Source organism: Peromyscus maniculatus, chromosome 10 (assembly GCF_049852395.1).
Source record: "Peromyscus maniculatus bairdii isolate BWxNUB_F1_BW_parent chromosome 10, HU_Pman_BW_mat_3.1, whole genome shotgun sequence".
NCBI lineage: Eukaryota > Metazoa > Chordata > Mammalia > Rodentia > Cricetidae > Peromyscus > Peromyscus maniculatus.
This window is the reverse complement of record NC_134861.1, coordinates 7611283-7755461: the sequence shown is the minus strand read 5'-3', so window position 1 is coordinate 7755461 and position 144179 is coordinate 7611283. Positions and strand designations below refer to the sequence as shown.

Here is a 144179-nt window from a genome sequence, read left to right as displayed (position 1 = left end):
CTGATGCAGATGTCATGGAGGAGTGCTGCTTACTGACTTGCTCCTCCTGGTTTGCTCAGCCTGCCTTCCTATAGAACCCAGGACAAACAGCCCATGGGCTGAGCCCTCCCACATCAATCACTAATTAGGAAAATGCCCTAGAGGTTTGCTTACAGCCCTTAATGAAGGCATTTCTCAGTTGAGGCTCCCTCCTCTGATGACTCTAGCTTGTGTCAAGTTGACACAGCACCGGCCAGCTCAGGCATCTACCAGTTGGAGGTTGACCTAAGTATTCAGACGACCCTGGGTCAGTGAACCAGGGAATCACCCCTTCATTCCTTCCCTGGTAAGTTTGGTGTTTCTGATTGGAGCACCCAGATTCTGGCTCTGACAGGTCTGCTGTGGGTGACCATACCTGACCTAGGTGTGGGATTTCTGGGGGAGTTTGTGGTTTGTTTAAAGAAAAAAAAGTATCACTTTGTAGCCCAGGATGGCCTGGAACTTTATATAGACCAGGCTGGCTTTAAACTCACTTCAGAATACTGGCATTACAGGCATGAGTCATCAGCCGCCAGTTTCCTAAGGAAGGACTTAGCTCCACATTTCAGGAATGCAACCTCTGGTGTGACAGTTTATGCTTGTGGTCACCTAGCAGTTACTAGAACCTTTGGTTATACCTGAGGTTGCCAGTCACATAGCAATAGCAGCACAGGCTTCTGTCAGACCTGCATTAGGATGGCAAGCCCGGATCCCTGTCCTCCTAAGGGACAACTGAGAAGACCTGTGAGAAAGATGCTACAGAGCAGTCTAGGGACTAGAGCCAATCAGGAAAGTCATCTCTAAAGAAGTTAGTCATGCTCAGGTCTGGGGCTGGAGAGAGAAAGAGGGATAATGCAAAGCTATTGTCACCTCACAACAACCCCTAAGACAGATACTATTCCCACTTCAGATGAAGAACGGAGTCTCAAAGAGGTTGCCCGGATCACATATGGCAGAACTGGGATTTTTAACTCCAGCCTGCCTGGTTCAAAGGCCACTAACTGAAGTTGTCAACAATAGACAGGGAGCCAAGAGCACATGCAAGCAAGACTTTGTTCTTTCTGCATGAGCAGCTCTGGCTTTAGAGGTGCAGACTCTGCTGTTAGGACCCCCATACTGAGAAGGGTCCCACCCTGGACTTAGTGTGTCTGTGCTGCAGACCGAAGGTAGTCGCAAGAGGCCCCATGTGTTTATGGTGCACTGGGCCCAGTGCACATTTTGTGGTTGTCTCTTGACACGTGTCTGCTTTGCAATGGTGTGAGCAGTGAGTAACAGTCCTTCCCGCCAGTGAGAAGCTGCATCATTAGTGAGTACCAGTCCTTCCCGCCAGTGAGAAGCTGCATCATTTCCAACTGGGAAGAACCACAGAGTTTAATCACAGGGAGACACAAGGAAAAAACGCTTCCTTTGTTCCTAGGAAATACATAGATTTATGTGCAGTTTTATGTTTCTTCCTGGGTAATAACTTAGAGTGAACCCTTGGGAGCCGAACATAGCAATAACAAATTATGGCCATTAACTGTGCCTAATTGTTTCTTACGGTTAGAGTGGAGGCTCGTCTCAGTTGCTCTGGCCCTCAGTTCCAGTGAGTGAAGGAGGGCTGCCTAAATAAGATCTGAAGCTCCTGAGAGGCACCGGGGGTGGGGGGGTGCAGGGGAGGGAGGAGATCGGGAGACCTGCACTGGCTCCAGAGGCCCCAGCTTCCACCAAGGCCTCACCAACTTGGGCAACTGGGGCGCCTTACCTGAGGTCCCGCTCCTTCCAATGCTGTGGAAGTGACTGACAGCCTGACCCCAGCATCCTTCTGAGGAGGACTCACACTTGGAACCCAAGAAGTTGGTCTCATCTACCTCCTAGGCTCCAAATCGCTGCAGATTCCTGCTCAGCTTACCAAACCTTGTTTAAAAGTTAAGCTAGGCTAGGGGTGTGTCTCAGTGGCCATGCACTAGTTTAATACTCACGGTTCAATCTCCAACCCACCCTCCCAAGAGGAAATTAACACCCCAAAACTTTAAAAATAGTTCCTGTTAAGAAAAAGATATATTATAAAATGCTTAATGTCACAGTCCTGCACAATCTCAGCAAAGCAGTATGAGGCCACGAATATTGTCCTCCAGAAGTACTTTAGTATCAAATGCTCAGCACAGTATACAGAAAGTGCACCAATACCCAATTTCCCGTTTTCAAAAACAGTCAACTGTCAATCCAGACTGTTGAAGGCTTCTAAAGATCTGTCAGTCCATTCTGTTTCTTCCTGCTGAGCTGTTGTTTATTTAGTTGACATCCCTCCAACCACAACATCGAACCCTAAATTTTTTATATCTGCAGCTCACCTTCCAGCACTTTCCCCAAAGGCCCATGTCCCCACACCAGGTTGTTCCTGACCAGACACCTTTTCTCCCCTGCATCTTCTCCAGGCTCCTCCCCACAACTTGCCTGTGGTATGCATCCAGAGACCCCTTTGGATGCCGGGAGGATCCAAAGGAGAAGCAGGCAGACGTTCTTAGGAACACAGGCATCCATCAGGTGGCAAACCCTCCACAGGGAGTCTCTGGCTGAGAAGACTGGAGCAGGGTCTCGGAGGCCCCATCAGAGCTTTGGTTTCCTTGGAGATTACAAAGGTGGTAGCTGCCTCATACCTATAATTTCAGCACTTGGGAGGCTGAGGCAGGAGAGCTACTATGAGTTCCAAGCCAGTTTGAGCTGCTGAGTGAGACCTTATGTCAAAACAAACAAGAGAAGAAAAACAAGAAGGGGGTAGGGAGAGAGAAAAGGGAAAAGGGAGGCAACTAGGCAGTGGATGCTTCAAGCCACAGAGCAAACGGGCATCTGAGCTGGGGCAGATGAGCTTGTCTGAACAGAGCAGCATGCAGTATAGAAAGGGCTACCCAGAGCAGCATGAAGACCACACAGAGGAGTGCTCCACACACAGCTTCCAGGAGCATTGGGCACTCACAGGGCTCCACACAGAGGAGTGCTCCACACACAGCTTCCAGGAGCATTGGGCACTCACAGGGCTCCACACAGAGGAGTGCTCCACACGGAGGAGAGCTCCACACAGAGGAGTGCTCCACACACAGCTTCCAGGAGAATTGGGCACTCACTATGAAGTGTTTGGGCAACAGAGAGGGAGAGGCCAGGCCTCTGTCCTGCATACTGGCTAACACGGGTTGGCCTCCTAGGGTAGAGGTGCTGGAGAGGTAGAGAGAGACAGAGAGAACAAGAATGCATGTGTGCCACACAGCATAAGACAGCATGTGAACCAGGTGGTCTGTGTTTAGCTGCACATCTTTAATCCCAGCACTCGGGAGGCAGAGGCAGGCAGATCTCTGTGAGTTTGAGATCCAGCCTGGGCTACAGAGTGAGTTCTAGGACAGCCAGAGCTACACAGAGAAACCCAGTCTTGAAAAGGGGGGGGGCACCATGTGATCATTTCTCTCCATCCATAATATGGGTTCTGGGTCCTAGGAATCAAACTCAGGTGCAAGTGTCTTTACCAGCTGAGAAACCTCACCAGCCCTAGGGAGCTCATTTCTAAGAAGGCTCTTTCCAGCTGGCTCTCTGAGGAAGGTCTCGATTAAAGGGGAACAGGGTCGAGGCCAAGAGTAAATGGAAGGGAGCCTGCCCAGAGAGCCAGTGAGTAGAGGCCAGCACAAAGCTTCATAAAGGCCAGAGGGAGGGACTGCGAACTCAGAAAATGATATGGGGCCTCAGAAGCAAAGTTCCCCTCCCCCTGCCTCCTCTGTCCCCCTCCCCCGGGTAAGCCATAGGAATGGAAGTCACTCTTCCTCCAGGCAGGATAGAAATCAGAACCTTTTTGCCCCAAAGTCTACCTTAAAACTAAAACCCTCTTCTAATCGCCCGCCTTCCTAAGAACTGGCTGCAAAGGTGTCCCTGTGGTGTTTGGCTACAGGTGGTATAAAGGGTGCTGCCTGGTACCCTGGAGCAGACACACGACAGCTGGGTGGGCAACAAGAACCGGACGGAAGGCCTAGCTATGGCCCCTGTCCACAGTCTGCTTTGTTGGTTTGTTTTCGAGACAGGGTTTCTCTCTGTAGCTTTGGAGCCTGTCCTGGAACTCGCTCTATAGACCAGGCTGGTCTCAAACTCACAGAGCTCCGCCTGCCTCTGCCTCCTGAGTGCTGCCTGGGTTTAAAGGCATGCACCACCACCGCCTAGCTCACAGTCTGCTTCTACCAGCTCACCAATATGCTGTCCAGTCACAGTTCTACATGGCTGCCCTTGTCTTAGAGAACCTAAGCAGAAAAACGGAGCCTTCACCCTGGGTCTTCAGGTCATCTGAAGCCTTCCTGTGAAACTGATCAAATAAATATGTACATATGGCCTCTTTCCTTTAACCTGCCCATTGCCAGTCTTACTTTGTCAGGAAAGTTTGAAGTACCTGCAAAAACCAACCTGGTAAAGGGGACAGAGAAAGAGAAGAAAGATCAGGAGATGATGGTGTCCAAAGGGACAGGGAGGGACTGGGCATGCTCATGGTAGAGCACTTGCCCCACCATGCTCTGGGGCCAGTCCCCAGCCTGAAAAAAATCACCAGGTGACACCATGTTTTGAGAAACTGGCTGCCTCTTCTGGAAATGGTGTAGCCATCACACTCTGAGCTCACAGAAGCTGTGGTTTCCTGTAAAACCTGCACAAAATGGGGTTGTTGATGCTCCCTCGTGGATGGAGGAGGGACATATGAAACTCAGAGGAACTGTTCACAGTAATGGTGGCTGGTGGAGGGGAAGCCCCTTTTCTTCAGTGGTATAGCCACTGGTAAGTTGCCATGCTTGGTAAAAACCTCCAACTCTCCCTCATGCAAGCAGCCCTAATTAAACTCAGTCACACACACACACACAGACACATAGACACACACAGACACATAGACACATATATACACACAGACACATAGACACACACAGACACATAGACACACACACATATACACACTCACACATGCTGCAAGCTGCAGGAAAACGTAATGGAATTCAGCTACTATCACAAAAGCTACTACTTAGAAAAGTCAAGGACTTCTCCAAAGGTCAAGCCATAGCTTAAGAAGTCTTGGTGAGCCGGGCGGTGGTGGCTCACGCCTTTAATCCCAGCACTCGGGAGGCAGAGGCAGGTGAATCTCTGTGAGTTCGAGGCCAGCCTGGTCTCCAAAGCGAGTTCCAGGAAAGGCGCAAAGCTGCACAGAGAAACCCTGTCTCGAAAAACCAAAAAAAAAAAAAAAAAAGAAGTCTTGGTGAGCCTGGCAGTGGTGGCTCACGCCTTTAATCCCAGCACTCAGGAGGCAGAGCCAGGCGGATCTCTGTGAGTTTGAGGCCAGCCTGGTCTACAGAGTGAGATCCAGGATAGGCACCAAAACTACACAGAGAAACCCTGTCTCAAAAAAAAATGCTCGCCTCCCCTCCCCCCGCCCCCCAAAAAAGAAGTCTTGGTGATATTTTAGCTTTTGTATGTATATTAGCTGGTTCCTACAATGATTTTCTTGTAATGCTACATGTGCTTCCTAGAACTCCTAACAGTGTATTTATCTAAAATACCTATCAAGCATCCAAGGCCAAATGAAACAACACCTGTCTCCTAGCTTTATTTCTTGTGCTATTTAGGGTGAGACCCTCCTTTCTTATACAACCTTACTAATAGACCCCTAACTTCTTACCGAACCACTTCTCAGAATGCAGACTGAGCACACAGATCCCCTTTTTGATATATTGACCGGTCATTAGCACTCAGTTGACCTCCTCTTTGACCACTCCCATTTTGGGTTGTAAAAGAAAGCCTGATGGTCACTGCCTGAGGAAAATTCTTAACTACTTTTATGACGCATAAGAATCCAAGCTGGGTGACCTTGCTCTGGCAGTGGATCGCTATTGCTTGAATTTATAACTGAACACCTCAGAGACTTGAGAGGACTTAGAGGTCTAAGGAGACGGAGAGGAAGAGAGGAGTGGAGAACTTGAGGGTGGCGAACTGAGAGGGATAAGGAAGATTTTGAGCAGAGAGAACGTGTGTACAAGATGGAAGATGAGGAAGAGCCAGATGGGGAAGTACTAGCTGGGTAAGAACGAGATGAAAAGGACCTAGATGAGGCAGAATTGAGACGAGAGAATTAAGATAGAACTTAGAGGGAGCAGTAGATAAATATAGAGAGGATTCAGGCAAGAAAGGAGCTAGGCATGAGAACAGAACTGAAGCTGTGTAGATAGTGTGTTATCTCAGAAGAATAAAGTAGATGGACAAAGAGCTTGGTGTACTTAGATTCATTTCCCAAAAATAATTCTTGCAGTTAGTAGTTTCTCTCCTGAGCCCCTGGGAAGTATAATATTAAGGCTGGCCCTTTTAATATTATACAAGACACACACACAGGAAAACAGCAGCTTATTGGGAAGGAGGGGCTGAGGGGAGTATGGAGGGGGTAGAGGAGAGTAATGGGGATAAAATAACTAAAATATGCGTGGTATGTATGAGATTATAAAAGAATAATACCTACATCCTCTGAAAACAAGTGCTGCAAAGTGCTAGGGAGGAAGCAGGTGGGAAGGGCGGAGACGCCACCCAGAGCAGAGGCCAGAGCTGTGAGCATCTGGAGCCAGTGCCAGGAGAAAGAGGTGTAGAGATTTATTTGTCATCAAAACGAAACTTCATGTTCCTGGTAAATCAAGCAAGGCCACATCCCTGCTCCCACCCAAACAAATTCTAGCCACAAAGAGGTGTACCCATCAACAATGGGAATGTCCTTCTGCCAAATCCCACCCCACCGTTGGGACTTTGGTGACAGCAGTTCCGGAGCTTCATCTGCCACCACAAACTCCTAATCGATCTGTATGTCAGCTCTCCTGGGGATCACATGTGGGTGTGTTTTGATTTTATGAGACACGGTATCACTGTGTAGCGCTGGTTTCAAACAAGTGATGCTCCTGCCTCGGCCTTCCTGTTATTACTGGAATTGTTAAGCGTGGGAGCCTGGGCCCTGGCAACCCTAACAAGCTACTTGTCCTCAATAAGTCAATTAACCAGCCATGCAGAGAAAGGAGATGTATTCAGTGTGGTTACTTTGGAAAAGAGGAACAAATGAAGATGTTTAGTAGCCCCACCCCACTCCCCACCCTGTACACCTAAAGTCATCTGTGGGGTCCTGACATGAGGTTTAAATAGAGGGCTAGATGTATGCATAACTAGGTAGTTCTGGTCAAGGTGTGGTCCCATCATCATTGTCCGGGCTCAGGCTCTCCTGCTATAGGTGGTCTGACTTGGTGTCAGAACTTACAAATTTCTTCCTGGGAGACAAGCCCCTCCTCTGGCTGTCCCAGACTTCAGGCTTCTGGAGGAAATTGTTCGCTGGGATCCATTGTTTTAACAGTCTGGCAGCCAGAGGGAGAGCACAATGTCTCTGAGGAGTGTGTCTCCTTGCACCCAGGATGGCACACAGGTACTGTGTACAGGTGTGTGCTATAAGCCCCTTTCGCTGACTTGAAAGGCTGTCTAGCACCCTATGACAGACACACCATCACAATCAGCCCAGCAGCTACAACACACGTTAGTCCGCACGTGGCCATGAAGCCCCATGGTTTGAGACTGTAATACAAATTAACTGGCTTTTCTGCCCAAGGAGCTCCCGTGGCTGAAATTACAGTGCCCCGGGCTCTCCACACTGAGGTTTGGGGGATTCTTCTAGTTCTCCGGGTAGCTGGATTCTTTGCAGTGAAGTCTTTTCTTCAGAGACAGTGTGAAGGGATCTCCCCCATGGCAAATGCCACTCTCACCTAAAATCCATTTTTGAACCAACCAATCCCAGCTCTCACTTGTGCCAATGTTATAAAGGGTGTGCTGGCTGTGGTGGTCTGATGTAATTGGCCCCCATAACTCCAGAATCCCATAATCTCACAGGAGTGGCACTATTAGGAGGTGTGGCTTTGTTGGAGGAAGTGTGTCACTGTGGGGGAGGGCTTTGAGGTTTCCTATACTCAGGACACTGCCCAGTGTCTTAGTCCACTTCCTGTTGCCTACTCCAGCGCCACCTCTGCCTGCATGACAACATGCTCCCTGCCATGATGATAAAGGACTGAATCTCTGAAACTATAAGTGAGCCCCCTCGATGAAATGTTTTCTTTATAAGAATTCCATGGTCATGGTGTCTCTTCACAGCAATAAAAACCCAAAATAAGATACCAGGTTAGGCTAGGCCTGCTCAGGATGGCTGCTTTGGTGGTGGCATTTTCTTGTTTTATTTATAAAGAGCATGTATTTTATTTTTAACTAAAATTACAAACCAACTGGGCAGTGGTGACACACACATTTAATCCCAGCACTCGGGAGGCAGAGGCAGGTGGATCTCTGTGAGTTCAAGGCCAGCCGGATCTACATAGAAAGTCCCAGGACAGCTGGGGGGGGGGGGACGGGACGGGACGGGGGGGGGGGGACAGGACGGGACGACACGATGACACAGTGACCTCTTGTCTCAAAATAAATAAACCAATAGAATTACAAACCAAACTGGGCTGGATATATCTCATTAGTAGAGTATCATATATAAGACTCGATTTACTCTCAGCCCTGAGGGAGAAAAAGACAAAAATACAAACCAAATCAAAGCAAGCCATCTCTGGCGGCCTGTGTAACACAGCTACCTGGTCAAGCCTGAGCACTGGAAAGGCCTGGCCACACCTCAGGAAGGTCATGCATTGGCCATCAGGAGAGTGCTGCTCCCACCCAGGGCAGCTCTCAACCACGTAGGCAGGGAACCTATCACTGTCATATGCTTTAACATTCTTCTGCATGCTCCAGGACTATCTTAATTAAAAGTTAGGAAAAATGGTATTTCTGGACAATAATCACATTTTAATTGTTTTCAAATGTGCACAGATTTTTACAAAAGGAGAAATCTCAGGTGGTAATGTCTCCTTGAACTTCCCAGGCTTGGCAGGAAGCCTAGGGCATTAGTGAGGTTCTCAGTTCAAGACCTAGCACCTAAAAAGGAAACTTCAAACTGTGAATGATTTTCTGCAGTCTTGGGGTAGAGGAGCCAGCCACCAAACTCATGGCCTTGACTGAGCATGCTCAGCAAACACTCTACCACTGAGCCATACTCCCGGCTCACACCGTTCCCTTTGGAAGCCCACTCTTAATAATTAGAAGTCTCACGCAGGCCAGAGCATCCTGGAACTCACCATTCAGGTCAAAAACGGCCTTGAACACTGGATCCCCCATCTCCACCTCCCTAATGCTGGAGTTACGGAAAAGAGCCACCATGCCCCAGGAGAAGACCCTGTCCATGCGGTATCTGGAGTTCTGCACAGGGGATTTGACATTTCCTCTACTGATTTACACAATTGTTTATTAAAGTTGAAATAGATGCTTTGGATTGTAATTCAGAGCTGATGTGAGTCTGTGCTGGCACTGCCGTTTTTAGGTGATGGATGGCACTGTCTTTACATAATCATCTCTTTAATAGTCTCCTGTGCCACATAATCTTTTCTAATTCTAGTAACAAATTTAACTTCCTGCTTCATTTTGGTTGCTCAAATTAGTCCACGTTTGCCAATGGTGTTTATGGTGGTTTGAATGAAAATGCCCCCCACAGACTCATAGGGAGTGGCACTATTTGAAAGGATTAGGACATGTGGCCTTGTGAGGAAGTGTCACTAGGGCTTAGCTTTGGGATTTCGGATGCCTAAGCCAGGCCCAGGCCCAGTCTCTCTCTCTCTCTCTCTCTCTCTCTCTCTCTCTCTCTCTCTCTCTCTCTCTCTCTCTCTCTCTCTCTCTCTCTCCCTGCTGTTTTCTGATCCAGATGATGTAGAATTCTCAGCTCCTCTCCAGCACCATGTCTGCCTGCATGCCACCATGCTTCCCGCCATGACGATATCAGGCCACACCTCTGAACTGTAAGCCAGCTCCAATTAAATGTTTCTTTTATAAGGGTTGCTGTGGTCATGGTGTCTCTTCACAGCAAATAAACCCTAACTAGGACAGTGTTCTTTTGGTTAGCCCCTCTGCCCCGTAGAAACCCATCTTCATGGGCTTTCTTGTTGGTGATGTCCTTGTCTCGTTATTCAAGTACTCCCTTGCTTTCTACTCTACAGGAGCCCCCAGCCTCACCATTGCATACAGTCATGTGCTGCATAATGACGATCTGCGCAATGGCAGACAGCATAGCTGTCAGCAGTCCCAGGAAACGATGATGGAATTGAAAAATCCCTATTGCCTAATGATACTGTGGTCATCCTAAAATCACAGTACAATGTATTAATCATCTGTTTGTGCTGATGCTGCTGTCAACAAACCTACTGTGCTGCCAGTGTGTAAAAACAACGGCATATGCAATTACATGCATAATGAGCAGCTGGGTTACTGGCTTAAGTGCTTACAGCCTCTGGGTACCACACCCACGGCCTCCCACCCACAGCCTCCCATGGGCTGGACAAGTGCTCTACCACGCAACTATATCCCCAACTCGCCACTATTTTTTCTAACTTTTCATTTAAGACAGGACTCACTAAGCAGCCTCAGCTAGCCTTGAACTTGTAATCCTCCTGCCTCAGTGTCCTGAGTTGCTGAGATTACAAGCATGGGCCACTATAGTCAACTTGGATTGTCTTTTTCTTGCTGTTTTTAAAAAATCATTACATATTGGAGTTATGAACTTTCAATTAAACATACAGACCATCCCAACTTATATTAGTTTGACTTAGAAATTTTGGGCTTTAGGATGCTGGTGTGAAAATGATACCCACTGAGTAGCAACTGTTCTCTTTCCACTGTTATGCCCTTCCTGGGCTACTGATGTGAGTATGATACTCTCAGCCACTCCTGGGAATTTTATACAGGTCCCAGGTATCCATGCTTCATGAGGGAAAACAACCCTGTATTAAACGCATCTTTGATTTAGGGTATTTTCAACTTAAAACAGATTTACTGAGACAGCCCCACTGTAAGACGAGGAGCATCTGAAATGCAATTCTGAAAACTGTGTCTTCATTTGTTACCCAGCTAGGTCATCCCTTCAGACCTGTCATTCTGCACTCTGCTTTGCCACACCAAACTCCCTGTATCCAGCTGGCTCCTTGATCAGTCTTAAAAACTGGGAGCACTAGGCAGACTGGAAGACTGGAGGTGGGCAGGAGTGATCATCCCTGTTTTCCTGGGTGTTCCAGCCAATTCCCATGAAGACAGCTCTTGGTGGCAGTTTTCATCCTCTTGCAGCCATCCCAGCAGGAACACTGTCGTAGGGTTTCTTCTGCTGTGAAGAGACACCAGGACCATGGCAACACTTAACATTCAATTGGGCTGGCTTACAGTTTCAGAGGTTTAGTCCATTACCATTATGGTGGGACATGGCAGCATGCAGGCAGACACGGTGCTGGGGAGGTAGCTGAGAATTCTACATCTTGATCGGCAGGCAGCAGAAGGAGACTGTGTGCCACACTGGGCATAGCTTGAGCATAAGAGACCTCAAAGCCTGCCCCTACAGTGACACACTTTCTCCAACAAGGCCACACCCACTCCAACACCACCACACCTCCTTAATAGTGCCACTCCCAATGGGCAAAGCATTCAAACACTTGAGTCTCTGGGGGCATTCCTATTCAAACCACCACAAACACCATTGTAACCTGTGATAATACCAATCGGGCTCGACCTGACATAGTCAGAATAACGGTCTTCCAAAGAAGACCAGTTCCTAATCCTCAGAATCCTTTGAATATGCTCTTTTACAATGCAAAAGAGACTGTAGAGATGATTAAGGCAAGGACCTAGAGACAGGAAACTAGGTGACAAATCTCACTGTGTCCTTAACATAAATGAGGATGCAGAGGGCCCAGAGAGGTGTGCCATGCAAGGAGTCTGTGGGCCATCTTTGGGGATGGGGAGGACAGCAAGCCAGGAAACGGCAGTTTTGGGGAGGGAGTGGTCCTCTGGGCCCTTCCACAAAGGAACACAGCCTGGCCAGACATCTGGGTTTTTAGCTTAGTCAGTTAAACTGAGAATGGCTGCTGAGGAATGTAAGGGAGCAGCGTTAAGAACACTGCACTGAGTTTTAGTTAGACACCAACATTCACTAGTTGGTTTTGGGGACCTAACTCCTTTCTGGGCTTAAATTCCTCACCTACTGTGTGGGCACTGTGGTGATATTTTGTTTGTGCTCTACCAAGTAAACCTTGCCTGGACATCAGAGTGTGGAGCTAGCCACTAGAGGCCAGGCAGTGGTGGCACACACCTTTAATCCCAGCACTAGGGAGGAGGAAACAGGAAGTGATATGACTGGGTGGAGACAGGAGCTCAGCCCCTTTCAGGCTGAAGATTCAGGAGAAGTAAGAAGTCTCTCTATTGGCTGGCTCCTTTACTAATCTTTCAGCATTTACCCCAATACTGGCTCCTGGTTTTTATTATTAAGACCAACTCATGCTACAGGGCACCATCATCTCAAAGTGGGCATAAGACATCCCACCCCTTAGGGTTTTACGCAGGAAAATGGAATTGAAAGGGAAAAATCAGTAGCCATCGTGAGAGGCGCTTCCCCCTCCCCTCCTCCAAAGGTATTTGCTGACCAGTAGTTTTAGAAGTGACCAGAAGTTGAACTTAAGGCTGGGACAATAAATCTACGTATCCTGGACTTGGCAAAACAAGATATGGGGAGTAATGGACTCAACTGACCAGAAGTTGACCTTGGAGGAGAGTAGGACTGGAACAATAAATCTGAATGTATATATCCTGGGTTCAACAAAAGCAGGACACAGGGAGTAAAAAATGATGTCTCTGTAGATACCCTGAATCCTGGTAGCCATCAGTAACCTCATGCTTATAGTTCAGCCAGTAACCCCTAGCCCCCTTGTCCAATCCCAAGCTGCATGTAAACCTTTCCTATATAAACCCCTTCAAGTGAGTGCTCTGGGCTGTTCTCCTCCTCCACCCGCTGTGTTGGAGCTGGACAGTGGATCAAGCTTGTTTGTTTTGTTATTAAAACCTCTGTGTGCTTGCATCGGATATTGGCTCTGTGGTGGTCTTGCTTGGGGGTCTTGCAACCTCGGCACAACAGAATCATACCTGGGTCCGTGTAGAACAGGGTGGGATCTTGCTTCTCATCTGCATCTCTCCAAAAGTTAGCCAGTGTTTTAAGGCCGAGGTCACATTTTCCCTTTCCACAAGCGCCCTCCCCACCCTGCTCATCTCTTAGTCTGAATCCCTCTATAAAACACATAATGGTGTCCTCCATCAAACCTAGCTAGAAACGTTGTAAACTCTTCGGAATTGGGAGGCACGTTTCTCATGCACGTGCTCCACAGGAAGAGGTCTACACAAGGACATCACAGATGTGCCCAGAATGATTCTCAGCACTAAGAAGCCACTTTAGTGTGACAGCAAGTGGGCCACTCGGTGTTCACCGGAGACGTGAGCCTTCTCTTGATAATGGAGTTTATCTACAAGCCTGGAGAGGTGTATGATTAAGCACTCTGGGTTGTATCTTCCCTGCCTCTGAAAGGCTCTGAGGCACCTGAAGTGCAGGCGTAGGATGAAGCCGCCGTCTTGGGGCTTTAGTCACCCCCAGCTTCCCTCTGGCCCTGCACAGTGCCCTGACGGCTGGGCCGCACTCGCTGCATGGCTGTGGAAGGAGAAATGGTGGCCTGCTTTTCCTCCTCTCCTCCAAGTTTTGCCATTAAATATATTCGTCCTTAGGAAGACGCGATTAAGTATTATGGAAATAAAAGGGTTTTTTTTTTGGGGGGGGGTTATTTTCCATGGTTTGAAGATCTGTTCCTGCTTCACAGTTTAAAATAATTTATGAGGAAAAAACCCTAATGTATCTTTTACCACTTAGGGAAAAATTGGAGAACGCTCCTGACTTTGATAGAGGCAAACCAGTGGTCTAAGTAGTCCAGAGATTTCCCAAGTCAAGTTTCAGGGGCTGGCTGGAGAGATGTGTGGGCGGTTCAGCTCCCAAGACTACACTGGGTAGCTTAGGACACCCCGTGACTCCAGCTCCCGGGGACTGATGGCACAGTGTGTGACATAAACACACAGACACACAAATAAAAATAATTAAAATCGGCCGGGCGGTGGTGGCGCACGCCTTTAATCCCAGCACTTGGGAGGCAGAGCCAGGTGGATCTCTGTGAGTTCGAGGCCAGCCTGGTCTACCAAGTGAGTCCCAGGAAAGGCGCAAAGTTACACAGAGAAACCCTGTCTCGAAAAACAAAAACAAAAACAAAAACAAAAACAAAAACAAAAAAAAAATTAAAATCTTTAAAAATTCACAGGGCTTTAGCTAAGAAAAAAAATGTTGAGAAATCCTGAGTACCTGCGGGAGTGTGGTGTGGACAGGGTTTGAGACAGGATACAAGTGACCTTTCTACACTTATATTTACATTTGGATACCGAACACATATGAGAACATACTAATTCTAGATTTAGATGATCATCGTACCTAGGAAAGCAGAGACAAAGGTCACCTTGAGACGGCTCTGCCACCGTGCTGGCTTCCGTCTACCTGCTGGTTGGAATAGGTCTCCAGCTGAAGAAAAGACATGTCACAGAGGGAAGAGTGCGACATCGGGAAATCTGGACTGTACTAGGAATGCAGACTCCACTCTGAAACGGCGGTTCATTTCTTTTCTAGCCACGCACTACAGAAGCAGCCACGGGGAGTGAGTCAGAGCCAGGGGTCAACATGCCACAAGGGGAGACAGCAGGCTTCTATGCAGCTCGGAAGGTCACGAGGTCCAAGCTGTTTTCCTAATGATTCTAACCTGCAATTTGTCTTTTCATTTGCGTTCCCCCAGGTATACACTGGAGTTTGCAAAGGCTGATTAATGTGAGGCTGTAACAAATTAAATGCAGACACAGGTTTTTGAACTCAGCTGTCTTCTTTTAAACCTGACATTAAAGAAATTTTAAAGAAGTTCCCACCAAGGAAAATCTGAATGTCAGTTTTCTCATGAATATTTTTGTTTTTGTTTTTGGAGACAGTCTGGCGACTGGCCCAGGCTGGCTTAGAATGCAAACCTTCCACTTCTGCTTCTCAAATGCTGGGATCACAGGCATGCGCCACTGAGGCTGGATGTTTTTTACTATCATTATTAAGAAAATAAAGTTATTTTTCATAAAGACATTTACAAAATATGTAAAGAATTTAATAGTATTTTAATGAGCTAACATTTTTAAATTTCTCTTTCAATTTCTAAAGTGCTAAAATTTGGTAGACAAAAATAAAAAACATAGGTTTTTTGGGGATCCTCAGTGATTTGTTTTACTTAAAGTTTGAAAATTACTTATAGGGCTGTATGGTGGCACACACTTTTAATCCCAGCGCTTGGGAAGCACAGGCAGATCACTATGGGTTCAAGGCCAACCTGGTCTACATAGTCAATTCCAGGTGGCAGAGAGTTACATAGTGATACTTTGTCTCAAAAAAATTGACACACTCTGGGGCAGCGCAGTGGCGCAGGCCTTTAATCCCAGCTCTCAGGAGGCAGAGCCAGGCCGATCTCTGTGAGTTCGAAACCAGCCTGGTCTACTAAGCGAGATCCAGGACAGACACCAAAACTATACAGAGAAACCTTGTCTCAAAAAACAAAACAAAAACAAAAAAAATTCACACACAGTTTATATAAAGATACAACTCTTAAACATGTATCTTATTTTTAACATATATGTGTATGGCATAACCTGTGCCCAAGGAAGGGCTCCTGTGTCTCACTGAGTCAATGCCCAGTCTACCAGAGGTAATGACCAGACTGATATGTATCACCACATACTAACTTGGCTTAGTTTTTAGTGGCTTATGAATGAAACTGTATAGTATATATTTCAGGGCTTCTAGCCAAAGCCCCGTTTGTTTCTGAGACAGGGTCTTGCTAAGTTGCCTAGGCTGGCCTTGAACTTGTGATTCTCCTGACCCAATCTCCTGTGTTGGTGGGGCTACAGGTGTGTGCCAGTGCATCTACTTGTTTATATTCTTTTGTGTTTTTCTTTTTTGGGGGGGAGGTTTGCGTAGGGGATTGACTCCAAGGTGTGGTGCATGTTAAGGATGTGCTCCGCCAACGAGCTACGACCAGCCCTGTATCTGGCTTTTCTCCAAGCATGTTTTGAGATTCATCTGTGCTCTGTATATTAGTAGTCCATTTCTTTTATTACTACTAATCATATTATATTATATGGCTATATCACAAATTGTTTTATTTTCCTCTTGATGCATATTTGGATTTTGTCTAATTTTGAGTCAATTATAGGACTGCCATGAATGTTTTTGTAGGAGTCTCTTGGTGGTTGATGCACTAATTTTTACTTATTGATTTGAAGGAGTTTTTTTTATTTTGTATATGAATTCTTTAATAGTCCATAGCTGGTCTACTTTTCTTTCTTTTTTTTTTTTTTTTTTTTGTGAGACAAGATCTCACAGTGTAGCCTGTGGCTGACCTACAACTAAGAGTTGCCCCTGCCTCCACCACTTTCTGTGGACCGCATGGGTGTAGGAGCCTGCAGAGGCCAGCAGAGGGTGTTAAATCCTCCAGACCTACAGATAGTTGTGAGTCTCCGTGTGGGTGCTGGGAACCAAACCCGGGTTCTCTGCAAGGGCAGTAAGAACTCCTGACTGCTGAGCCATCTCTCCAACCCCTCGACTTACTTTCTTAAATAATGGACCATCAGTTACGAGAGCTTGCTGTTCTTCTAGAGGACCTAAGCTCGTCCCAACACTCAAATCAGATGGTTCGCAACCACCTGTAACTCCAATTCCAGGACATCCATCACTCCCTTGTGGCCTCTGTCAGGGCCTTGTGCACATGGCATCTACTCACACAGGCACACACATACACATAAAATAAAAATGCATTTAAAATGATATGTTTTGATAGTCGATGTTATTAATTTTGCTTACTTTGTGTGTGTGTGGTATGTATGTGGGCACGTTCATGCCAGTGTGTGTGTGTGGTATGTATGTGGGCACATTCATGCCACAGTGTGTGTGTATGTAGGTCAAAGGACAACTATTGAGAGTTAGTTTTCTTCTTGCGTGGTGAGTTCCAGCCAGCCATCTCAAGGCTCAGATATTCTTAATTTTCATTAGGCAACATTTATCAATGTTTAGTTTTCTGTTTAGTACATTTTATGCTATGACAAAATCTTTACCTACTTCAATCCAGTATCATGAAAATATTTTCCTGTGATCTCCACCTGTTTACTTAGAAGTTTTAAAACTTTTGAATGTAGGTTAATTACACCTGAAAACATCATTTGTGTGTAGTTTGAGTCAAGGAACAGAGTTCCTAGTTTCCATTGTTACCACACCCTCAACCAATGGAATTTCTGAGGCTGTGATGTAAATTGAGAAACACACACACACACACACACACACACAGTTAACTCCAGTTCAGTACTATTAAATGCAAAATTCCAAAATAAACAATAACTTCTAAATTCTTCACTTTTAATACTGTTTAGAGAAAAGTGATAAAATCCACACCATTCCATTCCATTTCTAATTGCTTGTTTGTTTGGTGGTGCTGGGACCTGAACCTAGCATCTCATGCATGCTGGGCAAATGCTGTAGCGTTGAGCTATTGGTGCAAGCCCTTTGCATTCTGCGCGAATCATCCCTTTGTCCAGAGCATTTGAACAGAGTCCACCTTACTGTCCACTGGCCACTCAGCCACCTCAGCAGACCAACTGTCGCGCTATCACAGTATTTACTCATGGCCTCGAGGCACAGGAACAGCAGTGCAAAGACCCCCAGGGGGTCAACCACTGAAGGCCGGCTGAGTGCTGGAACACTGCAGGGCATGGAGAGAAGACCCAGGGCAGACGCTCCTGACTCACAGTGGAGTTGATAAGCCCACAGTGAGATGAACGTATCCCAGATCAAAGTGTGTTTAATATGCCGATGCTATGGAACCAAGGTGTTTAGCCGCACCTCACACTGTAAGACTGGCTGTTTACTGCTGTGGTCACATGACTGACTGGACACTGGTTCACTGCTCTGCCCAGAATCTCAACAGAGCACTGCACTGTATATTGCTCTTCTAGGAAAAGATAAAAATTCAAAATTCAAAGTCTGATTTCTACTAGAATTCAAAGCTACCTAGTTTTAGGCATTTGCTGGGTCTGCGGGAACATATTTCCCCTATATTACAGGGGGTAGAGGTGAGTGGGGGTGGGGAGACTGCACATCTAAGAGTCTGCTTCTGCCTCTGAGTTTTTTTCTTATTCCTCTACACTTGACCCAGAGGTATACCCTATTTTAATCTGGAGCCTTATGGCAAACATTGAAATCAACATTTCTCAGCCATACAGTCTCTCTTCATGCACACTTTGGCTCAGTCATTTGCTGTGGATATCGCTCTGTATATTGTGAATTTGTTGCTCTGATTGGTTAATAAATAAAATGCTGATTGGCCAGTAGCCAGGCAGGAAGTATAGGCGGGACAAGTAGAGAAGAGAATTCTGGGAAGAGTCAGGAGTCGCCAGCCAGACACAGAGGAAGCAAGATGTGAAGGAAGAACTGAGAAAAGGTACCAAGCCACGTGGCTAAACATAAATAAGAATTATGGGTTAGTTTAAATGTAAAAGCTAGTCAGTAGTAGGCCTTAGCTAATGGCTGAGCAGTTTTAATTAATATGAGCCTCTGTGTGTTTACTTGGGTCCAAGCAGCTGCAGGACTGGTGGGTGAGAGAGACTTGTCCTGACCATGGGCCAGGTGGGACATGGGGAAAACTTCAGTTACAGTCATTGTTAAGACTATGAAGGTGTCCAAACCGCAAAAGGTCTGAGGACTTCTCATGTACAGAATGGGCTCCAAAGCCAGATGTCAGAATCAGTTCCCAGGCCAGCCACTTATCATCTGTGGGACTTTGGTAATTAATTCATTGTTCCAGGTTTCCCTTTCCTCATCTCTAAATTGAGCTAATAAGAGTACCTATAGCATGGGGCTTTTGCTTGTCAAATATTAAGCATTATATGTTCCCTTTGTGTTTGTTAAATAGGACAGACACATATGTTTATAAGAATATGAAACTGGCCAGGTGGTGGTGGTGCACACCTTTAATCCCAGCACTCGGGAGGCAGAGGCAGGCGGATCTTTGTGAGTTCAAGGCCAGCCTGGTCTACAGAGCGAGATCCAGGAAAGGCGCAAAGCTACACAGAGAAACCCTGTCTTGAAAAACCAAAAAAAAAAAAAAAAAAAAAAAGAATATGAAACTGAAGGAACGTAGAGTCCAAAGAACAAAAACAAGAAACCTTCAGCAACTTCATCTCCATTTCATTTAAAAATAAAAACATACAAAGAACAAATATACAAAATCCACTGGACTTCTTCTCTATACTACAAAGAATGATTGCAAGTTGAAAGGAAAAAACATTAACGCTAGCAGTACCTACATAAACCATCTAGGGATTAATTAACAACAGATGCACAAGACCTATACGATGAAAATTACAAATACTGCTGAGCGAAACTGAAGACGACCTAAATACACGGGAGATAGATATCCACGTTCACGGATTAAAAGGCTTGAATTATTAAGATGTTAAACGACCCCAATTGATCTAAAGATTCAATGCAAGCCCAGTCAAAATCCCAGCAGGTAATTTTGCAGAGATTGACAAGTTGATTCTAAAATTATCATGAAAACACAGAGCCAAAGCAATCTGAAAAACAGAATGAAATTGGAGAAGCTAAATTACACATTTTCAAGACTTACTGTGAAACCATGGGAATCAAAATCAGACAAAGCATAAAGATAGAAATATAGATTAATAGAACTACACAGAGGCCAAAAATGACTCCCACATTCAGGGACAATTAGTTTCCTACAAAGAGGCCAATATAAGTTAGTGGGGGAAAGGAAAGTCTCTTTTGTTTTGTTTTGTTTTTCGAGACAGGTTTTCTCTGTGTCGCCCTGGCTGTTCTGGAACTCACTCTGTAGATCAGGCTGGCCTGGAACTCACAGAGATCCACCTGTCTCTGCCTCCCAAGTGCTAGGATTAAATACATGCACGCACCCATGGAAAGGAAATTCTTTTAAGTAGATGGCAGTGGAAAAATAGCACATCCATTTGCAGAAGCTGCGCCTGGGCTCTGGCCCTTACCTTGGATCAATGTGACTAAAACACAAACTCAAAACTAGAAACTGTTCAGCAAAAGACATTGTCAGAAAAATGAAAACACAAGGCACACCCTGGGAAGAAGCAACTATAAAAAGCAGGGCATGGTGGCTTGTGATCCTAAATCTGAGAGGCTAAGTCAGGCAAGAGGATTGCTGGGAACTTGAGTCTGGGTTGTACATAGTGAGTTGCAGGACTCTTGGACTACAGAGTGAGACCCTGACTCATTCAGACCATGAAACGGCCTCATAACAAGCAGTGTGCACCTATAATCCCAACACTAAGGAAGCAAAGTGCAAGAATTGCCACTAGTCTGAGGTACCACAAGATCCTGCTCCAAAAAACCAACATGCTTGCAAACATACACCTGTGTCTATAAAGAGCTCTTATAATTTTGTAATAAGATAAACAGCCCAAATAAAAATAAATACTGAACACAGACTTCACTGAACACAGATTTCACCATATGAACATATCATCATATGAAAAGATGCTCAGAGGATCAGGGAGATGATTCAGTAGACAAAGGTGTCTGCTGCCAGGCCTGAGGACCTGAGTTCAATGCCCGGACCCCACATGTTGGAAGAGAGAACCACCTCCCAAAAGTTGTCCTCTGACCTCCATATGAGTGCTGTGGCACAACTCCACTCCTCCCCATGCACGTGTACACACACACACACACACACACACACACACACACACACACACACACACAAATAAATAAGTGTAATCTTTAAGTTATTAATTTATGTTATATGTATGAGTGTTTTGCCTGTATGAATGTTTGTGCACCACATGTGTGCCTGGTGCCCACAGAGGCCAGAAAAGGGTGTCAGATCTGTTGGAACTAGAGTTACAGACAGTTGTGATCCACCAATAAATGTAATTTTAAAAGAAGTCCTGCAGGATTAGTCACTAGACAGCTGCCAATTAGAACCAGGTTACCGCTCTACACTTAGTCAGCGGCTAAAGTTAGAGAAGACTAACAGACCAAATGGCGGTGGAGATGCGGGACTCTTCCCCATATTGCTAGTCGGAATCCAGAATCAAAAGGAAAGCCATCTGAAAAATATTGGGCAGTTCCTTACAAACATGCTCATCCATATGATGTGGTAAACATCTTTTCCAGCATTTACTCAAAAGAAATAAAAAATATCCACATAAACAGCTAAATATAAATGTTCTCAGGAACCCCAAACTGGTAATAGCTTAATAACTGGGAATCACTAAAACAAACTGTGGCACACCCAACAGTATACTTCTCCTCGGTGAGAGGAACAGATGGCCAGATGTGGAAGAACACAGAGGAATCTCACAAAGGCAACAGTAGCAAGCTAAAGAAAAAAGGCAGATGCAAAAGAGCTCATACCATGACATTCCAAAACCATCGTGGCAGAAACAAGATGGGGGAGGAGGGGCGGGGGGGGGGAGGGGGACGGGACACCTGTGGAGGTCCAGGGAGAGAAGCTGATTGATAGAAGCTGAGAAAGAGGTTAATGGGGGGGGGGGGGGGGGACGACAACTTCCTATAGGTGAAAGGTGAAGGCTCAGAGGAAGCTGCTAAAACTTAGAATAAGCGCAAGTTCTTCATGAAGTTGACATATGAAGACGCCTGTGCTGGCTTGGCTGCCGTGCCTCAAGTGCCAATGTCACGGGCGCAGTGTGTGAGGCGGGTAGTGCCACACAGGGCGCTGGCGGTCAGGTTTAGCAGCACCTCTGTTGCAGGCATCCACTGGTGGCCTCGGAGTGTAGGCCCTCAGGTGTGAGTGTGGCGAGGGAGGGGAGTGGGGGCTGGTAGGGTAGAGCGCCGCCGCCGTGCTGAGAGAAATTGGAAGTGACAGAAAGCTAAGACTCTGACCCACATGCGTGAGTTCTACCACTTAGATTTGGAAAGCGGGGGAGGTCGATGCTGAGGTCTGAACCTATTCACCCTGGGATCCTTGGACTTTTGTAGCATGTAGACAGTGACATTCTGTTGGGACCAACTTACACTACGAGTGCTGAGTGACATGAGGTCACATACTGTAGCGGGCCTGGCAGGTTGGCCACCTCAGCATAAACAGCTTAGGGCAGAAATGGTTCCCAAGGTAAGGTAATTTGCTAGTGGGGCCCAGAAAATGTTGCTATGCTCACAGTGAAACTATATTACAGCGAAAAGATCGAGATCAGGGCCATAAAGGGAAAAGTCCAGAAGAAATCAGCTGTCCTCTGCTGTTCCCAGAGAGGGTACTTACTTCTCAGCAATGATGTACAAAATGTCATTAAGTAGGAGGCTCTCGTGAGCACCAGGGTCTAGAATTTTTACTGTAGTTCAGTCACATAGTCAGGCAGACCCTTTGTTAAATGACCAATGTTCACAGAAATCGAACTGATATAACGAGGCCTAGGATCCCAGGCACATAAAAACAGATCATCTCTGTGGGCCTCAGTGTTAGCGTAACTCCTGGTGCCAAATGCTTATCCTGAGGTCCAAGGCTCCAGGCAGACAAAAGACTCTAGGCAGGATATTCAAGGCTTCAGAAACCCATCTCCCTCTGCTGGTTAAGTCCTCTTTTGAATGTGCAGTCTGAGGAGCTGGAAGCTGCTTATTTAACTCTTCACTGCACAGACTGTCAAGATTTTTAAATTAGGGTACCTGTGTATATGAACCTAACACTCTCCAAATGTATGCCTCTGTCTCTCTGTCTTTCTCTGTTCCTCTGTCTCTGTTTCTTCATCTCTGTCTCTTTCTCTCACATACACACACACACACCCAATGGGGGTGGAGGGCTCATGTAGCCCAAGCTGACCTCCAACTCACTATGTAGCTGAGGCTGGCCCTGAAATCCTGAGCCTCCTGCCTCTATCTTCCAAGTGCTGGGATTACAGGCATGTACCACCCTACCTGGCTTACATCTCACATTTTATGTATGTGTACTTTTTCTAGGTAGGAATTTCACAGCTTGCATTATATTATCAGTATACCATAATTCCAAAAAGTTAAGAATCTTGACTGAGGTTGGCAAGATTATGAAATAGAAAGCCATAGGCCATAGACTGTAGACACTGACTTTATCACAATATACAGTTCATAAAGCTTTAACAAAAACTCCAGAAACTAACTGGAAGTCACCAAGCCCAGCCAAGTACAGAGGCGAGAACAACCGTATTGAGAAGGTAAGTCCCCACTGCTTTCAGTCTTCCCAGCTCCGTGTGACCAGGAAAGGGGCCCAGGTCTTGTTTCTTCTTTCGGAAGGAAAGAATGTATGCCCATCTTTTTGTCTTTCTGGGAGCCTTCCCAAGGATTGATTTTATCTTGTCTGATTCTGATTGTAACTAGTAAAACCCAGAAGCCCCTGGAAACAAAGGAACTTACCTACCTATCTGCAGTACCGCATGCAGACACCAGAGGGAGCGAGACGCTCGGATTTGGAGAACCTTCCACAACAGGGATGGGTAAACACAGAGATGCAGCTCCAGAGAAACTGAGAGCTGAGAGGCACGGGAGTCTCTAGCCAGGCAGACTGTGGAGGTCTGTAAAGAGTAGGCAAAGTGTTTCTTCAAACGCTCACGGTCCATTCAAACAACACTGCATACAGTGAAACTGGGAAACATGGCCCAAAGCACCAAGACAAATCTCCAGAGGTCTCCTGTCTAACAGTAATTCCAAAGACTTGTTTAGAAAGAGCTCAGTGAACTAGACAAATGGGTCGACTAAAGGAAATAAGGACAACAATGCAAGAATAAAATGAGAATGTCAGCCACAGGCAGAAACCATAGAAGGGAGTCCAGTGGTCATCGGGAGCTGAAGACTCCACTAACTGATGTGGGGGTTCAGCAGCAGAGTCCATCGGGCAGTGAGCTGAACGAAGTCCCTGGAGACGGTCAGGCAGACGGTCAGGTAGCGACTGTCTCACTGCTGTGACCGAAGCACCCGACTGCAAGGCTTAAGGGGGACGGTGAATTGTCACTTAGTGCATAGGCTTTCAGAAGACCTGGTGGACCATGGCAATTTCCTGGTGAAGCACACCGGGAGGGACCCCTGGTGCTTCACCAGCTCTCTTTTCTTTCCCATGGGAGGGCACCACCTACATCCCAGGGCTGGCCCTCTCAGTTCATCTTCTCTGGAAACTACTCATAGACACACCCAGGGCTGTGCCCCACTCCTCTTCTAGGGTATTCATTCATTCATTTATTTATATTTTTTAAAGACAGAGTTTGACTATGTGGCCTTGGCTAGCCTCAAACTTGCTATATAGATGAGGCTGGTCTTGGAGTGGGAATCGTACTTCCACTACCTCTGAGTGCTGGGATGACAAGCACGCATCACTACACCCTGCCCTTCTTGGTGATTCTATTTAGAATCTAAGCAGGCAGGTGGTGAAGATTCACCATCAAAGGAGCAAAGAACAAACTGGAGAAAAGTAAAAAATGACAGAACGTGACCAAATATGGCGACAGACACATTTGGGAAACTCTAGAAGAGGGAGAAAGGGCTCGATAACTCACCTAATAAATAATGGCCGGTGACCTGTAACATCCCATCATCCGAGAAGGGAACACATTCAAATTCGAGAAGATTCAAAGACTTCTGACTAGGATAAACCTGAGGAGCTCCATATAATGCCTGACAACACAACTACCAAAAGTCTGGCTACCCAGAGGGCTTGGCGGGTTAGAACACTTACCAGGAAGCCTGTGACCCTGAGATCCACCCACATGGTGGTCCACATGGTGAGTGGAGAAAACTGGCTCCTGGACAATGTCCTCTGGCCTCTACACACGTCATGGCACCCCCTGCCCTGCCCTGCCACAAATGAATAAATAATAATGTTAAAAAAAGGTCAAAGACAACAGAAGATTTTAAAAGCAGCAAGAGAAAAGCAACTCAATCGATTTAAGGACAATCCTGTAAACGTATCAGTAGGGGCCTCAGCAGAAAGCACACGGGTGAGAAGAAACTGGGCCATGTGGTGGCTTCACCAGAAGAGCAGCATTTCAAAAGAGGGGTGTGGCTCAGTCCTAGGGTCCTGGCCTAGGGTGGGAGCTCTGGGTTCAATCAGCGCAGAAAAATGAAAACCTTCTGGGCTCCAAAGGATGCCATCAAGATAGTAAGGTCAACCCAAGGGTGGAATATTTAAAAAGCATGCGATAAAGGGCTTGCACCCAGAGGTCGAGAGGGACTTACAATGTATCAATAAAAAATAACTCAATTTAAAAGTGGGCATACGATTTCAATAATTTTTTTCAAAGATATACATACGCATAGTCAATAAGCAAATTAAAAGATGCTTACCATCTTTATATCCTAAGAGAAAAGTACAATAGAGCATCATTTTATAATAATAATAAGAACCAACAGAGAAGCCTACAAGGCGATACACAGATAAATGGAGCTGCTGGTGTCCACGTACAATGACCTGGTGCTTTCTGGTGTGGCAGCTCCTCCAAAGTTACGAAGTTACCATGGCACCCAGGATGCCACTCTTAGGAAGCTTCCAATTACACAAGGACTTACACATGTCTGTTCACAGCAAGATTATTCTGGACAGCAAAAAGGTATAATTAACTGATAGTAATTGGATATACAAACAAAATGTTGCATATACCTGAATATTAGCTGCAAAAGGAATCTGGGTTACAATATGGATGACTATTATACTTCAATTATTATATTCCAAGGAAGAAGTCAGAAACAAGAAGCCATATTATGATTTCCTTCATATGGAGTGTCCAGAGTAGGCATCTCTGAGGAATAGAGATGGCTACTTATAAGCTGGGCTTTCTCTTGGAGACGATGAGGCTATTTTAGAGTTGGGTAGTGGACATGGTTGCACAATTTTGGGACTAAACTAAACACCACTGATTTGTACACTTCAAAGCAATGAATTTTATGAATATGTCAATAAAATGCATTAAAAAGAAGATGGGTATGTATACTATACTTGAATACAAGTTTATACACAAAAAGATAATGGTTTCAATTTAGGATGAATAAAAAAATAATAAAACCTAAGCCTGGTGGTACAAGCCTGTAATCCTACCTGCCTGGGAGGCTAAGCCAGGACAACGGCAAGTTCAAGGCCTGGCTGGGCTGCAGAGTGAGTTCGAGGCCAGCCTAAGTACCCCAGTGAAACGAGGTCTCCAACAATAAAAGTCAGAGCTGCGAAGATGGCTGAGCTGGGAAAGCATTTCTGCACAAGCACTCGGGCCTTAGTTCAGATCCCCAACACCACCTAAAAAGCTGGAATGCACCTTGAATCCCAGCACTGGGGAGCTGGAGGCAGGAAGATCCATCCCCAGCAGCTTGCTAGCTGGCATGCCTACTTGAATGGGTGAATACCCTGTATCAAAAGATAAAGGGAAGGGCAGTTGAGGAGGACATCTGACCTCAACCTCTGGCTTCCACACGCATGCACGCATGTGCGCACACACACACATACACACACACACACACACACACACACACACACACACACCAGAATAAAATATAAAAGTATAAAAGTCCTGTGATAAAGTGCTTGCTTTGAATGTGCAAGGCCCTAGGTTTAATCTTCAGAATTGTAAAAACAAACAACTTCCTACAAAATAATAAACAACCAAAATAGGACATTTACGATATTTCTTTTTAAAGATAGATCTTACTATGCCTAATTTGAATACATCCCTGAAAATCACTTGGATAATAGTTAGGACTCTTCCAACAACAAAAATGTGTCAGTTCAACATGTCTCATGTGCAGGCAGGCACTCTTCGCAGAACAAGCTATTAGAAATAGCTATCAGGTAATTCCTGATTCTCCCCTCTGGCCACAGCATGACCTTCCATGCTGGGTACTGGCAGAAGTGAAGGTAACAAGTCCCTGGCACATTTGAAACCACAGCTCCTGGGGCTGGGAAGGTAGCTCAGTCAGTATGGCGACTGCCACCCAAGCACCCGAGTCCCATCCCCAGAACCCACATAAGAAAATTCAGGAGCGGCGGTGCGTGCCTGTAACCCCAATGCTGGAGAGGCAGAGACAGGTGGGTCCCTGAGGCTTGCTGGCCAACCAGCCTAGCCTAACCAGAGAGTCCCAGACCAATGAGAGACCTTGTCTGAATATCCAAGGTAGATGGTTCCTGAGGAATGAGTGACATCTGAGATGGACCACTGGTCTCTGCATACATATGCACACAAGTGTACCCACATGAACACAATTACACATGCATATGCATACAAGTGCACCCACATGAATACAATTACACATGCATATGCACACAATTGCCCCCACGTGGACACATGAGCACACACAAGCACTAAGAACAGGGCATCCATGGAAAACTAGCTTTCTGGGAAGAAGACTGTCCATCCAGCAAACATCCAAGCAACGCCTTTGACCCAGCCTTTTCTTCCCACTCGACAGTGAAGAAGGTAATTCTCCCGGGACAGCTCACGGTTTCAGCTGCTGAGCCTTTTTCTTGGCAGTGAGGAACTGATGCCTGTTTCTCTAATCAGAAAGGATCTTTTAAAAGCCTGCTTCATATTTCTTACACGATTATGTTTAGCCTATGCTACAGTCTTAAGAATTTTAAGTCTTAAATTACAGAGCCTCTCAACTAGAGATACAAATTTAATTATCACTTGTTAAGTGTGAATTCAGGAAAGGAGAAAGAATCTCCCAGGGCTGGGGCAGCAATATGGCCTCACTGGAGTTCCGGACCACGCTTTGGTAACTGCCACTTTCTATCACTAGTGCAGATATTCCCGGTCCAATCATGGAAGGCCGGTTTCACAACTATTTTCTTATTTGGAACTTTCCACATTAAGTGATAATCATTAGGAATAATAACATCGTTTTACATGCCACCAAAACTTGATACGGAGTGGAAAACAGAACCAAGTAGTCAACTACTTCTATGATGCTGGAGTAGTCAGTGTCTGCCTTGACAGCATTTCTGCTGGGCCCTGAGGCAGGCAGCAGACCAGCTTGTCACTCACAGCCCGTCCCTTCCTGTTCCAGCTCATTAAACCTGGCTTTCCCAGACACATACAGTCCACATGGAGAGCTCTACCAGTCAGAAAAATCAGCCCCGAGGGGGCAGGGGTGGATATGCACCCCTGAGTGGGCATGGAGGTCACAATAAATTGCCACTTACACATGGAGCCATGTTTTGTAGGTTGACAGGGTGAGGGCAGAGGGAGCAGGCATTTGTGTTTAGACTTGGCTGTCAGGAGTTGTTTTCATATCGACTGCTTCTCTTTAGCTGCCAGAAGATGAAGAAAGATCAGAAGTTCAGCCAAGTTGACAATCACAAATATATGTGTATGTCCATATATACACATATGTACAAATATACACACACGTCTCCATATCTATATACATACATACGTATCTGCATCGTGTTCTTTTTCTCGCTCTAAAGGAAACAAATCCCAAGTAAGCTAACAATGTAGTTGGTTTACACGCACAGGCTGCATTCAGAACGTCAGTTCTCTCAATCATTCTGTTTCTCCTTTCTTTAATGTTAAAACTCCTAGAACTTAAGAATCACTTCATAAATCCACCCTGAGCATCAAGGACTCTTGTCCCTTAGAAACCACGGGGCCACTTACCTCGGTTTTCCATCGCCATGACTAAAATGCTTGAGAGAAACAACTTACAAACGTATTCTGCCTCATCATCCCAGCTGTTTGATTGGTGCTTTCGTTTTTTGGCTGGAGGGGAGGTAATGTATCACAGTGAGGACCATACATCCTGCTCACCTCGATGCTGCTGGGAAGGAAAGAGAAGCAGAAGAGGAGCGAAGTCCCCCCGACAATGACCTTCCTTCCTTCCACCTGTCCTTGCCTCCTAAAAGTTTTACCTCCCCCAAGAGTGTGACAGGCTGGCAACCAAGCCTTTAGTATACGGAGAACATTTAAGATTCAAACCACAACACTACTGAATGCTCCCATGGAAACCAAAATAAATAACATCCTAACACAGAAATGAGAGGGCTTGAAGGAATACAGCGGGCACAAAAGGACCACATTCAGTTTCACCTTGCCGGGGAGGAGGAGGAGGACAGAGATGAAAGGGGGTGTGTCCACGCAGTCTAAGCTCCAGTGAGACGCTTGAGACCGCAGAGGTGACATTGGGCTTTCAGGAGTATGCTGCTGTCGGCACTGGGAAGAACTCACGCCATCTTCTTTCTCCTGGGTCTAAAGAGGTGGATAAAATGCCTGCTGTTATGGGTGTGAAGTGATCTAGCCATCGCCACAGAACAGACGGAGGGAATTATTTTTATTTTTATTTATTTATTTATTTTTTTTTTGGTTTTTCGAGACAGGGTTTCTCTGTGTAGCTTTGCGCCTTTCCTGGAACTCACTTGGTAGCCCAGGCTGGCCTCGAACTCACAAAGATCCGCCTGCCTCTGCCTCCCGAGTGCTGGGATTAAAGGCGTGCGCCACCACCGCCCGGCAGACGGAGGGAATTATATAGTCACACTCTGCTAAGATGCCTTTTCCCTGCGAAGCCATTGGGGTTGCCCGAGTGGAGGCTTTTCTTCTTTGTCCTGTACCACACACTTCTGCCCCATCACTATATACAAACTACCCTCTGTGTTTCTGATGGCTTTGCAGCTCCCCTTTCTCACGAAACTCCAAACTTCCGAAGCCCAGGGTCTGAGTCATCCTCTCGCAGACCCCACAGCTGACCAGAGTGCTTGCAGAGGAAGGACGCACAGCAGTGCCCTAGCAGGACCGGAGGCTGTGGTCACTTCAGGAGTCCTGAGGAAGGCTGGAAGCAAGTGTGGTAAATAACTTAGCCCCACCCCAAATCCGGCAGCTAACCTCTGCCCTCTGTATTTGCTCTCGTTGCGGTACACTGAAGAGGGGGGTGCCTCCAGAGACGTCCTCTTTGAAGTACATTTCATATTCAATATGATGTCCGCTGTGATTGCCCTCAAATGATCCCCAAGGTTAAACTAAATGGGACGTGCAGTTTCAGTCAGTTAAGTAGCTCCCTGTTGGTAGCTAGCTGCTCTTCCTGTGATACAGTATGCCATCCCATGCCTTGGGAGAGAGTCTAAGACTCCATGAGATTCTGCTAACCAGAGGCAGTGGTGGTGCACACCTTTAATCCCAGCACTCGGGAGGCAGAGCAGGCGGATCTCGGTGAGCTTGAGGCCAGCTTGGTCTACAGAGTGAGTTCCAGGACAGTCAGAGCTACACAGAGAAACCCTGTCTTAACAACAAAAAAACCAAACAAACCAAAACCCAAAAAACAAAACAAAACAAAACAAAAACCAAAAACCCCTTCAGCAGGCAAGGGGTAAGGTTCTGACTAGAGACTAAAGGATGAGTCAAATGATACAAAGGTTTCTAAATAGAGAAAGGTTGGGCAGGGAAGTCCTCTCAGATAGGATCCCTCCCCACTCTCCTTTTTATCTGTTTTACATGTCATTTTTCTTCCAGATGTCAGAACTTTAACAACTGCCAATTTCTGACAAAGATACAAATTCTGAGAATTACACACTTGGCTTTGGAGAGACCATTTCCAGTTTCTATTACCGAAAGGAAAGAAAAGAGAGGAAGAAGCAGAACAGGAAGAGGAGGGGGAAGAGGAAAAGGAGGAAGGGAAGAGAAAAAAGGAGGGAGAGGAGGGGGAAGAAAGGGGAGAGGAAGGAGAGGAGGGGGAAGAAAGGGAAGAGGAAGAGGAGGGGGAAGAAAGGGGAGAGGAGGGAGAGGAGGGGGAGCAAGGGAGGAGGAAGAGGAGGGGAAGAAAGGGGAGAGGAGGGAGAGGAGGGGGAAGAAAGGGGAGAGGAGGGAGAGGAGGGGGAAGAAAGGGGAGAGGAGGGAGAGGAGGGGGAAGAAAGGGGAGAGGAGGGAGAGGAGGGGGAGCAAGTGGCAGGGGTGGCCCCCAAACCGTGGGTATCGTACCCACTCTTGGGTGCCCTGGCTCCTTATCCTAGCGCGGACTTGATCTAAGAGCACCAGGCTCCAGCCTTTAGCAGACAAGAAGCAGGTCCTTGCTGGGATTTCCGTTGGAGCTGTCAGTCAGGCTCACAGAAGAGTCATGAGAAACTAGCTTGACTAGGGACAAGAAAAAGCCTTGAAATGAGAGTCGGGAGACAAGGGTCGTGCTCTCGATTTGCTCTGCTAACAAGCCCAGGGGCGGTGAGCAAACACTTAAGCCCTTATCTGTGAAGCCAAGGAGGAGGCGGAGATGATCTCTAAGGCTTCCTCGAGCTCCGCCAATTTTAATCATCTTAACACTTTTCCTAAGTCGGTGATCAGTTCATTCAATTATCTACTTGTATACATTCAATGAACATGAAGCAAGAGGTAAAACGAACATCTCAGGAGTTGATAAGCCAGCGGGAACAAGGCAGGCCTCACCCATCACTCTAGGGACGCGTGCTTATTCATCCACTCACGTTCTAAAGGAAATCACAAGGAGCCAGCAATGGGAACGAGGAGAAATGTTGACGACACACTTAGGAGAGAGGGCAAGGTATTGTTTCATCTCACTGATGTTGACTTTTATTTTGAGATATGAGGATTTGGCTGAGGGCTGCATGCTGAAGAGGCAGGTGTTCTACTGGGCTACACACCTACACTGCCTCTTTCCACTATTTATTTATTTATTTATTTATTTATTTATTTATTTATTTATTGGCAGGGCCTTACTTACTAAGCTACTCAGAGTAGTCCTCTTGTCTCAACCTTCCAAATGGCTGAGAATTACAGTCACCAACCACCGCACCTGGCCCACCAATCTTTGTCAAGTGCCTACCACTTGCCAGGTACCATACTGAATACTGGGAGAGCCTCTGATGAAACTTATTACCTCGTGTACATTCTAGATAGAAAGAACAGGTTAATAAAGAAATGAACCCATATTAAGTTCTGCGAAGAAAACAGAATAATAAGAGTGAGAAAAAAGTACCTGCCGGGCGTTGGTGGCGCACGCCTTTAATCCCAGCACTCGGGAGGCAGAGCTAGGCAGATCTCTGTGAGTTCGAGGCCAGCCTGGGCTACCAAGTGAGCTCCAGGAAAGGCGCAAAGCTACACAGAGAAACCCTGTCTCGAAAAACCAAAAAAAAAAAAAAAAAAAAAAGTACCTGTGAATACGATAGTGGAAAGGCAAGGAGGAAGGTCTTGGAACATGGTGGTGGCCGGCCTTTCCAGTGGAGAGACTGGCCTGCGGGCAATCTGTGGGCCATTTTCTTGACTGACGTGGGAGGGCTCACACTGTGGGTGGGGCCACCCCTGGGTAGGCGGTCTTGGGTGGGGTAAGAAAGCAAGCTGAGCCGGTCTGAGGCATCGAGCCAGTAAGCAGCTCCCCTCTGCACTCTGCTTATCCTGCCTCCAGGTTCCTGCTCTGCTCGAGTTCCTGATTTCACTTCAAGATGGAGTGTAAGCTGTATGGTGAGCACACCTTTTTCCTCCTCCGAGCTGCTTTTGGTAATGATGTCTGCATTACAGCAACAGAGGACAAACGAAGATAGACAGACAGCCAGCATGGAGAGGACTCACTCTAATGTTCCAGCCAGGAAGCAAATTAATTTTGAGACTGGAAAGGGCTGCGGTTGGAACTTAAAAAGAAAACAAAAAGTTATTTCTGTAAAGTACAAGATCCAAGCAGAACTGAATTGAAAGTGATTTTTGCTCCTGAGGGGGCCGCTGGCAATCTAGAAACCATTTTGATTGTCAAGATTGGAGAGAGGGGTACTTACTGCTGCTGAGGTGAGAAAAATCCTGACTATTTTAACCCTGATGGTGGTTTACTCATTATGTTTTAAACTCGTGTTCTCAATAACCTAATTTTTTCCTTTCCCGTGGGGATAAAATCAGAAATGTCAAGTATTTCACTCACTTGTGGCCTTGGGAAATCCCACCGCAGAGGTTTAAGGAACTTCAGACAGCTCTGGAAAGCTTCATAGTACACATAGAGGAAAGGATCGGGGAGCCTCCGGTGAGGATAAGCGCGAAGTGAGGTTAATTCAGCCATGTTTTAGTCGCATAATTAAACACTAATGTAAAGAAGACCACAGTGGAGTCCCAGGGAAGACGGAAAAAACACCTTCCAGGACTGCCAAGCTCCCAAGCCCTGGCTAGGGGCACCAGCTCCGCCCTCCGACCTCAGGGACCGCTGGTCAGGGGTCCTGGCGGCCATCAGCCCCACCCTGACTCACCTCGGTGGGCGTCCCCAGCAGAAGCCCCGCCCCCTCGCACAGCCCTCCCCGCGGTCCCTCGAGGCCTCCTGGAGCTCCCCACGTGCTTTTCAGGGCGCTAGAATGCGGCCCCGCCCACAGCCGAGGTGGGTGGGCGGTCCCCAGGCCTATTTTGCATATTCATGAGGCGGAGCAAGGCAAGCAATGCGGGTAAGCCTTGGAGAGGAGCTGTTCCTGAAGAGGCGCCTGTGGCCTCATTGATTATTCATAAGCCCGAGGGGCGGGCTTTCCTAGGGAAAGCCGTTGGCGTCGACTGGCTGAGGTGAAGGCCAAGGAGGAGGCCGCGGTGAAGGAGGCCGAGGAGAAGGAGGCTGAGGAGAAGGCTGAGGTGAAGGAGGCTGAGGAGAAGGAGGCTGAGGAGAAGGCTGAGGAGAAGGCTGAGGTGAAGGAGGCTGAGGTGAAGGAGGCCGAGGTGAAGGCTGAGGAGAAGGCTGAGGTGAAGGCTGAGGAGAAGTAGGCCGAGGTGAAGGAGGCCGAGGAGAAGGAGGCCGAGGAGAAGGAGGCCGAGGAGAAGGAGGCCGAGGTGAAGGAGGCTGAGGTGAAGGAGGCTGAGGAGGAGGCCGAGGTGAAGGAGGCCGAGGTGAAGACCGAGGCGGAAGCCTCCACTGCCCGCACCCGGGGTCCCTGGAGGAAGGCGGTCGGGTGGGGTTCTGTGGTTTTCATGTTCCAACTTCTCTGTTGTTCTTTTTACTTGAGAGCTTTGATTTGGAAGTATTTCGTGGACGTTGAAAGTCCTCTGAGGAGAAGTATAGTCGTGGCCCCAGAGGAGGAGGACTTGGAAGCCTCAGGTAACACGGTTTCCTACCCTGGGTAATAAAAGATTTCACACATTAAAAACAAGAGGAGGTGATGTGTGGTAGGGAGAAATGGACTGGTAAACCTTGAATTTCCACCATTTTTAATAGCTCTTCTTTGAATTGGAGACTAAGTGAAATAAACTAGACTCAGGAAGATAAATACTGTGTTTTCTCTCATACTGGAATCTAGAGTTAAATTTACACATACATGACGTGAGCATTAAATGGACTGTGCAGTACCTCGTCAGCTCATCCCGTGAAAGCAAAGTGTGAGTGTGGTCCTTGCTCTTCTAAGGGTGTTAGATTTCATTAGGATGAGAAGCTAATTTCCCCTTCATCAGATCATAAATCTCCTGGGGCAAGGTCCATGTTTTACTTCTTGTAATCCTGTGTTTTGCCTGGAACATTGCAATTGCACAGTGAATGTTGAATGAATGGATAATGGAAATAGCATGAAAAAGGATATTTTAAAAAGCAAAGAGCATGAACAAATGCCCAGTTAATATAGTGGGGACCACTTAGTCCGAGTAAGCATGAAGTAGCAGAATTATCAGGGACAAATGGAATATGTTAAAATGGTGGCTAGTAATTTATGGAAGCAAGCTCTGCAAAAGATTGAGCACAGGGAGAACTTGGGCAAACCAGAGTCTCTTTCTGATTTTCAGTTCCTTTCACTGTTTTATGTTTTCACATTTTGCTTTCTTTCACCTCTCTGCACATGTGTGTTTTCACACACCTTGAAATGCATGTGATGTACATTTGAAGGTCAGATATCAATGTCTGCTGTTATTATTTTTTTAATGTTTTTATTTGTATTATTATTATTATTTAACTTGTATGGGTGTTTGCCTTCATGTGGGGGCCTGGTGCCTACAGAGGCCAGAGGTGGCATCAGATTCCCTGAGTCTGGAGTTACAGATGGTTGTGAGCTGCCGTGTGGGTTCTAGGAATTGAACTTGGATCTTCTGGAGGAGCGGTCAGTGCTCTTAACCACTGAGCCATATCTTTAGCCCTTTTACCTTATTCTTTTGAGACAGGCTTTCTCACTGAATCTGGGGCTCCCCTAGTTGGCTAAAATGGCTGGCTAACAAGCCCCAAATACACTTTGATCTCTGCCTCCCACAGCTGAGATTACAGTGCACAGCACTATGCCACGAGCCATCTCCCCAGTCTCTGTTTCATGTTTCAATCCATATTTAATTTATATTCATATATGGCATGCGATTTAGGTTGAACCCTTGTCCTGTTCCTCCATCTTGTTGTCATTCCCTCCTGTGGTTGTTCTCTTGTTCCAGCACCAATTTTTGAAGAAACTAGCCTTCTTGCAGCAGGCATGACACTGAAGCAGTAGTCAAGACGTGCATCTTGATCTACAAACCCAAGGTAGAGTGGGGAGAGGAAGAGTGAGGAGAGGGAGCAGAGGGAGGGAAGGAAGAGGAGGGGAGGGAGAAGAAGGAAGAGGAGAGGGAGGGGGAGGAAAGGAAGGAGGAGGAGGGAAGGGAAGAGGGAAAGGGAAGACTAGAGAATGAGTTCAAGAGAGTGAAACAGATCACATGAGACAGCAAGAGAGCAAGTTCTGGGAAAGGTGTGGATATGTGAAACCTCAGAAAGCCCAACCCCCAGTGACAAGCCTCCTCCAATAAGGTCCCACCTCCTGATCCTTCCCAAAGAGTTCCATCAACTGGGAACCAAGCTTTTAAATATATGAGCCTGTGGTGGCCATTTTCACCCAAACTATCACAGATAATGAATCAAAACACATCAGGGGTATTCTCTGAGAGAGGATGATCTCTGGGCTTGTGTGCTCAAGAATTAATCGGGTTGTACTTGAATAGGAGACGTCCATAAAACAGCTGTTCAAAGAGAGAGAAACAGCAATAACAATAATTAGAAGGATTTTGTCTATTTTGAAAAAAAATCATTTGGGTCTTTTTGCCTTTTTGAAATCAGCTCCTTCTAACCTCAGGAAGAGGCTACAATGTTTAGAAACAAGGCAGTAAGTCAACAACTAGGGAGGCACTGATAGTATTTCATGTACGTAAAGTGAAACCAAAGGAGACTTTCATTTGGGGAGTCACTGTTGTGGTGCTCCTTCATTGTGTGTCCAACTTCTTGTGTTTTAGGCTCTGAGTAAACCAATGACTTCTTGGGATCTTGGTTTCCTAATCTACAAAGATAGGTATTTGAAATAGATGTTCTCTAGCTTTATGATTTTTTTAATGATTTTTTTCTGGAACATTGATTCTTTTTCTAAAATGTTTATTTTGTGTATATGTGCATGTGTCTGAGTTTATGCACACATGTGTTTGGATGCCTGTGGAAGCTGGAAGAGGGCATAAGGGCTCCTTGGATCTGGAGTTAGAACATGCAGTTGTGTGAGTTTGCGGCCACAGTATTTAAACTCATGACTGTGCAATAAGCACTCTTAACTGCTGAGCCATCTCTCTAGCCACTTAGACCTAAACTTTTTGTTCCCATAGTGTTTCTTCATTGAGTCAATAGATATCGAGCACCTATTTTGTTCTGAACTGTAGTGATTCTAAGGATTAAAAATTCATCTAAATAAGACACAAAAATCACAGATTATGTGATTTAACTTTCGTCCAGAATATGCAAATCAATAGAATTGAAAAGTAGGTTAAAATCTAAGTATATTGTTAGTACATTATTGAAATCCCAGCACTTAGGAGGCTGAGGCAGGAGGATCATGAGTTTGAGGCCTGCCTAGGTTACTTGATAAAACCCTGCCTCCAAAGCAGAACAAGTATATTAGTGGTTTCCAGTGGTTGATAGAAGCCAAGAATGGGAGTGATTGCTAACAGACATGGGGTTTTTTTTAGAGGTGATTAATTAGATAGTGTTGATGGTTACATGACTTGGTAAATACACTCAAACCCTTTGAATTGCACTTTTAAAAACCTTTAAAGCTGGGCTATGGTGACTCATGCCTTTAATCCTAGCACTTGGGAAGCAAAGGCAGGTGGATCTCTGTGAGTTCAAGGCCAGCCTGGTCTACAAAGTGAGTTTCAGGATTGCCAGGGCTACACACAGAGAAACCCTGTCTTGAAAAAACCAAACCAAACCAACCAACCAGCAAACCAACAAACAAACAAAAAAAAAACCCTCAAAAATACCAAGCACTTGGCAGAGGTGGTTGTGGAAATCAGGGCATTGTTTCTCGAGAAACTAAACCATCTTCAGTAGATAAATAAGACTTTGAAGTAGAAGAGGATGTTTCTGACCAGGAGAGGATTGCCAAAGCCTGAAAACCAGGGAGAGAAGAGGCAAACTATATACAAATGGCTAGTGCATAAAAATACAAGGGAAATGACTGAAGATGTTAGGGAGGCACGAAGCAGGCAGATCTTAACCATGGTAAAGAATTTTTCTGAGGGTAGTGGGAGAGCTATGTAAATACTTGAGTTTGGAAATAGTATGTAATCAAGGTTGTAATTAGAAAAGTCTGGATGCAGAATGAAACAGAACAGAGGTGGCTGAGTACAGCGTCAGGTAGATGAGCGGTTGGAGTAATTCAGGCAGAGGATGAGGCTGATCCCATCGAGAGATGACAGGCCCAGTGTAGTGGTCCACACTTGTAATCCCAGCACTTGAGAAAAGGAGGCAGCAGAATCACCTCAAGTTCAAGGCTGTTTGGGCTACATAGCAAGTTCCAGGAAGTTGGAGCCATGTAGTGAGAGCCTATCAAAACAACAGTGGGGGCTGAAGAGATGGCTCAGTGGTTAAAAGCACTGGCTGCTCTTCCAGAGGACCCGCATGGCAGCTTACAACTGTCTGTAACTCCAGTTTCAGGGGATCTGACACCCTCACACCAATACACATTAAGTAAAATTGAATAAATTATAAAAAAAAAAACCCAACAAGAGTAGTAGCATCAAAACTAACAACAAAAGAAGATCCCCCTCCCCCGAGCTAAACAAATAGAAATTGACAACAATGTGGAGAAAGTGAATAGTTGACAAATTTGAGAACTACTAAGTTGACTGAACAAAGAAATAAGAAAGAAGGCAGAGTTGAGTCATACATTTTCAGATTGTCTAATGGACAGAATTATAGGTCAATAATCCAGAGTGATCTGGGCTGGGAATGTACACATAAAATTATTAGAATAGGAATAGTAATTGAGATAATGTGAGTATATTTGTTTGTAATAAAAGACACTAGGACAGAAGCTTGAGGAATACCAAAATGGCAGGAAGAAAATAGGAGAGCCGGGCGCTGGTGGCGCACGCCTGTAATCCCAGCACTCAGGAGGCAGAGGCAGGTGGATCTCTGTGAGTTCGAGGACGGCCTGGTCTACAGAGCTAGTTCAGGACAGGCTCCAAAGCTAGAGAGAAACCATGTCTCGAAAAACCAAAAAAAAAAAAAAAAAAAAAAGGAAAGAAAATAGGAGAAAAGACTGGAGGGAGGACAGTGGGAGGGGACTGTGAGTTTGGAGAAACACCCGAGGGAGACTGCTGCATGCGTTAGACTAGTAGGTGTTTTGTTTTGTTTTTAAAGCAAACATGCTTTGTTACGTTTAGTGAAGTATATGTCAAAAAGTGTTCCAAGTAGCATATTAATTTAATAAATTTAACTTGAAATAGCTGTGGGGTAGTCACTGTTACATTTTTTTTTGTTGTGCAGATGGAGAAATTGAGGCATATATCTTGACCAAGGTTACATAGTGATTTGCACACTGAGATGGGATCTTAGGCAGTTTTGTTTTAGAATGTCCATGTGTTTCACTCCTGTCCTTTGTTACTATGTTACTATTCCAGATGTACACTGAACAAGACCTGAAAAGTTGGATCTATGTTTATGTTTGTAAAAAAGAAATCAGACTGTGGAGGAATTAATTTAACCAGAGTTATACAACTGTTAGGTAGTAGAATCCAAATTTGAACACAGATTTCTTAATTCCAAAGACTAGTTCTCTCTCTCTCTCTCTCTCTCTCTCTCTCTCTCTCTCTGTCTCTCTCTCTCTGTCTCTCTCTCTCTCTCTCTCTCTCTCTCTCTCTATATATATATATATATATATATATATATATATATATATATATCTTTCGACAGGGTTCCTCTGTGTAGCTTTGGAGCCTGTCCTGGAACTCACTCTGTAGACCAGGGTGGCCTCGAACTCACTGAGATCCTCCTGCCTCTGCCTTCCAAGTGCTGGGATTAAGGGAGTGTGCCATCACCGCTGGGTCCAGAGTCTGTTTCTGCTAGATTGTACTGTTGGTTACTTTTTCTTATATATCCATTTGTGTTGTATAAAATTTAATTTTACTTGTTTTATAAAAATGTTTTTCTTTCTCAGATGCAGTAGCCGTGGATTATTGGTTTTCAGGGATATTAATTTAATCTGGGCCATTCATATATTCTAAAAATACAGGTGCATAATAGTACATGGTGATCTAATAAACTGATGGCTGTTTTTAGTCTTGATTCTCTAGACATGCCATGAGAAATATATTATAATCATAAATAAATTGTCTAAAATCCTACCAATATAGAAAGTGATTAAAAATATTATTACTCATATTTACTGCTTCCCTTGTAGGAGGTTATATTTTACTGAGTTAGAACTGGAACTTAAGCCCCTGTGCCTACCTTTCTTTTCCTTCCTTCTTTCTTTTTTTAAAAGATGTTTATTTATGTGTATGAGTGCTCTGTTTCCATGTATGCATACATGATATTATAGACAGTTGGGAGCCACTATGTGGGTGCTAGGAATTGAACCCTGGCCCTCTGAAAGAGCAGCCATTGCCCTTAAAAATGCCGAGGCATCCCTCAAGCCTGCCTTCCTCATTTCTTAAAATGTAAGGGAGGCAACGGATGTGCTGGGTCAGATTGACAGTTACATTCGGAAGACAACAAAAGAAGACTGCATTTAAGAACACTCAGGAACCATTAGGTCAATTTCAGTCTATATAAAAACATTGTAATAGTGTCCCCTAGTGCTGTTTTGAAGAAATAATTTAAGAGAAATTCAGTGGTATCTGCTTATAGTCTCTATCACCACCTTGTGGCACTGTCTTAAATATTTCTAACCTCTTGCAAAAATCTTCCAGAATCTTGCCTTAGTTGCTAATGTAACAGGTAACAGATTGCCCTGGGTGAGCCAGGTGGAATTTCTTTAAATGGATATTACAAATAAGACCTCGATTGAAATAACATTAAGGCCTTCAGAAAGAAAATGGAAGATTTACTTTAAAAAAATTCCACTGAAGCAAAAAAGGTGAAAAGTATACTTTTAGTACATAACTTTTAAAACTTTTTAAAAAGGTAATTTAGTCTTTGAGTATAATTTTGGGTTCCCCCCAACTCTGTCAACTTTTTAATTGTGATCTATTATGCATAATGTTAAACTAATCATGTCAGCCATTCTCAATGTATAATCTAGTAATGCTCACTGTTATGTGACAGATGCCAACCATTTACCATCTCCAAAACATTTCATCATAGTGAATAGAAACTCTATTGAACTCCATTCCTCCTATCCCCACCCCAGCCCTGATAACCTCTGTTCTACTTTTTATCTGCATATGTTTGCCTAATTTATTGTAGGTATTCATATGTGAGAGCATATATTTGTTTTTCTCTACTTTGCTTTGCTTTTTTTTTTTTTGAAAACATAGTCTTGTGCTTGCAGAGGTTCATTTACATTGTGGCATGCTATCAAAATTTCATCCTTTTCTAAAGATTGAGTAGCCCTTATATATGTATATATCATATTTTTGTTTATCCATTCACCAACCACCCCCGCTTTTTAAGATGAGAACTTGCTACATTGTCCAGGCTGACCTCAAACTCCTGGGCTCAGATGATTGCCTTGCCTTAGCTCCCAGTGTAGCTGGACCTGGCTGTCCATTTGTCTATTGACAGACTTTTGGATGGTTTCCACCTTTGACTGTGATGAAGAATGCTGCTATGAGAATTGATGTACAAGTGTTTGAGGCCCTCCCTGCTTCTTCCCGTCCTTGTTTATTTCTTTAGACTATATGCTTGTTTATATGTCCTTGTTTATTTCTTTAGACTATATGCTTGTTTATATGTCCTTGTTTATTTCTTTAGACTATATGCTTGTTTATATGTCCTTGTTTATTTCTTTAGACTATATGCTTGTTTATATGTCCTTGTTTATTTCTTTAGACTATATGCTTGTTTATATGTCCTTGTTTATTTCTTTAGACTATATGCTTGTTTATATGTCCTTGTTTATTTCTTTAGACTATATGCTTAGAAGCGGTAATGCTGGAGACTAGGTGATGTGTTTAAGAATTTGAGAAACTTCATACTGTTTTCCACAGTGACTGGGCTGCTTTACAACTGAGCCAGAGGTGCATAAGGGTTTAATTCTCCGCCTCTTTGCTAACACTTACCCTTTTCCTTTTTTGAATCGGTTTTGAGTTTGTAAACAAATCAGAAGGTAATCTAAGAAATGTTTTTGAGCCCAGCTATATCCAAGGACAGTTAAGGGAATGAGATAAATTGTTGAGTCTTTAGGGGACTTACAACTTTCTTTTCTTCTGAGAATGTGTTTATGAATGAATAGATCTTACAGTTTTTTTGGGTGGTTGAAAAATTAATACAAAGACTTTATACCAGATTTAGAAGAAGCTTGTAGTGAAAACTTACATGGTTGTTAAGATTACTTGCCAAAAATTACCGTTAATTTATATAGTTCTCATTGGGAAAATTCAAAATAAGAATTTTTATAATTCAGATTAATTTTTATAATTTTTGATAGGGCCAGGTGGAACTATTTTAGCTTCATTCTCCCTTTGTGTTTTCAAAATTGACCTTGGCAAATTTCTCATGAAACAGGACAGTGTGGGAAATAGTCTATACTTAACCTTACTTGACTTTAAGTTTTGACTTTAGAATTCAGTTCTATCTTTGGAAAGACAAGATAAGGAAGTATTATGTCAGGCCAAATCTCTAATGAATTTTTTAACAGGTTAGAACTGTTGAGAGAACCCTGACTCAGTCTCATGATGACCACTGCTCAGCTCTCCCGAGACACCAGAACACTAAAGGCATCTAAGGTATTTGTCAAGAGTTCAAAGAAAATCAATGACCATTTAGTGAGTTACTTAATTTGAAATTTCCTTAGCAGCAGTTTTATCAGTTAACTGGCACATAATACTCTGAGAAAGTATGTCTATGTTTTAATGCCTGATGGACTGGGGATGTTTGGAAAATTAAGACCAATTACTGAGTTACTTACTGGGTGCTTGTTTTGTGTTTACTAGAGTAAAGGAAATCAGAAACAAAGAGCTGCTTAAAGAGAATGGTCCTTTGTTAGACATCTACTTCCTGAAGCAATTAGGAAACTTGTGATGTAATTTTCAGAACTAAAGAGAGCACTGAGAGAAGCTTTGATGCTAAGAATCTGGGGGAGAATGTGTTAGTCACTTCCTGTGTGGTGACAACATAGGAGATAATAAACTTAAGAGGAAGAAGCATTTATTTTGGCTCACAGTTTCAGAAGTTGATTCTATTGTTTTTGACTCAGTATCAAAGTGAACATCATGGGGACCCACTGGGCAAAAATACAGTAGAGCAAAGTGGCACACCATGGTGGCCAGGAATAGGAGTGGGGGTGAGAGGAGACACACTTGACAATCTGATGTCATCCCATTAGATTCTATTGCCTAAAAGTTCTACCATCTCTCAATAGTACAACAGGTTGATGACCATGTCTTCAACTTTGGGGGGCATTTACGATTCAGACACAACAGGCTACAGTATGTCAGGCCAGGAAACCTTGCTGGATTTACCCAGGCTAGTTCAGCATATCCCAGAATAGTCATTAATTCATCATTTATTTATTTAGGTTCAATATATAATATATGTAACAATGTGTAGTTTTATGAGAAAATACAAATTATATTCTTAGAAGTTTATAATCTAAGAAAAATATGATTTATGGTAATTAAGCTAATATACATATATGTATAAATAGTTACATATATGTGAAAAAGAGTGAGAGGCTGAGGCCAGGAGAATTGTTACAAGCCTGAGACCAGCTTTGCTACATACTGAGTTCCAGCTCACCTTAAGCTAGTTTGAGATGCTGTCTTCACCTCGCAAACCACAAAAGAATACAATAATTCAAACTAGCAATTTAGGGATTTTTGTATACTCTGAAATGATGAAAAAGCTCATAGAGGAGAGAGAATTTCATGAGGAAACCTAGCCTATGCCTTGGCTCAGAATAAGAAATAAGCATGGCATTTTTAGGGAAAACTGCTTTTTCTGAAGTAAAACCCTCATGTTGGCCAGCAGAAGAAAACAAAATGGAATAGGAAATTGGGGGACAGATTAATTTGGATCTTAAAAGCCAGGCTAAAGAATTGATGCTTTATTCAGTCAGTGCCAGGTCAGAAGGTTAGTTTGATTAGAAGAGTGAGTACAGTACTTGTTTTAGGAGTATTAAATTATAGCAGAGAGAGAGAGAAAAGTTTGACGTTGAAGGAGGAATCAGGCATAAAGCAGGCAGTCATCTTTCTGCTTTGTTTCAGCGTACTCCCAAGCCAACACCTGATCTCATCTAGTTTCCTAAGTGTGTGCTCCTCCTGGGGGAAACGTTGACCCGGGTGTGTGAACTGCAGTCAGCATGGCAGGCATTTTTCTCACCGTAAATTAACAAATTGACTTTTTGCTTCAACCTTACCTTTGTTTGGGTTACATGAACTATTTTTCCCAGCAAATTTCAAGTGACAGTGCAGTTTTGTTATCTAATAATACAAACTGATAATAACCACAGAAGTCAATATTTATTCAGCACTTAACTATGTGCCAGGCACTGTGCCAAGGGCATTATGTTATTATTTCAATTAAACCTCTCAATAAGGAAGAAACTGAGCAGGGCGGTGGTGGCATACACCTTTTATCCCAGTGCTCAGGAGGCAGAGGCAGGTGGATCTCTGAGTTTGAGGCCAGCCTCATCTACAGAGTGAGTTCCAGGACAGCCAGGGCTACACAGAGAAACCCTGTCTTAAAAAAAAAAAGAAAAGAAAAGAAAGAAAAGGAAAGAAAGAAAGAAAAAAGAGAAGAGAAAAAAAGAAAAAACTAAAGCTTGGAAAAGTAGTAACCAGCTCAAGGTCATACAACAGTTAAATTGTCAGCAGCAGTGTGCTTTACTACCAAAACGTGAAAATGCCTTCTATTTCAAGCTATGGTATGTCCATATATTAGATATTTAGAAAAATATCACCAGTAACATTTAAACTATTAGACTAGGTGAGCTAAGGAGAAAAACCCTGGAGTAGCAAAACTGCAGAGGCTTTTCCAGTCATGGATCTTTGTTACTATGAATGGCCTTTTAGTACCTGTATTTAATGTCTTTATACTTCCAAGTTATTTAGCTTTACAAATGAGTTAGTTATTCATGTATTGCCTTGCCATTCTGGAATGTTTTTAGTGAGTTATTACATGTATTCCATGTCAGCTATTACCCAGTAACTCAAGGAAACCCTAACTTCTCAGGATCTACAGGTTCAAAACCCAAATTTTCTTTCTACTTTTTAGAAGTACACAGTCCAAGCTCACTATGTAGTTCAGGTTGGCCATGAGCTTACAGTACTTCTGCTGGATTACAGGTGTGAATAACCATTCCTGGCCTCAAAAAGAAAAATTTAAATACCTTTAAAATAATTGAATATAATGTTATTTGACAAAAACATAAAGTGATAACTCATTGTCATTATATAGACTACTAAAGAAGATACATTCTTTTTTTTTTTTTAAAGATTTATTTATGTATTATGTATACAGAAGAGGGCGACAGATCTCATCACAGATGGTTGTGAGCCACCATGTGGTTGCTGGGAATCGAACTCAGGTCCTCTGGAAGAGCAGTCGGTGCTCTTAACCACTGAGCCATCTCTCCAGCCCTCCAGCCCCCCCCCCCTTTTTTTTTTTTAAAGATTTATTTATTATGTATACAATGTTCTGCTTCTGCTTGCACATATCCCTTCAGACCAGAAGAGGGCACCAGATCTCATTACAGATGGTTGTGAGCCACCATGTGGTTGCTGGGAATTGAACTCAGGACCTCTGGAAGAGCAGCCAGTGCTCTTAACCTCTAGAGCCATCTCTCCAGAAGATACATTCTTACATATGGCAAAATCATATCTAGAATGTCCAGAAGATGTTCTAGGACAGTGTGTGTGTGTGTGTGTGTGTGTGTGTGGTGTGTGTGTTGTCTGTCTCTGTGTGCACCCATATGTCTACACTTTTTGGAAGTTCTTTTTCAAAACTGAAGGTGTTTGTGGGTTGCAACTACCTCTAAGTAACTTTATTAGAATTATTAGAAGTTCAGCAGTTGAACTGTATAATATAGTGAAAGGACACTTGTAACTTGTTAGCTTTATGATCTGGCAAATCACTTATCTTTCTAGATTTCCCTTTAGTGTCTGTGTCTTGAGTACATTGACTTAAATGAGTTCTAAAGTCTTTCCAATTAAAAATACTGTGCAAAGCTTCCCCAAATTAGATTAAATTGACTTTAATGAATGTCTTTGTTACTTTTCTGTTACCATGATAAGATACCATGACCAAGGCAGCTTATAGAAGGAAGAGTGTTGTAGCAGGGGCTTAGAGTTTCAGAGTGTGAGTCAGTGACCGTCATGGCTTGGAGCATGTCAACAGGTAGGCAGGCATGGAACTGGAGCAGTAGCTGAGAGCGTACATCCTGATCCATAAGCACAAGACAGAGAGAGAGAGAGAGAGAGAGAGAGAGAGAGAGAGAGAGAGAGAGAGAGAGAGAGAGAGATGTACTTTAACTGGGAATGGCCATAGGCTTTTGAAACCTCACAGACCACCCTCAGTGATGCAATTCCTTCAACTGGGGACAAAGATTTCAAACATATGAGCCTATGGGGGCGATCTCATTCAAACCACCACAATGAGAAAAGAGAAAGGTGGAAAAAAAGGTTTTATTGTATTAATTAATTTATTAATTAGATTTATTTATTATGTGTCTGTATACATGCTTATTTATATGTGTGCCTGGTGTGCTGGCTATTATGTCAACTTGTCACAAGTTAGAATCATCAGAGAGTAAGGAGCCTCAAGAAAATGCCTCTAGCTGGGTGGTGGCGGTGGTGGCAGTGGTGGCAGTGGTAGCTCACACCTTTAATCCTAGCACTCTGGAGACAGAGCTAGGTGGATCGCTGAGTTCAAGACCAGCCTGGTCTACAGAGTAAGTTCCAGGACAGCCAGGGCTACACAGCAAAATTCTACCTCAAAAAAACAAAACAGAGGAGGAGGAGGATGCAGGGAAGAAGAAAGGAGGAGAAAAAAAGCAGCCGTATCTATAAAATTGGGTTGTAGGCAGGCCTTAATTAGTGGGCATTTTCTTAATGAGTGTTTGATGGGGGAGGTTCTATAAGAAAGCAGGCTGAGGGCGGTGGTGGCGCACGCCTTTAATCCCAGCAATCGGGAGGCAGAGGCAGGCGGATCTCTGTGAGTTTGAGGCCAGCCTGGGCTACATAATGAGTTCCAGGAAAGGCGTAAAGCTACACAGAGAAACCTTGTCTTGAAAAACCAAAAACAAATAAACAAACAAACAAAACAAAACAAAACAAAAAAGGAAAGCAGGCTGAGCTAGTAAGCATCACCCCTCTATGACCCTGCATCAACTCCTGCTTCCAGGTTCCTGCCCTGCTTGAGTTCCTATCCTGACTTCTTCCTTCAGTGATGAGCAGTGATGTGGAAACATAATCCAAATAAACCCTTTTCTCCCCATGTTGGATTTGGTCATGGTGTTTCATCACAGAAGTAGAAACCCTAACTAAGAAATTGAGTATGGAGGGTGAGCAATGTGCCGTGTGTGCTTGCATAGGTCAGTTGCCGGCTTGCATCGGTGGATTTCTTTTCACTTGGTGGGTCCTAGGGATGGAGCTAAGGCCATCAGGCTTGGTGTCCTTACACAGGAACCATCTTGCTGGCCTGGAAAGAGAAATTCTAGCCTGTTTATTTCTAAGGTTCTGACTACATCAGTGTAGTCTCATTCCAGTAACAAGGGAAAGCTTATCTGTCACTACATTTTGGAATTTTCCTGACTTAACCAAATACAGTTTATCATTTGGAGACTTGCTTTCAACAAAAACTTCTAAGGATGACTTGGTCTTAAAAAGAACTTTGTGAGCTTTATAGGAGTAGTACTTTGTTGTTCATAATCTTGGCAGGGCTCAGCACTCCTCTGAAATATTTCTGGTAGTCCCGGAGACAGAATAAAAAACCCCACAAATATTTAATTAAAGAGGAAAATTATTATCAAACTTTCCTGGTTTTCCTCTTGCTTTAAAGATTAAATACAGCTCCTTTAGTATGGTGTCCTAGATGTGCTGTGCACTGACTTCTGTTTGAGTCTCTCATAGCTACCCTTCTTAACCTCTCAGCAGCGCTTCTACTGATCAGACAGTCATGCCCTGCTGTGTCCCAACACTCCAGCCCTCTTGCCTGTACTAGGAACAGTTCCTCTTCTTCGCCACTTGTTTGTAGGGCTCAGCTGAGTTTCCCTTGGCCACAGCTTTCCTACTCAGGTAACCACTGCTTCTGTCTTGCATGCACAGCCTCTGGTGTCTCTCCATTAATCTGACACCCAGTCTGTGCTCTGTTAGTAAAAAACTTTTCTCTCTCTCCACCTGGCCTGTAAATGCCATTAGAGTACATATGTACTCTTCTGGTTTTCTTCTTTTACTATTTTTTTCCCAGACAGGATTTCTTTGTATAGCGCTGGCTATCCTGGAACTTGCTTTGTAATTGATGTTTTACAAATTAACAGAGTAATATTGTTTACATAACAAGTGAAACAACACACATGCACCCAGGCACAAACCAAAAAAACCAATAATGATTGAACTAGGGGCCATAGAAGCATTTTATAGACTTTCGCCTATTTAGTCCTCAGTAAAGTAGGTCTGACTGTTACCCCTATTTACAGATGAAGGCACTGAGGTACTAGAGAGATGGAGTAATGCAGAATCAGGTACCTGCAACAATTTATTAGCAAAGGAGTTTTACTGTAACACATTTACCTGTTTATGATGTCTGTGTCTTCTTTCATATTACAGTGGCAGAATGAACTGCAAAACCTAGAATAGTCACTGTCTGGGCATCTACTAGAAAAGGTCGCTGACCTCTGCCCAACCCTAAGTCATGAGAGTAAAAGAATAAGATTTGAACCTGGCTGGTGGGATGCCGAGTCTGTGCCCTTAACCTCTTCATCATGCTGCCCCCCTCTTACCAGTCTACCCTCAAGCCACTCTCAAGCCACCAGAGCCGTGAACTGTACGTTCTGCAAGCAGGAGGACCTGAGTTTGATCTCAGGCATTGTGCGCACTTGTAGTCCCAGCACTGGGGAGGTGGAGGAGATCCCTGGTGCTTGCTGGCCAGGCAGTAACCTAATTAGTCAATCCAGGGCAGTTGAAAGACCCTGTCTCAAAAAACAAAGTGATAGCACCTGATTCATAATAGCTTAAGGGTTGCCTTTGGTGGCCACTTACATGTCTACATACATGGTTGTATACCCACACATTTGTGTACCTACACACACAGGAGCATACACATAGCACACAGAGAACTTTTCTTACTTCTTTTCATGCTTTTAAAAATTATTTATAAAAAGAGACAGTTTGATGTTTAGATATGGCACATGATAGAAAAGCCACAGGTGAATGAAGTTGCTAGTGTGGTAACTGGAATAGATGATAATTTACTTGTCTAGGATTGAAACTGGGGACCATTCTTTAAGTAGGGTGGCAGAGATAACTGAATTTCGGGGTCTACAAAGTAGTATAGGAACAGCTGCCCAGCTATTAGAAGTGTAGGCAGAGAACATAAGTTGGAAATTGAAGTCTTCTCTATAGGCTATAAACTGAAGCTGTGAGGATAAACAAGATTATCCAAGAGAACTAAGAATAGAGAAAAGGATTGAAAACAGACTCCAGGGGAGGACAACTGGTTAAAAAAAAAAGAAAGAAAGAAATGGACCGGGCGTGGTAGTGCACCCTTCAATCCCAGCACTTTGGAGGTAGAGACAGGAGGATTTCTGTGAGTTGGAGGTCAGCCTGGTCTACAGAGTGAGTTCCAGGATGGGCCGGGACTACACAGTGAAACCTTGTTCAAACAAAGAGGACTCATGCATTGGGGTGGGAGTCAGGTGTGTAGGGATGGATGAAAGCTGAAATGGTGTTAGGAGGTAGGAGTTTAGTGCAGTAACTGAGGTTTTTGCTCAACACAGAACAAGGTCCTGTGGTTTGATTCCCAGTTCTGCCAAAACAACAAAACAAAATAGTGTTAAGACAACTTGAGGGAGAAATCTGGATCCAGTGTCAAACGCTGCAGAGAAGGTACGTATTGGTGAGGGATGAGAAGCAGTGGTGGGACAGATGTGCATAGTGACTTTGGAGAGAGCAGTGGAAACAAACAGAGTAAGATTCAGATTCCAGAGAAGTCTGAGGCGAGTGTGAAGAGAGGAATGAGGTTATATAATTAGACTTCCAGTTTTGCCTCAGATCAGTGGGTCGTTGAAATAAATTGTTTTAATCCTTAATTACTTGAGTAATTGCCTGCCTTTCTGTTCTACCTTGCTTGTGTGAAGATCTGTTTTAACACAGTATCCAGAGCCCTGTTTTCTTTTGATTACCAATAAATGTATTAGATTTGAAGTCTTAAAAAGTCTTTCCATCCTTCTGTGGTAAATGTTGGTGAGCTGAATATATTCATGAATACTGATTTTTTTTTCATCTATTTTTTTTCTTTCAGAGCACAATTTTCCCATCCCAAATCACTAATGAGCATGAGTCACTGGTAATGGTGAAGAAACTTTTTGCTACTTCTATCTCATGCATAACATATTTGAGGGGCCTGTTTCCAGAGAGCTCTTACAGAGATCGCCATTTAGATGGTAAAGTTGAGTTAAATGATTGCTTTGGCTAGTGTCCCTTTGCTACTTAGCAGGAGGAAACCTTCCCCCTTTCACAGAGTGCATTAATTCTAACTCAGGGGCATGTTCTTCAGGATCAATTTACTAATCCATTTTCCATTTTAATTTTGCTATGTGTATTGGTTTTATTTATAGGAGCCATTCACTTCCAGCTAGTTATCAAATGAAAAAAGAAACTTGTAGAGCTAAGTCTAGTAATTGTACACTATCCCTATAAAAGCCAGAACAAAAGTCTGTCTAAATGCTGAAGATTTACATTATTTTGTGCCTCAGTTGAATTTGTTCTTTGAGGTATACATTTTGACCTTGAGGAAGTTCAAAGGAGTCAGGTGAGAAACTTCTCCCTATTAACATATAAATATGCCTGGGAGAGGCAAATCCATTTGTTGATTAGCATGGATATTTAGACAGTTATTTTAATCAGTTCTGTTCTTTTTACAATAGCCAGTCCTGCCTCTTCATTTTATTGTTTTTAGTGTGTGTGTGTGTGTGTGTGTGTGTGTGTGTGTGTGTGTGTGTGTGTTTAATGCATAGACATGTGTGGCCATGTAGGTCAGAGGACCAGTTTTAGTCAGTTCTGCCCTTTCATTATGGTTTTCCCAGGAGTGATCTCAGGTCTTTCTGGCTCCTTAGAAGAAATTGTACCAGAGGCTCTTCAGTTTTTCAAAATCTTATGATTTGTTTGAAAAGTTGAGTTGTGGATCACATGTGGTGGTGTATATCTTTAATCCCAGTACCCAGGGATAGGCAGGAAGAGCTCTGAGTTCAACTCCAGACTGGTTGATGTAGAGAATTGTAGCCCAGCCAGGGCAACATAATATGTCCCTGTCTTAAAATGCCAAATCAAGCTAGGCAAGGTGGGTTACACGTTTAATCCCAGCACTCCGGAGGCAGGCGGATCTCTGTAAGTTCTAGGCCAGCCTGGTCTACAAAGTGAATTATGGGACAGCCAGAGCTATCTTGGGAAAACAAACGAACAAAACAAAAACAAAAACCCAAGTCAAAACAAAACAAAAAACTAGCAAGATGGCTCAGCCAGTAAAGGTGTTTGCCATCAAGCCTGGTAACCTGAGTCCAGTTTCCAGAACCCACATAGTGGAAGGAGAAAACCGCTCTCGGAGTTGTCCTCCTTCCTCTCCATGTGCTGTAGCACAAACCAGTGAGGCTGGAGAGCCAGCTCCATAGTGAAAAGCCCTGACTGCTCTTCCAGAGAAGCCGGTTCAATTTCTAGCACCTACATGGTGCGTCACAACCATCTTTAACTCTAGTTCCAGGGGATGCAGCACTCTTTTCTGGCTTCTCTAGGCACCAGACACACAGAGTGCACAGACATACATGCAGGCAAGACATCCATACACATAATAAAAATAAAATAAAATTTTTTTTTTTTTTTTTTTTTGTTTTTGTTTTTCGAGACAGGGTTTCTCTTGTGTAGCTTTGCGCCTAAAAATAAAATAAAATTTTAAAGAGCTTTGTTTTAAGTTTTGTTGATTAATCACTAAAATGGGAACTATCATTTGGGAAATAAATATAGAGAACCACACATTTCCTTTTAAAATGCTATTTTTCCTAATCTAATTGGAAATTTCTCATGTTTATATTTAATAATATACCATGGCTTCATTTCAGTGTTATTTTCTTAAGCAATATTGATTCTCCAAATGAACATCAGTGAAATGTGTGTTTGCTATAAACACATAAACATGGTACTTGTAATCATGGCACCTTTCTTTGTGTTAATGACTTCTTTTAACTTATGGGATAGATCTATAAGATTTAATGTGTTTACAGGTAGCATATAATTAGTTTCCCCTCCTGTTTGGAACATAGAATTATAAAAGAAGACATGCTTTGGTAAATTAAATGCTTGTTATGTCATTACTACTGCTGACATAAAAAACACAGGTCTTACCTCAAAAAGTAAAGAGATAGTTTATTCTAGAGCCAAATGTGAATAACACAGATTTAGGTTGCTGCCAACCCCAAATCCATGTTCCAGTGTGGAAGTAGTTTCATGAAGTTCTCTTAGTAACAGAAGAAAGAAAGTCAAATCAAGACAGTTTCAAACACCTTGGTGGTAGGGGGTGTAGCAAAGTGGGGAAATCTCTGCTGTCAGCCTCAGGTGCTGTCTGCTGACATTTTCAGCTTTTGTGTTAGTGTAAGCTAGAGAGTCTGTTGGTATATTCCAAAAAGACTCACCTAATATACCCAAGGGCATTAGCTCATAAACTGAGGTTAGGCAATAAATGGCTATTAAGGGGACTAGAGATAGCACAAGATATTTAGTTAGGCTCTGGCCCTTCAACTTTCCAACCTTTCCACAATCATTGAAGTTTTAATCAGTCAGCCTTATAAAGCACACCTTCTTTCTAGGAACATTGGCTCATACTACCATAGGCATGGTGGGAAAACCATTGCTCATAGTTTCATTTTTTTTTGTGACTGTTAATAGTAGAATGTTAATAGTAGAAGTCAGTCTCCCTCAGTGTATTTGTATTTAAAGTGACATGTCACAAAAATGTTCAGTTGTAGATGGAGTTTTTCGTTGGAACTGCTGGTCAGCTCCCAAATAAGCACACAGAGACTTATTAATTATAAATGCTCAGCGTATAGCTTAGGCTTGTTACTAACTAGCTTTCAACTTAACCCATATTTCTTAACTGTGCTCTACCATGTGGTGGTACCTTTTTTCAGCACGGCATGTTCATCTTGCTTCTCTCTGCCCTCCTTCTTCCCTGCACTCTTTGTCTGCAAGTCCTGCCTAATTTCTGCTTGCCCAGCTATTGAGCAGGTAGCTCTTTATTAACCACAGAGTAATACTTACTCAGTGTAGAGAAAGATTGTTCACAGCATGCCATATTTATATGGTACTCTACTTTTTAATAATCTCTAAGTATTTGTCAAATTAGAATAATTTTCATATCCCCCAACAATAGTGGAAGTGATGTTAACTTTAACATCAGAAAACAATATGAAAAGATGAAAGACTCTGGTCTGAGAGCTGGTGAGATGGCTCAGCAGGTAGAAAGGTACTTGCTGCCAAAGAAGATATGAGTTCAATCCCTGAGACCCACACAGCGTAGGAGAGACTCCTCTAAGTTGTCTTGTAACGGTTACACATGCAGTGTGGCACATTAATTCATAAATTAATGAATATTTCAAAATTCAAGACGTTCCTATTAAATCATACATGAGTCAATGATTTTATACTGATTTCAACCCAAAATTGTAATGTCTTCCTTTTCTTCCCTAATATAGAGAAGTAGTTAGATTTCACATGGAAATTTTTGAGAATAATTTATACATTTGTGTTTAATTTTTTTTTCATTGAGAGGTAAAGAAATAATAAAGAATTAAATTGGGACTATGTTTAAATTGTCACTTGAGATGATCTCAGTGACACCTTAGATTACTTAGAAGGAAACAAAGAAGTAATAGAAACCAACTTTGCAATAAACCCAGCTGGGTTACACTGTAGAATAGGAAGTCTGCCAAACTGCCTCCAAAATTAGGACTAAGATAATTATCAACAGAATTTATTTTTAAAGTAGGTGTTTAGAAGTTTAAAAATGCACCAGGTGGTGGTGATGAACACCTTTAATCCCAGCATTCAGGAGGCAGAGGCAAGTGGGTCTCTGTGAGTTCAAGGCTAGCCTGGTCTACAGAGCTAGTTCGATGACAGCCAGGGCTACAAAGAGAAACCCTGTCTCGAACCCCCACCTCCCCCCCCAAAAAAAAAACAAAAGAAAGAAAATGCAAGAAATGCTCTATTTGACATGGATTTTTCAGTACAAACAGTTGTGTTTCTATATTTTTAGACCTCAGTTTAAAAATTCTCCGGGAAGACAAAAAGTGTCCTGGGTCATTACATATTATTAAATGGTAAGTAAATTTTGTAAAATTTAAACAACATTTTTGTCATGACTGAAATAACCCGTAAAACTTTATTTTGTAAAATCATTTCCTTAAACCACTTTTCTTAGTCCTCTTTCCTGGAAATTGTAGCAACTATTCAGTGTTATTTTAAACTATCGATTCTGTTTTAGAAGAAAATGGGCTTGTCTAGAGATTCTACATTTGATTGTTCATCATATGCATATCTGTACTAACACTGTGGTGAGGGGAAGAGAAAACACACTCTGCGCTTCAGAACTGCATGTGTGTTTTTATAACACTCCATAAATATATGGAAAGATGTTGGGAGTTTTAAAAGGTGATTAAACAGAAAACATAAAATGATTGTTAATTTATATACTTCAAAATAGAAGTGTAGCCGGGCGTTGGTGGCGCACGCCTTTAATCCCAGCACTCGGGAGGCAGAGGCAGGCGGATCTCTGTGAGTTCGAGGCCAGCCTGGGCTACCAAGTGAGCTCCAGGAAAGGCGCAAAGCTACACAGAGAAACCCTGTCTCGAAAAACCCAAAAAAAAAAAAAAAAATAGAAGTGTAAACTAATTATATACTTGGGTTTATTTTTGGCTGTTCACGTGGTCCAAAGTGACATTGGATATTTATTTCTTAACAGGATTCAAGGTTGTTTTGATGCTTTGGAAAAGAGATACGTAAGAATGTTTTACAATTTACATCAGGATTAAAGATTCACCTTTTACCTTTTAAAAAAGTTTAGATTTTTATTGTGTAGTGTTTAACAGTGTAACAGTGCCCACCTTTGTATTCACCAGTCAGTTTTCTTTTGTCTTTGTTGTCACACTGATGTCTCCCTTAACATCAATTAGAAACGAAAGCTTCATTCTCCTCTTTTCTATACTCATATCTTTTTTAACCACAGTTTCCTCTGAAGTCATTGGACAAGATCCACAGGATGTGGGTTAGGGAAGACAAGAATCTGGTAGTTAGCACATTGAACATGTTCATAATAGTGGTAATTCAGTTTGCAGATGGGTAAGGAAAACATAGTTAAATGATGAATTTTTACTGTTTTATTTTGGTAACTATAACTCATGTGTGTAACTGATTTTTTTTGAAAATACAGGTCAAATTTTATGTGCATATGCTCTCTCCTGCTTCCCTAGACAGGAAGAGTGTGAAAAATACAGGCTCTAGGCCTGCGTGAAGAGATCAGATGCATATAAATGACATTGCTGCCATTGTGCTCCCTTTACTTTCCCTGTGTCTTTACTCCAGCTCCCATTTAAGAAATGTTGATGGGACTAAGCTTTTATTCAATTATTTAGTGTAGTCATATATTCCTTCTCTTGAGTGAACAGTTATTATTCCCGATTTATTCCATGCTGACCCAGGGGACAGAGGGATACAAAGATAAAACAGGGAAGGGAAGGGTTTATAGACCATGGCAGAAGGTGAGTGGTGCTCATATGAGGGCTGATGATTGGCAGTTACACACTGGCCCAGCTATACCTGTTGCTAAACTGTTGACAGCACTTCTGTATCAATGGGAAATTGCTTTTTAGAGTCCTTGTGAATTCCTCCCAACACCTTTCCCCTTATCCCACCGGAGTTTCTTTTGAGAGCTCCCTAGACTTCCATAAAGGCCACAAATTAAAGACTCTAAAAGTTGTTCTTAGGAACCCAGCTCTAGAGCTAGGTTTGCACCCTTTCTGATGGGTCAATACTTTTGTTATATTGGACTTGATGTTTTCCATGTCAGTTTGATACTTAAAAATACAGAGATATTTTGACATCACCCTATCACAGCATGAGGAACAGTACTACTCCTAACTGTATATCCAAAGGAAAGGTGGAGAATCTGTGCAGCAGGAAAGCATAACAAAGGAGGGGTTCCACCCGGCAGAGATTCAAGGGCAATCTTTCAAAGAAAGAATTGCTGGAGATGAGTGCAGGACAGCTTCACACATCCTAGTCTAGTGCTGTGTCCTCAAGCTGTATCTCTAGCTTAAGAAGAAATGACTGTTGATCTTTAAAGCCACTAAGCACTTGGAAGAGTTGAGAAGGGTTTGAGGATCATCACAAGATTTAACAATTCATTAGCAACATTTCCTGGGTGTTCATCATCCAGAGGCAGTACAATGTAAGGGGGCATTCTCGGGCTGGAGAGATGACTCCTATGAGCACTTGTTGCTCTTGCAGAGGACCAGGGTCCAATTCCCAGCACCCACGTGGTGATTCATAACCATCCATCTAATTCCAGGAACTCTAACAGTCACACACATGGTGCACATACATGCATGCAGGCAAAATATTCATGCACATAAAAATCAGCTTAAAAATAATAAAAAAGATCAGCATTCTGCAGTCAATCTGAGGTGAATCCCAATTTTGTTAGTTACATCTTTGTGACTTTGGACAGACAATCTACTAGAGTAATTTAATTTATCAACACAAATGTGATATAACCCCAAAGCTACACAGAGAAACCCTGTCTCAAGGAAAAAGAAAAGTGATATAACAGAACCTACCTCTTAAGAGTTATTTTGAAATTGAACGAGTTAGAGGCAGGCAAGATGGTTCAGCAGATAAAGGTACTTGTCACACAAGCCTGGGACCTACTGATCCTTAGAACATATGTAAAAGTTGACTCCACAAAGTTGTCCTCTGATTCTTACATGCTATGGAATGTGTACCCCTAAACACTTGCATTTTACACACACATACAATAGTAAATGAAACTTTTAAATTAAAAGAATATTGAATGAGTTAATAATAGAGAACAGTAGTTGAACTGTCCTAGGAACATCAAAACACAAACTGGGCCTGGAGAGTTGACTCAACAGTTAAGAATATTGGCTGCTCTTCCAGAGGACCAGGGTTCAAGCCCAGCACCCAGTTCGCTAGCATCTGTAACTAGTTCCAGGGGATCTGGCACCCTCTTATGGCCTCTGTGGGCACTGCGTGCACATGCTGCCTAGACAAGACACCTATACACATAAATAAGTAAATAAGTCTTAAAAATTTAAGAAAAGAATAGACACAACCTTAGATACAGATGTGTCCAATCCACAGCCTGTGGACCATGTGACACAGGATAACTATGAATGTGGTCCAATGAAAAATTGTAAACAAAACATGAGACTTTTGTGGTTTGTTTGTTTGTTTGTTTTTTTGTGATTCAGTTACATGGTTTTTCAATGTGAACCTTGTAGATGACAATGTCATTTCACAGTATCAAAAGGTTGGACATGCCTGATGGACTTTTAAACAGTATTTACATTGTTTGTGATTGTTAGTATTTTATAACTTTTCTCATATGATCTTATTGCAGGGAGTATATATAATTAAGTAGTTAAATGGGAAATTGAGGCAGAAAGATCATGATTGAGGCCATCCAGGCTTGTGACAAGACCCTGTTTCTTTAAAAAAAAAAAAAGGAGTTTAAGTAAAAACAAGTTTTGAGTAGCTAGAGCCCTAGGAAGATGTTCTGTTGAAGAACATGATATTACTAATTATGAAATTCTTGGTACTTTATATTTTATGATAAATTTGAATTCTTTAAAATAAGCATATTTATTAAAATAATTTTTATAAAAAGGAACTATATAATTTCCTCCTCTTCTCTTACAATCCTGCCCACTTTCCACACAACATTCTTTCAGAAACCGAAGTCTGGTCATGTTACTCTTTATGCCTAAAAATTTTCCAGAAATTTAAAATAAAGTTTAAAATCCTTCAATGATGAAGAAGATCTGAATCGTCCCCATTTGCCTTTCCAAGATGCGCCTCTCACTCCCTTGTGCAAGCTAAAGACCCTAGAGCATGTCAGTTCCTTTATCTTTGCACATACTGTTTGTCTTGCCTCAAAAATTCTGTCCCAGACCCCATGCATATGTCCTGCCTAACTCCAGTTTGTCCTTCTGCAGTTAAAATTGTCCCCCACTCAGTGTTCTCCTTACACCCCGTGTTGTTCTTCACAGCAAAACAAACGAACCCCAAAACCATGGTGTGATGCTGTAGCCTTGTGGTTTTTTTTCTTAATGTTCATCTCCCTTGCTAGTCTGCATGTTTCTTGAGATCAGTGGCTGTATTTTTTTTTAATGTATCAGTAAACTATTAACAGTTTTACTGTGTGGTCATAAAAATCAGTTATATGCCAAAATAGCCACACGGTGGCACTAAAGTTTTAGTCAATTGCTATGGAATTATGGTCCTCAAATTTTATATTTTAGGTTTAAAACTTTATCATAGACTTGATTGTATCTATGTCTATATATTCCAAAATTTGTTAAAGCTGAGAAAATGTCTTTATACTTGTACTTTATATAGAGAGACAAGAATTTGTAAGATCACCAGACTTCCTAATACTTTTACCTTGCTAGATTAGTTTCAAAAGTACTTTTTAGAGATTCTTGTAGTACATTTAATTTTGAGCAATAATGAATTGTTTTGTATATCTTTGGTACCCAAGTTAGAAAATAAAAACTTTTTTTGTATCCTTCTTCTGTTCCAGTAAAGCTAGTGTCTGTAATAGACATTGTTTGAATGAGTGAATTATTAGTTCCTTTTTCTGGCCTTGTGAATATTTTCCTACCCAAGTGTCTGGAACCTCTCTGAAGTAATATTTGAATTAGTCTCTATCAGAAATGACTGTTCAGTAGTGCAAGCATATAATAACACAGTTTTCTTTTCTCTTGAAGCTTCACATGGCAGTGCTAACAGTAAGTATGTACTTGAAGACGAAGTCTCAGCTGTCTCTGCACTGACTTTTGGCAAGTGAAGCATTTAGACAGTAATCTCTCCCTTTCTCCTTTTTGGGATTTATGGCATTTTAACATTTTAAAAATTGGATGTTTCAGCTGGGCGAGGGCAGCACACACTTTTAATCCCAGCACTCAAGAGGCAGAGGCAGGTGGATCTCTGTGAGTTCAAGATCAGCCTGGTCTACAGAGTGAGTTCCAGGACAGCCAGGGCTACACAGAGAAACTTTGTCTCAAAATACAAAAGCAAACAAACCAAAAATTGGGTATATCAGAGCTTTAATAAGATATTATAAATATTCAGTATATTTCTTTGGCATATATATTATATGAGAGAACATATAGAATATACCATACTAACACTTAGAATTTCCAGTTTTTGGTTATGTAACAGGTTCAAAGGTTTTTTTTTTTCAAGTTTTTTAGACTTTTTTGAAGTTTTATATATCCATGGGAATAAATGATGGTAGAAAATTGAGATACCATTGATAATATATATATATATTAATTATTTAAATATTTTACAGCTCAGTCATATTAATTACAGATACTTTACATCAATCTTAAGAAACTTCCACATAGTTAGTGTTCATAGACAGTCTAAAGATTCTATGTTCTTGCTGGGTGTGGTGGCACATGCTTTTAATCCCAGCACTTGGAGGCAGAGGTAGGCAGATCTTTGTGAGTTAGAGGACAGCCTGGTCTACAGAGCGAGTTCCAAGACTGTCAGGGATACACAGAGAAACCCTGTCTCAAAAAACAACAAACAAAAGATTCAGTGTTCAATATAAGAGTTAATCCTATCTCTAGCTTGAAATATGCCCAGGTAATACTCAGTTAACAGAGCACAAATTGAACTCTTTACATAGACAGTGTATTCAATGAGCAGTAATCTAGTAAATTTTGGATATTAAGTGTTGTGTATTTTCCCTTAAACAGCTGTACACAAATCCCAAGGAACCTGAGGTAAGATGGTAGTGTATAGATGGTAATGTATGTATACTATATATAAGTATGTTTATCTAAGTCGAGGCTGTAGATTGTTACTGGACTACTGTATAAACAGAGCAATTCATCGTGAACTTTATATTTTATTATAAGTGGAATCAGTTTTATGTGATTTTTTAGAAACTATGGGCTGGGTGGTGGTGGCAGCGCACATCTTTAATCCCAGCACTTGAGAGGCAGAGGCAGGCTGTGAGTTCGAGGCCAGCCTTGTCTACAGCATGAGTTCCAGGACAGGCTCCAAAGCTACAGAGAAACCCTGTCTTTTTGTTGTTGTTGTTGTTTTGTTTTTGTTTTTCGAGACAGGGTTTCTCTGCGTAGTTTTGCGCCTTTCCTGGAGCTCACTTGGTAGCCCAGGCTGGCCTCGAACTCACAGCAATCCGCCTGGCTCTGCCTCCCGAGTGCTGGGATTAAAGGCGTGCGCCACCACCGCCCGGCAACCCTGTCTTGAAAAAACAAACAAACAAAAAAGAAACAAACAAACAAAAAACTATGTAAGAATGTTAGAAAAAAGAAAAACAACATTGATTGGAGAGAAGGCTATCTTGTAACATGTCATCAGTAGTCATATATGTGTAGCAGCCACACACATTTTTATTATTATTATTTAGTTATTTCTTTTTGTGATCTTTTGGAAAAAGAAAAGATACAGCATTATTCTGAGCTCTTTACCGTCTGAATTCTCCCTGTTGATGTTTCTACTGACTTTTTTGAGATCACTAGTTATTTTTTTCCTTTTGTTTTTTTAAGACAGGGTTTCTCCGCGTAACAGTTCTGGCTGTCCTGGAACTTGCTTTGTAGACCAGGCTGGCCTCGAACTCACAGAGATCTGCCTGCCTCTGCCTCCCAAGTGCTGGGATTAAGTTGTGCACCTCCACACTGGGCTTGAGACCTTTAGTTCTTTACTCCTATCTAAATTTGGATCCCTCAGCTTGCTTCGTGCAGCCTGCACTTTGCTGGTCTGCTGTGGTATTCAAGTCTTGGGTGAAGCCTCTTTGGCTCACTGTCTGTACTACTTGTATCTTTTCTAAAGTTTCTTCCCAGCAGAGCCCCACAGTTTAACCCTCTCGGTTGATTCATGTATTTCCTGAGAGGATTAGGACTTTTTGAAGATAAGGGTGGGATTTTCTACCTTGCAGAGTAAATCAAACGTAATAGTTACTTGTGCCACTTTCGTGACTTTTGTACCTGTGACACAGAGATGGAGTGAGAAGCCTTTTGGGTTTTCTTTCTGTCTTGTCTCTCTCCTAGCTCTTTTCTTTTTTTCCCCTTGTTTTGAATTTTGCTTTGTTTTGTTTTGTTTTGTTTTTTTTCTGAGACAAGGTTTCTCTATGTAACAGCCCTGGCTGTCCTGGAACTCACTCTGTAGACCAGGCTGGCCTCAGACTCACAGAGATCCACCTGCCTCTGCCTCCCAAGTGCTGGGATTAAAAATGTATGCCATTACCTACTGCCCGGCTCTGATTTGTGTTTTCAAAAACTCTTGGCTAGAGAACAGAGAATAAAGTTCACACGGATTTGTGATTCACTCACTTTAGAGATAGACCTGAGAAGTCTTTCTAGTGGATTAGAATGTGGAGTGAGAAGCAATCTGAACATGTTTGAAGTCATCAATAACGATTCTTTCAATTTGTATGCAATTGTGTCTACTTGTCTGTATGTGCATTATGTGTGTGCAGTGCCCTTAGACTCCAGCAGTGGGTGTCAGAGTCCCTGGAACTGAGTTCCAGGCAGTTTTGAGCCTCCTGATGCAGGTGCTGGGAATTGAACCCAGCTCCTCTGTAAGAGTAATAAGTGTTCTTAACCTGAGCCATCTCTCCACCCTCAGGATTAATATCTTTGTAAAACAGTTATGTATCTCTACAGTAAAAACAATCAGTTTAGGAATCAAATAATAAAAAATTGCCAACCACTTAAAGATCTCTTTTATTTACAAAATACATTCTCATAGTATTAACAGGCTAGGGTTGACCAGACACGAGAGCAGGCAAGAAGAATAGGCATTGTTTGCTTGACAATTATACTTATCACTGGCTAAGAGGACACTGTGTATCTAGCCTATCTGGAGGGAACCTGTTGCTTTTAGGCACCTGCAGCCATCTCTAATCTGACCCATCTCTTCTATTGTATTCACAAAGCAGCCTTCTGAGCTTGGTTTGATTTTTTTTTTCAAATGGGCTGACCAGTTATAAAAGCAATTCTCTTTTAAAATTAACTTATTACAATCAGTTTTTTAGGTTCAGTATTTTCCCAGGCTTTGCTCACCTGTGATTAAGTTGTATGCTGAAGTATAAGATCAGCAGATCTGTGAGACCAAATCTTGGAGAAAGGTAACAGGAACACTAAAGCAGTTCTTGATCACTCTAACATCCTCAATTCCACATTGTCAAGGATTTATTTTGAACCAGATGAATGAAGGTTATGTTCTGTGTTCTGATATCAACTTATACTCAATCTGCCTCCAGCACCTTCAGTTCTGTCTACAAACTATAGAATTTATCTGGGCAAAACATTGATTTTGAAGCAGAAGTCTTTTCAGTTAGCTTTTAGTGTGTGTGTGTGTGTGTGTGTGTGTGTGTGTGTGTGTGTGTGTGTGTGTGTGTGGCAAGTGTGTGGAGATCAGAGGACAACTTTCAGGAGTCAGTTGTTCTTCCACTGTGGGTCCCTGGGATAAAACTTGGGTCATCAGGCTTATTGGAAGCACTTTTAACCTCTGAGCCATATCACTAGTTTTTGGGTTTTTTTGCTTTTTGTTTTTTATCATCAGTTTGTATTTATTTCATAGAAACATAATTTTCAGTGGAATATATATTACATGTTAATTAAAAAAAATTCAGTATGTATACTTTCTTATATATATATATATATATTATTTTAATTTTTTCATTTTACATACCAACCACAGATCCCTCTCTCTCCCCTCCTCCTACTTCTCACCTCTTCCCTACCCAATCCTCATCCACTCCTTAGGATAAGGCCTCCCTTGGGGAGTCAACAAGGTCTGGCACATCAAGTTGAGGCAGGCCCAAGCCCCTCCCCCCTGCATCAAGGCTGAGCAAGGTGTCCCACCGTAGGGAGTGGGCTCCACAAAGCCAGGTTTATATTCAATAGTATATGTCTCTTATGAGGAAATTTGTTCTCTGTATTCCACCACACCCTTACCAGTTATGAGAGCAGATAGCAGTAATAGTTTTTAGTGAAGGAAATAAGACTTGATGCCATAGACTATAGTTCCTTTTCCCATTTTTTAATGTTGCCATTCACTCCTTTCCTAAATTACCACAGTGGCTTTCTACCTGTTCTTATGGCTTCTGTCTGTATTCTCTCTCTCTCTCTCTCTCTCTCTCTCTCTCTCTCTCTCTCTCTCTCTCTCTCTCCTCTCCTCTCCTCTCCTCTCCTCTCCTCTCCTCTCCCTTTCTCCTTCCTTCTTCCTTTCTCTTCTATTTATTTATTTACTTGTTTGTTTGTTTGGGACAGGGTCTCTATGTTGCCCTCACTGTCCTGGAACATACTGTGTGGCCCAAGCTGGCCCCAAACTCACAGAGATCCGCCTGCCTCTGCCTCCCAGGTGCTGGGATTAAAGGCGTGCGCCACCACACCTGGTCCTTCCCTGTCCGTCATAATCACTGTTCTTTTGCTGTGAAGCAACACCCTGTCTAAGGCAACTCTCATAAGAAAAAGCATTTAATTGGGGCTTACTTATAGTTTCAGAGGTTTAGTCTTGCTATCATCATGGTGAGGTGCATGCCAGAAGGCAGGCAGATGCTGGAGCAGTGGTTGATAGCAACATCCTGATCTGTAGGCCATAAAGGGGTGGGGGGAGACAGACAGACAGACACTGGGCCTGGGGTCACCAGTGACGCACTTCTTCCAACAAGGTCACACCTCCTAACCCTTCTCATCCTTCCAGATACTTCCACTCCTTCCCTGGTGACTAAGCATTCAGACACATGAGCCTATGAGGGCCATTCTCATACAAACCACCACACTGTCTGTATTCTTAAGGCATATGGGTGATCACGTCCTGGGATCACTGACCTCTTTAAACCTTCAATAGACTCCAGTGAACTTAGAAAAAATTCAAAATCCTTATTACTGTCAACAAAGTTGCACAACACCACCTCTCATTGCCAGCTTTGGCTTCTTTTTGGATTCTAAAAATACATTCCATCTCAGCTAAGAGCTTTCGCATTACTGTTGTGTCTCCCCAAGGCACTGGCCCACAGGTTTGTATGTGACTGGCCCTTCTTGAGGCTCATCTTAAAACATCATATCTTCAGGCAAGTCTTCCTTGATCCCTCTAAATCTAGCTTGTCTCTAGTATGTCCTTCCTACCATAGCATCTGCTTTGTATTGTTCATGGCACCCATTTTATCTGAAATTATCTTTTGTTGTTGTTGTTGACTAGCTAGAATCTTTGTAGTCTGTGGAAAAAGAAGAAATCTTTTCTGCCTTGTTCACCTTCTAGCTCAAAAGAGACATTTGATAAAACATTCATTACATGAATGAATGATTCCTCAACTGGTAAAATTTAATGGAAATATTTGCTGCCTAACTTATTTTTAGCTGAGAGGAGGGAGATTAAGTTATCATTATACCTGGAACTACTATTCCTGGGTAAAGTAGTACTCCGAGACCAACATACAGAGGAAGCATAGGGATAGTCAATGAAATGTTCCTTTTTACAAGGGGAAAGTCCGGTCTTGTTTCAAAATTAACTTCTTTCTCTGTTCTCTTTGGTTTTTCTAGAAAGTGACTGAGATATACCAATTCAAATTCAAATACACAAAAAAGGGAACCACTATGGACTTTGACAGGTAGATTCTAATTGTTTAGTGAACACAAGAAATGTATAGGAGTGAAGTAAATATAAGCTTCTGTGTGGCCAGAGGAAAGTCTTAGATCTTTTTGTCATGTTCTTATAAGCCCTAGAATACCCCACTATTATGAGTAGAAATTATAATAATTGTTTTAATGTCTGAAGTCTATACACTAAGCTGGTAGGAGTTGAGGCAGTGGTGGATGTCATGGCTCTTAAAATTATATTAATAAAGGGGCTGGAGAGATGGCTCAGTGGTTAAGAAAGTACTCTTCCAGAGGCCCTGAGTTTGATTATAAGCACCTACATCATGTAGCTTACAGCTATCTATAACTCCAGCTCTGGGGAATCATGCCTCTGAAGACATCTGCACTCATGTGCACATACCCACATGCAGACACACCTACACATAACTAAAAATAGTAATAAATATTGAAAAACAAACAAGATTTAATTAAAAATATATTAATAAGGCTGTCAACATGATGTTGGGTAAAGAACCCATATGACTGTCTCTGGCTTTTATTCCAGTGGCACTGTTGGGATCAATCTGTCGGCTTTGTTGATCCTTTCCATCTTCAATACAGGCAGATTGAGCCTGAGGGACATGAAACTCCTGGATTATTTGCTTACATATACAAATACTGTCATCTGCTTATCCATACACATACCATTTTCTGTGTGTCACTCTTTGGGAAACTGATATGCACTGTGGGTTTTTTGTTTGTTTGTTTTGTTTTTGTTTTTTGAGACAAGGTTTCTCTGTGTAGTTTTTGGAGTCTGTCCTGGAACTTGCCTACAAACCAGGCTGGCTTTGAATTCACAGAGATCCACCTGCCTCCTGAGTGCGAATTTTTCTTTCTTTCTTTCTTTCTTTCTTTCTTTCTTTCTTTCTTTCTTTCTTTCTTTCTTTCTTTCTTTCTTTCTTTCTTTCTTTCTTTCTTTCTTTCTTCCTTCCTTCCTTCCTTCCTTCCTTCCTTCCTTCCTTCCTTCCTTTCTTTCTTTCTTTCTTTCTTTTCTCTCTCTCTCTCTCTCTCTCTTTTTCTTTCTTTCTTTCTTTTTTTTTTTTTTTTTTTTTTTTTAGTTTTTTGAGACAGGGTTTCTCCGTGTAGTTTTGGTGCCTGTCCTGGATCTTGCTCAGTAGACCAGGCTGGCCTCAAACTCACAGAGATCTGCCTGGGTGTGCCTCCCTAGTGCTGGGATTAAAGTCGTGCACCACTGCCACCCAGTGCTGCACTGTGTTTTCCTATCAAGTCTTAAAATGTGTTTTAGATACAAAACAGGTCAAAGAGCAAAACCAAGGAAGACCCTCATGCACATAGAAATGTGTAACATTCTTCTCCCGAAGCTTTTGGCTTCAAACCAGCCAACAGGCATGGAGAACTAAGGACTGCTGATGAAATAGAATACACGTAGATGAAATGGATATTGTAAAAAGTCTTAGTTAGGTTTCTGTTGCTGTGAAAAGACACCATGACAATGGCTACTCTTATAATTGAAACATTTATTTAATTGGGGTAGCTTGCTTACAGTTTCAGAAGTTCAGTCCATTATCATGATGGGGAGCATTGTAGCATGCAGGCAGACATGGTACTGGAGTAGTATTTGAGAGTCCTTCATCTTGCAGGCAACAGGAAGTTGACTGAGATACTGTGTGGTATCCTGAGCATAGGAAACCTCAGATCCTGCCCCCAAAGTGACACACTTCCTCCAACAAGGCCACACCCACTCCAACAAAGCCATACCTCCTAATAGTGCCACTTCCCTATGAGATGGGGCCAATTACATTTGAACTGCCACAAATACGTCTCTAATTATCCTCTCATTTGTGAGACTGAAGAAAGTACTCAGATATAAGAAGAAAAGTCAGTTCCAGGAAGGAGATTTAAAGTATTAGCCACATTTAACTAGTATTTACATACTATTTTCTTTGAAGCAGCATCTCATGTGCCTCAGACTGACCTTGAACTTAACATATGACAAGGCTGTGCTCTACCAAGCCCAGCTGCAGGTCATGTGTTTCACACTTTCCCCACCCCCACATAAACAGTTGCCCCTACTCTCCAAAACTCCAATATACGTATTCTTGGCAACCAGATTAATCTTTTTTTGTTTGTTTGTTTTAGAGACACATATGTTGAAAGGTTAACATTTAGTAAAGTAAACGGGTAAATATTTCAGATATTAAGGAGGTGAGAAGTTACTATATAGTATAAATTTCTAGAAAAATTGCTTAAATAAGGATCCTGAATATGGTCTTCTGATGTTTCCTGGGGTCCAATGAGCCATATGTCTGTACTCCTTCATTCTGGCTGATTAAAAAATCCTGGTAGACAAAACTTTTAAGTTGTTAGAAATTGATAGAGGAGCTAAAATATCCACTTAATATATGTTTACTTTGTGATTTCTCATGGCCTTTAAAAGTCAGGGAAAGACCTAACTGTTTAATTACTTGGGATGATTTTTTTCATTGCTTAGTGCCAATATGTTCAAGGTACTGCAAATAAGTTACAGTTGTAGCTTGTCCTTGAAGGCACTCAAATCTGAGATGAATTGGGAATAAAATTTGGAGAGAAATGAAAATTTTGAATTAAAAGATAGTTAGCCCAATTCTTTTATTCATTTATTAATTTAGCAAATATTTATTGGGTAGCTAGAGACCAAACCTAGTACTGTGGAGATGAAAGAGTTACCCATTTATAGTCTATATGGGAACAAATAATTCTTCTGAGGGGAAGGTGAAGAGTATAGGGGGGACTTCCTTGAAAAGAAGTGATGCCATATGAACTAGGTAGGTGCTACAGGAGCATTCGAAGAGAAACAGAGCATAGTACACTGAAATGAAGAGCGTTGCAATCCCATTGCAAATGCATGTGGGAGGTGAAAGAATAATTAGTTGTATATACACTGTTCTTTGTATTTGATTGAAAGGTGACGGATATAATAGCAGAGTTTTAAGCAATAAGGTGACATGAATAGACCTTCCTATTGGAAGTATTAATTTATGGAGAATGTCTTACAGTGTAGACAAAAAGAAAGAATGGATGCTTTGGTAATCCATGCAAGAATGAGGAGGGGATTTTTTTTTTGAGAGACAATCATATTGTAGATTATTAGATAATAGTTGAGCTAGTGATTTCATGCTTGGAGAGCTGCAGAAATGTCCATAAGCTTATCTCACAAATGGGCTAACTGACCTAGAATGTGTGCAAATGATTTGACCGAGGTCATTCAGTTGGTTAACAGTACAGCTGATATTAGATGATATTAGATGTTGGTCACCTAATTACAAGTCCATTGTTCTCATTATTATGTGGTTATTTGAAAGCCAAAATTTTTAAATGACCATATTTAAAATGCTTTAGGGGTATTTGTTATTCAGAAATCCTTTGCATATACATTTCAGAAAGTACTATCATTCCTTTAAGTTACCTCTTAAAATTTGTCTACAAAATATCTTCATGTTTAATTTATTAGATGACATAGCCAATAGTTGTATTGTTTTGGAGTATATTGCAAAAACTATATATGATTGAAAAGTGCCACTTTTCTGTGATTATAGTAGTAGTACAAGCTTTGAAAGTGGGACAAACAGTGAAGATATTAAGAAAGCCTGTTCCCTACTGATCCGTCAGTTGTATATACTGATGCAGAACCTTGGACCCCTTCCTAATGATGTTATACTTACCATGAAACTCCATTATTATAATTCAGGTAGGTAGAGACCTTTGGTCAGATTCTTTCTTTGCGTGTGCGTGTGCGTGTGTGTGTGCGTGTGCGTGTGTGTGTTTACTCAGGACAGGGTTTCTCTTTGTAACTGTCCTGGAACTCGCTCTGTAGACCAGGCTGGCCTCGAACTCACAGAGATCCACCTGCCTCTGCAGTGCTGGGATTAAAGGCATGCGCCACCACTGCCCAGCCAAATCCTTTTCTTTCTTTTTTTTTTTTTTATTTTATTTTACAATACCATTCAGTTCTACATAACAGCCACAGATTCCCTTGTTCTCCCCCTTCCTGCCCCTCCCCTTTTCCCCAGCCTACCCCCCATTCCCACCTCCTCCAGGGCAAAGCCTCCCCTGAGGACTGAGATCGACCTTTTTAAGTGCTCAAGTGATGCTGTATATACTTAGAAGGATTTTATAAGCATCTGAAAGATGTTTGTTACTAGATGTGAAGTATTGTCACTTACTCTATTGAAACAATTGCTATACTTTTTTGTCCTTTCTGCAGTGACCCCATATGATTACCAACCCCCTGGTTTTAAAGAGGGCGTGAACTCACATTTCCTACTGTTTGATGGGGAGCCTGTGAGCCTTCGAATGGGTTCAGTCTCCTCTGGCTTTCACAGCATGAAAGTAAAAGTCACAACCGAGGCCACGAGAATGCTTGATGCGGACAACAGTCCCGCTCCGGAGACTGGCACCACTGAGATAGCCCATCAGGGGCTTGACTGTGATGAGGAAGAAGAGGACAGCAGCAACCAAGTAAGGCCAGCTTTTAGTGACCCTTCATTGCTTCCCTCCAACACAGTTGACATTTCAGTGTGTATTCAGGTCATGTCACAGTAACAGAGTCCAGTGGAGCATGCCAGGTATGAAAACGGAAACAAACCTGGCCTCTGACGTCAAGGACTTTTTAGTAAAAAACTACAGTCTTCTAGAAGGAAATGCATGTTGTTAGTCTGCCAATGATAAAATCCCAATGCGCTTTATTTTTATTAAAGTTACTTATATATTTATTTTTTCACATAAAAGTAACATATTTTTAGTGCTTAAAAATATTCTAAGTATCTAATGTGTTCATACTCAATAGAAGTATACATTAAATCGTGATTACTGTAGTAACTGGGCATGAGGGGGTTAGGGAAGCAAAATTTTACATATCAACCTAAGTCAGAGAAAAAAATAAAGAATGAAACCAACTTCCATGACAAGCATTGCAGTTTGATCAGTGGGGAGAGCTGAGGGGTTGGTAGGCTTGCAGCCAGTGGGTCTGATAGAGCTTGGAGCCCTTGACTTTCCTCGATTCTGTAGAGACTTAAAGCTGAGGACTTGGCAGTTGTCTGAATAATAATGTTTGCTGTGTGCTGACATTGTAGTTAAAGGATTCCAAAACAAAAATATTTTCAGGCTGTTTAGCGGGAAGGGATACTATGAAAATAATTCAGGAAGTATTTTAAAATTAGGGTAACTTTTTTTTTTTGCCTTAGAATCCTACTTTAAAAAGATGACTATAGGGGCTGTAGAGATGGCAACAGTTAAGAGCACTGACTGCTCTTCCAGAAGACCCAGGTTCAATTCTTAGCACCCACATGGCAGCTCACAACTGTCTGTAACTCCAGTTCCAGGGGATCTGACACCCTGTTCTGGCCTCTGTGGGTACCAGGCATGCACATGCTGAACAGACATACATGCAGGGGAAACACCAATATACAGAATAGTAATAATATTAATAATTACAGAAAAATTTATGAATGACTATGCTGGGTAGCTTCTAAAAGTACCTTCCAAATATTTAACTCTGTATTGTGTTTAGTATATTTAAAGGGAGGTCCTAATCTCAACTCAATTAATATGACAAATGTTACCAAAGTTTTTTTTTTTTTTTTAATTTTTTCACAGTGTCAGGCATGAAAATAACTAGATTCTGGCGCAATTTTTTCCTTTTGATTCTATGCCAAGGGATATATAGCTAACATGTAAAAGTTAATAATAATAATAACAATAGCAATAACAATAATAGTGGTTAAGAAAAGAATGAGAATGTTTTAGATTTTTAGTTTTAAGAAAAAATTTAGAACTGAGTATGATGGCATACGCCTTTAATTCTAGTACTTGGGAGGCAGAAATAGGAGGATCTCTATGATTTCAAGGTCAGCCTGGTCTACATAGTGAGTCCCATGACAGCCAAAGCTACATAGAGAAACCTTGTCTCGGGCTGGAGAGATGGCTCAGAGGTTAAGAGCACTGACTGCTCTTCCAGAGGTCATGAGTTCAATTCCCAGCAACCACATGGTGGCTCACAACCACCTGTAATGAGATCTGGTGCCCTCTTCTGGTCTGCAAGGACACATGCAGACAGAATATTGTATACATAATAAATAAACCTTAGGAAAAAAAAAAAAAAAAAAAGAAAAAAAAAAAAGAAGTTCTAAAAAAAAAAAAAAAAGAGAAACCTTGTCTCAAAAAAGGCGGGGGGGGGGAGAAGGAAGAAAGAAAATTTTTAAAGGGACTGGAGAAATAGCTCAGTAGTTAAGAGATCATATCATACTGCTCTCCCAGAGGACCTGAGTTTCATTTCTAGCACCCATATTTGGTAGTTTACAGCCACCCATAACTTCAACTTCAGGGGGCATCTGTTACCTCTAGCCTCCATGGGTTTGTGCATATGAGTGCATATCCTTTATATGTGTGTGAATGTGAGTATGAATGTGAATACTTTATAAAGGATACACATAATTATAAATGAATGAATGAATACATAAATAAATTGAAAGGCAAGCATGGATCTACATGCCTCCAAACCTCCAAACCTTAGGGACAAAGGCAGGAATAACAGAAGCTCAAGGCCAGATGTTTGAGGTCAACCTGGGCCATCTGAGACCATGTTTCAGAAAGCCAAAAGGAAAAAAAAAATAAATTAGATTATCTTTTTCTTTTGCCAATAAATGTAAGCAGGACAACCTGACAGGGGAAACTGTGTTTACAAGGATGTGGACTTTGTGGTAAACTTGGTTGATGCCATTCCTCTCTTAGTGATCCAGTTATTTGAGACAATTTAGTAAGTTAAGTCCTACTGACAATTTCCCACTAAATAGAAATATTGTTTTTCTTCTGAGAAGGTATTCACATTCATGCACACATTCACACAATACATGGAACCTTTACCTTAAAACCAACAAAAGTGTTTTTGAGAGAAATTCTCTCTATGTAGTTCTGACAGTTCCTCCTTGTAATTTTACCCTCTATGAGACTAAGTCTATGTAAACATGTATAGAAGTAACCACACTCAAGTACTCTGAGATTTCTATCTTTTGCTTGACTGTCAAAAATGTGATCTCATTATTATGGGTATTTCTTTTATTTCCAGTGCTGTATCCTACTCTTGTTTGTTTGGAGTTTTGTTTTTTATTTTTGTTATTACTGACACAGAATCTCGCTATGTAGCCCCGATTGACCTGGAGCTTGCTCTGTGGACCAGGCTGACCTAGAACTCATGGAAATCTGTCTGTTTTTGCTTCTGTATGCTGGAATTAAGTGTTTGTACCATTACACTGAGATTGGCTGGCCCTTGTTTTTGTTTTTTGAGACATAATCTGTGTTGTCCAAGATAATCTCAGTTTCCTAACTTCAAGTGATCCCTGGGTCTATGGGAACAGCCTCTCACAAACTAGAACCAGAAATAGGTGCCATTAAGCCTGCCTAGTATCCTACTAATTTTTCCCTTTTTGGGGGTGGGGGTGGGGCAAGTCTCTCTTGTCTAGATACTGTATGTAGTCTGGCTGGCCTGGAACTCATAAAGATCCACTTACCTCTGCCTCCTGCGTACTGAAATTAAAGGTGTGTGCTACATTTATATGCATACTTCCTGGTACACATGCAGAAGAATGTCTATAGGGAATATACTAGTTTTAGGCTTTGTCTTAGTCACTGTTCTATGACGTCTCTCTGTGAAGTGACAGCTTATAAAAGAAAACATTTGAGGCCGGGCGTTGGTGGCACACGCCTTTAATCCCAGCATTCAGGAGGCAGAGCCAGGCGGATCTCTGTGAGTTCAAGGCCAGCCTGGGCTACAGAGTGAGATCCAGGAAAGGTGCAAAGCTACACAGAGAAACCCTATCTGGGGAAAAAAAAAACATTTAATTGAGGGTTTACTTAAGAGTTCCTGAAGGTTAGTCCATTATCATCATGGCAGGAAGCATGGTAGCATGCAGACAGACACTGGAACAGTGTCTTGAGAGCTATATCCTGATCCATAGATAGAGAAAAAGTGACTGAGCCTTGAATGGGCTTATGAAACCTCAAAACCTATCCCCAGTGACACACTTCTTCCAACAAGTCCACACTTTTTTTGTTTTTTTGAGACAGGATTTCTCTGTGTAGTTTTAGAGCCTGTCCTGGATCTCGCTCTGTAGCCCAGGCTGGCCTCGAACTCACAGAGATCTGCCTGCCTCTGCCTTCCTAGTGCTGGGATTAAAGGCATGTGCCACACCACTGCCCAGCAAGGGCACACCTTCTAATTTGTCTAATTCTTCTCAAATAATGCCACTCCCTGATGTATAAGCATACAAATATATGAGCCTGTGGGAGTCATTCTTATTCAAACTACCACAGGCTTGCACATTTTGCAACTTCGTTAGAAAGCACAAAATAGTGCTGTACCCATATTTATTGTGCCAGCAGTGGAAGGGAGATCTTGTATTCTTTTTTTTGTTTTTTGTTTTTGTTTTTTTGTTTGTTTGTTTTGAGACAGGGTTTCTCCGTGTAGTTTTGGTGCCTGTCCTGGATCTCATTCTGTAGACAGGCTGGCCTCAAACTCACAGAGATCTGCCTGGCTCTGTCTCCCGAGTGCTGGGATTAAAGGTGTGTGCCACCGACTCCCAGCTGAGATCTCGTATTCTTGCAAATACTTATAATTGTTTGAGTTTATGTTTTCTGTAGTTTGCTTGACATGCTAACACTGCATGATTTTAGTGTATTTTCTTGTTTCTGATGCTTGAGCATCTTTTCATTAGTCACTCTGGCTTTCTGGTGCATTCAGTTATCTTTGTTCATTGATGTAAAAATATTTTGGGGGCTGGAGTGATAGCTTAGTGGCTAACTGGCTCTTCCAGAGTACCTATATTGCATTCCCAGCACCCCTGCCAGGAGGCTCACAACTGCCTGTAACTCTAGCTCCAGAGGGACCCATTTTCTAGCCTTTGAGGGCACTTGTATTCATGTATGCGCGCGCGCGTGCGCGCGCACGCACACACACACACACACACACAAATTTGAAGATAATTAAAAGAAAAAAATCATTCTTTTTTACTTATTTATGTTGTAATAATTTGTCTATGTTTGTGGCTTGTCTTCACATTTTCTTTAACAGGTCTTTTGGGAAAGAAAAACTGTTCATTTAATGTAGTCTAGTCTTCTGATATTCTTAAGAACCCCTTCTCTATTTAAAGTGATTAATAACAATCACACACACACACATATATATATTATTTTGGTTTTTTGAGACAGGGTTTCTCTGTGTAGTTTTGGAGCCTGTCCTGGATCTCACTCTGTAGCCCAGGCTGGCCTTGAACTCACAGAGATCTGCCTGGCTCTGCCTCCTGAGTGCTGGGATTAAAGGCATGCGCTACCACCGCTGGGCATATATCTAGTTTTTAAAAGTTTACATCATTTATAATATGAGATAGATCAGACCCCTTAACAGTTTAAGTATTATATACATGCAAAAAATATGTGTCTCAGTAAATACTCACAAACTGAACAGTTGGGTTGGGACTTGGGTGAGGCAAGCAAGATGCCTAGAAAGGCAGCCATGCTTACCACTAAGCAAAATGCCCAGGGCAAATGGATGCCCTCAAGTACCAAGAGTGAGAGCCTCCTTAAATTATGCTTTCTGGATTCTTGCTGGTCTCACCATGTCTTGGTCCTACTGAATAATCTGATAATAACACCAGTCAGATCAAGGAGTAGGGTACTACCACCTGCTTAGAAACACAGTTTTAACCTCATAGTTACTACTCTAGTTAACAAGAATATTGCCATCCTTTCTCCTCTTAGCATATATTTGTTCATTCTATTGCTGGTATACATTTGGATGTGCTCCAACTTGGGGTCCCTATGACTAGTCCTTCTGAGACTAATGGAAAATATTGCTCAGTTAAATATACACACATTTCTAGTGGGAGTTAGGTTGATTGGAGTGGAACTGCTAGGTCAAAGGGTATGTGTGCAGTTAGCTTTGATAGGTACCGAAAAACAGTTTCCAAAGTGCATATGCCAAGAGTTGCATTGCTTCATACAGCTGTAGCTACTTCACATCTTTGTGAATCATCCACTTTGGCGATTTCCATCATTTTTTTAGGTATATTTCATATGCTGAGTATGTTTCATCTTGTTAGTGATAAGCATTCTGGTGAGTGTGCAGTGGTATGGTGAGTGTGCAGTGGTATGGTGAGTGTGCAGTGGTATGGTGAGTGTGCAGTGGTATGGTGAGTGTGCAGTGGTATGGTGAGTGTGCAGTGGTATGGTGAGTGTGCATTGGTATGGTGAGTGTGCAGTGGTATGGTGAGTGTGCAGTGGTATGGTGAGTGTGCAGTGGTATGGTGAGTGTGCAGTGGTATGGTGAGTGTGCAGTGGTATGCTGTTGTGGTTTTAATGTTCATTTTCCTGCTGAATAGTGAAAATCAGTACAGTTGTCTGACTTACTGATGTGTAGGAATTTTGCAGATACATTCTACATAGAAGTAATTTGCCAAACACGGGTAGTAAATATCTTATTTAACTTTATAAATTTCTTTTTCATTGTTTTGTGGGGATATTTTATGAACAGTTCTTTTTTAAAGGAATATAAAACTATTTTTTGGGCTGGAGAGATGGCTCAGAGGTTAAGAGCACTGGCTGCTCTTCCAGAGGTCTTGAGTTCAGTTCCTAGCAACTACATGGTGGCTCACAACCATCTGTAATGAGATCTGGTGTTCTCTTCTGGCCTGCAGGCAGAATACTGAATGCATAATAAATAAATAAATCTTAAAACAAAAACAAACAAAAAACCTATTTCTTGACCACTGTTCACCATTGTTTACAATAAAGTGCACAATATACAATTGAATGACATTTGATACTATAAAGTTGTTTTCTTGACTTCTGTTGAACCAGTAATCCCAAATACTGAAAAGGAATGAGTCAGGGTAAAGAAAAAATGTGCAGGTCAATAATTTGTATTACCAAAATTTTGAACAGAAGTTCTTAATTTTAAAAGAATCCAATTTGTTAGTCTTTTCAGCTACAGTCAGCAGCTTAGAATACTGCTTAAGAAATGTTTGTTTAGGAGACTTAGACAGGGATCCAGTGCCCTCTTTTGGGCTTTATAGGCACCACCCACACATATATACACAGAAAACAATTGAAATACTTAAAGAAAATAAATACTTGTTTACTCCAGAGTTTACAGAGATACACTATGTCTTTCTCTAAAGCAGAGGGGACCGTAACCACAAGGAAAAAAGTTGTTTGTTTGTTTGTTTTTTTAATTATGGGAGCATGTAGTGTCCTTCCATAGTAGAGTGTGTGCTAAGCACACGTGAGGAACTGGCTTCAGTTTGCCCCAGCACTGGGATGGGGTGGAGGGAAACAGAAATACAAACAACCATGAATATTTGTATATGTACATACACACACATATGAACATACAGGTAGGTGTCTGACCCTTTGCTCAGTCACTTTAATGTTTAGTTTTCACAATTTAGAAATCTATTATGTTTCTTTAGTTTCTTTCTTTTCTATCTGGTGCTATTTATTTGAGTCTCATTTTTTATTATATATACCCCAAATCAGTATTTTTATTAGTCTTTTCAAAAAATCACTTTTTGTTTTGTTTTGGTTTTGAGAAAGGGTTTATGTAGCCCTGGCTATATCCTGAAACTCACTCTGTAGACCACATTGGCCTCAAGCTCAAAGATCTGCCTGCTTCTTCCTCCATAGTGCTGGGGTTAAAGGTGTGAGCCACTACTCACTTGGCTAAAATGTCATGTTTTGATTGTGTTGCTCACATCTGTTGCTTCTGTTTTCTATTTAGCTCAAGGTTTCTTTTGTCTTTGTCTTTTCTGACTTCACATTGATCTGCCCATCAGTGTACAGACCTGTATACCCACAGGTTATTTATATTCCCATCAGTATATAGCACTGCATACCTACAGATTCCTCATGGTTCTACCAATGTACACACCTGCATACCTGTCTTCGTCACTGTTCAGAGACACCATGACCAAGGCAGCTCTTATAAAAAAAGAAAGCCTTTAATTGGAGACTTGCTTACAGTTTCCGCGGCTTAGTCCATTACCATCTGGCCAGGGAGTAGAGTGCCATGCAGGCAGACACTGGGGCAGTAGCCGATATACTCATCTGCAAGCAGAAAGGACTCGGGGCTTGGCATGGGCCTTTGAAACCTCAAAGCCCCCACAGTGACACACTTCCTCCCTAATTCCTCCAATCCTTTCAAATAGTGCCACTCCCCGGTGACTAAGGATTCAAATATATGAACCTATGATGGGGCCATTCTATTCAAACCAGCACAGCACATACAGATCCCTCATAGTACCAGCAGTGTACTTGTGTTCCTTACAGATCTCTCATATTCCTCTTCAAATAAAATTTCAACTTCTGACCAAACATCATTTTCCTCTCGTGCTCCTTATCTGTGGTTCTAATGCTCTTCTGAATAGCCTGCCCAAGAATGCGTCCGACCTCCATTTTCTCCTTGCTCCTCACATCCTTTTGGATAGTGTTTCAGTCTGATCTACTTTGAGATACTGTTCAAACCTGACCCCCCCTCCCCAAACTGTGCTGACTGAGCTGTGTGAGGTTGTCTTGGTGAGTGACACCTACAGATCTTGATGGGTCTCTCTAACATCTAGTCTGTCTTGAAGAGGACCAGAGAGTGAAGGCACCAAAATGGTAATTATTATTTTCAGATACTTCAAGTAGTATTGTTTGTGTAGTTTCAGGGGCATAAAGATACAGTGGATAAAAAATAGCATCTGTGAGCAGAGCAGAGGTAGGGAAGAGGCTGATTTTGGCTCGATAGAACTCTTTGGTTGGATTTGATGCTGAGAACTGAATTCAGGCCCTGTACGTGCTAGGTTTATGTTCTACCACTGATCTTTATCCACAGTCTGAAAGAACCTTTGTTTGTTTGTTTGTTTGTTTGTTTTTGAGACAGGCTTTTTTTGTGTAACAGCTCTGGCTGGTCTGGAATTCACTCTGTAGATCAGGCTGATCTTAAACTCACAGAGATCTGCCTGCCTCTGCCTCCCGAGTGCTAGGATTAAAGGTGTGCATCACTATTGTCTGACTGAAAGAACTTTTTTAAACAATACAATTAACAACATTAAAGTATTTTAAAAATTCAAATCTTTCAATTGTTCTATTGTTCTATCAATACAAAATTTACTTTTGTATGCCCCATCCTTTCCAGTATTTTCCAATGGACAGACTTATTTGTATATTATTTCATTCATGGCATATATAATTTTATTTAGCACTGATGTTGTAAATATGTCCTACCATATCTTTTATATGTGAAGTTTAATGGCTTTGTTGGTTCATTTGGATTTTTTGCTATTTCTCTATTTTTAAGGATTTAGGTTCTCATACTTGAATGTTCTCCATTACTGTATATTTTAAAGCTTGGTTCCCAGGCTGGCATTATTGAGAACTGGTGAAACCTTTTAAGGGGTGGAGCCTAGTAAGAGGTCCGTGGGTCACTGAGGCTTGTCTTTGAAAATTAGTCTCTTTTTTATTCTCTTTTTTGCTTCCTGGTGATGAAGTGAACACTTTGTCCTTGCCACATGCTCCCACTGTGATGTACTGTCTTGTCACAGGCCCAAAGCAGTGGGGCCAAGCAATCAGAGACTAGAGCCTCCAAAGGTGTAGATCAGAATCAGTCATTTCTTAGTGACAGAGAGAGAGGTTAATTCCTGATAATGCTGTTATAAATAGCATTGCAATATATGCCTTTGCAGGTGTGAAAACTCCTTTCCTTATTTTCTGTTGGCTACACAGTGCAGGAGTGAAAATTACATAGTTTAGAATTTTGTATAGCTCGTCAATGAATATCATCAAATCATTTTCAGAAACTTCCACTTTTTCCACCTGAGGGTGGCTTTTTTGATAATGATAACTGCTTGATAAATCTGGATGCCTTGTGAAGGGGAAAGCTCCCTGTTGAGATCTCTGCTTACGTCCCTTAGTGCATGCATAGATTCATAGACACATAGACACATATGCACTCTCTTTTTTTTTCCGTTTGTTTGTTTTTCCAGAGAAGGTTTCTCTGTAACAGCCCTCGCTGCCCTGGAACTCACTCTGTAGACCAGGGTGGCCTTGAACTCACAGAGCTCTGCCTGCCTCTGCCTCCCAAGTGCTGGGATGAAAGGTGTGTGCCACCACTGCCTAGCTGATGATTTCCTTTTCTAATTGACACTTGACTCTTTTGTGCAGTACAGGCAAAAAATATATATAGTTATTTGTGTTATAGATGAAACTATATATCATATGGATATGATTTTATATAATTTCTTTTAATAGGTGAAAGGAAAATATGCGTTTATACTACTTTTGAAAATTGAATTTAAGGGCAGTTTTAGCGTTATTCTTTGTTTTCTTTGGATTATTTGAAATAACAGGGGCTCTTTTTTTCAGGTTAAGGATTTTTTTTTAGTACAGTCATATACATTAATGAAAGATGGACATACATTCTGAGGAAACTCTTGTTAGGTGATTTCACTGTTGTATGAATATCACAGAATGTACTTCAGTAAGCCTAGATGAGGCAGCCTACAACATACTTGAACAATATGGTATAACCTGTTATCACAGGCTGCAGACCTGGAGAGGATGTTACTATACTGACTGCTGTAGGCAGTGACCGCATAGTAGTGAATATTTATGTATCTAAACATAGAAGAGGTACAGTAAAAATATGGTATGGCACATTTTAGAATAGTGTGCCTCTGTAGGGCACAAAGAAGCTTGCCAGGATGCAGGATGCTCTCAGTGAGTCAGACCTGAGTGGTGAGCTTCTATTCTGCTCTCACACCTCACTCTTTCCTTGCCTCATTTCTTTCTACATTTATCTGCTGTCTCCTCTAAGTTCTATCTTAATTCTCTCGTCTTAGTTCTGCCCCATCTAGGTTCTCATCCATCTAGTTCTTTCCCATCTTAGCTCCTCTCCCATCTCCTTCTTTCTCTTCTTGTTCTTCCTCATCTTGTTCTTCCCCATCTGGCTCTTCCCTATCTTCCATCTCGTTCCTCTAGTACTGTCTTTTAGCCCTTCAATCTAGTTCTTCCCCCATCTTAGTTCATTCCTCTCTAGTTCTTACCCATCTACTTCTTCCGTTCTCTTTTTTTTCCCTTTCTCTCTCCTCCTCTCAGTCTTCTTATTCTCTCAGTTCTCTCTAAGTCTCTTGGGAATCCAGTTATAAACCCAAGCAATAGCAATCCTCTGGCTGAGCACCAGGCTTTAATTCTTAAGGGGTCATAAAGGCAGGTAAGAATTTTCCTCAGGCATTGACCACCAGGCTTTGTTTTACAACCCAAAAGGGGAGTGGTAAAGGAGGAGGTCAATAGAGAGCTGATGATCAGTTAGTAGATCAAGAAGGGGATCTATGTGCTCAGTCTACATTCCTGGAAGTGGTTAGATAAGAAATTAGGAGTCTATAATGTTAGTAATAGAAAAGGAGAGTCTCATATAGTACAAGAAATAAAGCTATCCATCTGACCTAGGGAACAGGCATTTTCCACAAGGGTGTTACCTTAGGTCAGGAGATCATTTGGCCTTGGATGCTTGGTAGGTATTAGATAAATACACTGTTAGGAGTTCTTAGAAGCGTGCATAGCATTACAAGGAAATCACTGTAGGAACCAGCTAATATATATATACAAAAGCTAAAATATCACCAAGACTTCTTAAGCCATGACTCTACCTTTGGAGAAGTCTTTGACTTTTCCAAGTAGTAGCTTTTGTGATAGTAGCGAATTCCATTATGTTTTCCTGTGGCTTGCAGCATTTTATTTTAAAAACTTGTTCATAAAAACAAAAACTCAAACTTATATGTGAGCCTAGTGACTATACCAGGTCAGAATAACCAGTGTCACTGTTTTCTCACTCCACATCCTCTCTGCTGGGTCTTCAGGTCAGCAGTACTCCTGAACAGCAATGCCTTTCTCTGGGATCCTTCCTCAAAAACCTTCTCAGGCTCTCTGGAGGGTTTATCTTTTTGTGGTTTTTGTTTTTCAAGACAGGGTTTCTCTGGGCAGCACTGGTTGTCCTGGAACTCACTCTGTAGATCAGACTGGCCTTGAACTCAGAGATCGTCTTGCCTCTGCCTCCTGAGTGCTGGAATTAAGGTGTATACCACCACTGCCTGGCCGAGGATGCATCATTTTTAAAACTATGACCACTTTTCTTTTTTTCTTTATTTTCTTATAGATTTGCTTATAAGCACCATAAATATTCCTCATTATTGATGAAAACCTTTCAGTTTTATTATCTAGGTTTTTAAGTTCTTGTTTTGTTTTGCTCTTAAACTTTTTAAGGAACTTGTTAAGGCTCACAAAAGCCTCTGCTAAACTGTTCATTATGTCTGGTGGCTCTTTTTTGTCTGCAATTTTCTTTCCTCTTCATCCATGCTTTCACTAGGTATGTTATAACTCCACTATAATCTGGTGGATCACCAAAATATATGTAGCACGAATCCTAATTGGTCTTATAATAAAAACTCAGAGCCAGATATTGGGGTAAATGCTGAAAGATCAGAGGAAACAAGCCACAGCCACTTCTCTTCTCACCAGCTCCTCAGCCAAAAGGGGAAGATCCTGTCTCCACGAATCCTCAGACTAAACGCCCCTGAGTCCTGTCTACACCCGCCTTATATTCCTTTCTCTGCTCATATCACTTCCTGTCTCAATTTTCCTAGTGCTGGGATTAAAGGCATGTGACTCCCAAGTATTGGATTAAAGGTATGAGTCATCACCGCCTGGCTCTGTTTCTTGTTTTCTTGTTTCTTGTTTCTTGTTTTCTTGTTTCTTGTTTTTTCTTGTTTCTGTTTTCTTGTTTCTTGTTTTCTTGTTTCTTTCTTGTTTCTGTTTTTTCTTGTTTCTTGTTTCTTGGATTAATCTTGTGTAGTCCAAGATGGCCCTGAACTCAAGAGATCTGTCTGCCTCTACCTCCTGAGTGCTAGGATTAAAGGTGTGCGCCACCACTACCTAGTCTTTATGGCTAACTCTGTGGGTGGCTCTGCCCTCTGATCTTCAGACAAGCTTTATTCGAGCATATACAAAATATCACCACATATATATGGTTTGTCATTCATTTTCCAAACCATTTTCTTTTCTTAATTAATATTGATCTATCTACAGGTTTGCTAATTGTTTTCTTCACTAGTTCAGATCTGCTACTGAACCTCTCTAGTGAGTTTTTTATTTCCCTTATCTCCAGAATTACCATTTGGTTAGTAATTTCTATCTTTTTATTGATATTATCTATTTAATGTAATGCTTTTGTATTTCACTTACTTTTATAATCATAGTTTCCTTTAGTTCTTTGAACATATTTTTTTAAAAATCTTATGTGCATTGGTGTTTTGCCATGGGTATTGAGTCCCCTGGAACTGGAGTTACAGACAGTTGTGAGCTGTCGTGTGGGTGCTGGGAACTGAACCTGGGTCCTCTAGAAGAGCAGTCAGTGCTCTTAACCACTGAGCCATCTCTCCAGCCCCCTTGAGCATATTTATTTTATTTATTTTTTGTTTTGTTTTGTAATGAGCATCTCAAAGTCTACATTTTATGTGACTTCTGGTCACTTTGACACCTTGACAGTTCAGGTCATAGTTTCTTTGCATGTTCCACAGCTTTCTGTTTGAAATTGGACCTTTCAGATAAAGTAGGAACTCAAGTTCTGGTCTTTTCCCTACTCCTTAGGGCTGATTATTGCTCTTTATTTGTTAATGATTGGCTAGATTATTGCAGTTAAATTGGCTTTTCATTTGCAGTACTATCTCTGATGTTGCTACTCAGGGATTCTGCCTTGGCTTTGTCCGTGGTCATTCTGGTGAGAGGAGCAGGCTGTTCTGTTGTTGTCAGTGGTAGTGGTTTTGTTTGTTTGCTTGTTTGTTCTGAGATGTAGTCTCACTATGTACCATTGGCTGGCCTGGAACTTTCTATGAAAACCAGGCTGCTTTCAAATTCAGAAATCCACCTGTCTCTGCCTCTCAAGCTCTGGGATTCAAAGGTGTGCTGGGATAGGAGCAATTTAACATGACTTTCCTGTCTCTTTACAAGATCACACTCAGGATTTAAATTTACTCCGCTAATTGCTTGTGATTGATTTATTGTTTCAACAGTGCCCCCCCCACCCCTTCCCCAATCACACATTGTTAGCCTAACTAATTCAGTCATGTTTGAACTCATTTGAAGAGCTGTTTCTGGGGTTTTATGTTTGAAAATTGCTCTGACCCTGAAAAAAAAAAAGAAAAAAAAAACCTGTTTCCTGATTCTTTTCCAAGAAAGAATCCTCTTACAGTATCTTCTACCTGTATCTCCAGTCAGCCAACCAATCTCTTTTCAGCTGTTATTTAGCTTTCTTTAAAAAGTCTCTGATTCACAGCCTTGGGGCTAGGGGTGAGGACAATTCCATGCTTCTCTGAGTAGCAGTGATGCTTCAGAAGTTATATTGGTTTAGTATTTCTCATCACTGTGGCAAAGTTTCGAATGGAGACAACTTTTAAGGGAGGTGAGGTTTATTTTGGCTTGAAGTGTCCAGGGATGTAGTCTGTGATGGCACAGGATACTCTGCAGCTCCTCACATTGTGATGGATCAAGAAGCAAAAAGACTTGGGAGGAAGGCCAGGCTATAACTCTCAGTAACCCATTATTCCTAATGACTCAACTCCCAGTGCTAGTCAGACCCCAGAACCTCCTAAAACAAGACCACCAGCTGGGGACCAGCTGTTCAAACACAGGAGCCTGTGTGGGCATTTCACATTTAAACCAGAACAGTGCTAGGTGGAGTGGAGACAGTAGACTCAGTTCTTCCCTACATGCCTCTCATATCATGGATGCACTCACTGCCTTACAAGCCAGGGCAAAGGAGGGGCTGCAGAATTTCAGTGATGCTATATACAAAGCTCATCCATGTGGATTGGACAAAAGGAGGTAGATGCCTCTATATGACTGTACCCTCTTGGAACTTATGACCAGCAGTACGTATTTGAGGACAAGATAAATGTTGATGTCCCTGGGTATGATGATAGCCCTCAGTGTTAGAGCTTAGAGAGAGCCTTGTGTTCTTGGTTGCACTAATCTGTGATGGGATAGAGCAGGATAGTCTCATTGAACTGAGAGGGTGGGGGAAATGGTCTTGATTCAAATACTTTAGATTGTTGTTATTATTCTTAGCAATTTCTAGTAGCTCTTCTTGAATGAAAGCCTCTTCATTTATTGTATGCACTAGGATACTTCAAGAGGCATTATTCTTACTTATACAGGGTCTCTCTATGGAGACTGAACTGGCATCAAATATGTAATTCTCTTGCCTGAGCCTCTGAGGGCTCGGATTACACGCATGTACCTTCAAGTATGACTGAGACTTTAATTTCTGAAAAACAGTGTTCTCAGCTTTGCTGGAGCAGTCCATGGAGCTCCTTACGTGGATACTCAAGAAGCTGACCTCTTAAACAATGTTTTGCAAAAGAAAACTGTAGAAACAGAAAATTGACTAGAAAGCTGGTTCTGAGGATTAAGAATAAAGGGGTTGGTTAATTGAAATGACTTGGGTTAATATGTGTGCATTTATCAAAATTCACAGAGGGTTTTTAAATTATACAGATTAGACCTCAATAAGATAAAAGAAAAGAAAGCTACTGTCAGTATGGCCACAGATTTAAAGAAAAACATGAGCATAATGAGGAAGGAAAATGTGGAAAGTGCTTGTTTTTAAGGAGAGAAGCACAAAATGAACCACAGATCTGAAAAATACCATATTTGCAGCATCACTGGATAGGTTTAGCAGATAGAGGCCATTATAGTTCAGTGAACTTGAATTGTACAGCAAGAGCAATTTAGTTGACATATATTGAAGAAAACGAAAGAAAAGCCCAAAGTAATCGTGTCTTAGTGCTTTGTGAGATACAAGCATTCTTAAACATGTACTTACTACATGATGCAACAGTTTTCACTCCTGGTATTTAAGCAAAGAAATGAAAACACATAATCACGTAAAGGCTTGTATGTGCACAATCGTTAAAGTTTATTTATAATAACTTCAAACTGGAATCAACCCAAATGTCATTAGTACATTAAAGAATAAGCAAATTTTGATGTCTTTGGATAATGAATTATAACTTGCAATAAAAAGAAACAACTGATACAGGCAAATATGTGTATGAATTTTATAAGTTAGAATAAAGTCAAACAAAAGAACATATTTGGCCAGGCGGTGGTGGCGCACGCCTTTAATCCCAGCACTCGGGAGGCAGAGCCAGGTGGATCTCTGTGAGTTCGAGGCCAGCCTGGACTACCAAGGGAGTCCCAGGAAAGGCGCAAAGCTACACAGAGAAACCCTGTCTCGAAAAACCAAAAAAAAAAAAAAAAACCAAAAAAAAAAAAAAAAAGAACATATTTGTATAATTTAAAAGAAGTAAACTATGACTAGCCAAGTGGTGTACCCACTTAGTCCCAGCATTCGGGAGGCAGAGGCAGGCAGCTCTCTGAGTTCAAGACAAGCCTGGTCCAAATAATGAGTTCTAGGATGAGCCAAGGCTATATAGTGAGATCTTGTTTAAAACATATAAAGCAAACTAATTTATAATAAGAGGAAACAAATTTGTGTTTGTCTGGGCTGAGTGACATAAGGGAACATTTTTAGGATGGTGAATGTTCTGTATCTTCATTGTAGCTATGATTATCATTTATCAAAATGATATACACTTAAAATAGATGCATTTTACTGTGCATTTTATTGAGTTTTTCCTCATGTCCACTGAATTTGTTTTGAGAAAGAGTGTCACTGTGTAGCTCTGGCTGGTCTGGAACTCTGTGTACACAAGATTGGCCTTGAACTCACAGAGATCCACTTGCCTACAGTTGACTGTTAAAAGGGAGTGATTCATCGTATTTTTTTATTTTAAAAAACTATTGTTTATGTGTATGTCTTGAGAGCATATGCATATGTGGTGCCTTCAGAGGCAGGAAGAGGATGTCTGACCCTCTGAAGCTGGAGTAAAAAGCAGTTGTAAGCCAACTGACATGGGTGCTGGGAACTGAACGTGGGTCCTCTGGAAAAGCAACAAATGATCTTAACCCCTAATTCATAGTATTATGATTAAAGTTCTATTTATAATTGTTCTAAGTTAAGCATAACCTGACTGTCCTCCCTCAGGGAAGATTGGTTCAATACATTTTGTTAAAGCAATAAAATAATGGCTTCTGTCTATTGATGTTTGCATTTGCACATCTGATGAACTGTTGCTTGTGGCTACTGTGTTAGACAGTATGCGTATAAAAACTCCCATCATCATAGAAAGTTCTGGTACACAATGCTGGTCAAATTCCCCCTTAGCTAGTCACAAATATCAGTTTCATCTTTGATCAGCATGTAGGGTTTTCTACCTGGTGCTGCTCTCATCCTGAAACCATCCTTTACCAGCTTGCAGGGAATTCTTCGCCAGTATTGAGTATCTTGTTTCCTGTTCTTGGTTTTGTCCACTTTTTAGTGGAGCATGTTTTCTCATTACCTCCCTAAAGATAACTGAAGGGGAAGTATATTTTTGATATTTTTACATGTCCTAAAATATCATTATTTTATCCTGTGTTTGAGGGGTAGGTTGGAAATAAAAATCTAGCATGATAATTATTTTGTCATGGTAGATTTTGGGGACATTGTTTCTCTGTCTTCTAGCTTTCAGTATTGTTGCTTCTTGAGAAGTTTCAGACCCTTCTGATTCTGAGTCTTTGTTCGTTGTTCCTGTCTGGAAGCTTTGTTCCTCAAGATTTTGAAATTTCATAGCAGCTTCTCTTGATGTAAGGCTATTTTTATACATTATTTATCCTGGATACATAGTGACCCATTTCAGTCTGTTAAGTCAGGCTCTTCCTCAGTTCTTGGAAAGTTTTTTGATTTATTTCCTTAAGGAAAATAATATCCCTTCAAATTCATTTCCTTTTCCTTCTTTGTGCGACCCCAGATAGATATCAGAACTTTTGTGTAGGCACTCTATTTGTTTAAAAAAATTGTGATCAATTTTCCGTGCTTGTACTTTTGTCTTGTTCTGGGGACAATGCAACCTTCAACACACTCCTAATTATCTATTGACTCTTTTTCTTTTGTGTGATTGTATTTTCATTTCCAAGGCCTTTGTTGTTGTTTTTCTCTGAACATAGCTTTATTATGGCATCCTGTTCTTGTTTGTGGTTATATATTTATCACTTACCTTTGAAAAATATTAATTACCTGTATATAGATTTGAGGTTTTTAGGTGTGTGTGTGTGTGTGTGTGTGTGTGTGTGTGGGCGCGCGCGCATGTGCATGCATGAAGACTTTTGCATTGTTTTGTTTTATTTATTTAAACAGGGTCTAGATGTATAGCCCAGGCTGGCCTCAGATTTGGCCTCCCAAGTCCTAGGATTACAGCATACACCTTTGTGTTCAGCTGAAGAGTTTTTATTCCTTCCCTCCCCTCTCTCTACATGTCCATGTTTGTTTCTTCTGCTCTCCATCTCATCTATCTATCTTCCTTAGATCTTTGGAGGCTGGTAGTCCTATATGCTTACATTTAAGAGTTCAGGAACTGTAAAGCTCTGAAGCTTGCTGTGGCCTTCATTATAGAATGACTTTCTAGGCCTTTGGGAAAATTCCTAACATCTGTATTTTAAAGTCTTTGTTTTTCTTTGTCAGTGTCCACAAAAGCAAGTCATTAGCCCAATAGACACAAAGAGGTAGAATGCCCTCACCTGTGTGTGTGTGTGTGTGTGTGTGTGTGTGTGTGTGTGTGTGTGTGTGTGTGTGTGTATTGCATGCATGTGTGTTGCCTGTGTGGATGCCTATGAAGGCTAGAAGAGGGCAATATCCTTGGAACTGGAATTAGAGGCACTTGAAGTAGGTTCTAGGAACAGAACTCAGGGCCCCTGGAAGGGTAACCAGTGCTCTTAACTGCTGAACCATCTCTCCAGCCCAGGTACTGTCTTCTTATACTTTCTGTTCTTTTAAGTTTTTGCCTTCAGAATTTATCACTCTCATTCTAGTGAAGTTTTTTGAGTTTTGTTGTTGTTGTTGTTTATTTGTTTTTCAAGACAGTGTTTTTCTGTGTTAGCCTGGATGTCCTAGAACTAGCTCTGTAGACCAGGCTGGTCTCAAACTCACAGAGATTTGCATACCTCTGCCTCCAGAATGCTGGGAGTGCGCCACCACTGCCTGGCTCTGGCTAGGTTTATAAAGGAAGTGTCAATTTACCATTTCTGTCCAGAAGACAGTAAATACATTTCTAAAAAATACTTCAAGAAATAGAGGACGTAGTAATAAAAGATTTTTAACATTTTAATCTGAAGAATGAGTAAATAAATATATTAATATGTTTTGTACAGGATTTGAGAGTTGCCAAAGATGACATAAAAACATGAAAAGTACTTCAAAATCTAAAAATACTACAAATGTATTTAGAGAATAAGTCTGAATGCCTGAAGAAGAAAATAGTAATACATTGTGTTTTATTTGGAAATAACTATATCATCTTGGTAGAAAGCCTCTGAATATCATAAACTTATATTATTATCTTAAAAAAAAAAAAAAACTTTGACCTAAAAGAATTTATCTCTCCTACGGAATTTTTCGAGAGCTTGTCAGAACAACTCTAAGCTCAATTTTGGGGAAAAAATATTAATAAAAATAATTTCCTATTGATTATAAGGACAGAGAGGTCAAATTCCTGTACTTGCTTTTGTATCATAAACCTGAAATTGTTCAAAAGTTAGACTTTGAAATTCTCAGAGAAGAGGAAAGTAAGGGAAATTTGAAGGCGTGGGTCTAACATTCAGTAGGGAGAACAAGAGCTGTAACCTTCAGTTGATCCTGGTTACCCATATTCTAGTGGTTGTCCTGCTTCTCTCCTTTCCCTACAAATTCCTCCGAAGATGCCCCTCCTACCAGTTCCTCCATCAGAAAGTGGGCTTCTTCCTGCATTGTCACTTTGCAGCCATTCTCTTCCAACTAAAACAATCTTCTAATGGAAAGGTCTCATGACCTTTGCTCCTATTCCATTCTTCTGGATCTACTGTATGGTGTTGATTACGTTCTTCTTGAAACATCCCTTCTTCTTTCTGGTATTATATTCTTCTTGTTTCCTTTCCATTTGTCTGACCTGCCATCCATTTCTCTCTTTTGCTTCTGTTCCTCTCCCATGTCTAATTGTAGGCATCTGAGCGAGTGCCTGATTTCCCAGATTGAAATGGGTCACTTTGTCCTATTTCTGCATCTTTAAACTGCTATCCAGCATTTCTCCCCTTAGATTCCACTATCTTGTCAAGTTCAGTACACCCATCCCCTTCCACACCCAGAACACATTTCCCTACCTAATGTCCCTGGCTCTCCGTATCTCCTTTATCTCAGTGTCTCAGATTCCCCCCCCCATCCTTCCCTTTCCAGTGTGATCTGACTGACAAAAACCTGAGTCCAGACCTTCATCTGCTCCATGTGAATTGTCGCCTTTGCCTCCAGACTCTCTACAGCTTCCTCTCCACCACATAACATCACCGTCTAACCTGCTTTAACTTCACTACAACTTTCGTCATACCACTTCCCTGATCAACAAGATCTCAGGACTCCCATGTCTTATTACATCAAGTCTAAACACCTCTACCCAGCTTGCAGGCTGCTCTGAATCTGCTTCCACCCTACCTGTTTTCTTTCTCACAGTTGCCCAATATGTTCTCCTTCCTGGAGTTAGGTTGGTTTCTTAGCGCCATGAGAAAATAGTCAAGTCCATTTGTGCTTCCTTGTTTTAACAAATGTATTTTATCTTGTCCAAAATGCCTTTTTTAAAACCACATATACAACCTATTTCCATCTTGTATGATGATTGCCTAAGTTCTTCTTGTAGCTGTTTTTCTGCTTTCTGTTGTTTTTAACTTATTTTACTTGGACCTTTATCTCCACAGCTCCATTGTCTAATCCACAGTTCTTTTCATTTTCCCATCATTTTATTCACTTCTTGTCCTAGTTTCATTTCTGTTGCTGTGATAAAATACCCTGACAGGAAACAGCTGGAGGGAGAAACCAATTACAGGTCACAGTCCGTCATTGTGGGGAAGTCACGGGAGCAGGAGCTTGAAACAGCATTTCACCCATAGTCTTGAGCAGAGAGAAGATGAATGCATATCATGTTTCCTTGCTTGGTGCTCAACTTGATTTCTCTACTCTCAATAGAATTCAGACCTGCCTAGGAAATAAGGCCCTACCCACAGTGGACTGGCCCTTCCCATATCAGTTAACTTAATTAACGTGCACACTGCCCAATTCAATGTTGACAGTCCCTGAGACTATCTTCCCAGGTGATTCTAGGTTCTATCAAGTTGACAATTAAAACGGACCATCACACTTCTTCAGTCTTTTTCTTTTCAATAAACAATACCATCTTTCATCCAGTTGCTTCAATCAAAAGCCTGGGAGCCATCCTTGGTCCTTCTTATAAGCCGCATCTAGTTCATTAGGAAATCCACTGAGCTTTCCATTCAAGATATATTTGAAATCAAACCAATTCTAACTACTACCACTCAAATAGAACATAGCACCTCTGCTGTGATCTCTCTACCTTTATTTTTGTTCATGAATGGTGTAGTTGGCCTAAAACATCCAGAATTGTCTTTTAAAGTTATCTATGATCTTAAAAGCCATTTCTGATAGGCTCCAGTCTAAACTATGACTTTACATCCTTTCAATTTCTTCTCATTCTTTTGTTTCCATTTTGTCTGGCATTGTGTTTGTTTGTTGATTTGTTTTTGTTTTTTGTTTTTTGAGATAGGGTTTCTCTGTATAGCCCTGGCCTTCCTAGAACTCACTCTGTAGACCAGGCTGGCCTTGAATTCACAGAGATCCACCTGCCTCTGCCTCACAACTGCTGGGATTAAAGGTGTGCACCACAACTGCCTGGCTTCTATGGGTAACTAGTGGCTAGCTCTGCCCTTTGATCTCCAGGCAAGCTTTATTTGTCAGAACACAAACAAAATACCACAAAACAGGAATAACCTAAGATCATCAGAAAACACAGGTATTTACATTACAGTTCATAACAGTAGCAATATTACAGTTATGAAGTAGCAACAAAAATAATTTTATGGTTGGGGTCACCACAACATGAGGAACTCTATTAAAGGGCCACAGCACTAGGAAGGTTGAGAACCACTGCCCTAAATGCTGTGGAAGTGCTACACCTTTCTCCTTTATGGAATCAGCATTCCCCACATGTATTCTCTGGATTCCCGAAGAAGGAAAACTGGCTCTGATTTTTCTCCAACCAGGTGGCTCATATTAGCTGGGCAGTCCACTTAGGAGGGCCTTAAAGATTTCTTGGTGGGTATTTGAGAACATTCTACAAAACTGCTGATGACCTCATGAGCCAAAGAAACCAGGTCTCACATTGTGGACTAAGCCTAAATATTATAACTTTATATTTATGTAGAGTCTGTTTTCCGAGGAACTCCAACCTCTTTACAGACATTATGTCATTAATTCTCAAAGCATCCCTATTTGCTGCATGGCAAATATGAGTCTCTTTCCTTTTTTGTTTTTCTGTGTGGAAACTTGCAAGTCAGTTATGGAACCCAGATCTCCAATTCTTACTCTATATCCTATTCCATGAAAAGGGCCAGAGGACTAGCTTTTTACAATGTTCCTTGCTTCTTAGTGGGATTGAAAAGAATGTCTCAGTTTGTATGCTGTCTATTATTCAGTGTCTTCAGTTTCAGTTTTCCTCTTAGAATATTCTTCATTATGGGTTCAGCATGTTCAAGCATGCGCAGTTTACCGCCACTGTTGTTATCTATGGGAAGAGTAGCAGTTTGCAGCTGGGATTTGAGAGACTCAGTAATAGGACATGGACTTCCACTTGCCACTCAGCGATCCCTTACACTTTTCATACCCCCAAATAAAGTTGACTTTAAGTCACCATACCAACTCAGAACATATTTCATTTTATAGTCATCTCATGATCAACAAAATCAGATAATGTTCAACTATATGCAACTAGTCTGTATTGAGTGTTCAACATATACTAACCTTTGTGTCAAACATTTGCAAACATAAGATCTTATTTTATATATGTAATATTGCATGAGAACATTTTAAGTCCTACATGTGTGAGAATACCCACCTAGAGTCGGGCAGCAGGAGTGGTGCACGCCTTTAATCTCTGCACTCAGAAGCAGAGGCAGGTAGATCTTACGAGTTTGAGGCCAGCCTGGTCTCTAGAGCGAGTTCCAGACAGCCAGGGCTACACAGAGAAACTCTGTCAACAAAGACAAAAACAAAAAACAAACAAACTCACCGATAGTAAAGCAATCAAACCTGAGGGCCATGGAGATGGCTCAGCAGGTGAGGGTGTGCTACCAAGTTCCCTGGAGCCCACCCACCTGGTGGAAGAGTAGAACTGACTCCTGTAAGTCGTCCTCTTACCTCCACGTATAAGGGCATGCAGACACACTGACACAGACAGACAGACAGACAGACAGACAGACACACACACACACACACACACACACACACACACACACACACACACCCCAAATTTTTAAAAGACGTGCTGGTAGCAGTATCTCCCTCCAAAGAACTCCCCCAGTTAACTTTTCATTACCTTAGTGGAAATCCCAAGGGTAACTTTTCACAAAAATTTGAGTAAATTATAAAAATTGTCAGGAGTCAGCTCTATACCCACAAAATGCAAACTCAAAAGGTCACTTGCAGTGCAATTAGTGGGAAGTATGGAGAAGAGACTCTAAGGCTTAAGTGTTTCTTCATATCATTTGGATAGATGACTTCTGAGCAGGATTATTAGAACTCAGAATTGTCAACTATAGTGGCAAAAAAAATCCATTTTTCATCTCATTTTAAAACTCTGTTGTATGGCCTAATGTCATGTTCTTTGCCGTTTTGGTTGATGTTGGTACTTGGCTGAATTTGGCCATGGCAGCGGATTGAGAGATATTAGGTAAAAATGAGAGAAGCTCTTCTAAAAGAAGGTGGAAACTTTCCAGTCTGAATCAGTAAATCCTGAAAGCCTCAGAATCAAAATGTCACATGCCCTGCAACAATGCTGTTCCACTCAGCTCTCCAGCTCTGCTCGATGTGAAATGACCCCGCATCGAAATTGTGTTTAACTGGAAACTGAGCAGCCCAGCCACATCATGGAAAATCTTTATAGGCTGGAAAACATATGTCATTCTTTAGGTGTATAATGTAGCTGTGTTCAGAAGCATTGCTGCATTGCAGTGAACATTCAACAGCCTTGGGTTTTAAAGAACTTTTCAAAATATTGCAAATAGTGTTTCTTGTTATAGGAAATACTAGCCAAAGGGATGTTCTTTGTATGCCAAATAAGAACTTAGTGATGGGATTAGAAAGTGTCTATTAAAAACCAGTGTTTGGGGCCAGGAGTGTGGCTCAGTGGTAGAGGGCTTGTCTACCATGTGTAAGGGTTTGATTCTCAAAAGTGCAAGCAGCAGCAGCAAAATAACTCTTATGTTTGCTCCAGCAGGAGTCCATGCACACTGTGATGATGCAGCTTGCACACTTTAAGGGATACCTAAAACACAGAAACGTAACTGGGCATCTCTTGAGTTGAACAAGGTCTGGCAGCCCTAATTTTAACTTGATAGTAAATCTTTTGAAAATTCTCTAACATGCAGCTGAAGACCAGTTATAACTGCAGTGGGTCTTTTATTATTGTTTCTACATTTGTGTGTGTGAAATTTTCTTCGACTTTCTCCTTCCATGGTGGTTCAAAAAGACTTACTTTCCAGTCTTTGCACACTGCTCTGGCATAGTCTCAGTACAGTTTTCATGAGTCAGGGAAAACTTGTGCACTCTGAGGAGAAGCTTGTCAGACATGTTGAGCCAGCTCCAGGCTAATTTAAAGTCCTTGCCTCCATTCCTTGCCCTTCTGCATTCCTAAAGCATACTGCTTGTACTGGATTTTAGCCCTTCATTTTATTTGTGTTAGATGTTGGCTAGAGTTTGTGCCTTCTGTGTCTTATGTCTTACTACCCTGAAATGCTCTAATGCCAACTCTTGCCCGCTTGCTGCCACAGTGCCCTGCTTACCACCACAGCACTTAGCTAGGAAATCTGATTCTTCTGCCTGTCTGACCCTCCTTGACCCCTCCCTTTCATCTGCTTTAGTTAGGAGGAATCTTGTGGTAGCTAGATGGGGAAGTGAAAATGAACCTCCTTAGCTCAGGGACCGAGAGTGGCCTGGCGGCGTCTCACTGTAATGAGGTCTGATGAAGTTTTACATTAACATTTTGGAAAGAATAACATGAATTTTATAGAAATTTCAGTTTTTAGTTTCTCATGACTTTAAATGAGAACAGGTACTTTCTGTAAAGACTCAAGAAAATGAAAATTTCAAGATAGGTTTGTCTCTTACATCGAAAATGGGTAACTTCAAGATTTCAAGATACAGCCCCATTGTAGACTTTTTCTAATTAGCTTTTGTGTTGCATACTACATGAATGTACTAGCCATTGAAATAGATAAATAATAGAAAAATGTAGGAAATTATGTAGACCCCAACTAAATTAATGGTAGAAAATTCATTGATTATATAGGAAGCGATTTAAATGTATTAATAAATTTGATCAAGAAAAAAGTATAATTGTTTTAATTTGATATTAGGAACTTCTCTTTTAAGTTTTTTTTCCAGTGTTTTTTCCAATTTGGGGATGTATGTGGTTTTTGTTTGTTTTGTTTTTGAGACAGGATCTCACTATGTAGCCCAGCTAGCCTGGAACTGGCCTGGAAATCTTAGAGATTTGCCTGCCTCTGCCTCCTGAGTGCTGGGATTAAAGAAATAGAACACCACACCCAGCACTTTTTTTTTTTTAAATTTTACGATAGATTCTCACTGTGTATCCCAGTCTTGCCTGGAACTCAGGATCATCCTGCCTTGGCTTTCTGAGAGCTGGAATCACAGGGTGAGCTACCTTGATTGGCTTTCATTTTGTGTCATAATTTTGATATGAATGTTGAATGTGGGCTCTGAAGAGATGGCTCAGAGGTTAAGAGCACTGGCTGCTGTTGCAGAGGTCCAGTTTCCAGCACCAATGTGGTGGCTCACAACTATCTGAAATTTTAGTTCCAGGAGATCCAGTGCCCTCTTCTGGCCTCCATGGGTACTAGTGCACATATAGGCGGGCAGGTAGAACACTCATACACATAAAATAAAAATAAATAAATCCTTTTTTTTTTTTAAAAAAAAAATTAGGTTTAGGACTAGTGATATAGCTTGGCAGGTAAAGGTGCTTGCTACCAGGCCTGACAACCTGAATTCGATCCCTGAGACCCACATAGTACAAAGAGAGAATCTGCTCTTGCGTGTTGTCCACTGACCTCCGCCAGAGCACTCTGACATGCCCCTACCACCAATCAATAAATATAATTTAATATGTCTAAAAAGAATATCGTTTAGGTGCCTGTTCCTCTTTCAGCACTTGTCTTCAGTCTCTCTCTTTCTCTTTGAGATGGGGTCTTGATATGAAGTACTGGCTGTCCTGAAACTCACTGTAAACTGGTTGGCCTCAGACTCAGTCATTTTGCTACCTTTGTCTCCTGAGTACCCCGGTCAAAGGTGTGGGCTGCCACCCAGCCCTCCTCTCTTGTTAGAAGAGTCAGCAAATGAATGTCAGATGTGGTACATCGAATAACGTCATCATATCATTCATTGCCACAATCCAAACACCAACTTTTTCGTTTTTATAACTACTTAAGAATGCATGAGCTTATATGCTTTGTGTGTCCATCTTTACCACCAGAATGCAAAATGAACTACTAAGGTATTTGAAAGTTGGGAAATAACTTTTTTGGTTTGGTTTGGTTTGGTTTTTCAGGGTTTCTCTGTGAAGCCCTGGCTATCCTGGAACTCTCTCTGTAGACCAGGCTGGCCTCGAACTCATAGAGATCCATCTTCCACCTACCTGCCTCTGCCTTTTGAGTGCTGAGATTAAAGGTGTTTGCCACCACTGCCCAGTGAAATAACTGACTTTTATTGAAAAGAATAAATTATGATTTTTAAAAGTAAGCCAAATAGCCAGGCATCACAGCACTTGGGAGGCAGTGCCCGTGGAGGCCAGAAGAAGGGATCAGATCCCCCAGGACTGAAGTTACAGATGTTGTGAACCACTTGGAATCAAACCTGGGACCTCTGGAAGAACAGCCTAGTGGCTCGTAACCGCTGAGCCGTTGCTCTAGCCCTAGGCTTGAATATATTCTTTTTAAAAAAAATAATTTATTTTTATTATATGTGCATTGGTGTTTTTGCCTGCATGTATATCTGTGTGAGGGTGTCAGACACTGGAGTTATAGACAGTTGTGAGCTGCCGTGTGGGTGCTGGGAACTAAACCCAGGTCCTCTGGAAGAGCAGTCAGTGCTCTTAACCGCTGAGCCATATCTTCAGCCCCCTTGAATATATTCTTATAGACAATCCCAAAACTGTCATGGATAGTCCTTACATTTCCCTTTATTTAACACACACACACACACACACACACACACACACACCACTAGTGATCACTTGAAATATAGCTAGTCTGGGACCTTGGAGAGTGGTTCACTCAGGAAGGTACTTGCTGTAAAGACATTAGAGTCTAAGTTCAGATCCCCAGTATCCATGTGAAAATTCTCCAGCTAGTCTTGCTGCATTAGTGAGCTCCAACTTTAATGAGAGATGCTCTCTCAAAAAGTGTAGAGGTCATTAGAGAGAGACACCTAAATTCAACCTCCAGACTCCACACACACACACACACACACACACACACACACACACACACACACACACACACACACACTCATACACCCTTCCACACAGATGTACACATCCATACATGCACCCATACACATGTGGCTAGTTTTTAGTTGGGATGTTTTATGTATAAAATATACACTGGATTTTGAAAACATACTATAAAGAAGGAATGTAAGATATCTTAATTTTTATTTTGGTCACATGTTGTTACAATAGTGTTTTGATATATTGAATTAAATAAAATATTATTGGGCTGAGAATGTAGCTCAGTGGTAGAGTACATATTTATCATGTGCGAGGCACTAAACTCTAGCCCTAGAAACACTGTGTGTGTGTGTATGTCTGTGCATGTATGTGCATAATCTTTTTATTTTTTAATATGGCAGAAATCTGAAATTATGTATGTGGCTTTTAATTACACCTTACATTCTATTTCTATTGGGTGGTAATCTATGTATAGACACATATAAAAATATACAAAGTAATATTTTTAACTTTTTTTTTGTTTTTTTTGTTTTTCGAGACAGGGTTTCTCTGTGTAGTTTTGGTGCCTGTCCTGGAGCTCGCTCTGTAGACCAGGCTGGCCTCAAACTCACGAAGATCCACCTGGCTCTGCCTCCCGAGTGCTGGGATTAAAGGCATGCGCCACCACTGCCCGGCATATATATTTAATTTTTTTTAACATAAAATTAGACAGTAATGTCTTTTTCTGAAATTTTTCCCTGATAGCATACTTAGATGAACTTTATTCCTTTTAACTACAACATGGTATTTCTTATATTTCTGCTATTGAGTACATATTTAAATTTCACTTTTCTGGATTGGCAGGATTTCTCAGTGGGTAAAGATACTTGCTGCACAAGCCTGACAACCTGAGTTTGGTCCTGGAATACATGTAAAGGTAGAGGAGAGAATGGACTTCACAAAGGTGTCCTTCTGCCTCCACATGCATGCCATGGCAAGCCTATATCCACATCACACACACAGAGTTCATTAAAATAAAATTAATACATTAAATAAAAAGTTTTAATTTAAAAATTATGTTTCCATAAGAACATTGCTTTGGGGATGTTTTTGAACCTTTTTTTTTTTTTTTTAAAGATTTATTTATTAGTGTTCTGCCTGTGTGTATGCCTGCAGGCCAGAAGAGGGCACCAGACCTCATTACAGATGGTTGTGAGCCACCATGTGGTTGCTGGGAATTGAACTCAGGTCCTCTGGAAAGACAGCCAGTGCTCTTAACCTCTGAGCCATCTCCCCAGGCCCCGATGTTTTTGAACTTGATTATGAAGGTATGGAATCATTTCTCTAAAACTGGCCCCTAGTAAAGTTTCTGTAGCTGGTACAGACTGTCCTGTTCACACTCTCCTACTGCAAGAAATATATTTTCTTTATGGTCCTGTCTTTAAAAACACGTCATGAGCATTTGTTGTTGTTTGTTTGGGTTGAGGATAGTCAAATAGCCAATCTATTAAATTGCAAATATAACTCCCATTACTAGGGATTGAGCTGAGGAATTCAAATATGCTAGGAAGGCACTGTACCACTGTGTTACATCCCCAGCCCTTTTAAAAATATTTGAGAAAGTCTCACTAAGTTACTCAAACTAGCCCCAAACTCACTCTGTTGCCCAGGCAAACTTTGAACTTGTTATCCTTAGGCCTTAGTCTTCCTAGTAGCTGGGATTACAGGCCTATGCTGTCAGACTTACTGTTATTTTAGCCATTTTTATGTGTGTAGTTTAGTAGCATGAAGTATGTTCACATTATCATGTAACCATGACCACCACCCATCGTTGATGTCTTTGTTTACCAAAAGTCTATCCATCAAACAGTAGTTCCCTTGTCCTTACCATCATCCCTCAGTCCTTGGAAACCATCATTTTACTGCCAGTCTCTATCGATTTTACTATCCCAGAGACCTCAGACAAGTGGAATCAAGCAATATTTACCCATTTGTGACTGACTTATATAACATAATGTTCTAAAAGTTCATATACATAGCACATATTAGAAATGCCTTCCTGGGGGGAGGGGTGGGCGAGAGGGGGAGAACAGGGGATTCTGTGGCTATTATGTTGAACTGAATGGTGTTATAAAATAATAATAATAATAAAAAAAAAAACCAAAAAAAAAAAAAAGAAATGCCTTCCTTTTTAATGCTACATTTTGTGTATATAACATCTTTCCATCTGTGGACATTGCCCTGGCTAGTCTTATTTCAACTTGACACAAACTAGAATTATTTGAAAGGAGATAATCTCAATTGAGAAAATGCCTCCATAAGATCCAGCTGTAAGGCACTTTCTTTTTTTTAATAATTTATTTTTATTTACTGTGCATTGGTGTTTTGCCTGAATGTCTGTGTGAGGGTGTCAGATTTTGGTGTTGGAGACAGTTGTGAGCTGCCATGTAGGTGCTGGGAACTGAACCTGGGTCCTCTGGAAAAGCAGACAGTGCTCTCAATTGCTGACCCATCTCTCCATCCCCTTATAAGGCACTTTCTTAATTAGTTATTGATGGAGGAAGGCACAGCCCATTGTGGGTGGTGCCATTCCTGGGCCGTGGTCCTGGGTTTTATAAGAAAGCAGGCTGAGTGGCTAGAGAGATAGTTCAGCGGTTAGGAGTACTGGCTGCTTTTCCAGATGACCTGAGTTCAACTCCCAGCACCCACATGACAGCTCACAACTCTAGTTCAAGAGGATCTGACACCCTCACACAGACAAGCAAGCAAAACATCAATGCACATGAAATAAAAACAAATAAATTTAAAAAAAAATAGAAAGAAAGCAGGCTGAACATGCCATGAGGAGCCAGTGAGCCAGTAAGTACTCCTCTGTGATTTTTGCAGTCAGCTCTTACATTTAGGTTTCTGCCCTGTTTGAGTTCCTCTACTGACTTACTTCAATGATGAACAGTGATTTAGAAATGTAAGCCAGCTAAATCCTTTCTTTCCCAGATTGCTTTTTTTGCTTCGGGCATGGTATTTCATCACAGCAGCAGAAACTCTGACTAGGACAGACTTGTAGATTGCTTTCACTTTGGCTATTGTGAGTTATACTATAAATGTTGGTGTGCACATATCAAATGGTAGACAAATGCTCCACTACTGAGCTATCCATTATACACATTATAAATTTTAAAATAGCCTTTATTTTTATTTATGTAAGAAATATTGCTGGGATTCTTTTTCATTTATGTGTTAGGGAGGAGGCCATGACACACATGTAGAAGTTAGAGGACAACTCTTGGAGTCACTTCTTTCCTTCTACCTTGGTGGTTCCAGGGATTGGACCAAGGTCATCAGGTTTGGCAGCGGCTGCCTTTACCTGCTGAGCCATCTCACTCAATAATGAGCAAGCCCATTATTGGGATTTGAAAGATGTTGCTTTGAATCTGTAGTATTGACATTGATAATATTAAGTCGTACAGCCTATGAATGTGGATGTCTTTCCATTGTTCGATATATTGTTTAAGAAGTTCTTCCCACCAGGCATGATGGTGCACAACTTTAATTCCAGTACTGGGGAGGCAGAAGAAGGGGATCTCTGTGAGCTCGAGGCCAGCCTTGTCTACAGAGTGAGTTCCAGGACAGCCAGGGCTACACAGAGAAACCCTGTCTTAGAAGAAAGAGAAGGAGAAGGAGGAAAAGTAAAGAGAAAGAGGAGAAAGAAGAGAAGAAAGTGGGAAAACCCTCAATGCTAAAGTTATTATCAAAATATTCTATATTTATTTCTAATAATTGTTTTTGTTTTTTGGTTGTGTGTTTGTTTGTGTGTTTGTTTGTTTGTTTGTTTGTTTGTTTTTTGAAACAGGGTTTCTCTGTTTAGCTCTGGCTGTCCTGGAACTCACTCTGTAGACCTGGCTGGCCTTGAGCTCATAGAGATCCACCTGCCTCTGCCTCACAAATGCTGGGATTAAAGGTGTGCGCCACAACCGCCCATTTTAATTGGATTTTTTTAAAATATTTGACTCCTTAAGCTAGCTGAATATTTTTTTTCTAGTAGGAAGACTTTTCCCACTGCATTGATACCACTCGAACAGTCTGCTCTGCTCTGCCCTGCTAAAACTGTAATGTCACATTCTTAGATACAAGTAGATGTTTTACAGTTGATATTCTATGTCACTCATAAATCTACTCTTGTAACATTGTTATCATGCTCTAATTCTCACTTTGTGGTTTGTTTTGGTATCTTGAAGTTGAACTCTTTCCTTTATAATTCTCTTCTTAAATGTTTTTACAGTAATTTTCTCTTCTGTATGGCTATTAGAATCTATGGAACAAGTTTCAACATGCACATTGTTGGAATTTTTGTCAGAGTTATGTTACTATGATAATTAATACTGGGAACAGTTGTTTCTCTAATAATCTTGATGTCTTAAGGAAGCCTTATTTACTAGTGTCTGTATCTGTGCTGTCACTGTGACCCCTAGGAAGCTCTGTGTGTAGCTGTACTAGGAAGCTCTGTGTGTATGCTGTACTAGGAAGCTCTGTGTGTATGCTGTACTAGGAAGCTCTGTGTGTATGCTGTACTAGGAAGCTCTGTGTGTAGCTGTACTTGGACGGCCTCTACAGAGCAGCTCTTCGCAGAACTATAGCTTCTGGCCTTCTTTGACTTGTACCACAGCACGGCAGTCTGCCTGTGTGCTTACCAGTGTCTTCCGTGTTCATGTCCCTCCATGTCCCCTCTTGTAGCACACACATGATCATCTCAGCTCACCTGGGTAATTGAGACTGATCTCCCCATCTCAAGATTGTTAATCACATCAGCATCTTGGTGGTGCTTCCTTTCCCCATGTAAGGGAGCATTCACATGTTGCAGGGCTTAGGACACAGACACCACTTGGGGCCCAATATTTAGCCTGCCAAGGGGTGCATTGTGGCTGGAGAGTCTTGAGGCAGTGAGAGTGATTGCAGCTGTCAGTCACAGGATGACTTGCACATGTGAGATGCTACTTTTTAGGTGCTCTATGTGTGCCATTCCACTTACTCATTACAAGAATGCTGTGCAGGCCACTTTTGATGGCAGGGAAATGATGATGAACAGAAATTTAAGAGTCATAAGGAAAAACTGGGTTCCAAAGAAGAGCTACTGGTAATTCCATTTCATCTGTGTTTAGGTCACAGTAAACTGTGCTCAAGAAAGGGCTAATCCCAAGTAGAAGCCCAGGAGCCCTACAGAGAGTCCTGATGACTCTCCTAAAATTTCCTACCTTCATTTCCCTCCTTTGGGTTGAAGAAGTGAATTGTAAAGAACAATTAATTTGGTATCAGGAGACCTGGATTATACTTACTAAACGTGTGACTGTATAGGCCATGTCATTCCTCTGATCTTCAGTCTCCACATCTGTAAAAGAGGAATGTTCTAGTTTTCTTTCTGTTGCTGTGGTAAACACCATAAACAAAAGCAACTTGGATAGAAAAGGATTTATTTTAGCTTACAGGTTACAATCCATCATCAAATGAAGCCATGGCCAGTGCTGGAGGCAGGAACTGAATCAGATACCATGAAGGAATGCTGCCTACTAGCTTGCTTCCTCTTGCCTACATAACTACTTTTTTCTTTTTAGATTTATTTATTTGTACTCAAAGTATATAGAGGTATGTATGTATGTATGTATGTGCATCATGTGTGCATCATGTGTGTGCAGTACTCAGGGAGTTCAGAAGAGGGCATCAGATCTCCTGAAACTGAAGTTATAGATGGTTGTGAGCCATGTGGATGCTGGGAATCAAACCCAGGTTCTCTGGAAGAGCAGCCAGTGCTCTTAACCACTGAGCCCACAACTAGTTTTCTTATATAGCTAAAGCTCACCTTCCTAGAGATGGTACTGCCCATAGGCATGTCTGTGTGCACAGACATGCACACAGGCCAGTCTTAAGGAGATAATTTCGAAGTCAAAGTTCCCTTTTCACAGGTGACTCTTCATTTGTATCAAGTTGAAAGAAACAAAAAACAGCACAAGGAATAAGTATGTGAACAAAGGGGAACACTTAGTGCAAACTGGTACAGCCACTATGGAAATCAGTGTGGAGTTTCCTCAAAAAGCTAGAAAAGGATCTACCCCATGATTCAGCTATACCACTCTTGGGCCTGCCCCCAAAAGGACTTTGTATCCTACTATAGAGATACTAGCTCATCCATGTCCATTGCTGCTGTATTCACAGTAACCAGGGAATGGAAACAGGAGTAAATATGAGGAAAGATAACTAACACTAAAGACTTTTGAAACAAAGCATAAGGAAGCCTACCCTACTACTATAGCTGAAGTTTTCCTGGTCCTGCCCGGCTCCCATAACCCTGCAGCTGCTTGGACCCAAGTAAACACACAGAGGCTTATATTAATTAAAACTGCTAGGCCATTAGCTCAGGCTAACTATTGACTAGCTCTTACACTTAAATTAACTCATAATTCTTATTTATGTTTAGCCATATGGCTTGGTACCTTTTCTCAGTTCTGCCTTGACATCTTGCTTCCTCTGTGTCTGTCTGGCAGCTCCTGACTCAGCCTTCCTGTTCCCAGAATTCTCCTCTCTGCTTATCCCGCCTATACTATACTTCCTGCCTGGCTACTGGCCAATCAGCATTTTATTTATCAACCAAATCAGAGCAACACACATTCACAGTATACAGAATGACATTCTCATCATACTACTGTAGATGCTTCCTAAAATATGTACATGCATACATATAAAAAGAGTTAAAACTAATGAATGGGTAAACGTGGTACATTTACACAATGGAATTTTTTAATTTGTACTTAAATTTATACAATATATTTTGATTATATTCCTTTCCCTTCCCCAACTCCTCTGAGATCCTCTACCCAACTTCATGTTCTCATTCTTTAAAAGCATGCGTGCGCGCGCGCACACATGCGTGTGTGTGCGCGCACACACACACACAAAAAAAAAAAAAAGAAAGAAAAAAAAAGGGCACTGGCAGGGTGTGGTGGTGCCATTGGAGAAAACTAATTTTCCCTTGAAACAGGTATCAGTTGCAAGTAGCTTCTTTTTTTTTTCTTCCTTTTTGAGACAGGGTTTCTTTGTGAAACAGTCCTGACTAGCCTGGAACTCATTATGTAGACCAGGCTGGCCTCGGACTCACAGAGATCCACCTGCCTCTGCCTCCAGAGTGCTGGGATTAAAGGCGTGCACCACCACCACCTGGCTCAAGTAGCTTCTTGGTTAACTGAGGTGGGACTTTGTGTCCACTTCTCCTTCTCAGTGCTGGGGTTTTACACAATGGAATTTTATTTGGCTGTTAAAAATGAAATCAAAGAATTCACAGGTAGAGAGAGATGAAAATCACCATTCTTACTAAGATAACCCAGACCCAGAAAGACAGATATTGAGTGACCTCTCTCATTTGTGGATGTTAGCTTTGAATCTTCAAATATGTGCGTTTCATCTGGAATACTCACAGAGGTCAGGAAACTAGTAAGGAGACTTGGGAGGCTTCTAAGGGAGAGAGAGGGTTAGAATGTAGTTGTGCAGTTTCTAGGGGAGGGGAGATAGACTGCAGTGATATAAAGGGAAATAATGGAACAGGAAAGGCTAAATATGGTGGGGGTGGGAGGACAGGGTAGAGGAAGGAATAGGGGTAGAGATTAACACTAAAGACTTTTTAAAAAAATCATTGGGAAACCTACTACTGTAGATGCTTCCTAAGACATATACATACACACATATAAAAATAGTTAAAATAGAGTTACTCTATGACAGGGCAATAATACCCCTATCAGATAACCACAGGCTAACAAAAGCCCCATGCCAGAAGTAAGTTTCCTCTTTTAGAGTTGTTAAGAGTGTTCCACTTTTGTAGTTGTTGGCCAGCAAGGGCCCATAGACTCCCAAACATTACAGGTTCTTGCCAGTGCTCTTGGTTACCTTCCAGAACTTGATGGTAAGACCCTATTGCTGAAGACACCGTGTACTTGTGTCATAGATCATGGAAAAATCAAGCTGGTACTGCCCTGAGATCTTCATCCGTATTGGCTAGTTTTCATTGTGCTGGAAGGTACTATACATTCTACTGAAAAGTGAACATTAGGCTTACTCAGTTGTTGTGGCCTAGCAAGACCTGCCCACTGGTACAATAAATGGCCTGAATGTCATGGGAGTAGCCACTTTCTTCTTGGATTTAAGGCTCATTCCACAAGATAAAATCCATACCTGGCACCATTATGGTAGCTAAGATCTTGTAGCTAGACAGGTCACAGGCCATAGGGGAGAATCTATCACCATTATTCTGCTAAATAGGCATAGTATGAAACCAGCTCCTATGGACTTATCCTTATACCCATAGATTCGTGCATATTTCAGTCCTTATCAAGAAACTTCTCGCAGTAGATGACAAAAGAAACCCACCGACGAGTTAAGAATGAGAGACTGGAATGCTCAGCACTAGATGAGACATTATATCACATCCTCTACTCCCAAGGCTCAGGAGTCATTGGAAAAGATGGAGTAGACAGTGGGCAGTGGTAGTGCACGCTTTTAATCCCAGCACACGGGAGGCAGAGCCAGGTGCATCTTTGTGAGTTCGAGGCCAACCTGGGCTACAGAGTGAGGTCCAGGAAAGGCGCAAAGCTACACTGAGAAACCCTGTCTCAAAAAAAAAAAAAAAAAAAAAGATGGAGTGGACAGATGTGTCATGGTTTCAATAAGAACAGCCCCCATAGGCTCATATATTTGAATGCTTAGTCACCAGGGACTGGAACTCTGGTAGAATTAGAAGGATTAGGAAGTGTGGCCTTGTTGGAGGAAGTGTGTCACTGGGGGTAGGCTTTGAGGTTTCAAAAGCCCAAGGCAGGCTCAGTCTCTCTCTCTGCTGTCTTTGGATCAGGATGTAGAACTCTCAGCTACTTCTCCAGCACCATGTCTGCCTGTATGCTACCATGCTCTCTGCCATGATGATAATGAACTGAAACTGTCAGCAAGCCCCCAATTAAATGTTGTCTTTTATAAGAGTTGCCTTGATCATGGTGTCTCTTCACAGCAATAGAACAGGATGTAAGAGTCAGAGACTGTGGATGAGTAAGTACAAGGATGTTTTCTGGGTATGACTGAACAGTTGCACGTGTGAACCCAAATCGTTTGTGACAGCATGCACATGTCCTGAACAAGCTGAAGGAAGCTAGACAAAATTCCAACACGGAGAGGGATGTAAACATGAAGTCTTACCTCTAAGCTATTGACAATAGATAGGAAGAGGAAGAGTTAGTTTTCTTTCTTTTTCTTTCTTTCTTTCTTTCTTTCTTTCTTTCTTTCTTTCTTTCTTTCTTTCTTTCTTTTTGTTTTTTTTTTTTGTTGTTGTTGTTGTTTGTTTTTTGGTTTTTCGAGACAGGGTTTCTCTGTGTAGCTTTGCGCCTGTCCTGGATCTCGCTCCGTAGACCAGGCTGGCCTCGAACTCACAAAGATCTGCCTGCCTCTGCCTCCTGAGTGCTGGAATTAAAGGCGTGTGCCACCACCGCCCGGCCAGTTTTCTTTAAGGGTGTGACTCCTGGTAGATGAACCACACTCCAGTGGAGGGCCACATATTCAAGAGTATATGGGCAGCACACATTGGACTTGATGGGTTGAAAAAAAAAAGAAGAAGAAAGAAAGAAAGAGGACACAGATTTGTGTGGGCAGGGAGAGGGAATTGGTCTGGGAGAAATGGGAACTAAGGGTAAAAATGATCAAAACACATTGTATCAAATTCCCAAACAACAATTTATTAAAACCTAATTAAGAACTAATAAACAGTTCACAAAAGATGATACACAAATGGTAAATAACCATATGGTAGTGTAAGATGTCTAGTTGGGGCATTGTCTCTCCCATTATAGGGTTATATCTCTTAAATGTATTTTATATATAGGAAGCTTCCACAGTAGTGGGCTACCATATGATTTTTCAAAAGCTTTACATTAGTTATCTCATCTCATATTCCCTTCTTTACCCTGCCTTCCATTGCTTCTCCGTTTAATACTAGTTTCCCATTTGTTTGTTTGTTTGTTTTGTTTGTTTTTCGAGACAGGGTTTCTCTGTGTAGTGCTGGCTGTCCTGGAACTTGCTCTGTAAACCAGGTTGACCTCAAACTCAGAGCTCCTCCTGCCTTTGCCTCCCCAGATTAAAGACATATACACCACCACCTCCCAGCCTTTATTTCTTTATAACACTATATTTTTTTCTCTTCCTTGAAAGATTCTCTCTTCTCCCTGGTCTCTTACTAGCTGCCTAAGCTCTGTGACCATTCTAATTGAAACACACATATCCCAAGCTTAACAGCTAACGTACGCCTATAAGAGAAAATATGAAATAATTTGTTTTCGGGAGTCTGGGTTACTTTACTCAGGATGATCGTTTCTAGCCCCATTCACTTACCTGCAAATTTCATTTTTCTTACTAGCTGAATAATATCGCATTGTGTCGATTGTACCACATTTTCATTATCTGTCATCAGTTGATGAATATACCGGCTGATCCTGATTGTAGCTATTATGAATAGAACAACAAACAAGGATGAGCAAGTGTCGCTGAAGTAAGATGAAGAGTCCCTTTGTAAATATGATCAAGAGTAGTATAGCTTGATCTTGTGGTAGATTAATTTCAACTTTTTGATAAACCTCTACACTGAGTTCCATAGTGGCTGTACCAGTGTGCACTATCACCAGCAATAAATGAGTGTTCCCCATTCTCCACACCCTTACTACCATTTGTTTTATTAATCTTCGTCATTCAAGAGGGGAGATGATATCTCAAATTAGTTTTTATTTTCATTTCCGTGATGACTAATGATGTTCAACTTTTTTTTTTAATATTTATTTATTATGTGTATATTGTTCTGTCTGCATGTGTCCCTGCAGTCCAGAAGAGGGCACCAGATATCATTACGGATGGTTGTGAGCCACCATGTGGTTGCTGGGAATTGAACTCAGGACCTTTGGAAGAACAGTCTGTGCTCTTAACCACTGAGCCATCTCTCCAGCCCCCGATGTTCAACTTTTTAATAGTGTTTTTGAGAAATTTGTGTTTTATCTGCTGAGAACTCTTTGTTTGGATCTATACCCCATTTTTAATTGGGTTATTTGTTTCTTTTTTCGTTCCTTGTACATTCTAGAGATACTAACCCTCTGTCAGATGTGTAATTGGTAAAGTTTTTTTCCCCGTTCTGTATGCTGATGCTTTGAATGATGGTGCCCTTTGCTGTACAGAAACATTTTTGTGTTATGAGATTCCATTGATTAATTATTGGTCTTAATACCTGTGGTATTTATGTCCTGTTCAGAAAGTTCTTCCTGTACTGATGACTTCAAGCCTATTCCCCACTTTCTCTTCTGTCAGATTCAGGGTGGCTGATCCTAAATTGAAGTCCTTAATCCATTTGGAGTTTTGTGTTTGGTGGTAGGTATAGGTCTGTTTTCATCTTTTCTGCATGCAGCTATCCAGTTTGACCTACACCATTTGCTTGAAAGTGTTGACTTTTCTTTAGTATGTGTTTTTGGGTTCTTTGTAAAAAATCAGGTATCCATAAGTTGTAGAATTATGCCTGGGGTTTCAATTCTATTTCACTGATCATTGTGTTTGTTCTTATGCCAATATGCTGTTTTTATTACCATAGCTCTGTAGTGCAACTTGAAATCTGAGATGGTGATACTTCTAACAGGTCTTTGGCGATTAAGATTGTTTTAGCTATCCTAGGTTGTTGTTGTTGTTGTGTGTGTGTGTGTTTCCATATAAAGTTGATGATTTTTTTAATTTCTGTGAAGAATTGTATTGGGATTTTGATGGAGATTGTGTTGGATGTGTAGATTACTTTTGGTAGGATGGCCATTTTCACAATATTAATCCTACCGATCCATGAACATGGGAGGTCTTTCTATCTTCTCTTGCCTTCTTCAGTTTCTTTCTTCAGCATTTTAAAGTTTTTATTATACAAGTCTTTCACATACTTTGTTAGAGTTATCCCAAGGTAATTTTTCAGGCTATCGTGGAAGATATTGTTTCCCTGATTTCTTTCTCTGTCTATTAGTTATTTGTATATAGGAAGGTATTTTTGGATTGATTTTTTTTTTATCCTGCTACTTTTGCTGAAAATGTTTATCAGCAAAGTAGAAGTTTCCTAATTGACTCTTTAGGACCTTTTATGTATAAAAAATCATATCATGGGGTTAGGGATTTAGTTCAGTGGTAAAATGCTTGCCGGTCCTCAGCTCCGAGGTTAAAAAAAAAAAAAAATCACATCATCTGCAAATAAGAATACCTTTACTTCTTCCTTTCCTTTTTGTATTCCCTTGATCTCCTTCAGTTGTCTTGTTGCTTTAGCTAAAACTTGAATAGTTATTGAATAGTCATTGAATAGTTAGGAAGGAAGTGGACATCTTTGTCTTTTAGTAAAAAAATGCTTTGAGTTTCTCTTTAGGGTGATGTTGGCTGTGGGCTTGCTGTAAATTGCCTTTATTTTGTTGAAGTATGTCCTTATATCTCTAGTTTCTTCAGGACCTTTATCATAAAGGGGTGTTGGATTTTGTCAGAGGCCTTTTCTGCATCTAATAAGATGAACCTGTGGTTTCTGTCTTTCAGTATTTTTATGTAGTGAATTACATTTATCAATTTATGTTATGTGGAACCATCCCTATGTCTCTAGGATGAAACCTACTTGATCATGGTGGATGATCTTTTTGGTGTGTTCTTGAATTCAGTTTGCAACTATTATTGAAAATTTTTGCATCTGTGTTCATAAGGGATATTGGTTTATAATTTTATTTTTGGCTGGGTCTTTTCATGGTTTTAGTATGAGGGTAATAGTGGCATCATAAAAAGAATTTTTAAATGGTCCTTCAGTTTCTAATTTTCAGAATAATTTAAGGAGCATTGGCATTAGTTCTTCTTTGAAGTTTGGTTTTCTGCACAGAATCCATCTGGCCCTAGGATTTTTGTCATTGATTACTTCTATTTCACTAGGAGAGGAGTTATAGGTATGTTAATTATATATTTCATTTTTATTTAAGTTTCTTATATATCAAAAAATCCATTCATTTCTTTTAGGTTTTGCAGTTTGGTGGAATATAGATTTTTAAAGCAAATCCTTGTGATTCTCAGAATTTCCTTGGTGTCTGTTATACTATCTGCCTTTATATCTTTTATTGTACTGATTTGGATCCTCTTTCTGTGTCTTTTGGTTAATTTGGCTAAAAGTTTGTCAATCTTACTGATTTTCTCCAAGAATCAACTCTTCATTCCAATAATTATTTGTACTTTTTTGTTTATATTTCATTGATTTCAACCCTGAGTTTGATTATTTCTTCCCATCTATTCTTTTTGGATATTATGTCTTATTGTTTTTCTAGAGCTTTCAAGTGTGTCCTTAAGGTATTAGTATGAGATCTCTCCAGTTTTGTGTGTGTGTGTGTGTGTGTGTGTGTGTGTGTGTGTGTGTGTGTGTGTGTGTTTAATGTAGGTACTTAGTGCTATGAACTTGCCTCTTAGAACTGTCTCCATTGTGTCCCATAGGCTTGGGTATATTTTCATTTGCATTCAATTCTAAAAAGTTTTAAATTTCCTTCTTGATTTCTGTCTTGATCCAATACTCATTCAGTAGTGTGTTTGTCAGCTTCCCAGAGTTTGTACACTCTGCTCTTCTATTGTTGTTGATGCCCATGGTAATCAAATAAGATGCAAAGTGTTGTTTCAGTTTTTCTGTATTTGTTGAGACTTGGTTGTATCCTAATATATGGTAAATCTTGGAGAACATTTAAGAAGAAAGTATATTCTTTAGAATTTGAATGAAATGTTCTGTACATATGTTAGGTACATCTGATTTAGATATTACTTAACTCTACCATTCCTATGTTTAGTTTTTGTCTGGATGATCTGTCTACTGGGGAGAGTTAAATATTAAAATCACCCACTATCACTGTGTGAGAGTCAGTATCTATTTTAGCTGTAGTAGTGTTTCTTTTAAGAAGTTGGTTCTTTGGCTCTCTTTGTGTTTGATGCATAAGTGTTTAGAATTATAATATACTCTTTTTGCAAGACAGGGTTTCTCTGTGTAGTTTTTGTGCCTGACCTGGATCTTGCTCTATAGACCAGGCTGGCCTCAAACTCACAGAGATTTGCGTGGCTCTGCCTCCCAAGTGCTGAGATTAAAGGCATGTGTGCACCACCGCAGCCTGGTTTATAATATCCGCTTGGACTTTTCCTTTAATGTGTATGTAGTGCCTTTCCCTCTCTCTTCTTTTTAGTTTTGGTTTGAAGTCTATTCCTTTAGCTATTAAAATACCTACCTATACCTACTTGCTTCTTGGTTCTATTTACTTATAATATCTTTTCCCATCTTTTTACCCTAAGGTAATATCTGTCCTTGATGGGGAGGTATGTTTCTTGGATGGAGCAAAGAGTTGGATCCTGTTTTCTGTGTCTTTTTATTAGGGAATTGAGATGGTTATTATTGAGAGTTAATATTGAGCAGTGTTTATTAATTCCTGTTATTTTGCTGTGGTGGTGTGTTTGCACCCTCCTCTTTTTTTTGATTAACTGTTTTGTGATTACTTATTATTTGTGAACTCTTAGGTGTAGTTAACCTTTTATTTGGACTGAAGTTTTCCTTCTAGTGCCTTCAGTAGAATTTGATTCGTGGACAGAAATTGCTTAAATTTGTTTTTAATCATGAAATTTATTTTCTTTTCCATCAATTGTAATGGGACGTTTAGCTGGGTATAATAGTCTGGACTGTCATCTGTGGTCTTTCAGAACTCATAAAACATCTGTCTAAGCCTCTTTGGTGGAAAGTCAAGTGTTATTCTAATGAGCCTGTCTTTATATGTGACTTGCTCTTTTTCCCTTGCAACTTTTAAAATCCTTTCTTCTGTACATTTAGTGTTTAGATTATTATGTGTTGTGAGGCATCCCATTTCTGGTTATTTCATTTCTGGTTCTGTTTGGTATTCTCTATACCTGTTGTATCTTATTGAGTGTCTCTTTAGATTGGGGGAATTTTCTTCTATGTTAAAATAAATAATTATTTTATTTAATTTTTTTTTTGTGCTTTTGACCTGGTTTTCTTCTTCTTCTATTATCTACAGGTTTAGTCTTTTCATAGCCTGGATTTTTTTTTAGGTTTAACATTTTCTTTGACCGAGATACCTGTTTCTTCTATTTTATCTTCAAGACCTGAAATGTTCTGTTCCATGACTTTGAATCTGTTAATGAGGCTTCTCTGTGAAGTTTTTGTTGGCTTCCTGAGGTTTTCATTTTGAGTTTTATTTCAGTTTGTCCTTTAGTTGATTCTATTTCTTTGTTGAATTCCACTTTCATATGTTGAGTTATTTTCATCATTTCATTTTCATAGTCTTCATTAAGATATTTATTTGTCATATTGTTAAGGTCCTTGAACATACTCATAATTGCTATTTTGAAGTCCTTGTCTTTTGCTTCAGCTAAATTGCTTTCATTGGGGCCTGTTACAATAGGGTTCCTATCTTCTGGGGGAGGCATATTGTCTTGGTTGTTCATGTTTGTGTTTTTATGCTAGGATCTAGGCATCTGGAGTTACGGTGTTTGAGGTGTTTCTTGGTGTAGATATATCTTACCTTCGATGGGTGGGTGGCCTTTGACGGGTAAGTTTCTATCTTTGGTTGCTGTTGCCCCAATCAGGGTCCCAGTCAAGTGTAACAGCTATGGAGGTCCCTGAGTCCCAGCCAAGTATGGCAGCTGAGAGCCTGTGTTAGACAGAGAAGTTCTGCAGGTTCACAGGGAGTCACAAAGGAATGGGGATGGGCTAGAAAGAAAGGCTGGAAGAGACAGCAAGGAAGAACTAGGGGAACCCTGGCTCCACACCAAAAGTCTGAGTCACAGGGGATGGAGGTGGGCAGGGAGAAGGGGCCCAGGCAATCAGGCAGCAGCAGGTCTGAGTAGAGACCAGAATGGAGGAGGGGAAGGAGGATAATAAAGCCAAGGATGGGACTCTGGGTCCCTTGTAGGGAGCCATTCTGTGGATTGATGGGAAGTTGGAAAGCAATGGAGGTGGGCTAGAAAGAAAGGCTGAAGGGGTGGCAGGGAAATAGGAGGAGGACCCTGTGTCAGCACCAAGAGGCTCAGTGAGTCCCAGAGAGATGGAAGTAGACTGAAAGTGATATATCTTAAGGTCACTTGAACATTATTTTCACAAGTCTTTTTTTTTTTTTTTTCTGTTTTTTGAGACAGGGTTTCTCTGTGTAGCTGTTTTAGAGCCTCTCCTGGAACTCTCTCTGTAGACCAGGCTGGCCTCGAACTCACAGAGATCCGTCTGCCTCTGCTTCCAGAGTGCTGGGATTAAAGGCGTGTGCCACCACCGCCTGGCATATTTTTACAAGTCTTTTATTGCGTCCTTTTTCTGTATTCTCTTGTAATGCTGGACAGGGGCATAAGTCATAGCTCTCAGGAGACCATGCAGTCGTTAACTTGGGTGTTTAAAATGCATTTTTGCTTTAATATATTTTCAGCATAGTAGCAGATTTGTTGTAACTCTATGATCGATCTGCATAGTCAGTAGAGACAGGCATATCTCTGTGAGTTAGAGGCCAGCCGGATGGCAAGTTCTGGTCAAGGCTACGTGGTGAGAGGAAGAGGAGGAAGAGGAGGGAAATCTGTAAATCCACTTTGTCTCCTTCCTTCGAAATATAAGAAAGCAATGTCCCTTCCTTTGTCCAGAATACTTGGTTCAGTGTGTGCCCCTGGTGCAGTCTTCTCTCCACTTGTTTCGCTTTCATGGGTGTCTTTCTTCTGGACAGCTCATTTCCCACTCAGAATCTTGAAAATGCATTCAGTTTTTCCACCATCCTAATGACTCTGTTCCCAGCCCCCAACCTCTTAGCTTCCTCTGTCTCTCATCTTGGTCAGGAGCGTTACCAGACTCTAGCTACTTTGGCCTTCTGTGCATTCTTTGCTTTTCCATTCCTGCGCTGGGTCCAGTGAACAGGTGGGTCAGAGCAGGGCTTGAGTTTAGGCTTTTGTTCTCATCGTGGCCTTCTAGCCGACAGTACTCCCTGATAACCTGGCTGCCATCCTTGCTCTTGTCAGATGGCTTCTCCTTTAAGTAGTGTCATTACTTCTCAGCTCAGCCTCCCCATCACCCTTCACACTGCTGCCGGATGTCCGTCTGAAACAGATGAACTTTGGGCACCCTTGGTTCCACAGCATTCCAGGGTAAAGGCCACACTCGGGAGAGTGATGTTCTCAGTCCATCGCCCTACCTCCTCCTGTGCTTGTGCTCCTCTTTCTAGATTCTTCTCTGCAGCCCTTTCCTGTGCCATTTGCCTGGTGAGTGTCTGTCTGCTTGCCATTCTTAGTTCGAGCTTCACGGCTAGGAAGCCTTGATATGTTTCCAGAAGGAAAATAGTTAAGATCTTTTTGGAACTCTTACTGAGCCTTAAACATGGCTGTCATCTCCTCCGGTCTGTCTCTTTCCCTGATGGGATCTCTTTAAGGACATAGAGTGCATTTTGATCACCTTTGCTCTGTAGTACTTAGCACAGTGTCTGCAACAGAAAGGTGCTCAGAAAGCATTGGTCACCTTCAGTCAGTATAAAACTTCACCTATTTAGACAGGGTCTCACTATGGAACCTTAGCTGGCCTGCACCTAGTTCTGTAGGCCCTGGCTTTGAAGTCACAGACATCGGTGTCTCTCAGGCACAGGAGTTCTGGAATTAAAGGCATACACCACCGCACCTGACTTCAATGTGAGACTTTTACCTTAGGGAACATGAAAAGGGAATTGAGATAATAGCTTCTTGAGGAAAGTGGAATTATCTAGTTACAACCCTATGAAGAATACACGTTCATCTCCAAAATAAAAATAGTCATGGTTCAGAACCCTTCTTATAATAGAATATAAAGAGATTAAACAAATGAACAAAGCTTTCATAAGGCCCAGTAACACATAAGCATTTCCATAGCTCCCCTGAAGTTGGAGATAAGTGTTCTCTGTAAGTATTTGCCTTGTTACTATTCATTCATTATAATGTTAACATGACCTACATTTATGCTAATATCATTTATTTTTAAATTGCTGTTAATCCTTTCATGATGCCAAAAAAGATAAATGGGAGAAGAATCAAACTAATATCAATGCTACAACTTCCTTATAGGGGCACAGACTCTAAACCATAGAGTTCCTCAACTTGGGAAATAAGAGAATCCAGAGTTAAGGCTTGGTTATGAATTCACACCAGAGAAATCACATTTTATAGGAGAAGCATTTTGCCAAATCTGACCTGAAAAATAAGTTTGGAGTAAACAAAATTCATTGCACTCTCATCCAAGGCATGTAAAGTACTCAGTGTATTTCCTGGATGCCTCAGGCAGCCCATCCCTTGGTTCCCCATGCAGGTCTACCTCCTGATGCAAGATAATTACTGTGGCCTGAACTGCTCACTCTTGCTATATGGAAATACATGGTTTTCTTTCCAAAGCCTGAGATACCTGGCTTCCAGCTGGCTGACACCTGGAGATTATCTGATAAGTTAATTTATACTAACATCATATTGAGTAATAATTGGAGGATATATAAAACCTAGCCCTGTGAGCTGCTCTAATAGAGGGACATTTCTTACTGGCCCATATACTTTTCTTGTCTTTTTACAACTCAGCAACTTTAAATCTGCTGAACTCTGCCACAAGTGACCTCTCCTTGGTCTCTACCACCTTGAGTCTGACAAACTACTGTCCATTCTTCAAGACACAAATCAGTATCTTTCCTGTGTTTTTTATATTCCCCAGGCTCTTGACTTTCATAAAGTTTTGTGTACTTTTTTCAGTTTGAGGTATTTATTCACTTTCCAGTTGACTTCTACTTCTTCCAATTCAGTGGACCCAGTAGTCTCCAGGTGGCTAACTCAAGTGAACAGACATCAGTCCTGACCATCCTTTACCTATCAGCAACACTTGATACTGCTGACCACCACCTTTTCATTTTCTCCATTTCCTTTTTTATCATTGCTTTCCCCAGGATTTCTTGACATAACAGTCTGCTAGTATTTTGTCTGTCTTTTTTTCTCTCACAGTCTTGTTCGTTGGCTCCTCTTACTAGCTAATCTCTAAATGTTGGAATTCCTTAAGGCTGTGTCCTGGCCCCTTTCCCTTCTCACGCTCTGTTCTCCTAATAAGCAAACACTTCCACACCCAGGGCCTTAATTATTCAGGCAGCTGACTCTCAGATTTACATCTCTAACCAGAGTTTTCTCCTGATACTCAAACGTCTGCTTGCATCTGTTCAGTATGTCCCTGTGGAAATTTTGCAGGTACTCTGTCTACACTCACCAGGTTCAAAATCCCCATTGTTCTTTAGCGAAGAGAATAGCACCTTCATTTACACATTAGACAAACTAGAAACCAGGAGTTATTACTCATGTTCCTAATCTCTTTCACCATCATATGCAGTTGGCCAATCTTCTGACTCTAACTTCTAAATATTTCTCTCATATTTGACTTCTGTACATCTCCACGGCCACTCAAGTTATCACCTGACCACGACTATATGCAGACCCATCATCTTGCACGCACTTGATCCCTGTACTGCATTTCTGCATTGCAAACATAGTGCTGTTTGAAGAGTCATCCATTCTTAAGCCTCTTCTACATGCAGGGCACTTCCTGATGTTGCTGCTACAAATGTGACCAAAACTGCATGTTCCTGATCTTCTAGAATCTTGTAGATTATATGATTGGGAATCTAACTTTATTGGGATTAGGATTGTATAAATAAAGCAAACCATTTTTCTTTTTTAAAATTTATTTATTTATTATGTATACAGTATTCTAACTGCCTACACACCAGAAGAAGGTGCCAGATCTCATTATAGATGGTTGTGAGCCACAATGTGGTTGGTGGGAATCGAACTCAGGACCTCTGGAAGAGCAGCCAGTGCTCTTAATTGCTGAGCCTTCTCTCCAGCCTGCAAACTATTTTTCTTTTGCTCTCTCACCTCAATCAACACAAAAGATTATCTTCCCCATACGTGTATATGTGTGTACATTATATGTGTATATGTGTTCATATGTGTGCCAGTATACATGTATATGTATAGGTGCCTCTCTGTGTGTGCACATACATGCTAAAAGTCAATGTCTGGTATCTTCCTGAGTTATGCTTTTTTTTTTTGAGGCAGTATCTCTAGGACCTGGAGCTAACCAATTCATCCAGACTGGCAGACCAAGAACTCTAGCAATCCACCTGTCTTTGGCTCTCACCCAGAACTGCAGTTATAGATGTTACTACTGTATCTAGCTTTTACATGAGTGCAGGGGGACCTGAACTCAGGAACTAATGCTTGAGCAGCAGACACTTCATCTTGGAGTGGAGCAGGAGCCATCTCCCAGCTCCAGCACAGGACTGTTACGGCCTTGAAAGGTATGAGGACTTCTCTTCACCAAAAAGCAAGCTATCATTTCTGCAGCAGGAGACACCAATTTGGTGTGCTCTAACTCAATTCCATTCTGACACTATCTACATAAAGTGGTCCCCAGCCCCCATCTGTTCCCCCAGGCACACACACATCAGATGCCAATTGCAAGCTACAGATTATTCCTTCTCCCATTGGCATATTTATGATTCCCACAACCCCCTGAAGTTCAAATAATTTGTTTGAATGGTTCACAGAATTGAGGGGAATACACTGTTTATAAAGGGTGTTAGGTACATAGGGTAGAATATAGGAGAAGGGACACAGAGCTTCCATGCTCTCTCTGGGCCAAGAACCCCCAAAGGTTTATTTGTCCTTTGGGGATTGTAATGTTAACAGACTAGGTGAAAGAGGCTATTACAGCCTATCTCCTTGTTCAGTCTTCTTGATGTCTCTATGCAGCTTCCAGATATAGGACAGATCACTGTCTGAAATGAGAATATCTGCTATTATTTCTTTATCTGTCATCTACTATCAAAAAAAAGTAGGTCAGAGAAAGACAGATTTGAGTTTCTATGACATGACTTGAGGCAGGAATTAGCTATAGACTGTAGAAACTAAATATATGTCTATAACAATATCACAGGATGGGCAAAATTTCTTCGGTGAAATAATTTTTCATCAGAGTCAGAATCTACAAGTGAAGATACAAGATAAAGAGTATTTTAGGCAGAAGTATCACATGCAAAGGACTAGAGTCAGAAAGGGGGCAGGGTATGAGATCAAAGTACAAGGTTGTACCCAGATCTGACTCAAGAAGTCATAACTAATTAGGAGATACTGAAGGGGTTCAGTAAGCGCTCACCTGGCCTACCAAGGTGAGTAGTACTGTTAGCATTTTCTTGAGGAAACAGTAGTTGTGAAGAAGCATTACTGCCAAGCAAACAGCCAAGACTGTAGTGATGCCATTGGAAATTATTAAGCCAAAAAGTAATATAACCAGATTGCACAACCCACGGGACAGGGACTTTTATCTCTTTTGTTCACTTAGATTTGTGTCATACACAGTAATTGCTGAAAGAATGGATGTCTGTTTAGACAATATAGCGTTGTATTGTATTGTAATCATATCCTTAACGACTCTTCACAAAGCTCAATACTAAAAAACTGACTTTGAGTATTTTCTTTATATTACTAGATATATTATCCTAGTACCTGGCTAAAAAAAAAATCAGTTTCAAGGGCTGGGAGATGTCTCATTCAGCATAAGCTTTGCCTTGAAAACATAGGAACTTTAATCTAATCCCTAGAACCCACTTGTTAAATTAAAAAGAAAAAACGATGTGTAGTGTATGTGTGCCTGTAATCCCAGGGCTCAGGAGGCAGAGACAGGCAGATCCCTAGGGCTTGCTGACCAGCCAGACCAGCCTAATCAAGCTTCAGGTCAGTAAGAGACCCTACCTCAAAAAAAACAAGGTGCATGACACATATACACACACATACATGTGTACCTGCAAAATCACAAATACGTACATAGTTGATCAATTTCAGTGTTGCATGCATTCATTCTATTCAGGCAATAATTAAAGTGCTCCTGCTCTAGGCTTGGGACTAAGAGTGCAAAGATGACTAAAATTGTTTCCCACCACAAGAAGTTTATACTGGGAGGAAGGCTGGTAAGGACTGGTAATTCCTTGTAAAAAGTACTACAAAGGAGAAAGAATATAATACAGCTGTAGGGGTAGCAAGGAAGGCCAGCAGGCCATAGAAACTGTGTGCCTGCCTGCCATGTGCCAGATGAAAGGAAGAGGAAATAATAGGACTGAGCATTAAAGACGGAGTCTGGAGGGGAAAGAAAGGGGCACATTTGGAGATCTGCAAGAGGATAAATAATGTGAGGGCAAGATGAAGCTGTGGAAAGGAGCCAGGGTAGGAAAACACTGAGCTTCATCCTGATGAGTGAGGACTCGCTATGGAGTGAATAATGAGACAGAGGAATGACTAGTCAGATTTGGTGTATACAACACTATTTATACTAAAGACTGAAGAGTAGGTTGGATAAACAGTAACTGTAAATGGGAAGAAATGATATTGGCCTGCATTAAAGTAGATATAGTAGAAAAACACAGATGGTGCTGGGCAGTGGTGGCGCACACCTTTAATCCCAGCACTTGGGAGGCAGAGGCAGGTGGATCTCTGTGAGTTCGAGGCCAGCCTGGTCTACAGAGTGAGTTCCAGGACAGCCAAAGCTGCACAGAGAAACCCTATCTCGAAAAACTATAAAAAGGAAAACAAAAAAGAAAGAAAGAAAGAAAAGAAAAACACAGATGGGTTTAAATTTTTGTTCATACAATGTATTCTGATCACGCTTTCCCCTCCCCTCATCTTCCTCACTTCTCCACCCACCCAACTCCACAAGTCTTTCTTTCTCTCTTTAGAAAACAAACAAGCAAACAAAAACAAACAAACCAAAAAACAAAGAAACACACAAATACACACACAAAACTACAGAAACACAAAATCAGAAACCATAATATACAAGCAAAAGATCAGTAAGACAAAAAAAGGCTCAAACAAAGCAAAATGAGACAGTCTACAACAGTGCCACCAGGTTGTTGTTGTTTTTGTTTGTTTTTTTGTTTTTGTTTTTTGGACACGTAGATGGATTTGAGCACTGTTGAGATAATAAAATCAATAGGATTTAATGATATTGGAGTGAGAATGACAAGGTGGTCATGGACGAATCACAGATTTTTTTTATTTTTTTTGAGATTAGAATATGATTACATCTGTAGGTTTCCCCATCATGATCTTGATGCCCCTTGTTCATAGACACCTCGTACAGCCTTGAGGCAGGGGGGAGCGGCTTTGACCTGCCTCTTCTGAATGGACCAGGCTCTGCTGATTCCTCCTGGGAGGCCTTTCCTTCTTGTAGGAGGGAATGGGGGATGGGTGGGTGGGGAAAGGCTAGAAAGGTGGGAGGAGGGAAGAGGGAGATCTGTGATTGGTATGTAAAAACGAATAAAAATTTCTTTTTTTAATAGTTTATTTTTTAAATTACACTCATGATATCAATTACATTTGTGGTATTCATTGATTACATTGCAGTATTCATTCAATAATTATATTTATTATATGCATTAATTACATTAATTATATTGATTTATTACATTCATGATATTATGTCCTGATACTACTGTTCATTTGTGGGGTTTTTCCATCACACAAAACAGAAATTCTGTACTTAGTAAATCATTGCTCTATATTTCTTTCTCCATCTTGAGATAACCTCTAATCTTTCTGTCCCTATGAATTTGTATATTCTATATATTTCATGTAATACAATTCTATAGTATTAGTCCTTTTTTTAATGTAAAAACATTTTATGTACAACTGCAGGAGAAATAATACACAGACATCCTGAACATAAAAACAGATTATAATTTAAAAGTCTAGGGTTATTTTAAACAGTAAAATATTTTCTCTGTAGAAAAAAGTATAAATGATAACATTTCCCAATAAGCCCTTTTAAGCCAAATGATAGCTGAATTATACATATAAATATTGATTAGATTCTGGGATACAGAAGAAACCTATCTTCATCTGTTCAGAGAGAACTTAAGTTGTGTAAGTGAGATTCCTGTTCATCTTCCCCTTCACTGTTTGATTTACAGCAGATATTTTTCTATAGGCTAATACATATTCTAAAACGATTTTAGCCTCTCCTCCTGAAAGTACAGCCAGCATTTTTTTCATCAGCTTGATACAGTACAAATTCTTATCCTAATAGTGAAATGTTTCTTAAAAATAGTGAAAATTCCTTTAAAAAAATATGATTACATCATTTCCCCCTTTCTTCCCTCCAAATATTTTCATGCCACATCCCTCCTTTGCTCACTTTCAAATTCATGGTCTCTTTTTCTTTAATTGCCAGTACGTGTGTGTGTGTGTGTGTGTGTGTGTGTGTGTGTGTGAGAGAGAGAGAGAGAGAGAGAGAGAGAGAGAGAGAGAGAGAGATTCCTAAATATATAACTACAACTTGCTCAGTCCATGTAATGTTATTTGTATGCGTGTTTTTAGAGTTGACTATTTGATATTGGATAACCAGTTGGTGTACTCTGCCCTAGGGAAGACTAGTTCTCCCACTCAGTGTCCCTCAGTCGCCTGTAGTTCTTTGCCTAGTTGAGGCCTCATGAGCTTTCCCCCAATCTCGGACTTTTAACTTGAATACCTTAGGTGAGAACAAAGATTGGGAGAAGGCTAGAGAAGCAGGTGATGAGTTCCAGTCTAAGACAGAGTACAGTTGAGTTTTCTTTGGAATGACCATGTAGAGACTAAGAGTGGGCTGTTGGATACTCATGCAAATGTGAGGTTCAGAAGAGATCTACATTGAACACATAACTGTTGGAGCTCTTTGCTTATGAAATGTAACTGATTCCTAGGAGAAGATAAAATCCTAGGGCTAGGGGAATAGAAAGCAGAAAAGAGAAACAGAAAGCCAAAGAGAAACAACTGGGACAATATTAAAATAAAAAGCATTTTACGGCAACGAATATACAGGAAATAGTAATAGTCGTTTACAAAGAAAGGACTTTTCACAATGCCATCCAAATACTGCCAGATCAGGTGACTGTCCTATCTGTGCATAAGGCAAATCCTGTTCTTAGGCTTCTTAAGTGGAGAATGTTATTAAATCGACAGTGGAAACTACTTAAGTACCACACAGCAGAAAGTGTATCTTCTTAGGTTTTTCAGGCCCATGTGAATTTTGTATTCCTTGGGTTCTCTTGGTAACTAATCATGGTAGCCTCTTAGTAATCTGAATACAAGAAACATTTCATAATTTTTAAGTTTTACTATCTTTGAGACATTGACGTCCCAGGTGGCCTTGAGCTTACAACAGTCCTACAGTCTTCTAAGAACTGGGGTTAGAGGCACAAGCCACCAGGCTTAGCTAAGAAACACCTTCAGAACCACATGTTTAGAATAGGCCAGGCCTAGGGATGAGGCTCAGATGCACTACATCAACTAGCTGCAGTGATGTACACCTGAAACTCCAAAACTTGGGAGATGGAGGCAGGAGGATGAGAAATGAAAGCCATCTTCAGTCTCAAGCCTAGCCTGGGATATGCATGGGACACTGTGTCAAAAAAAAATTACATATAAGGGCTCTCCAGAGAGATGTCTCAGTGAATAAGAGCATTTGCTGCTCTTGTAGAGGACAGGATTTGGTTCCCAGCACCCACATTGTGGCTCACAGATGTCTGTTACTCCAGTTCCAGGGTATTGAACTCCTTCAGTCTCCTCAGGCACCAGGCATACATGTGCTATACACACATACATGCAGGCAAACACTAATCCACATAAAAACAAATATTTTTATTACACACACATAGGCATTAGAAATCATTTGATTTGCATCTAATGTTGTTTAGAGATGATATGTCTGGTCTACCTAACTGCTTGCCAGTTGGCTTTTGGCATCAAAGGTACAAACATAGCCAGTTAGAATATGCTTTATGCAGTTGACTGTGTTGGCTTATACAATTCATATAGATCATTTATCTATCTGGAAGTGCCCCCTGGCTGATAACATGCTTGTCTTTGAGCATACCAGTTTTCTATAACTATTGAGAATCCCCAGGTTTCACTGGTTGCCATAAAACTATACATTATTGAAGATACTCTGATTATCTCAATGATACAAAATAAAACTCTAGTTTATTGACAGTAGAAGAAGAGACTAAAGTCTGGTTAAAGTCTGCAGCAGGCAGAGTTGTCATTGGAGCCGTCCCCCATCTTCTCTGTTTTCACGTGTTCCCAGGACCGGAATGGGGAGCATGTCCCGCAGCATTTCCAGACAAGATGAATTTTAGCAAATGCTTTTTCTTACAACCACACTATAAGAGACTCATCTCATAGATTAAAAAGCTGGCTGCTTCTTTTGCATTTTGATGTTGCTATTTATTTTCCTTTAGAGCAAGTCATTTCAAACTTGCGCACATATAAACAAACCAGTGATTTGATAAGCAGCTCTAATTTTCTCAGACTTTCACTATTTTATTAGTCAGTGTTTTAGTGAAGGTGAAGCGGACTTTGTGGTTTCTGGGATCAGAAATTCAACCCTTTTCTGAAACTAAAGGATAAATGAATGGAATGAACGCTTAAGTTCCCCGTTTGCAGACCCCGTTTCTGTTTCTGAACTGCCCTTAAAGGCTCTACCGACATCCTCACTATTTTGTAGTCACACCATATCAATAATAACGTGCATCTGCTACAAGAGTAAAGAGGGGTAATGCTGGAGCCTCTTCGAGATATTCTGAAAAGTCTGGCTTTAAAATATTCTACATTCCGTTTTCCTTCCAAAGGACCAGAAGATATGGGGGGAAACGTTATTCCTTTCTAGCAGTTGAATAATTAATATACAATGTCCTTTATACCTTTCTTGGAACTCCAGGTGTCAGGGGTTGTCTGACAGAACATATATACTTCCAATTATTCATTCAGTTGAGCAAAAATAAGTCCCAAGATCTTCACCAAAGTTAAGCCCTGTGGGGATGATGATTAGTAATAATTCACTGATCAGCTTCCCTGTAATCAATAATATATCCTTTTCTTCAGCATAAGGAGTCACTGTCCTTTTTAAGCCATTGGTCTAAACAGTTGCAAAAGAGACAGGGCTGTGTCTCTGCTGGCTTAAATAGGGACTTACATTATGTCTGCCTCTAAGTAATCAGTGCCCTAGATCTCTCTTGACCCTTACTTGCTCCTTGTTGGCCCCACACCTTGATCAACAAGCCTTCCCTCAAGAGTTGGATATGCTGAATTCACTAGAGAGAGCCAAGAAACTGTCCCAGAAACTGGCTGCCTCCAGGGGACTTGAGCTCCTGAAACTTGGAATGCCAGATTCTGATCCTGGCAGAAGGGTTATGTACCAGGCCAAACAAGCCCACAGGAGAGCAGGTTTGGATCCGTTACACATGCTTGGTCTTCCTCTTTTCTACATGTCTTGTGTAGATGTCAACTCTCTGCTGAATTATCCTTTTCTCTGGTGATTCTCACAGACTCAAAGAATGAATTGTGTACACATTGAGCCAAGTTTTGAAAGCTCCGGGAAGAAGAGGAAGATCAGTGAGCCAGTGAAAGTCTTCATCCATAACAGAAAATGAAACTTCTGTGACTTTACTACATCTGTTTGCAAAAAACGTGTATGAAATGTTGTAACAGGAAAGTAAGTTCTTATCACCAAAACTTTTTTTTAAGTTTTTGCTCAACATTTTTGTACTCAGTTTACTAAGCTGCCAAGTTGTTGGGCAGGACATGGGTTCTCTTTGCCAGAAGGAAACAAGATCACCAGGGCTGCCATGGGATGGCATTACCTCACAGCCAAGTTAGAGATGAGACACACTTTGTATTTGCAAAAGAACCACAGCAGTTATTTTGAAAAGAAGTAAGCTGCTGTTCTTAAAGAAAAGGATTTTTCTTTAATTAAACTCTCCAGGTATCTAGACTACTGTGAAATATTCTGACTTGTTGGAACCTGTGTGTTGGAATCCTTCTATAGCTTTATTAAAACTCACACAGAATAGCATAGGATGTGTGTGGAGGTGCTTAATCAAGTGTGATTTATATGTTGACTTCAGTCACAAGGTTGATCAGCAGCATGTGGACCAGGATGCCCTCCCTGTAAAATTCCTCAGCTCTGGCCCCAGGCCCTGTTTTGTTGGCCAATCCCAAACAGCTGACATGCCACAATTCAGGAGCCTGGTTCCCTCGTAAGACCTATGTTGAATATTTTCCAAAAAATCCTTGAGTTTATCAGTCTGTAACTTGCAGGTGATTCTATTAGTCCCCTCCCAATTCTGGAAGAATTTTGATAGGCTTAGTGATTAATGTGCTATTATGAATAATAAATGACTTAAAGAATTGTTTTATGGTTTATGTAACATGGGATTTAATAATTGAACTTAAATGGATGGGATAGATAAGTTAAATATTAAATGTGTGTGCCGTGTGTGTGTGTGTGTGTGTGTGTGTGTGTGTGTGTGTGTGCCTGCATGTGTATGTGTGTGTTTTATATGCCATGGTGTATGGATGGTAATCAGAGGACAACTTGTTAGAATCTGTTCTCCCCTTCCATCATGTGGGTTCTGGGGATTGAATTTAGGTCATCAGGCTTGGCAGCAAGTGTTCTTATCCACTGAGGCATTCATTAGGCCTGCAAGGTATTGTTACTTTTATTTCACACTTGCTAGTCTTTTCCCTTAAACTGGTGTTTCTCCAATGTAGTGAGGCTCTTGGCACCTGGAGTGCTCATCACACAGTGTGGTTTAACTGAACATAACCAAACTGTCAGGGCTGAGTCCTGAGGAAAAGTCTCAGGATTCTCTCACAGAAGTTGGGATCCTACGGCTTTTGACAAAGAGAATCTCTGGGCCAGATGTACCTTGGTCTGCAGAATCTGTGTGTTACATATGACAGAGGAAAGTCGAAGTAGCCTGCCTGTCTAGCACTGCCCTTTGCTGGACTCGCATTTGCTTCTAAGGACTTAGGGCTGAGGATCACTGAAGCCTTAACCCGGGGTAAAGCCCCGGGGACTGTGGTGGAAGAGGAGTTGGGTTTTCCCCGCCTAGCATATTAAGTCGATTCACGTAAGCCTGCTCTGCCACTAAAAGGAGCAGGAGGGGAAGGTAATTGGGTTTGTTATACCTTTGATACAAGTGTAGCCTGAGTCACCGTAAGGAGATTTGCTGTCTAGTAGAGGGATTAAGTTTATTTTGTGTCTCTCCAGAGGGCAGATCTAAGACCAAATCAGTAAAAGCATCAAGAGGTCAGTTTGCTAAGAGTAAGGAAGAGCTTTTGAGCGCCACAGGCTGTCAGGAGTTTTCAGTGGGCTGTCTCATAAGGTGGCAAGCTGAAAGTCACCACAAGCTGTGAACACACAGGAACTTCACCACGTCTATAGGGGGTTTTCCTTTCCAGAGCAAATGAGCTATACAGAGTAATTAGTCAATCTGGATTTCAGAAGGAAACATTCTGTTTAAAAGGGGAATTTAGCTCCCAATATATATTTACATTTATCAGAAATTTAGCCTAAAATTGACAGTGATCCTTAAAGTTTAAAAACTATCTGTAGTGTTCTAACTTTATCTTTTAATAGCCCCATCCTCAATTAAACAGCTTATCACTGCCATTGGGTCCAGTGTGTTTCTGATGCAGCAAATGCATGAGGTAGAAGAGAAGTTGCTGGACACCTGCCCTTGGTAGGCATGCAGGGGAGGGGATCTGTTATCAAAAAGGTCTGAGACACATGAACATGTGAAATAGCTGATTTCACACGGTATAGCTAGTTCATACGTGCCAGTTATCAAGGACTGAGGACATTCCGTTCCATTCACTGAAAGATTTATTTAAAGGAAAGAAATCCTTTAGTCTTTCATTTCTGTCCCTAGATGTCAAAAAATGAATAAATACAACTGCATCAAAAACTAGAAGAAAGGGGGGGGGAGTAGGGGGAGGAAGGGGGAGAGAGGTGGGGGAGGGAGAGGAAAGCCTAGTTCCAGGGCAGGATACCTGCGTGGTGCTAGGCTGGCCCTTCACTCCCCCAACTGCCTGCTTCCTCGGCGTATTTACAAAGATTAGAAGATGATTGCTTGGAAACTGGGGCATCGTTAAATTAAAAATCATGTGGGGAAGTCTGACTTTGGCTGAGTGGTTTTCTCCCTTTACAGAAATTAGTCTAGCTAAAAAGAAATAGGCTGGGCTCAGCGTTGCCTCCTCCTTTGAAGCCAGGCACCAAAACCACACCTTCGTTCCCCTCCCGCGGTCCCTCTGGTGTTTAGGTTCTTTAACTCTCCAGCTCACATCTGCCAGGAAGAGGCTGGAAATGGTATCAATGTCAAAGTTGCACTGAGATAAGTTCAAACTTCTGTGGTTTTGAAAATTCTAGTAACATTAGAGCTCATTTTGAGTGTAACTCAGAATTATTGATTTATGGTTTCAAAACCAACTGTTTGAGATCTTCAGTGACTTCCACAGATTCTTATAGTAAAAACAGTGCTCAATTATAATGAATGTTATTTGGAAGAAAGCCCCAAGTAATAGTCTAGGCTCTGCAGACGTGAGTGAATACCTAAGGGTATCCTCTTTGGAAAGTACTGGTTTGTTTCTGTGATAATATTTTAACTGTGATTTGTGTATTGAGGTCCCTGCTGAGATATGACACTCAACTTTCAATAGCCATAGAAAACAAGGGTATCACTGAGGGCATCATTGTTTTGTTTTGTTTGTTGAGAACTTTTATTTTATTTTTGATGCCGTGGTAAGGTTAAGTTTCTATCCAGATAGTGAGACGTGGAGAGGAACTAAAGAGCAAAACCGCTCACACAGTACCCGCCTGGGGACAACGTCTCTGCAGACAGGGCTTTGCCTTGTGGGAGGCTCAAAGATGCTGGGATCTGTTCTTTCTTGTTTTGTTTTAGCTTGGGGGTTTGTTTCTTTTTGTTGTTGTTTTGTTTTGTTTCTTGTTGTTATTGTTGTTTTTGTTTTTTGAGACAGGGTCTCTCTACATAGCCCTGGCTGTCTCGAAACTCTCTATGTAGACCAGGTTAGCCTAGAACTCAGAGATCTGCCCGCCTCTGCCTCCCTAGTGCTGGGATTGAAGGCGTGCGCCCACATGCCCACTGAGATTCCTTCTTGTAGGAGATGATGTCTTACAGGTATACCTGACTCACTGTGTGTGAAGTCAGGGAAACTGCCCTGATACCCAGCTGGGAATTGCATGGAAGACTTGCTCTAAAGGTAACCCTGGGAAATCTTGGCCAGCAGTTCAGAAAATAGGCTGACCTATTCAGGGTCAGGATTTTCCTGTTATAATTCCAGTATGATATCCTTGAGCCTTCAGGGAAGTCTTGCTCAGTGTTCTAGATTGATCTTAGCTAGTTCCTGGTGTTCAACTATACAAGCCCCTCTCCCCAAGGAGAGAGGCAAGCCAAATGAAACAGCCAGAGCCAGAAACATCTGGAAGGCACTGAAGCACAGAAGCATTCTTGGGGGAGGGGGTCTCAGATACTTCAGGGAAGAAATCTAGTGTAAAAATGGCTTTGAAAGGTTGTTATCTTGTTCGTCAACACTCCGAAAGGCTGTAGAAACTTGGTTAAATTAGGATAAATACTGACTCCAAGATAACAATTTCCCATCTTCCTTTTAACAAGGTAGTCAAGAAAAAGTTTGAGCTAGCCAGGCCTGGTGGTACACACCTGTAATCCTAGCACTTGGGAGTCTGAGGCTAGAAGACTGAGTTTAAGGCAGTCTGAGCTATACAGCAAGACTCCATCTCAGAGACAGAGAGAGAGAGAGGGAGGGAGAGAGAGAGGCGGGAGAGCGAGAGAAGGAAGGAGAGAGGGAGAAGAAAGGAGAGAGGGAGGAAGAAGAAAAAGAAGCAAGAAAGGAAGGAAGGAGAAAGAAAAACACATGCCTAGGATGCTGAATTCAGACCTGGAGCTTGCAGATTCATTTAAGCTGGCTGGTCAACATGCTCCAGGACTCCGCCTGGCCCACCTCCCCCTACACTTGGCTTTTTACATTCATGCTGGAAGTACAAACGCGGCTCCTCATGCTTGCTCAGCAAGTGTTTTGCCGTTAAGCCATCTTCCGAAGCCCCCAAATTGCCACTTTAAACTCTTAGCATCTCTCCTCTAGTCTTCAAGAACTACAGATCTCCACTTCTTTTTTCCCCTACTGTATCTTTTCCAAGCCTGGAGCTGACCCTAGACCCTGCTTGCTCCCATTTGCCTCTGGTCTCAACATCTTCTTGCTCCTCTCCTCAGAATGGAAACTCCCTTTCCTTCAGGACAGTTCATGGAAGGGAAGCAAGCTGTTCTCCCTCATTTGCATCTTAAATATCAGCTAAGAAAAATGAATGTTACCTAGGGAGTGTGATAGGAAAACAGACTGAATACACAAACAAGAAGAGGGTTTAAAGAGAGCTTCACCCCACCTTCAAACATTGAAAGAGCGGCTAGGAAACACAGAGACCATAGACACACTGTGCTCCGAGGAGCAGAACAGAAGAGGTGGAGGAAGTGAAAGAGGGGCAGGTCCAGGCTCACAACGGGAGGGTTTCTCCTCTTCCTTCAGCAGAGTGTGGCGGCCTTGGAGAGCAGGCGCACTTCCCTGCTCTATTAGCAGTTAGAGTTGCCAGCGCCACCGACTACTTCTGGCAGGAACCTGCTCCCATCATTAGAAGTGCTCAACCCAGTGTATGGGAAGTTGTTCCTTTTTTTTTTTTTTTTTTTTTTTTTAAGTTGTTCCTTTGCATGAGACTAGAAGCAAGTCAATTCTGAAATCTCCTCCAGCTGCAAAGCTCTGGGACACTTTGCATTGATGGTAGGATTTCAGCAGAGATACTTGGAAACAGGAATATTTTATGGTCCTGTCCCCAAAAGACATTAAAGTTTAAAACTGAAGTTCTAGAGTTCAGAGCTTGGTTGGGCATCCTCAAGTAACCCAAGTTATTGGGGTAAATTATCTGTCTGCTCTCCCTGTGTTTCTGTTTCCCTATCTAAAATGAGGATGGGGTAGTATCTTTCTCAGTTGTTTTTTTTTTTTTTTTTTTTTTTTTTTTGGTTTTTCGAGACAGGGTTTCTCTGTGTAGCTTTGCGCCTTTCCTGGAACTCACTTGGTAGCCCAGGCTGGCCTCGAACTCACAAAGATCCGCCTGCCTCTGCCTCCCGAGTGCTGGGATTAAAGGCGTGCGCCACCACCGCCCGGCCTTCTTTCTCAGTTGTTAAGAGAGCTAAGTGAGTCTCCATACTATAGCAAAGCAAAAGACTGGACGGATGCAGATTGTCATATAACTGCTCAGTGAATGTTAGTTACAGTGTGTTATTTGACACTCTGACTTCTTCTAAGCATTTTTTTCAATTTTTCAGTATATTAAGGGACATCCCTTATAGTATAACTAACCTGGACTTAGTTTTTTTGCTAATCAGATGATAGCCTTGGGTGTTATTAGCCAGCCCTTTGAATCTCCTCTGAGCAGGTTTTAATACAACAAGCAGTGGGACCTGTGGCACATAGTTGACGAAACACAATCACCCTGCTAATGTCTGGCAAGTAGTAGATACACAGTAAATATTTGTTTAATAAATTGATGAACTGGGCAGAGTTCTTACTATTTCCTGCATTTTATTTATTTGTTTGTGATTAGGTAATACAGTCACATGACTTAAAATTCAAAAGAAGTAAGAAGTTATATATAAATACATTGCTCTCCTGCCCTCTAACCATCTAGTTCCCTTCCCCAAAGGTAACTAGCATAACCACTTTCTCATATAGCTTTTCAGAGCTATTTTAGGCGTAGACAAGCAAACATGCTTGCTTACGCATACTCTTTCTCTTTTTAAACAAATAGCATCATGCACTGATCTAGGCACGATTATTGAAGTGGCTGCAATTGCGTGGGTGAGTGGGAACATGCAAGGGGGAATTAGAATAGGAAGTACTCAGAGACAGAAAAATCAACCAGAGATTAATAGCGTTGATACACACGTAGAGTGCTGAGGACCTGGACTCGTATATTAAAGGGATGATCAGGGAAAGAATCATTTGATTTCTACCATGTTAAAAAAAAATAACCTCGTGTCCCTTAGCAAGCTAGTCTACTTTCACTGAGCTCACATACACCCACCCCTCTGCTTTGTCAGAATATGGTACCTGCTGATTTTGGGAGGACTTGAGAGCATGGTCCACATGCTAATTCATTCAATACTCACAGAAACTAATAGAGATAGCTAAGACATAGAGAGATCACATGGCACAGCTATTGAATATCAAAGCCATAACCATGAAACCAGAGCAACCTTTAATCCAGAAGATATTCAGGCTCTAAGACATGATATGTTCGGGGCGTGAGGACCTTAAGTTAATATCAGAAGAACTTGTTTACAACTGTCAAGTATGCTACAAGCAACCAACTCTCTTCCTACATAGGTGCTTGTCAGTGGACAGAATTTCACTTCATTTGCCTTTCATGTTGCACACCAGCCAGGCTGCTTCTAAGAAATTATAACATCTAGAACCACCTCTTTATGCTAAAGAACTGATGTGGTCAGGTCACTACTAAGAATGACAAGTATCTCTGCCTGTCTATGGGTTCCATGTCATTCTGAAACCACAAGGAATGCGGTTAAGTCCCCTGGTCACATCCCTCAACAAAGATTTATCAGCTTCACTGTTGTCTCCAGAGAGCCTTCCTCTTGGACTAAGATGTTAATTCATAGTGATGTCCAATAATGGGCCTCCCCTAAAGAACAGCCTATTAAAGGAATGAATTGTATTACATGTTAAGAAACTTACCAACGTATGGAAATGTCTCCTCAGCTATAATGGTGTCAGAAGGAACCCATTGAACTCAACTATAGTGGAGACAAGTCCCCATCAAGGACATGCTGGTTTGTTCTCATCTGTCCTGTGAGAGAGGGGCATTTGGGAAGCAGGGCCAGAAGGATTGCTACAGCCTCATCTACAGAGTGCATTTCACGTCAACCGGGGCACATGGTGCCACCTGTCTCAAAAATGTTTTTCTTAGAAAGATAGAGCCTACAAAAAACAAACAAACATTTAACCAGCATGGTTAAATGTGAATAGTGTGGCCAATTTTTACTCACAAATGAGTTTTATTAAATATAAATCCTATTTTTCAAACATTTCAAGTATTTTGTACCACCTTTTATTTTAGACCCAAGTTTGCTGTTTATTTGTATTGCCAGTTACCTTTGAGATACAATAATACAATTTTTAAATAAGAAAAGTTACTTCCAGTCAGTATAGAATGAAAGAAAAGAGTGCATCTGGTAGCACTTCAATTTTGAGAGAAGTGATCTGTCCATTCTTGTTTTTAGCTCCAAAATGTGAGGTTTTGCTCATTTCACCCGTAGGTTTTTACCAACCAGGTGGTAGAATCATGAGGCCTGCCTGAGAGTCTACCCTAGATCTGGCCCAGCAGCTCTAACCCTCTGCCTGGGCTCTAGAGCGGCTTAGAGGAGGGCTAGAGAGCTTCTGGGGAGAGCCTGGCTACCTACCCATGACTCAGACAGAGCCTGAGCCACAAGACCCCACAGGGGCACTCAGACCAGTTCTCTGTTCCTCCTCCAGAGACTCTGGGACTATACTGCTGAGCAAAAGTGAGATCCCTCTGAGCCTAGTCGCTGTTGAACTGAAACAGCCTTCAGGCTGAGGCTCAAGGGGCAACTGTTTTTATTAATCCAATTCATTCGGAAGTATAACATATAAAACGTCATCCACATGCTTTAGTTTACCCCTACTCTTTACCCACATCTGTAACTCCAGCACTCCAGAGGCTGAGGTAGGGGAGTCATGAGTTCAAGGCCAGCATGGGATATATAACGAGGCTTTGTCTCAGATATAAAATGAAATATAAAAACAAACAGGGGTGGAGTGGTGGGGCAGCCTGTGGTGATGGCACAACATGAAAAGTTACTGAGATAGCAAGATGATAACACACCTTTCAATGTGCAGCAGTTGCTTGAGTGGACAGGCAACATAAATGCTAACACAGTTCTAGCTTTAAATCAGCAGTTCTCAACCTTTGGGGGTCAAACTGCTTTTTCACAAGGCCGCATCTCAGATACCCTGCATATCAGATATTTATATTATGATTCATAACAGTAGCAAAATGAGTTATAAAGAAACGACGAAATAATTTTATGCTTGGGGGTCCCCACAACATTAGGAACTATATTAAAGTGTCCCAGCATTAGGAAGGTTGAGAATCACTGCTCTAAATTGTTAGTCTAGCACTTCTGACGGAAACTGTTCAGCCAATTCTGTAGTGAAAAGATGAACAACTAAAGCTGCCAGGTATCAGTATTATTGTAATATTCCCTTTATCAAAAACCTGTAACTGAAATTTACAGGTAAGACTTACAGTAAGCAGCAAGTACTTGGAAACTTGTCCGTTAAGGTTTCCCCTTACAGAACTTCTGCTGTGAGCCTTTTAACCCTCTACAGTTAAGAAAAAATGAAAACCTTTGGTAATTAGTTTCTAAGGAAATCATATAAAGGTCATGCATGATACTAACGGCTTTAAATCGTTACTTCCAACAGGACAGAAGACTCCAGGGGGACATATGTAAATAACCATCAGCATCTATTTTCTCGATTTATTTCCAAGAGCAAGAGTTAACTAAATCATTTTATAGTGACTTCATTTCCTGCTGCTCCCTCAAAATTGAGAATACAACAAATATTTGCATAGGTTTATTATTCACATTGAATCATGAATAATTCACTTTGTACAGACAGCTGGGTAAACAAAAGATTTGGAGTTTCCTTTTCTATATTCCTTTTTCATTGGCTGGAAGGAAACTTCATTAGTATTGATTTTATATGATTTCCAGTGATATCCTGGTCTTCCTCCCAGATGGAAGAACCCCATCTTTTGTTGGGTTGTTCCCCCCTCCAATTTACTACTGTCAATCCTTAAGTTAGATCTTACCAACTTTATATTTTTATTGCAAAATAAAAATGTATCTCAGCCATTCAGTTCTGTAGTCTACAAGACAACAGCATACATGTGTTTCCTTATTTTTCACACATTAGAACTTTTAATGGATTTACTTTTACACGAGTACTCTCTCAGTTTAAGAGCAGTCCCTTCAAACTCAGTCCAGGTTGTCATTGCCTCCTTCATCTCTGGCTGTCGGTCATTAATTTCACAATTACTTGACTGTCTCCCACGGGCTGATTCTCGTTTCCAGCTGCTCCTCCCAGGTCTGTGTGAGGAAGGGAAGAAGATTACTGAGCACAGGTTTGCCCAAGGCATTGCAACTTCTGAGCAAGGGGCAGACTTCACCAAAGAAAGGTCAAGGGTGTTTCTACGTCTGTGAACGTCACTAATCAAATGGTGACAGTAACCTGTGGTTTAGGAGGGAATTAGGCTTTCCGTAATTCACCTGGGACCAAAGGATGGGGGTTATAGTATATCCTTGGGAAATCTCTGTTCTTTGTCAAAGCCTGAAAACAACTGAGAGTTTAACCACCCACCAAAGGTCACACATCCACCCTCACTCTATTTGTTGAAGACAAACAGAGGAATAAGTTAGTAACACACATCACAAAATATGAATGTCATAGAAAATGCACAGTGAGCATGCTGGAAAAATTAATTACAATTTGACTAAGCTAAAAAATAACTTATTTTATACAGTACTTACCATGGGATGGATGTTATATATTAACTCTTTAATTATAACAACCCTTTGGGATAGGTTATAACCCTTTATTCCAAGATACAGAGAACCTGAGTAATTAAAGTCACCAAAGGAAATGGTACAGTGCAGATTTGAACCCTGCAGTCCGGCTCCCGTTATGTACTTTATCACCATGCTCTGCAAGAGAATAACACATGCTTAAAGCATAAAAAGAAAAAAATTACCCATAGTCCCAACCATCATCTTAGTGTACTTCCAGTGCACACAAGCGTGCGTGCGTGCGTGCATGTGTGTGTGTGTGTGTAAGTATATATTTAATTTAGTGAACCATAGCTGTATACATTTTCTGATTTTTTTTCAGTTTATTAAACCTTGTGAATATGCTCTCAGAGATTGATTCTACTGAATATTCAGACTGTTTTCTAAATAACTTATTCTCTCTCTCTCTCTCTCTCTCTCTCTCTCTCTCTCTCTCTGTGTGTGTGTGTGTGTGTGTGTGTGAGAGAGAGAGAGAGAGAGAGAGAGAGAGAGAGAGAGAGAGAGAGAGAGAAAACAGGTGTCACCTATGCATGTCCATAATGGAGGCCAAGGTTGGTGCTGGTGTCTTCCTCTATTGCTCTTGTTTTTACACAAGTTCTCTCATTGAACCCAAACTCACAGTTTCAGCTATATTGGCTGGCCAACAAGCCCCTGGCATCTGCCTCTCTCCACTACCACCCCATTGTGGAGGTTGTAGGCATGCTCTGCCATGCCCAGCTTTTACATAGGTGCTAGGATCTGAACTCAGATATTTGTGCCTACATGGCAAGCACTTTACCCACTGAGCAATCTTCCCAGACCTAGTCCAACTCTCTTCTTAGTCTACTTGGTAAATACCTGCCCAGTGAAGTTTAGAAGCACTCAGGATTAGTGGGGCAAAGAGAGGGGCTGCTGATTGAGCAGATGCCTCATTTCCCTAAGCTTACAGGGCTATCTTTAAAGTAAACTAAATATAACTTTTAAGCAACTTGAAAAGTAGTGTAGCCTAGAAACATTGTGACTTTTTCCTTCAAAGCTTTTTGCCTCATGAACACTTCTTATGGGTCAGTGTCTTATTTGTGAGGTGGGGGAAAGGTAAGTGTGTGTGAAGAAAAATATAGGCTAGTCAACAGGAAACTCAGTCTTTGATACAGCACAGTGGCCTCACATTGGACCTTAGTGTGGCTGTTTTCTTCTTTCATTGGTATTTTATTGGTATTGGTATTCATTGATTGAATTGATTCATTGGTTGCAGTGATTGATGATGATGACAGCTGCTGGGTGCAGAGCCCATTTGCCTAGAAAATAAAACTATTACTGTGTAGTGCTATTGCGTCAAAGAGAAGGCTCTAAGGCCAAGACACTGGGGTTGTTGCTGCCCCGATGACAGCTTTTAGCCAAGTTCTATGTCATCCTGTCTGGAGCCAGAGGCAGCAGCACAGGTGAGTGCTGACCTATCCTCCGAAACAGCAAAAGGAAACTGACTTTAGAGACTTTTTCCTTCTTAAGTGAATAGCACTTGCTAATGTATTATTACTTGTCCCATTTTAAGTCATGGTTTTCCTGTATGTCCCCCACTTGCCTCAAACAGTCAGTCCTCCTGCCTCAGCTCCTTATGTGCTGGGATTACAGACACATACCACCACACCTGACTCCATTGATTGAATTTCTAACTCTAATTATAGAGACAAAGGGAAAAACAAGACAAGCAACAACTCTCAGAAAAAGAAAAAAGTCAATGGTGTCTATCTTTGGGGAAAAAAAGAAAAGAATGACGGCTGTAATCCCTGAGCTGTTTACCCATTCTCAGGTAGGCATGTAGAGAGGCCAGGCAAGCATTCAAAGTGCTCCTTTGGGAATTACTCTCATATGCACATACATTTCCACAGTAAGTACCTTCTGGAATTTGCATCCACTGAGTTGCTCTTTCTAACTTCCTGTCCAGTGTTTGCGCTTGAATTATGCTACATATTAATTACTATACTAAGTCAACCCTTTTTCTTCTTGGAAACTAACACTCACTAATAGGAGCTGCATATCCTCCCTTGTCCTATTATTTGTCCCTTTAAAACACTTTTTCCACTTCCCAGGCCCTAGTCCAAGGTGCCCTGGGAGTGATGCAAGAGAAACTATTTGGGATTTAGATGTGGGATCAGGCAGAGAAATTGATAAGATGAAATTTATCTTTAGCCCTAAAACTAAAGCCAAGTCTACTTGCATGCAATGTTTTGAAAACAATCCTACTTCTCTCTGTCTTTGTCTTCCCTTCTCGTGTGTGTGTGTGTGTGTGTGTGTGTGTGTGTGTGTGTGTGTGTGTGGTGGGAGGGGACAAAGAAGCATGGGACAGAGGACTGATTAGCCAGTCTACCTCAGTCTTCTGTTCTTCAAGTTCTGTTCAAGTTCACAACACCATCAGTCTTCAGACATCAAAGATGCTCCTCCAAAGAGCCAAAGTGTTGGGGAGCAGTGAATATCAAGGGTCTTTCTGCAGGGAAATTGTAACAATGCTCTATTAGTTTAATGCATGTCCATGCAGTGCATAGTGACATTTCATCCAGGGACACACTGCGTGTACAGTGGTGGTCCCATGAGATCGAATCACCTTCTGACATGGTTTCCAACTTAGAGTAAGAACACTCTGTGTTTACACAATGATGAAATTGCCTAACCACACATTTCTCAGATTGCTTCCCTGTTGTTAAGTGACACGAAACTGTACAGCTTACTCCATAGCCTACAGCCTGAGCCAGCTGTCCCAGTCAGTTTACGGAGGAGGCGGGGCTTAGTATTGCCGTGTGTGTGTGTGTGTGTGTGTGTGTGTGTGTGTGTGTGTGTGTGTGTGTGTGTGACCTGTGGCGTGGCTCTCCTCCCACCTTGAGTCTCCCTCCACACTTGTCCAACTCGAATGCGGCTTTATTAAAGTGTAGCAGAGGTTCCAATAGTCAGGACTGGCCTCTCCCTCTCCTGAGGCTCTGACCTGATGGTCACTGCTGTCGGCTGTTCTTGTGTCCTCACACCCTGCCTTCCATTCCTCCAGGACTCTGAAGGCCACTCCACTCCTGCTATCCTGGAAAGCCACCTACAGTGTCAACCTAGATATTTTCCCCCACAGTGAAATTCATTTGCCCTACACCTTATCTATACATGGAGGCCAGTTCTGCTAAGAGACTGCAAACAGGCAATGACATACTATTCTAATTTCCCAAAGCTCTAAGGGTCGCTAGTAGCTGTGTAACTATGAGCAAGCCATTAGCCCTACAAAAGTCATCTGTGAATGAGCAGAAATCAGGAGAAAGTCAAATAATTTGGAATGCCATATACATCAAGTAATTTCCTCTTGCCTTCCAAATCCCTCTTTATTTTTTAATTATTATTTTATGTGTATGAGTGTTCTGCCTGCATGTATGTATGTGCACTATATGCATGCCTGGTGCCCACACAGGTCAGAAGAGGATGCAGGACTCCCTTGAACTGGAATTAAAGATGGTTGTGAGCCACCATATAGATCCTGGGAACTGAACCCATCTCCTCTTAACCACAGAGCCATCTCTCCACACATACCCTTTCTTTCTTAAAGCAAACTTCAGGGTGTTGTACCTTCTGCCCAGACTCCTCCACAGTCTATGAACCAGCTTCCCTGGCCTCCAAACTTGGGCATCAACACGTCCCCAGGCTGGGCTAGGGTTGAGTAGGACCTTTCTAGAGTTTCTGTCTATGTAGGTCTAGTCTTGGTCTCTAACCTGCTGCGGTTCCTGGGGTCAGGTTAGCATTGCTGAAGCACTGTGGCCCTGGCTCCACGCCCATCTCTTGGCATATGCCACACTCCCTTCCACCTCCTGGGCTTTGAGCAGCAGGCTGTGCTCTTTTCCTATGTCACTCTTCGCTGCTGGTGGCCTTTCCAACTTCAAGTAATTCTCGTGGATCTGAGCTGGATCATTATTTCCTTCTGGAAGTCTTTCTGATGTGGGTCAGAAATCCCCTCCTTTCTGCCCCTCTCCCAGCCTTCTCATCTTGTACCCAAAACACAGTTCTGGCTGGCTGGCCCCTCCTCTTGCCCTGAACTGTAAGCTCCCTGGGAAGAGGCCGCAAAGGAGGCATCCTTGCCCTACCTTCTGCCTCAGGGCAAGTGAGGAAGAAGGGGTGAATGAATTCCTGGCACTTTTCCTGGAACATAGACAGTGCTCAATTATTTTTTTAAGCATGTTACTCTTGAAAAGATTTGCATTCAAAATCCCCATGCTCTGCATTTCAAAACCCAGCCATCATTACTTTGTTCTATATAAAAGAACAATTGGAAGAGAAAGCGTAAACAAGAAATACAGAGGGAAAGAGAAGACTCTGATAATGACAATGATAATATCACATGATTAACATTAGTCTTTCTGTGGCAGATTATAGGCATCCCAGTTGACTCTTAAAATACTCCTGTGACCTGGATTGGATTCACATTTCTGAGTATATTAATTCTAATTCTAAAATTAAAAGCAACAGAAACCCTCATGAATTAGCTTAAGAGAAAAAAAAAGAGGTAGAACATTGTTATAACCATGTAGGGTATCTCCTAGTATCCAAACATGTAATTGGTTTTTGCATAAGGTTTCTGAGGGCTTTATTTCTGCTTCTCTCCCCACATAGAATTTATTCTTTTTTTATTGTCATTACATTTTTGTTTACTTATGGGGTGGCACTCATATGTGCCGTAGCATGTATGTGGAAGTCAGAGGATAACTTGTGGGAATCAGTTGTCTCCTTCCACCATGTATGTTGTGAGTATCAAGCTCAGTCATGCTTGGCAGCAAGTGCCTGATCAATTACCTCCTAGACTTTTTGTTTTTCCTTCATAATGACTTGCCAGGAGAACACTGTTCTAGTTTCCTTTTGTTGCTGTGATTAAGCGCCTGGGCAGGGTTTGTTTGGCTTCCGTCACTTAAGGAAGATGGGGCAGGAAATTGAAGTAGAAACCATAGGAGAACTCTGTTGGCTTGCTCTCTGGCTTGCTGACTTCCTTAGACAGGCCAGGCCCACCTGCCTAGGAAATGGCACCACTCACAGTGGACTGGGCCCTCTTACACCAAGGAAGACAATTAAGACAGTCACGGACCAACCTGATAAAGACGATTCCTTGCAATGGATTGGGGTTTTTGGTTGTTGTTGTTTTAGGTGATTTTAGACTGTCAGGTTGACAGGTAATGCTAACTAGGACTTATATTAAATCCTTTGAATAAGGATGGCAACACATGACTCCAAGGTCAGTCATTGATCCAGGCACTGACCTCAGAGGAAATGATAGTTGTGTCCAGCAGTATCAGATAGGAGGTGTCCACATTGGCTGGGGCAGAGGTAAAAATGAACTTGACAGTGACCCAGTCTCGTTAGTATGTGGAGATAGGTCAGGGACTGGGAGGTGAGGAGTGTTGGCTTTCTGGCCCGGCCCTTGGGGATCTGCCCTGCGTCCTGATGTCAAGCCTCCTTTAAGGAAAAATCCCTCCCTTCTTCCTCTTCCCCTTCCTCCCTTTCTCGCCATGAAGTGTGAACACCTCCACTTTCCCTCTTCCCCTCCCTTTACCTTTCTTCCTCTCTCCCTCTTCCCCCCTCTTTCTCTCTCTCTCTAGGTCTCTGTTATAACAAACTCTCCACGTGAATGCTATATCTGCATGGTATGAGCTGCTTTCCACCCCGCCACCCCGCTACCACCTCATCTGCATGGCGTGTCTCCCTCACCTACCGGGCACCTTGGACCAACCCGCCAAGGCCTCCTCCCGTGCACCATATCATTACAAGGAGGTCCTCAGAGGTTCTGTCTGAAAATGTTAAGGGACTAGTCTGAGAGCAAAGAAAGCAGGAATTGGGCTGGTGAAATGGCACAGCAGACAGACAAAGATGTTACCAAACCTGAGGACCTGAGTGCAATCCCATAGGACCCACAGCTCCTACAAGTTGTCCTCTGACCTTGACCCATGAACTGTGGCACATGTATGCAACACACAATAAGTAAATTCTTAGTATCAGACTAAGAATCAGATACCAGCTTTCACTATCCAAAGTCTGAAAATCATATTTTTCAATCAAAAACTAGAAATACTGAGATTAGACATAGTTTTGACATATGAGTAAAATGTGCATTTTGCAGAGCAATTCTGCTGGGCATACTAAATATTGGTTTACAGAAACATGCTGTTAAGGCTGAAGAGACAGCTCAGAGATTAAGCTACTTTTGAAGAGTTCCCAGCACCATGAATGGCTCACAATCACTTGTAACCCAGTTCCATGAAATCTGATGCCCTCTTCTAGACTACATGGTAAACACACACACATTCAAATAAGTTTTCTTTTTTTTTCAAGAATAAAGGCTGTTGAAAAAAAATTTCTATTAGCAATGTGCTATCTGCTGCTTGGCAGGAAGAACACCCAAAGGTCTTTGGGAACCTTTTGGCACAGCTTAAAATTAAATAAGAAGAACCTATTTAAAATCAAAGCAAGAGAATTAACAAACTAAATTTATTAAAACAATCATTTTTAAAATTAAAGAATAAATTTTAAAACTTTGTAGCAGCCAGGCAATAGTGATGTGTGCCTTTAATCCCAGCACTCAGGAGGTAGAGGCAGGGGATCTCTGTGAGTTTGAGGCCAGCCTGATCTACAGAGCAAGATCTAGGACAGCCAAGGCTGCATAGAGAAACTCTGTCTCAAAAAAACAAAAACAAAAACAAAAACAAAAAAACAGCAAAAAAGAAGTGTGGATACTCAGATCTCACTTCCAGGGACAGAGTCAAGGAATATGCATTTACCAGGTAGCCAGTAGGTTCTGATGCACTCTCTTTCCTGTCTGCTCTAGTGGAAGCCATCTGATCAGGGTCACCAGAAACAGGCCAGCCTCCAGACACTGCCCCAGTTCACTACTACTTTCTCTGCTTCTTTCCACACACAGAAACCATTCTTTCTCTGCATAATAGGTACATTCCACTGACCCCCTGCCACCCCACACTATCAAAATACAAACTTCACTAACCAAAAAACAGAAATCCATCTGCATTGAATGGACAAATAGAGGGTGGAATATCCAGACAATGGAATATTATTCCCCTTTAAAATGGAATGAAGTTCTAATACATACTGCAGTATTGATGAAGCTTGAAAGCATTGTGCTTAGCGAGGTATGCCAGTCACAAAAGGACAATAATTGTATTATCCCACTCCTATGAAGTATCAAAAAGCAGCAAGTTCAAAGAAAGTAGAAGTATGATTGCCAGGAGCTAGGGAGAGGGGAAATGGGGAGTTACAGTTAATGAATAGAAGTTTCAGTTGTCCAGCATGACGCACTCTGGAAATGCATGATGATGGCTGCACAGTGTTGTGGATATAGTTACCACCACTGAACCTGACTGAAATGGTAAGTTACTATGTATATAATTACAACTAAGAAAAAACTAGAAAAAAATTGTACTTGAAGCATGTTTCATTTACCGTTTTGTAGGTAGAAAGACACTGTAGTCCAGCCTAGCCTTATCTCTTCTATCCTCCTGACTCAACTTCCTGATTACAGGCATGGGCCAACTCCTAAGAGGCGGATGGGTAATGTAGTAAGGCTGAGGACCTTGGCTTTTTAGAAGCTCAGCCAGGGAGGAGGAAGAGAAGAAGGAAATGGAGAAAGGCAGGTGGAGGGTAGAATGACATTTTGGAAACAGTGAAAGTGTATGTGAGCTCACATGATGTGCCAGCCAGCAAAACTTCTCTCTGGCCCTCCAGAGAGAACAGCTGTAGCATTGCAGTGTCCTAGAAATCTGGGAACATGTTTGAAGACAGTGGAATGCTGAAAGGTAATGGAAGAGAGGCTGCCTCCTGTCTGGTGGTAGAAGCCATAGAGAGCAGTACTAAGGCCGCTTACCCCCATGTGTTGTCATTCAAAAGAATGGATAGGAACTCAGATTCCATTTTTATTCAAAAGAACACCACCTTAGGTGACAGGGGTGTCAGTCAGCAGTCGAGTACTTCTCTGGTGTCTACAAGCTCCCAGGTTCAGTATCCAGCAAAACAAACAAACAAACAAACAAACAAACCCTCGTGAATTGCTATGAATGAGAAAGCAAAAAGGAAAAAGAAACAAGGAGTTTGCAGGACTGGCGTGGGGGATGTTTCTGCCCTGCTCTGAGTTTAGTGGGTAGTCCTAAGTTCCAAGCACTGGGCAGTTTTCCAGCTTGGAGAAGTTACTCAATAAGAAGAAGCCAACTCCAGACAGCTCGTCGGGAAATGTGGGGAGTCAGTGCCTGGGTGGTTTTCATGCTAATCCAGGATTTATTAAAGCTCAGAAAGCAAGCAGCAGAGAGGGCTTTTATAATGAGGCATTTCTGCAAGTAGAGTCATCAGCATTTTGATAGAAAAAAGGGTTTCTGTCTGAAATCCTCTGTGTGAGGCAGCTTGGAAGAGGGGGCTTCCTCTGCAAGTCTGGAAGCTCCAGCAATGCACCCTCATACTTTCCTGGGCCCTCCCCTCCCCCACACAGTTTTTGCCTGCTCTTGGGAGGACTTGGACTCTTAATGGTTAACTTTTCCTTTTCCCTGCTCTAATGTGATGTGACATGGCCTGTCTCTGCCAGTTACTTAGTGGCCTTTACTACACTAAAATCTACAAAGGTAGATAGGGAAGCCCGGCCTGAAGTAATTGCTAAATCTAAACAGTCAAGCCTCTGTATCCATGGGTTCTGCCTACGTCTGTATTTAAGCAACTCCAGATCACAGATGTTGGTAGACTCCCATGACTGCTTTTATACTGACTTCTTTTCATTACTCCCTAAACTTTACTGTTCACTTCTTTGTATTGCATGAAGTATGATAATCTAGAGATGATTTAAGTTATATAGAAGAATGTACATGTGTTTTAAACAAATGTTGTGCTGTTTTAGACAAGAGAGTTAAGCATGTTGATTTTAATATCTGAGGCTCTGAGGGGGAGTTATGGCTTCATTAATCTCCATGGACACCAAATATTCTGGTTAGTTTTGATTGTCAACTGGATTGAGGAATACATAGAGCATTCATGCATGCCTCTGGGTGCACCTGTGAAGGAGTTTCCACAGATAGATGGGTGAATGGGTCATCCAGTGGATGGAATCCGCTACAGGGAGCTGGTGGAAGAGATGAAGATCTGGGAGAACTGGGTCAGTGGAGAGCATGTCCATGGCTGTGTCTTGCCTGTCTCCTTCCTGCATGTTCTTTCTCTGCTTCCTGTCTCCTTCCTGCATGTTCTTTCTCTGCTTCCTGTCTCCTTCCTGCATGTTCTTTCTCTGCTTCCTGTGTCCTTCCTGCATGTTCTTTCTCTGCTTCCTGTCTCCTTCCTGCATGTTCTTTCTCTGCTTCCCGTGTCCTTCCTGCATGTTCTTTCTCTGCTTCCTGTGTCCTTCCTGCATGTTCTTTCTCTGCTTCCTGTGTCCTTCCTGCATGTTCTTTCTCTGTTTCCTGTCTCCTTCCTGCATGTTCTTTCTCTGCTTCCTGTCTCCTTCCTGCATGTTCTTTCTCTGCTTCCTGTGTCCTTCCTGCATGTTCTTTCTCTGGTTCCTGTCTCCTTCCTGCATGTTCTTTCTCTGCTTCCTGTCTCCTTCCTGCATGTTCTTTCTCTGGTTCCTGTCTCCTTCCTGCATGTTCTTTCTCTGCTTCCTGTCTCCTTCCTGCATGTTCTTTCTCTGCTTCCTATCTCCTTCCTGCATGTTCTTTCTCTGGTTCCTGTCTCCTTCCTGCATGTTCTTTCTCTGGTTCCTGTCTCCTTCCTGCATGTTCTTTCTCTGCTTCCTATCTCCTTCCTGCATGTTCTTTCTCTGGTTCTTGTGTCCTTCCTGCATGTTCTTTCTCTGGTTCCTGTCTCCTTCCTGCATGTTCTTTCTCTGGTTCCTGTCTCCTTCCTGCATGTTCTTTCTCTGCTTCCTGTCTCCTTCCTGCATGTTCTTTCTCTGCTTCCTGTCTCCTTCCTGCATGTTCTTTCTCTGCTTCCTGTCTCCTTCCTGCATGTTCTTTCTCTGGTTCCTGTCTCCTTCCTGCATGTTCTTTCTCTGCTTCCTGCCTCCTTCCTGCATGTTCTTTCTCTGCTTCCTGTCTCCTTCCTGCATGTTCTTTCTCTGCTTCCTGTGTCCTTCCTGCATGTTCTTTCTCTGCTTCCTGTCTCCTTCCTGCATGTTCTTTCTCTGCTTCCTGTCTCCTTCCTGCATGTTCTTTCTCTGGTTCCTGTCTCCTTCCTGCATGTTCTTTCTCTGCTTCCTGCCTCCTTCCTGCATGTTCTTTCTCTGGTTCCTGTGT

General features: G+C 41.7%; 1 protein-coding gene and 1 long non-coding RNA gene across 19 annotated transcripts; one reads left to right on the top strand and one right to left on the bottom strand.

Moving 5' to 3' along the window:
• Positions 1 to 28232: 28232 nt before the first annotated feature.
• LOC121832714 (uncharacterized) lies at positions 28233 to 28938 on the bottom strand. Its single transcript, XR_013043105.1, has 2 exons — positions 28840 to 28938; positions 28233 to 28340 (listed from the first exon to the last, which is right to left on the bottom strand). It is a non-coding gene; the product is annotated as an uncharacterized LOC121832714 (long non-coding RNA).
• Positions 28939 to 33338: 4400 nt separating this feature from the next.
• Hormad2 (HORMA domain containing 2) lies at positions 33339 to 133224 on the top strand. Of its 18 annotated transcripts, none has more exons than XR_006076404.2 (14): positions 33339 to 33873; positions 33990 to 34081; positions 35386 to 35473; positions 42048 to 42135; positions 49868 to 50009; positions 53867 to 53930; positions 54572 to 54608; positions 58617 to 58637; positions 59616 to 59642; positions 64431 to 64498; positions 68063 to 68214; positions 68731 to 68984; positions 123709 to 123875; positions 132773 to 133224. XR_006076404.2 is itself a non-coding variant. In XM_076547035.1 (14 exons), exons 6-14 carry the CDS (start codon positions 49916 to 49918, stop codon positions 123811 to 123813), a joined length of 819 nt encoding a protein of 272 aa, XP_076403150.1. In that variant the 5' UTR covers positions 33339 to 33873; positions 33990 to 34081; positions 35386 to 35473; positions 42048 to 42135; positions 49344 to 49452; positions 49868 to 49915; the 3' UTR covers positions 123814 to 124571. The 18 variants fall into 18 exon arrangements, 16 of the variants coding, with proteins under 16 accessions (XP_076403150.1, XP_042141656.1, XP_076403147.1 ...); XM_076547035.1 differs by lacking the exon at positions 132773 to 133224 and adding an exon at positions 49344 to 49452 and having other exon boundaries at positions 68066 to 68214; positions 123709 to 124571; XM_042285722.2 differs by lacking the exon at positions 132773 to 133224 and adding an exon at positions 49344 to 49452 and having other exon boundaries at positions 123709 to 124571.
• The last annotated feature ends 10955 nt before the right edge of the window (positions 133225 to 144179 follow it).

What these genes read in the sequence shown, in the direction of transcription:
- Hormad2 (XM_076547029.1), top strand. Translation starts at nt 42,082, where the DNA reads ATGATGACCACTGCTCAGCTCTCCCGAGACACCAGAACACTAAAGGCA. An exon ending in GAACACTAAAGGCATCTAAG is followed by an intron (nt 42,136 to 49,867) that starts GTATTTGTCAAG and finishes TTTTTCTTTCAG; the next exon opens with AGCACAATTTTCCCATCCCA. An exon ending in TTCACATGGCAGTGCTAACA is followed by an intron (nt 58,638 to 59,615) that starts GTAAGTATGTAC and finishes TCCCTTAAACAG; the next exon opens with CTGTACACAAATCCCAAGGA.